This window comes from Poromitra crassiceps (assembly GCF_964638095.1).
Source record: "Poromitra crassiceps genome assembly, chromosome: 9".
Taxonomy (NCBI): domain Eukaryota; kingdom Metazoa; phylum Chordata; class Actinopteri; order Beryciformes; family Melamphaidae; genus Poromitra; species Poromitra crassiceps.
In genome coordinates, this window is record NC_139630.1 from 30,058,186 (window position 1) to 30,160,685 (window position 102,500).

At 46.0% G+C, this 102,500-nt stretch overlaps 2 protein-coding genes across 2 annotated transcripts; both read left to right on the forward strand.

Annotated features, from left to right (window-relative positions):
- Nucleotides 1–21,113: 21,113 nt before the first annotated feature.
- On the forward strand, nt 21,114–25,962 carry LOC310781987 (rano class II histocompatibility antigen, B alpha chain-like). Its single transcript, XM_083642638.1, has 4 exons — nt 21,114–21,205; nt 21,517–21,762; nt 24,415–24,696; nt 25,211–25,962. Exons 1-4 carry the CDS (start codon nt 21,148–21,150, stop codon nt 25,330–25,332), a joined length of 708 nt encoding a protein of 235 aa, XP_083498764.1. The 5' UTR covers nt 21,114–21,147; the 3' UTR covers nt 25,333–25,962.
- Nucleotides 25,963–28,434: 2,472 nt separating this feature from the next.
- LOC310781986 (H-2 class II histocompatibility antigen, E-S beta chain-like) lies at nt 28,435–90,088 on the forward strand. The gene is made up of 7 exons (XM_083642637.1): nt 28,435–28,500; nt 28,629–28,898; nt 81,003–81,216; nt 85,583–85,650; nt 87,836–87,949; nt 89,039–89,065; nt 89,154–90,088. Exons 1-6 carry the CDS (start codon nt 28,446–28,448, stop codon nt 89,062–89,064), a joined length of 747 nt encoding a protein of 248 aa, XP_083498763.1. The 5' UTR covers nt 28,435–28,445; the 3' UTR covers nt 89,065; nt 89,154–90,088.
- The last annotated feature ends 12,412 nt before the right edge of the window (nt 90,089–102,500 follow it).

Genomic DNA, 102,500 nt, shown 5'->3' on the forward strand with positions numbered 1-102,500 from the left:
AAATAGATTAATCCCCCCTTTTTGCTGGGTAACCCACTTTGAAAACCACTAGCTTAGACTACAACTGTTGCAAGAAGGTGAATTTTCACACATTTTCAATGCAGATTGAGGACAAATAAGATGGATGTCCTCTGGTGCATTTTAACGTTAGGTGCACCCAGGAGAAAGAGAGTTGAAGTGGGAATAATTTCTGGCTGAGCAATGTTTGCACCTCAAAATAAAGTAAGATATTAAGGCTACAGTTAGTCGGTCAGTAAAAGGTTTGATGGATGAACAAATCAATCAAAAACACTTCACTATGTCCAACATAGGCTACAAGTTTTGTTTCATTCCATTGAATTTGGCAGCGCGGAACGAAACATGGTGGAACAACATGCAATTAAACATGCAAATTGGATGTTTCGTTGCGTTTCGCCATTGTATTAGGAAATGGCGGGCTATTCAGCATAAAACAATATAATAGCGCTGCTTGATTCAGATTCAGATTCAGATTTATTTCGCCCCCCACACACACAAACAATTGACATGTAGATAAACATCAAGATACAAATGTGTGGAGTGCCAGGTCTCCAAAGAAGCTACTTAAAGCTTATGGCAGGAGCCTGAGCAATGACTTAGAGCACAACTTAAATACAAGTTACTGCGTACAGTATAACAAAAACAACAATTACACAGCAGGACAAGTAACAAACAAAACAAACAAAACAATCCCAGATCAATGGATAAGTATAAGTATACTTATAATACATATCAATACCATATACCATGCTATATATCATATACATTATATATTATATATACTATGTATCATAATATACTATATTACTATACATACAGGTTAAGCAGTTGTTCTTTCATTTTTTTCTTGAAAACAGAGATGGATGGAGTTGTTTTCAACTCTCATCAAGCCCATTCCAGATCCGCGGCCCTCTATTGGTTATACTTAAACTGGTGCATTTCAGTCGTCTTTTCTTACCATAAATAAGATGTGTATTTCTGGTGTTAAAGGAATGAGCGGGGCGGTTGACTGGGATGAGCTTGGAGAGTCTTGGATTTAGGTTATGGACAACTTGGTACATTATGATTGCGTTTTGGTGAATATTAAACTCAGCAAGCCTCAAAAGATTATAGCTATGGAAGAGGGAACATGTGGGTGCGTTGAAATCCGACCAGGATACGGCACGTATTATTTTCTTTTGTAAGCTTTCTAGTTTCTTCAGATAGCTGGGGAATGTGTTACACCATATGATGTTACAGTAATTAATGTGTGGCTCAAACAGGGTTTTGTACAAGATCAGGAGAGTAGATAAAGGAAGAAAATGACGGAGTTTGAAAAATAGACCAACATATTTAGACAGTTTTGTTAACAGATGATCAATATGACATTTGAAGTTGATTGACTCGTCGATGAGGACCCCCAAGAATTTTGTTGATCCTACTCTTGTCAACTCCCTTCCATCTATATTGAGGTGGATATGATCCACTGATTTTTTGTTAGAGTGGAATATAATGAAATTGGTTTTACTGATATTCAACGACAATTTATTACATTTGAACCAAGTATCCACTTGTTTGAGTTCAACATTGAGTAGATCTTGAAGCTCATGTGAATCATGATGGGACAGGAATAAGTTTGTGTCATCAGCAAATATCACTTTATGCAATAATTTAGAGGAGTTGACAAAATCATTGATGTAAAGAATAAAGAGCAAAGGCCCCAAAAGTGAACCTTGGGGGACCCCATATTTAACATTCATTTTTTGAGAATGGAAATCATGTATGTCAACATACTGATATCTACAATGCAAATAATCACGAAACCATTCAAGAGTCAGTCCTCTAATCCCATAATGGTGCAACTTCCCCAACAAAATGTCAAAATCAATGGTGTCGAAAGCCTTTGAGAGGTCCAGAAATACACCCACCCCACAGTTCCCCCGATCAACAGCATCATTTATTTTTTCTATAAGGTCTAATATTGCCATACAAGTTGTATTCTTTTTCCTGAAACCATACTGAGAGGATGTAAGAATATTAAGCTTATCCAAATATTTGCTCAGTCTTTTAAACACAACTCTCTCATAAATTTTAGAAATAACAGGCAAGACTGATATTGGGCGATAATTGCTAATACTATTTTTATCCCCGGATTTGAAAATTGGTATTACTCTTGCAATTTTGGTCATCCTAGGCACAACACCAGAAAGTAAAGATAAATTTATGCAGTATGCAAGTGGTTTTGCTATAATAGCAGCTACGGCAATCAAGATTTTACTGCAGATTCCGTCCACACCAGCTGTACGAGAGTTGTTCAGATTCATGATGGCTTCATATACTTCATCGCAGTCAGTAGGTTCCATAAAAAATGAGTTAGGATAGTCTCCTGTAAGATACTGGTTGTAAGAGATACCTTGAACAGGAGAGATTTTATTGGCCAGGTCTTCGCCTACAGAGACAAAATAAGAGTTAAATTGATTGGAAAGTTCGGACAAGTTGACATGACCTGGGAGAACTGGTGGTTTTTTGTCCCTATTCAGGACCTTATTCAGGACAGACCATGTCCTCTTGGTGTCACCCTGTGCTGTCCTTAGCTGTTCAGCAAAATGGACACATTTGCTTTTCCTTATTATATGGGTGAGCTTATTCCTGAAGACATTATATTTATTTTTATTAATAAGGCTCGGATTTTTTATATACCGTTTATAAAGTTTGTTTTTCTGTTTTATGGAGGTTAATATCCCCTTAGAGAGCCAAGGGTTTTGATCTTCAGCTCTGCATACGACAATCTTTTCAGGGATTGAGTTACAAATAGAATCAGATAATTCGCTGATCAGGCTGTCATAAGCAGTGTCTGGATCAGGGGCAATGAAAACATTATTCCATGACTTTGTCTTCAAGTTGTCACAAAGCTGGCTCAGAGTTCTGTTATTTAACACTTTTGTTGGTTTCTTATAGAGAGGGGGAGCTAGTACACAAGTGAGATTAAGAAACAGTACAATAGGAAAGTGATCAGTTATGTCTGTCAGAACCACTCCAGATTCCAATGTGGTGTTACGAATGTTAGTGACAATATTATCTATGATGGACTTGGACGAAGATGTTACTCTTGTATAGGTGTTTATCGTTGGAAAAAACGAAAAAGAATGTAATGTATTTATGAAATCATTTTTAATTGCATCTTCCTTGGAGATATCGATGTTAAAATCTCCAATAAAAATGCAGTTATTATTTTTCTTATTTATAGAGTATAATGTTTCTTCTAGTTTATCCCTGAAATCGACCAGATTTGAGTCAGGGGGTCGATAGATTATTCCAACTGTAAGTTTTTTACCCTTTTGAAGATCAATATCGATAAATAGGGAATCGGAAGGATCATCAAGATTAACATTGGCACTAACATTAGCTTGGAGACTGGAGTTCACATAAAGGCACACTCCTCCACCTAATTTACCGTTTCTGTTTTTGTGGAATAACTTGTAACCCTTTAAATTCAAAATATCAATGTATGACTTGTCATTTAACCAAGTTTCACTGCATCCAATGATATCAAATTTGCAAGTAGAAGAAAGTAAAGAAACTAGATCATCATAATGTTTAGATAGGCTTCTAATATTTAGGTGTATCAAGGAGAACTTGGTCTCAGTATTTAAATAGTTAAGTTGTTCAGGTTCATATTGCCTGCAATTTATGTTTCCACCATCAAGGCAACATTTTTGTTCATAATCTCCATCCTCTTTATTCAAGTTAAAGAAAACCATATGGATAGCTTTTTAGATTCCTGAGCTCTGGGAACAACACACAACAACTATAGACAGATAAAACAAACATATAGCTTTTAGGATTCATGACCCAAAAAAGAACAAAGACAAAACCAAACAGAACAAAACAAAAATGGACCAGCAGCAGCACTCCTGAATAAATAATAGATGATCAGCACGTAAAGTACTAATAGTATGGCAAACTAATGAGGTAGCAATATAACACCCATATGCATTTATCCTTTGCCTCCTCTTTTTTTTTTTTTTTTTTTTTTTTTATATATTTTTTTGTAGTTTATTATGCTTTATTTTAATTTTTTTAATTTTTTTTTTATTTTTTGTCTTTTCTTTTTTCTTTTTTTCTTTTTCTCGTCTCCCATCTACTGTTATTATATAAATTAATTATTTGTACATATAAATATATATATATATTTATCTTCTTTTTGTGGGAATATAATAGGGAATACAAGAATAGATTTTTTTTTTTTTTTTCCTTATTGTTTCCCTTATTTGTTTCTTAAGAAAAGAGAAAAAATAAGAATAAGATAAACAAATAAATACCTCTTTTTATCCCCATAACAGTCAGGCAGTAAGGGCTAGAAAGATAAATCAAAACAAAAGAAACACAGGTGGCAATATGTAATGTAACCACCGTACTTATCTTCATCCTCCTCATCCACCAACACCCTCACCCGCACTGTCCAAAGAAAAAATGTCATTGTTAATGCAGCTATCTGGTGGTGATAGCCAGTGCTCACCCAAACCTTACATAGAGTCAGAAGGTTGTGTTGTGGGGGATCGTGCTACTCAGTCGTTAGAGGAACGAAGGACATGCTCTTTCACCTATGATTCCGCCTCCTCCTTGGTGTTGAAGACGTTATGTTTCCCCTCAAATGTCAGCCTGAACCGTGCTGGGTGTAGAAACCCATATTTAACACCTTCCTTGTCGCGAAGTAACAGCTTCACCTGGTTGAAAGTCGCCCTTTTCTTAGCAACAGCCGATGTGAGATCAGGAAAGATTAGAGCCCGTTTCCCGTTGTAGGAGATCGGCCCCATTTCTCTTGCACGTCGGAGAATATCTTCGCGAACATGGAAAAAATGCACTCTTGCAATGAAAGGGCGGGGGGGGGGCTCCTGGTTTCGGCTGGAAATTCAACCTGTGTGCCCGATCCAGCAGCGGTGTTTCTCCAAGGTTGAGGGCAGTCTTCAGCCAGTTAGAGAGGAATCCCAGAGGATCCCGTGTCCCCTCTGTCTCATCGATGCCCAGCACTCGGATATTGTTTCGACGTTGTCTGCTCTCCAGGTCTTCACATTTGTCACGTATGGCTGTTACCTCAGCTGTGACCGACCGCAATTGTTCCTGGATGGTGGTCGTCTCGTCCGACCAATGTGAGAGGCCGTCCTCCAGCTCTTTGACTCGAGTAGCCTGAGAGTTAGCATTAGCTATGATACCAGCTATAGCGAGGCGGTGCTCTTCCCTGAGCCCCGCAATTTCAGTCTTCATCAAATCCGCCAGGCCCTGTATCTTAGTATCAACCGAAGCACATATATCTTGCTTTGCCGTGCTTATGTCTTGCTTGATACCTTTAAGTTCTTTACGCATCGCTGTCACGGCCTCCAGTAACGCTGTTTCGGAGCCGGAAGAGCTAGCTTCACTAGCATTAGCTTCAGGGAGCTTGTCTTTCTTTCCCATTACGCTACCGCTTCTCGAGGCTAGCAGGGAGAAAACAAGCAAGGAGTTGTACTCGTAGTTTAACAACCAGCAAGCAAGGAGCAAGGAGTTGTACTCGTAGTTTAACAACCAGCAAGCAAGGAGCAAGGAGTTGTACTCATAGTTTAACAACCAGCGACGATGAAAGATGGTGAAAGATTTCGCTACCGCTTCTCGAGGCTAGCAGGGAGAAAACAAGCAAGGAGTTGTACTCGTAGTTTAACAACCAGCAAGCAAGGAGCAAGGAGTTGTACTCGTAGTTTAACAACCAGCGATGATGAAAGATGGTCGATTTGTAGTGTTGGACGGCTATTTGGTGCCGAAAAGTTTAAGAAGTCATGGAGTTCAGGAGCGCTGCTTTGTGCGTCTTAGTCGCTCATGACCCGGAAGTGTCATGAGCGACACTGGTGGACGCCGAATTTAGTAGAAGACCTGGATAACTCAAATTGAATTGACTTACCGGTACTTGCATATCCAATGCTGTCACAGCTGTCTGTAGTCGGTGCGCCGTGCAGCCGATGAGGTTGCAGCAGTATCCCAGTGTTTGCGACCTCGGGAGCCTCCGTGTACCCCGCTGCAGTCTCTAAACTTGTTGCAGAAAATCGCGTTCGGGCGCTCATGCAACGGCTTGTGAGCTAACTTACTGTTTGATAATAAAAAACAGGGAAAGGGGAAAGTATAGGTGCTACTACTGTCTAAATCTATCTATGAATGTGTCAGGTTGTCAGCGTGGTCATCATTTCCTAGTTCCTACTGACAACGGAGCTAGATTCAACCAGAGCTCTGGATTCAACAAGATTTTCAGACGTAGGCTATTCAGCATTGGACAATACAGAATGTCAATCAATGTCAAGCAATCTATCAATCAAACAACAACCAATTAGGGTTTCACCTGGTTTCACGGGCTAAGGGAGAGCTCCCTCCTACAGTAACTGTAGCTCAATCTGATTCGTTGGAAAACACATCACTCCACTGTTTTCTGTGAATTGCAAGTCTTTTTCAACCAATCTTATTTTTTCATTAGATAAATTACCAAATAAATCAAGCTCACAGGGCGGGTGTTTTTTTAATCCCCTCCCCCATGCTGGGACCAGGGCCAGAGTGACTCTTCTGCATGGAGCTATATAATGAATGAAAAAATGAGCGTCTGCACATAAGAAAAAACACATTTGATTGATATTTTATTATAAAAAAAAAATATGAAAAATGAAAAATATAAAAATAAAAATAAAAAATATATTTTTTTAATATATATTTTTTTTATATAAAATCCCCAATCTAATAGAGGAGGACCATCCTCCTATGCCTCACTGGAAAAACCTCCTCTGATGTACAGGTATCACACTCACACACTCTGAAGGTACTGTATGCACAGTCTAAGGACAGGAGTGTGTTTAAATATTTACATTATTACTATATACAATAATAAGTGTGTGAAAAGTGTCTTGTCATGGTTGAGACTTGTGCTTTAGTTTTTGTATTTTGAGTGTTGTGGTTCCCTGTCTAGTGTTGTAGTTCTGTGTGCCTGTGCCATGTTCTGTTTAGTCCAGCTGTGTGTCATTTGCAATCACCTCCTTGTGTAGCCTATTCATAGCTTTCAAGGGGCGTTACGTGCTGCCGGGAACGCCCACCTGACGGTCAAAAAAAAAACTTGTTCATTCTGCTGCCCGCCGAGTCGACTAGTTTCTCACGCTGTTTGTTTTAGAGCTGCACGCTTTGCATATTAAGGACACGTCAATTGACACGCAGCCGCCCCGTGAAGTACTGTTTGAGCGGACGACAGCCCAGGCATCACTTTTTAGCAATAGTCTCACTAATCCCACAGTGGTTTACCTGCTTTTGAGATCTGCAAAAAATAGTTTGCTTCTGTCTCACCCGTTCTCCCTCTCTCTTCACACGCGACGAGGGCTGGGCTCCACAACATTATAAAAACGAGTCCGCACTCCGCACGCAGTCTCTTGTTGTGAAACAATTTCTCCGAACTGCCATGTGTTGGACAGTAACGTTAACGATAGTTCGGTTTGTTTGAAGTGCCCAAAACGTGCAGTTTGTTTAGATATCGTTCTTTTTCAACGCTTGATAGATGGTCTAAATATTCCTGACTGGAAACTGGTGGAAAAAAGACCGCTTTTTGCTGCAGCTGCGTCTGGAGTGTTCAGCGCCATTGATGTTTTGAGTTTTGACCGCCAGAAGGGGCGTTCCTTGTACTTACGTAACGCCCCTTGAAAGCTATGAATATTATGTGCCTTGTCTTCCAGTTAGTCCTTGTCGGTTCATTGTTGCTGTTAGGTGTATGTCTGTCATGATCTCTTGCCTTTGTTTTTCCTTGTCTTGTTAAATACACTTTTTACTTTAAGTTAAGCTCCTGTGTCGGCTGTCCTGCCTTTGGGTTCACACCACACCATTACCCTGACAGAACGAACCGACCAGCCTGGACCCAGCGGACAGCAGCCACCCACCATGCCTTCACCTGAGCCCTGGTGAGCCCTGTTAAGCTCTAGTGGTGGTGAGTGGACGTTCCCCAAGCACAGGCTGGTCAGACTGTTGGAGGGGATACTTCTGTAGCAGACTGGTTTTGATTGTGATGTCCTGGTCGTGTTAGTTCCGGTGTCCCTCCTCAAAGTCCTGGTCATGCAAGTGTCGATGGTCCAGCGCCCGTTCGGCCCCAGCCCTCATCCTCTTGTGTCCTGGCAGTGGAAGAATGCTTCAGGGGGTTTCAGCCTCTTTCCCCTGCCTGCTTTTTCATCTAGCCTCCGGTCATGATCCCCAGCACCACAACCCTCTCTGGTCCACCTTCATGGACCCCCCTCCCTTCATGGACCTTGTGAGACGTCAGGAGCCATCCCATGAGGGGGGGATAATGTCATGGTTGAGACTTGTGCTTTAGTTTTTGTATTTTGAGTGTTGTGGTTCCCTGTCTAGTAGTTGTAGTTCTGTGTGCCTGTACCATGTTCTGTTTAGTCCAGCTGTGTGTCATTTATAATCACCTCCTTGTGTAGCCTATGTGCCTTGTCTTCCAGTTAGTCCTTGTCGGTTCATTGTTGCTGTTAGGTCTATGTCTGTCATGAGCTCTTGCCTTTGTTTTCCCTTGTCTTGTTAAATACACTTTTTACTTTAAGTTAAGCTCCTGTGTCGGCTGTCCTGCTTTTGGGTTCACACCACACCATTACCCTGACATGTCTATTTTATATGAAAGCTAAGAGCTGTTACAGTAAGAGCTGCTTCTCTTACCAGAATGTTTTACTCTATTAATTTACTTTATATTATTCTCTTTAACTTCATTGTGCACCTTTTGGACTGTAAATTCATATGTATCAGTCGGCTCCTTCTAATTCCTGTGTATATTATATTGAACTTAGATTTTCTCGTGTTTTTATCTTTCTATATTTTTTGTCTTCTGACTATTGATGTGACCGCTATACTGCATACTTACACTAAGTAAAATTCCTCATAGTAATCTAATTACCTATGAGGCAATCAAAGTGATTCTGATTCGGAAGGGTCTACAGTGTATATAAATAAGGATGGAACAAAGACTCATACAGATATTAGAGGATATAATTTTGTCTCCTTTTGTAAATAGAAAAAGACAAATAATATAACGTGTCAATGGTGAACTTTAAAAAATGCCACAGGTACACTGTTCTGTTGAACTTCAAAAGCCTTTATTAGTCCATGGCTATAGAAAAGTTAAAACAGCAACAGCAACAGCAACAGCATACAAGGCTTTTGAACTTCAATGGAACAGTGTGCCTGGGACATTTTTAAACTTCGCCATTGACACTTTTTATTATTCATCTTTTTCTATTTACTAAAGGAGACAACATTTTCCTCTGTAGTATTTGATCCAGCCCAGCCCACTCCTACCTGTTTCCTGTCTACACTGATTAACCTATGAACCCACGCAGCACTCCTATATCCTGACTCAGATACATTATAATGTATACTGTACAGTTATTTACCGTTCAATGTAAACAAGAGTTATTAACAGTTATTGCACAGTAAATGTATTTCAAAGTGTGTGTGTGGGGTATGCACAGCACATTACTGTGTGTGTGTGTGTGTGTGTGTGTGTGTGTGTGAGAGAGAGAGAGTGCAGTGACTGAAAATGAAACTAAAGACAAACAAGAAAAGGCTGTAAAGGCAGCATAATACAGCAAAGAAAACGTTAGGGTTGTGCTACAACCCGGGTTTTACGAGTGAGAACGAGAGCTCTCACTAGTGCCTAAAACGCTGCAACGCAGCCCTATGGAAGACTGTCATTTTGCTCCAAAATTACTTATCATTAAAACCTGACCACCCACCCGTAGGTGGCGTGGTACCCCCTGGGGCTGACACGGATCCACGTGACTACGTCACGTCCTGTTAGCCCAGGGATAATCACTCTAATTTCTTCCAGCCCGCTGAGATCCGACGCACCCCGTGACGCATCGACACAGCAAGGCTGGGTAGTGAGAGCTCTCGTTCTCACTCGTAAAACCCGGGTTGTAGCACAACCCTAACGTTTTACTTCGTTTCGAACTCAAGCTCTCACTAGTGCCTCAATTCAACCGACCTTGCTGCCGGGAGCACCCAAAGGGCGACCCGAAAGGCACCGGTGAACCACGGCCATATGGCAACGTTTATGCCTAACCGAATGACATAGAGTGGCAACGATACTACTTTCTTGCCACCGACAGCACCGCGTGCGCGAACTGCGAACCGGACACGTCGAGACTGTAGTACCTGACAAAAGTGTGATGAGAGGACCATGAGGCCACGGCACACATGTCCTCCACCGACACACCACGCAACAACGCAGAGGATGTCGCAACACCTCGCGTAGAATGCGCCTTGATACCCTCTGGGGGAACCTTGCCCACGGCAGAGTATGCCAACGCGATCGCCTCCACTATCCAGTGTGATAAGCGATCCTTGGAAAGGGGTCCGCCCTGGCTGGGCCCTTTGCCCAAAGCAAACCAACAGCTTTTTAATTTAAAAAAGTCCCCCGAGTTTAAAATCATGGTTGGTGACGTAGTTGTTAACACCAAGGAGGAGATTACATACCTTGGCTGCATTTTAGATAACAAACTTTCAGGAGAAAGCATGGCCTCAAAAGTGATTTCCAAAGTTAGTCAAAGAACCAAATTCCTAGCCAGAATTTCTTCTTTCATTGACAAGAGCGCCCTTGAAACCTTGGCAAATGCTCTGATTCAATGTCACTTTGACTATGCTTGCTCCTCCTGGTTCACGGGAATCACCATCAAACTCAAAAACAGGTTTCAGACCTCCCAGAATAAATTAATTCGGGTTATTCTGAAGCTTCATCCCAGAGCCCATCTCCTCCCCTCCCACTTCCATAGCCTCAGGTGTCTCAGAGTGGAGGAGAGGGTTTCCCAAATCAAATTGTGCATGGTTTTTAGGATTTTTAAACAGGAGGCTCCTTCGTTACCTCGCTGACTACTTTTGTAAAGTCAGTGAGGTACATGGCTACTCCACAAGAGGAAGCACCTCCAACATTGTTCCCCCCAAATTTAAAACCCTAAAGGGTAAATGCACCTTTTCCTACTCAGCAGCTATTTTATGGAACAAACTCCCTGAGAGTATTAAGACAGGTTCTCTTTTAAACACATTGAGTGCCAGCCATTTTTTCAATCCTGTAGGTAAGTTGTGCCAGGTTTTTTTTTGAGGATTCTGGCTCATTTTACAACAGCCGAGGATTCTTTTCTGTTAAGACTTCGTGAACACCAATCATCTAAAAATAACTAATAGAATGTGTGCTTTCTCTGTCTAAAAGAGTTAGTTTGCAGAGTTAGTAGTTATGTAGATATTAGCCGTTGAGTACAGCATGGTTTTAGCGTATGAGACAGCAAGCTGAGATAATCGCAGTTTTGTGAAATTCAGCAGAACAGTCACCTGCCTGTGATTGTGGGTGCCTTTGGGCGAGTCTGTATACTGTATTGTGTGTGTGTGTGTGTGTGTGTGTGTGTGTGTGTGTGTGTGTGTGTGTTCGCGCGTTGCTCCGCGGCTCTGGGGGGAGGGGATCTCTGTCCGTTCTGTGTGTGTGTCTCCGGGCTCCTCCCTCCATCTGTGCTGCGGGGGAAGGATTCTCCGCGGCCGTCTGGACTGTAAAACTTTCTTGAGGTTTGAGTAAGCTTTTGCGATTCTGGTCTTATTTATGCGCGGGGGTGCTCGAGTGTGTGTGTGTGCGCGCGCGCGCGCGTGTGTGTGTGTGTGTGTGTGTGTGTGTGTGTGTGTGTGGGATCGAGGGAGTTTTCGCCGAGCTGCTTCCTTGAAAATTACACTGTGGCTTTCTCCAGCGCGCTGGCTGGCTGCTCTGGCTGTGGCTGGCTGTGGCTTCTCTGTCTTGGGAGAGAACTGTCGCCACTTAGTGGTCGGTAAAATAGATTATACACATTCTCTTCCTCCGATAGTGATATAGAAGACGTAAAAGTGGTTGATTGATGTCCCACCGTCAAAAAAAAAATGTTTATGTAAGACGAGATAGCTCGTCTATGGCACTTAACCGTTGGATTATGTAAGACGAGATATCTCGGCTATGGCACTCAACGTGTTAAGCTTGCCTTGAAAAAATGGCTGGTTGGCTCCCAAATGTGGTCCTAAACCTTTTATTTTCCTTTTCTTATGTCCCCTGAATAGGCGGGGGTTTTTAAATCCCTAGGTAGGTTCCTGTTTTTAGTATATGAGCTGGTCTCTATCTTATTATTGATTGATTGATGCATTTTTATTAGGTATCTAATTAACCATTCACTTAAGGTTTTAGAATTTTTGATTTGAGTGTTAAATGTTATCATCTGTTTGTGTATGTTCTTGTCCGCGCACACACGCGCTCATACCTGCATACAGATTCACTCGTCTTGTCCCACACACATAGGACCACAATGGAAACAAGCCCTCGGGCTTTATTGTGTTTTATTCCTTTTGAGCAATATGTTGATGGTGTGTTTGTCTTGTACATACCTGCTATTTATTGATTCAATAAAGTTATCAATCAATCAAAAAGCTGATCTGTAATGCGTAATGAACGCGTCCTGGCCACATAGGCCGAGAGCGCCCTTACGGGGCACAGCATGAGCAAACGTCTCTCCTCACCCGTCTCTAACTGAACGGCGGGGGACAGAATGCTGATAAGTCTATGAGACCTAAATCTGACATTAATATTCTTAGGTTGGTAAGCCGGGTTAGGTCGCAACGTAACCCTGCGCCCATCATTCCCAAAACCACACAGGCCTGCTGTACCGAGAGGGCAATCAGGTCACCAACTCTCTTTCCTGACGACAAGGCCAGCAGCAGCGCGGTCTTTAACTCATTCAGTGCCAGCCACTTTTGGAGAACGGATGCTCCCAGTGCCAGAGTTTTCAGAGCGTTTTCAGTGATTTCTCGAGGCCCACAGAATATTGTGTGATATTACTATGTAAACACCGAACACGCACAAGAACGAGCTGGCTCTATTGTATCATCAGCAAAAAAAAGTTTATTGATACCATTTTCCGTTCTTTAGTTATGAGCCGGAGAAGATAGGTTGTTTTCAGCGTTTTCAGGCTTTTCAAATTATTAGCTGAGATAATCCGCCTTTTGTGAAATGCAGCATTTCAAGCACATTCACTGAGTCTGAAGATAATATTTTCTGATGTAGTGACGTAGTTGTTGTGTGATGCCCTGCGTGCACCACCCCCCTCCCCCCCTCCCCCCGTAAACTCCTCCCCACACTGCACACAGCCTCACGCAACCATTATATTTTCGGAGTGCTGCGTTTGTGTGCTGCTGTCGGCTCTCAGCGCCACAGCAGGGAAGAGCCAACCCGGATTGCTGAATGGTTTGGCGTCAGGGGCTGCTTTCCTGTCTGCTAATCGGGTGGAGAAACTATACAGACATACAGACAGACAGACAGGGACAGAGGGGCTCAGTTGTGAGCGCGGATTGACTCCTGTTCGGAGCCAATGTCAGCTCCCGCGACAGAGCAAATGGCTCTGGGAGCATGCATCGGGTTGTCTTTGATCCACGGCTTTTAGGCTGTTTCTCGGACCTGTCTCTAATCTGGACTGCACCGAGCAAGCACTGTCGCCACCTAATGAGTCCGTAAAATAGGTTATACACCTCCAATAGCTACTATAGTTGTACAGGAGCTGCGGAAGGCTTTGATCGACGTCCCACCGTCAAAAAACGCATTGGACGTCGAAGGACGTCCGTGGCATTCTACGTCACTATTTAATTGGACGTCGAAGGACGTCCATGGCATTCAATGAGTTAAAGACAGAACCCTTAAATCGGCGGAGTCCAAGGGCTCAAACGGATGACCCGTTAGCCCGTCCAGCACCGTAACCAGGTCTGATTTGGGAAAAAAACGCACCGCGACGGCGGGCGCAGTTTACGCGCCCCCTTCATGAAGCGCAAGACCAAAGGGTACGCCCCCACGGGGCTCCCTTCAATTCCCATATGGCAAGCAGAAATCGCGGCTACGTACACCTTAAGCGACTGCGGGGACTGACCCGCGTCAAGCAGGCTCTGAAGGAAACAGAGAACTGGTCGCACACTGCAGTTCACTGGATCCACGCCCTTACTTGCTGCATAGCGCATCCCACATTATCAGGCAAGCCCTGGGCTAGCAACTGGTCCGGTTCAGGAGCCAGACCGCTAGCTTCCACCTGCCTGGGGAGGTGTGGAACACCTCCCCCTCCGCCTGGGATAGGAGATCGGCCCGTACCGGCAATGCCCAGGGCGGATCTTGCGCCAGGGAGACCAGGTCCGCAAACCATGTCTGCCTGGGCCAAACAGACTAAAACGAGCCGGAGGCGCTGTTCCCTCACCCTGTCCAACACCTGATGGATCAGGGGGGGTCGGGGGAAACGCATAGAGCCCTCCCTCGGCCACGCGTGTTTTAGCGCGTCATGACCTAACGGGGGCTGTCCTCCTGGATCGAGAACCACAGTGGGCAGTGTGTCGCGCGCCGCGATGCGAGAGATCGACGCAGGCGCGACCAACCCTGGCCCAAACCTGTTCCATCACCCGAGGGTGGAGGCACCACTCCGTATAACGGGGATTGCCTCGAGACAGCAGGCCGGTCGTAACTCCGCCGTCCCGGCAGATAGACCGCTGACACTGAAAGGAGACGGGGATACACCCACAGGTGAATCCCCGCTATGGTTCAGCGCCCCCGACCGCACACCGCCCTGTTTGTTCAGGTGGGCGATCGCTGCCCTATTGTCCGAGCGAATCAGCACATGGTGCCCATGTGTGAGCCGCTGAAAGTGTTACCTCCGCAGGCTGGGGGGACTGCGGAGGCAACGTTCTCTTTCGAGTCTGGCCGCACGCGGACTTGTCCGGCAGTGCGGTCCCCAAGAGAGCTCCCAACCAACAATGGGCCCACGGCGCCATTGATGGTGGGCTTGTCCTGAAGCAGAGCCTGGCGAATCGCCTTCAGCTCTAGCACGTTTATGTGGCGAAGCTCCTGAGCCTCCCACCGGCCGTTCGCCGAAAAATGCCCACAAATCGCACCCCCTCCCCAGAGGGAGGCGTCTGTGCGAATCACCATCCTGAGCTGGACAGGGCCCCACCGAGTACCTCTCGAGAGGTAACGGGGGTCCGCCCATATAGCCAGCGCCTGCCAGGCCTGACCTGTCAGAGGAACCCTGCGATGACGGTCCAGGGCCGAGTCCAGGCGGAGCCTGAGAACCATATTTGGACCACGAGAGCATGTGTAGCCTCCCTAGCGGGAGCACATGCAGTGCTGAGGCCATCAGGCCCAACATCACTGTGCACTGATGCACTGACACCGAGGGCACAGACCTAACGTCCTTGGCTTGCTGTCCGAACCGTGCGAGCCTGTCGCTCTGGCGAAAGGCTCGCAGGAAGTATAGCTCGAGCCCCAGGAAGGTCGCCGCCTGCGCTGGGACGAGGCAACTCTTCTGCCAGTTCACCAAAAACCCTAAGGTTTGCCGGTGATCGGTCACCACCTTGGTATGTTCCGCGGCACGGACCCTCGAGTCGGCCGCTAAGAGAACGTCATCGAGATATAGGAAGACGCGGATCCCCCTCACGCGGAGGGGAGCCAAGGCTGCCTCCACGCACACCGTGAGGGTTCGCGGGCTCAAAGACATGCCGAATGGCAAGACACAGAACTCGTAAGCCTTCCCCAGGAAGGAGAACCTCAGGTATTTCCTGTGTCTCCTGACCATGTGGACATGGAAGAACGCACCTTCCAGATCCCCGGAAGTAAGAAATCCCCCTGTCTCAACTCGTTGAACAGGCGGGGAAGAGAGCATTCGGAACGGGACTTCCTCAGCGTCTTGTTGAGACGCCGAAGGTCCAATTTTGGACGCATGGAGCCGTCCTTCTTGGGCACGATAAGTACCTGTGGTAGAAAACCCAAGCGCACATCTGCCTTGGGAACCGCTGGAGGGTGCGCCGTAATGGGGACGGGGAACATAGATGCTCCCAGGCATCGAGCCTGTTGGACAAGATGGTCTCTTGTGGCCAAAGGAGCGGAACCCGCCATGAGCATATTGCTGGGCACCGGGACCTTTTGATCCGGTGCCCTGATGGGGGGGTGGGACGTGAGAGGCTACGCCCCCCCGCCGCATGGACAGTTCCATAGAAGCTGTGCATGCTGGGGGAGAACTTCTTACGCAAGCTCCGCCTACTGACGCGCTGTTGTATCGAAGCAACCCCCCCCCCCCCCCCGCCCCCTGCCGTGCGCCTTTCGCAGCCTGGGGGGACTGCGGAGGTAACGTTCTTTCTCGAGACCGGCCGCACGTGGACTTGTCCGACAGTGCGGCCCCCAGGCGAGCTCCCGACCAGCAAGAGCCGTCGGTGCCATTGATGGTGGGCTGTCCTAGGAGCCTCTAGCCGAGGCCAGGCCGTAGCCATGGACCAAGGCGAGCCTAGATGATGGGTATGAGACCCTGGGCGAGCTCCCGACCGAACTCGGGCCTTGGGCACTGAGGACGGTGGGTCTAAAGCTACAAGCCGCAGGCTGGAACTAAGCCCAGCCTTGGTGAGCCAACCGGTGGGCTTGACCTGGGCGCTGCCAACCGAGGCCAGGCCGTGGCCATGGACCAAGGTGCGCTGTGCCCCCTGCCAGGCTCCCTGCACTTGCAGGGGGCGCCCCAACAAGGGAGTGCGACCCATGGAGAGCTCCCAACCACCCCGGGCCTTGGGCACCAAGGGCGGTGGGCTTGTCCTTAGAGCTACAAGCCAAAGGCTGGCACTGAGCCCAGACCTTGGCGAGCTGTAAGCCCTGCTGGACGCGAAGCGCCAGCAAGGAGCGGTACGTCTATTGTAGCGGAGGTAGCTCGCACCCAATGTACTTAGCACACAGATACTAACTGCACGGGTGCACGCCAGCTATCTGCAAATACTATCGTTCTGTGCTAAACAGTACTAAATATTGCTATATGCACGTATGCAAGGCAAGCTAGCTTTCAAACTCCTTTGAGAGCGGACCTTGGTCCGCTCTCAAGAGCTTAGCTGCGGACAAGACCGAGGGTTCAAGGCGCCTGTGCAGCGTGCTCGTGCCCCAGGCAGAACACGCACTTAACGTGCCGATTCATACTCGGCCAAAGTAGTTTTACACACGGCCCATCCCCTCCCTGACTTTCCCTGCTCTGTAGCAAGAGGAAGCAGGAAGCTAATCACTAATAGCAGGCTCCCGCAGTGCGCACCCTATTAGCGGGATTACTGCTTAAGCAAGCTAGCAGGCTAGCAAGAAGCACAGGCTAGACAGTAAGCAACCCGGAGGCTAGCGAACGTGCGCGTGCAATGGTAACGTAAGCGGCAATAGCCCATCCCGAAGGGGAGGCACCAATACCCACAACCTGTTAACCCGAGAGAACAGGCGTGGAAGCCACTAGCTAAGCTAGCATAAGCACTGAGAGACAAGCGTGCGCTAACACAAGCCTGCGCACAAGCCGGTGCAGCGAGTCTCTACCCTGAGTAACACGGGGAAGCAAGCGTGACCGCAAGCAGAGGCCAGCGGCCCGCGAAGCTAGTCAATCTCAGAAGAAACTCCTCAGAGGGAGTTACAATCTAGTAGATGCTATTTGCACGAGGCAAGCAACACTTAGCAGACAAGCAAGCTGGCTAAGATGGCGTAAGTACTGAGAGAAGCGGCCCACCCAACGTGCGGGGCGAGCTCACCTAGCTAGCGTAATTGCCCAGCTAATATCTCAGAGTGCCCCCTTTCGGGGCCGACGCCAGTAAAGCTACACTACATTTATGTAGGTCCCAGCAACGCCTGTGCGGCGTGCTCCTGCCCTTAGGCATGCACACATTAAATTAATTGTGCCGGTCGTAACCGGCCAGCGTAGCCTCACAGCTAATACAGCACCTAGCTGTTCCCCCCCTCTCTCTGCTAACAGGAATAACGGGGTTACCGTGCAAGCTTGCATGGGAGCAAGCTAGCTATCTAGCTAACTGAAGAGCATGGCTTCTAGCTACTACTCTCGCTTAACGCGCGCCCTACACAGAGGTAGCTGGCGCGAAATACTTAGCACACAGACACTAACTGCACGTGTGCACGTTAGCTATCTGCCACAAACCCGGGTGCGTTACCCTGTCTGGGGACGCAGCCAGATAGCTGGAGTGCTACAAGGTAGTCCAAGCTAGCTGCACTGAGCAAACTAGCTAACTATCTAACGCGCGCGCTCTAAAGCCGGCGTGCTACAAGCTAGCTGCTAGCTGCACGAGACACTTAGCTAGCTAACTATCTAACGTTACTCCAGCCGGAGTAACGCGCGCGCTCTAACGCTAGTAGCTGGCGCCTAAAGTACCTAGCAAACAGAAGCAACCGCACGGATGCAAAGCTAGCTATCTGTGACAACTGTGCTAATTAGCCCGTTGTTCTAGTGCTAACGGTACAAGCTATTCTGCACGTATGCAACCTAGCTAAGAGTTTTGAGTGCAGACCTGAGTCAGCGCCCAAGCCTAACACAACGTTACCCCAGCCGGGGAAAACGTTCACAAGAGCTGCACGGCGGCAGCTAAACAACAGTTAACTAAGGAAGATACTCTTAGCTTAAGATGACTTGTTTTCCGACGCCGCAGGGTGAAGGGTACAGGGTCGGGTCCCCGAAGCCTGCTTTATCCCGTCCACGCAACCTCTTGAGGTGGGCAAATCAGCCGGAATGAGCCTAGTATCTAAGCTATGTAAAAGAGCTAACTCAAAGTTAACCGCGGAGCTTTTAGAACACGTCTTCTTCAGCGGGTGGAAGAAACGGAAAGTGATTATCCCTGGGCTGACAGGACGTGACGTAGTCACGTGGATCCGTGTCAGCCCCAGGGGGTACCACGCCACCTACGGGTGGGTGGTCAGGTTTTAATGATAAGTAATTTTGGAGCAAAATGACAGTCTTCCATAGGGCTGCATTGCAGCGTTTTAGGCACTAGTGAGAGCTTGAGTTCGAAACAAAGTAAAACTAGAATAGCAATATGAGTCTAGCACAATATTAAATATAGCAATCACAAGCTATACTCCAGCTATAACTTCCAGAACATATCAAGTGAAATGAATGAATGAAAACAAGACCACCAGACACCATTATGAAGGTGTGCACAAAAACAACAGTGCAACATAGTGAGACAGGAAAACATGAGAAAATACAGTAGATAGATCACACTCACTGTGTGTGTGTGTGTGTGTGTGTGTGTGTGTGTGTGTGTGTGTGTGTGTGTGTGTGTGTGTGTGTGTGTGGAAGATGATGATTTGTATACCCTTGTGTGCTAAACATGTTTACATACCGGTATGTCTGCTTCTATCCATTATAATATATATATTATTAAGCTACCATCCCGCTATACTATTTCTCCTGTGTTTACAAGCACATGCATGCAGTGTCTGCTTCTATACACTGTACTGTACTGTACTGTACTGTACTGCAACCTTCTTCCAAAAGATTTGGATCTCTAATATTTGCCCTACTTTGGATCCAAATAAAAGTATTTCAATGTGTGAGTGAGTGTGCAGTGACATTAACTCATTGAGTGCCAATGACGTCGATCGGCGTCAAATCAAATAGTAACGTTGAGTGCCAATGACGTCGATCGGCGTCAAATGCGTTTTTTGACGGTGGGACGTGGACCAAAGCCTCATGCATCTCCTGTAAAAATATTGTAGCTATTGAAGGTGTATAACCTATTTTACGGACCCATTAGGTGGCGACAGTGCTCTCCAGATTAGAGAAAGTTGAGGAAAAACAGCAGAAAAAGCTGTGATGAAAGAGAAACCGATGCATGAGCCAGAGCGGCACAGATTGCTCTGGCTGGAGCTAACGTTAGCTGCGAACAGCAGTCAATCCGCTCCCACAACTGAGCCCCTCTGTCTCTGCTGCGATAGTTTCTCCACACGATTAGCCACCAGAAAAGAAAAGCAAAGCCAAACCATTCTCATGAGAATGGTTTGGCTTTTCGGTGTCGCGCTGGGAGCCGGCGCACAAGGCGGAGCGCTCCGAAAATAGACTGGGTGCAGCGCACTTTGAAACGCGCAGCAGAAAGCCTAGAATCGGACGCAGCTTCATCCCAGCTCACAACTGAAACCCCAGAAATGCAGACGAACTCAGCGAGCCCGATCCAGACTCCCCCGACGAGCGGCCGCCATCCGAACGTGGATCCGCAGGCAGCAGAGCCTGCCATAGCAGGCAGGAGAGACTCGCCTGACACACGCAGCAGCTAGAGCGAGCAGAGCCACCAGAGACACTCCCACGGAGGAGGAGTTTGGAGTTGAGGGGGGTGGGGGTGCTGTTTATTGAAGGAAATTACTGTTCAGATGTTTCAGGTCAGAAAATATTAGCTTCAGAGTCAGTGATTTGCTTGAAATGCTTCATTTCACAAAAGGCTGATTATCTCAGCTTCTAGATGGAAACGTCTGTTTTTGGTGAAATCAACCTATCTTCTCCGGCTGATAACTAAAGAACGGAAAATGATATCAATAAACTTTTTTTTGCTGATGATAGAAGAGTCTCATCGTTCTTTGGGCGTGTTCGGTGTTTACATAGTAATATCACACAATATTCTGTGGGCCTCGAGAAATCACTGAAAACGCTCTGAAACTCTGGCACTGGGAGCGTCCGTTCCCCAAAAGTGGCTGGCACTCAATGAGTTAACTGAAAATGAAACTAAAGACAAACAAGAAACAAGCAAACAAGAAAAGGCTGTAAAACCAGCAGCAGCAATCATTCTCACCAAGGACTCTCACACACCCAACTGCCACACAGACACAGACAGACAGACAGACAGACACACACACACACACACACACACACACACAGACACAGACACAGACACAGACAGACAGACAGACAGACAGACAGACAGACAGACAGACAGACAGACAGACAGTTCTATTGTTATGACTTGTTATTTCTCTTTGTGTTTCTGTTCGGTTTATTCCCTCTGTTTTACCTCCTGGTCTGTGAAGCATTTTGAAAAAACTTTGAAAAGAGTTATGAATAAAGTTATTATTATTGTGTTATTATGTGAGTGTAATAAAGTACAGAGTAAACTCTTCTCCTCCATCATCACTTCATTTCTCAGCAATTTCCAACTGTGTTTACCTGGAAACTGATGATGCAAGTGTCAGCTGTAATGTGATTGGTGGAGCTGTGTTTAAGATAACACTCTTCCTTGTGTTTGCTTTAGTTTGCAGTAGTCAGTGTGAAGTCAACACGGTGCTGTTGTGTTGTGAAGATGAAGAGCTCACAGACCCTCCTCTTCCTCTCATGTCTCCTTGGTGTCACAGCAGACAGTAAGTAGACACATTCAGTCACATTACACCTCCAAGATTTCATGTTGATGTGAAAATCTTTTGGGTTTAGCTCCAGAGAGAGATTTAGTGTCAGTGAGACATTTAAAATGTTCTGCTTTACTTTGGAGGAGAGAGGGTACTCTTATTAGTTATCCAATGGTTTTAATATATATATAAACAAAACAATAAGCAGACAAATCATACCAACGCAACTGGATAACATTTGGCAGCAGGATGTGAAACATACGTTCATTCTGTGATTCTGGATGTGAAGAATTTTGAGGTGTGTTTTTCATCTTGTTTCCTCTCAGCTGTACATGAGGGTATTGCTATCAGTGGCTGTTCAGACACTGATGGAGAGCGGATGTATGGAATGGATGGTGAAGAGGCATGGCACGCAGACTTCATCAACAAGAAAGGAGTGGACTCTCAGCCCAAGTTTGGAGATCCTGTGAGCATGCCAGGAGGTTATGAACTAGCTGTGACTAATCAGGAGATCTGCAGACGGAACCTGAAAATAGATCAACGAAAATTCAAGAACCTTCCTCTGCAGCTCGGTAAGGAAAGATGATAAAGTTTGATTTAATACTGTTTAACAATTTAAATACAGATAAGGAATGACTGCAGCCAGGTGTTTTACATTAATGTAATACATATACAATACTTTGACCATATTGTAATGTAAGATTTTTGTCACAAGTATGTTTATTGAGTTTTGTTCTATTTTTAAACAAAAACAATAACAAAAACAAATTGCTCAGTACAACATTGGTCTACACAATCAGTCAATCACACAGTCACACAATCACAATCAATGACAGTTAGACATATATCAAGAATAAACCATTTCCTTACATAAAAAGAATCAGTCAATGAGCAAGATACCAAATTACAAAATAAATTAGTAAAGAAATGGAGGGGGGGGTTACACATTTGGTTAGTCACGGAGAATACTTGAAAGTGTTGAGGCCACCGTGGAATTGGAGAAGTTAAGATATGGTGACCATATTTTTGTAAACTGTACTTTAGAAGAGTGAAGTAGACAGGTCAGTTATTCAAGAGTAAAGCATTCTATAACTATCTTGTGCCAGTTTGTTTTAGTGGGAGGCTTGTCATTTATCGATGACAGCATTTTCCCCCCCTTGCTGCATGCCAAGATGACATAAGTCGTCTGCTAGAACTACTAACAACAAGTATATCTTGACTCGGATGACAAAGAGTAAAGAAAGAGGGTTAAAATATAAAATATTTTCCCATGTCATGTAAAATATCTGCCCAGTATGCTTGGATTTTAGGACAGGACCAAACACAATGAGTGTAGGTCCCTACTGAGATCTTACATTTTAGGCACAGAGGTGAAAGCTTTGGGTTCATTTTGTGTCTTCTGTTAGGAGAAATTAGCAAACGGTGCAGAAATTTGAACTGCAGCAGTCTAGCAGGGTTACACACTGATATCTAAACCATTCATCCTCATCAATATTGAAACCAAGTTCATTTTTCCATGGCTGTTCGATATCTTTAACATTTAACATTATAGAAATGGGTTATAGATGTTTTAGTTGGATGTAGGAGAAGTAACCGCTCCACCTCTGATGCAGTAGCATTGGTATATTGAACATAGTTGTTTGGGTTATTATGAAATCTCGAACCTTGAGGTATCTGAAAAGCTGATGTATTGTATGTGGAGGTTGTATTTTTCTTGGAGTTGTTCAAAAGGCAATAAGGACGTATCCATCAGACATTGGGCCCTATCATCGCAAACGCGGTAATTTTGCGTGCAATTACTTTGTGCTAAGAGCTTTGAAAAGCACCTCTTAAGTGCAAAAATACCCCGCTGCGCTGAAGTGCACCATAATCTCTGCGCTGCAGAGGAATTCCTTTTGGATAAGTCATTACGCACAAACATGCAACGCCAGGACATCAAATTCTGCTGCTAAAATTGGGTAACCAGCAGATTATTCAGTGAGGCAATCAACCATAATTCACTGATAAACTTCTATCACATCACAAAGAGGGGTTAATGCCAAATTAATTGAGGAAACTTGGACATTGTAGCCTACTTGCAATGCACCTTACCTATCCCATAACCCGGGGGGGTCGTTGGGGCACAAGACGATCTGTCGACAAGCTCTTTCCATCTCTCTCTGTCCTCGGCACGGCAGCTCTCACTGTTTCGCTGAGTTTTAACTGAGTCCACTCTAAATCCTCCCCATATTTTCTTTTGTACCCCCCCCCCCCCCCCCCCCACACACACACACACACACACACACACACACACGTTATTTCCAGTCAACAAAAGATGCCGAATTGCATCAAATCATAGATGTTTTTAACAGGTATAAGATGTGATGATGTTGTGAGATAGGGATAATATATACAGTCAATGGAGATAGGCCTATCCAAATTACGCATGGGGAGAATTACAGCGTATATTGCATGGCTCCTGCAAACTGTATTACAGGGACTGTGAGACGGAATCTGATTGGTTTGATTGATGTAATGCCTAGGCATTGCCAGGGAACACCTGTGAATAATTCTGCTGGTTAACAACGCCCAAATACCATTTGCGCCGTGCATAAATGACTTGGCACACCTCCAATTTGCGCTTGCACCCATTGTTGGGCTGAGTTACTTATCCCCGCCGAGAATTGCATCCCCACCATATTTCCGGGTTGTTTTAACTTTAAAAACAGGGAGGTGACGTCTACCTAGACAATTATATCATTTTTAACAGTTACGTTTCTGTATAAATCATTACATACGTGAGGTGGGGATGCGTTTGGCGGCGGCCGGGCTGCGGTGCAAAACTCGGCATAACACCTGGACACTTGTAGGCTACATGGCGTACTGCTATCATCCCGGCAGGGACGAGAGCATAAGGCAGGCGTTAAGGCATGCAAACAGGTGCACAAGCGCAAAAAGCGGATAGCGCCTGTACCAAGATAGGGTCCACTGTCCATTGTCAAATTTAGTAAAAAAAATATTTAATACTTTTGAGAGATGAGAACCTGTATGAAATCATTGTTTTGGTAGTGTTTAATGTTACTGTGAAAAATATATTAAGTGCTCGTGAAAAATAAAAGCCCTTCTTTTAAAAGACAGAACTGAGGAATAAAATATATTTAGGCCTAATGCTACTGAGAGATGGAAAGTGGGATTGATATTAATTGAACGGGTGTTTACATGGTGTACATTGTGTTGTTGTGCAGATGCTCCTCACAGCTCCATCTACACCAAAGATGATGTGGAGCTCGGAGTGGAGAACCACCTCATCTGCCATGTGAGCGGGTTCTTCCCCGCTCCCGTCAAGGTCTACTGGACCAGGAACGACCAGAACGTGACTGAAGGAACCAGCCTCAACACCCCTTACCCCAACAAAGACTTCACCTTCAACCAGGTCTCCAGGCTGAGGTTCATCCCCCAGCTTGGAGACACCTACAGCTGTAGTGTGGAGCACCGAGCCTTGAGCCGGCCGCGGACCCGATTCTGGGGTGATGCACCTTTATCTGTTAGCTAACACCAATCAGAACTACAGTTAGCTAACACCAACCAGAACTACAGTTAGCTAACACCAACCAGAACTACAGTGAGCTAGCACCAACCAGAACTACAGTTAGCTAACACCAACCAGAACTACAGTTAGCTAACACCAACCAGAACTACAGTGAGCTAGCACCAACCAGAACTACAGTTAGCTAACACCAACCAAAACTACACTTAGCTAACACCAACCAGCACTAGAGTTAGCTAACACCAACCAAAACTACAGTTAGCTAACACCAACCAAAACTACAGTTCGGTGACACCAAACCAAAATGGCAGTTAGCTAACACCAACAAAAACTACAGTTACCTAGCACCAACAAAAAATACTGTTAGCTAACACCAACCAAAACTACTTTAGCTAACACCAACCAAAAGTGGCGTACAGCTAACCAGCCAAACAAAACTTGATGTGTTCCTGTGTGTGTGTTCATGTGTGTTGATGCGTTTGGTTCCTCCTCAGATGTGGAGCAGGAGCTGCCAGGGATCGGACCTGCAGTGTTTTGTGGAGTGGGTCTGACCGTGGCTGTGTTGGGCGTGGCCACAGGAACCTTCTTCCTCATCAAAGGAAATGAATGCAACTGATCAGTTATGATGATGTGAGGCGGGCTGAAGGAGCTGCAGCGGTTAATAGACTGCTTTCTGTCCTACTGCTTTAAACTTCTCTCTGCTGTGTGGATCTGTCCTGATTAAATAAATTAAACCTTCTATCTGTATATTCTTTTAAGTAATGAATATTTACATTGTCACTGTTTAACATTACAATAATAAAGCTTTCTAGATTTAGTGAACAGTCAATCAATGCATTTATTATGCATACTTTTGTTACAAGTAGGCGTGGTCACGGCTGCCTGAATGATGCTCAGATTATGGAAAAGTACAGCCTTTCCAAATAAAAAAAAGCATAGAATTCATGTTAGAAATAATATCATGAACACGTCTAGCTATAGGGCATGGGACCGCCTTTTTGCTCATGGCATGGATGGGACACTGTGATGTGGTTAATGTATACTGCTATAGACTAATTGCTTCTTTTTCGCTTCTTTTTTTAAATATATATTATTATCCCAAATATGTTCATATATCATAGGCCTTGGAGTGTGTTAAATAAAGGACAAAATAACAGCTACAGCTGCATGCATGCATGGGAGTGAAGGATGTGACTTGTTTGGTTCTGCAATAATAAACAGATGTATGGTGAGAAAATGTCCATATTATAATTTCGAGTAACAGACATGTTGTGATGCTGTGTGTGTAAGTGAATGAAGGGGCTTAACATGTAACAGACATGACGACGATGACGACAACAACAACAACAACAATAATAGTGGAGGTCAGTTGAGATATGATAGGTGTTAATAGAGAAGAGTGATGCTATAAACTAAATCATGCATAGGGAGTATACGTGCACAAGTTCTGACTGTCACTGCATTTCGGTTCCATGTCGCTGTTCCGACCTCTCGCTGTTCCGACCTCCCCTCTCCCAGCTACCATGCCTAAACCTAACCTCCCCCAGACCCTAACCCAAAACCTAACCTCTCCCACCCCCACGCCTAAACCTAACCTCCCCCAGACCCTAACCCAAAACCTAACCTCTCCCACCCCCCACGCCTAAACCTAAGGTCGGCATTGCGAGTGGTCGGCATAGCGGGTGGACACCTGCATTTCATGGCTTCAGTTTGGGGGGGTGTTCATATAATTTGTGTTGTGAATTTAAAATTGTGTGCTTTGTGAATTTAACGTTGTGAGCTTTGTGTAATTAACCGTGTGTGCTTTTGCATTTTTTACAAGGTTTTTTACATCTGCATGTTTGTAGTTTCTACTTTACTTTACTTTACTTTACTTTACTTTACTTTATTGTTTATTTGGACAGGACAATGCACATTAAAAGACACTTATACACGTACAGAATCATCCATACGGGACAACGGTAAAAGTGCCGGGGATAGCCGAAGCTAATTTTCAGCCGCAGTCCTCGGGGACATAAACAACTAAAAACTACAAGATAAATACAGAAAACAGGAATAAAAAAAGCAATATAATAAAAATGTACAAGGGATAAAAAAACATACACAAGGGATAACAATACATACACGGAACAAAAGCAATACACACAAACAGATAAGATAATAAAATTATAACATTCTAATGTGCCTTTTTAAATAGTGTACGCTGGCATGCAGATGCTTGGGCATGCAGTTTGGGCTGATTAGTCACAAAGTTAATCCCTTCAAATGGCTGTTTTTAAAATTATGTTGTGGCACCATGTGGTTTTTAAGATGAGAAAATAAATGATGCCAGCGTCTTGCTGGGTCAACTTGACACTCCGTTCCTGTCGTCTCCTCAATGTAGAATTTTCTGTGTGTGCATGTATGTCTGCGCCTTGACTGTGTCAGAGTGGAGTACTGCAGCCAATCTTGGAACCAAGGTTACTATAGTTAAAACTAGGTGTGGAGGATTTTTTTTCACTGAAATAAAATAGACTTCCAGGAAACTCACTCGTGACTCTGATGATGAGATGTTTGCACTGATAAAAGCTGCAAATCTATCAGTGTGCTCCAGTCCCTCCTTTGTTTCCTGGAGGTTTGCTGTCCTCAAACTGAGAAGCACCTGAGTGGTTCAGCTGCATTTTGCTGGATGATGCATGGAGAACCCTTTTTCTTCTCAAGTAAAACTAACTGAAATGATATTAAGGGAGTATATATGACAAATGTTTATTAAAAAAAAAGCAAATAATTGATTTTTCAAGTCTATTGGTCTTTTTTTCCAATTTTGATGTCCCTCCAACTAAAGAGCACCTTCAAGGTCTACTCCACACTCCTGATATCCACCTGAGCACTTCTGTTTGCTGCCTGTTCTTCAAGCCTGCAGACGAAACTTTGATGAGTTGGACTGGGACTCGGGCAATGGGGACTTGACTCGGACTGTTCTTTGGCGACTCGGACTGAACACTGAGGACTTGACTCGGACTCGAGACATAGTGACTCGACTACAACCCTGTCTGGTACACAGACGCATGCGCCCAGTTTAAACCAACAATTCACAACGAGACAAAAATCTTGCAGGGAAAATTGCAGCCGTGTAAACTGGCCCGTGTCATCTTGACTCCAGCTGGCTGATGGCGTCGCCAGAAATTCAGCTTATCAAGTTGCAGCGGCTGGTTACAAGTAGTTGCAAGTAGTTTCAACCAGTCTGGTCGTGAATCTTTGGTGTGAACTGGGCTTTAAGCCTTGGATATACTCCAGAGAGAACACGAACAGGCACAGACAGCAGCTATAGACACCATGCATGGATGTGTAGTGGTAGTGGGAGGGAGGGAACGAGCGAGCGGGATAGAGAGAGAGCTAAGTCAGTTTAGGTTGGATTTGACAGACACTCGATGTCTGTCGAATATCCAACCTAAAAGTAACTTCACCGCGGTGGAAAAACACCTCTCTTCAAATTCGGGTCAGCAACCCACTTTGGGTCGCGACCCATAGTTTGGGAAATGCCGCTTTAAGCCTATGTGTATGAGTATTAAGGGTGTATGTAGTTCTCCCATTATGCTCTCTGGCTCTGCCACCACCAGCCTTTAGGCTGGACTGTCTGCCTGGCAACAGGTGATGCTAGTCATGTGACCAGTGTGTAGCTCCTACATTGGTTTTTCTAGCAGGACTCAGTTGGAGTCTGTCAGAGTTTAGTGAACTCATCAGAGGAACATGGCTTCATCTGTTCTGCTCTTCTCCCTCCTCTTCATCAGTCTGTATGGAGCAGGTAGGATCAATACATCATCAATACCTGGAGCTGATCAGTAACTAGCTCATATAATACTCTTCCGTTTGAATGTTCATATTATATTATATCTGTGAAAGATTGATTTTAATGTTCTCTTTGATCTCCAGATGGATTTATGGAATGTCAAGTGGAGCGTTGTGTGTTCAACTCCACTGAGCTGAAGGACATAGAGTACATTTACTCTCACTATTACAACAAGATGGAGTACATCAGGTTCAGCAGCACTGTGGGGAAATTTGTCGGCTATGGTGAAGTGGGCATGAAGCAAGCAGACACCTGGAACAATGGTGCAGAGCTGAGCGTGAGGAAGGTTCAGAAGGAGGCAGTCTGCAAACCCAACATTGAGGTCTGGTACCCGAATGCTCTGACTACGACAGGTGAGCTGCTGCTCCTACATCCAACATCATCAAATACACCTCGATAATAATACACACATCACTGATTAAAGTAATACTACGGAGTTTCATTCTGCATCTCTGTTTAAAAGAATTACATTTGAAAGATCAATTCAAACCTTACAAACCTTGTCAGCGTTTAGTGTTTCTACTGTTTCAATTTGAGTTGAAGTTTATTTTCATATCGAGTCTATTATGAAGTAGCCTACTTCTATGTGTCTGCTGTCAACCTCTTCTCTTAATGTGACATCTATATTTGTTTTCTTACATCACAGTATGCTAAAAGTATTGTATATTTATCAGTTTATAGTTTATCTATGGATCAGTCATGATCATTAAATGTAAAAATTGACCATATTGAAGTATTTTAATATATATCTCTATGCATCTATGGAAATAATATTACTTCACTTTAAAGAACTATAAATCCTGAACCAGACTGAGCTCCGTGACACCATCTGGTGGCTAAACAGTGATGCTGCCTGCAACTAGTAGTAGGCTACTATTACTCAAGGTTCAAGGTTCAAGGTTTTTATTGTCACATACAGCATCACAGAAGCAATGAGCAGTGAAATTAGGGCCGCCGCCACTCCAAGACTATGCACATGCAGAGACAGACAAGACAACATAATACGGTCAAAAGTTAAAAACATAGTGCAGTCAAATATAGTAAGAACCAATACTAAGTTAAGAAGTTAAAATTAAGAATTAAAAAAAATTTGGATTGATAAAATTGGATAAACGCTAAGAGTTCACCATGCGCATTCAAGTCTAGCCGAGTAGGGGGTTCCCCCAATAGCACCGAAATCCCCCAATAATTTGATAGGCAGTAGAAGAAGAAGAAAAAAAATATATATATACATAGCAGCAATAAACATAATGCACTACAATACCAAAAGAAGTGCAAAAGTATCTAAAGTGCTTGATTTCATACTATAACAATATAAATCTGTATAACCATAATAACTATATACTAACCATATATCATTATTACCAGCATCATATATATATACATACATACACATATATATATACATATATATATACATATACATACATACATACACAACCATCTATTTGTGGGTATCAAGGGCCCTAATGGCCTGAGGGAAGAAGCTATTCTTCATTCTCTCAGTCCTAGCTGCTAGGTGTCTCATTCTCCTCCCAGACCGCAACCTCTCAAACAAGTGGTGGCCTGGATGGGAGCTGTCCTTCATTATCTTTGTCGCCTTGGCTCTGCAACGTTTAAGGTAAATGTCCTCCAGGCGGGGCAAGGTGGAGCGGGTGGTGCGCTCCGCTGCCTTTATGACGTTTATGACGGCCTTTATGACTGTTAGTACTGTTGATACTACTGCTAGACTGTCACAATAATCAATGAATTGACTTATGGTGATATACTGTATGGACATGGCCCCAATCATTTGTCTTACCTCAATAATTATAGCCCATTACATGTTTGTTTACATAAGAGGGGAAAAACAATGCTGAGACATGTTTTATCATTTCGCACTACCTCTGCCCTCTCGTCTGCTCACACACACACACACACACACATACTTGGAAGTGGTACATTGTGGGGATCACTTTCCAAACCTGACGTGGACATGTTTTGTGGGGCCCACCCTTTCTGAAGGTTGTACAGCACTGACAAAAATCAGGCAGTTTCCTGGAGTGGACATGAACAAAGATATCACTTCAAATTATCAATCAGATGAAGTAAGTTCCCTTACCAGACAAGAAGCCAACTCCTGGGGACTTGTCTGGTATATAGGCTTAACTAGGGTCGGAATATACACACTCCCCGGTTTATAGCCTTAAGTGAGGCCAGAATATACACACTCTCTGGTATATAGCCAGAAGCGAGGTCAGAATATACACACTCTCTGGTATATAGCCTTAAGTTAGGTCAGAATATACACACTCTCTGGTATATAGCCTTAAGTGAGGTCAGAATATACACACTCTCTGGTTTATAGCCAGAAGCGAGGTCAGAATATACACACTCTCTGGTATATAGCCTTAAGTTAGGTCAGAATATACACACTCTCTGGTATATAGCCTTAAGTGAGGTCAGAATATACACACTCTCTGGTTTATAGCCTTAAGTGAGGTCAGAATATACACACTCTCTGGTATATAGCCATACATGAGGTCAGAATATACACACTCTCTGGTATATAGCCTTGAGTGAGGTCAGAATATACACACTCTCTGGTATATAGCCTTAAGTGAGGTCAGAATATACACACTCTCTGGTTTATAGCCAGAAGCGAGGTCAGAATATACACACTCTCTGGTTTATAGCCTTAAGTGAGGTCAGAATATACACACTCTCTGGTTTATAGCCAAAAGTCAGGTCAGAATATACACACTCTCTGGTTTATAGCCTTAAGTGAGGTCAGAATATACACACTCTCTGGTATATAGCCTTAAGTGAGGTCAGAATATACACACTCTCTGGTTTATAGCCAAAAGTCAGGTCAGAATATACACACTCTCTGGTTTATAGCCTTAAGTGAGGTCAGAATATACACACTCTCTGGTTTATAGCCTTAAGTGAGGTCAGAATATACACACTCTCTGGTATATAGCCATACACAAGGTCAGAATATACACACTCTGGTTTATAGCCATAACTGGGGTCAGAATATACACACTCCCCGGTTTATAGCCAAAAGAGAGGTCAGAATATACACACTCTCTGGTTTATAGCCTTAAGTGAGGTCAGAATATACACACTCCCCGGTTTATAGCCAAAAGAGAGGTCAGAATATACACACTCTCTGGTTTATAGCCAAAAGTCAGGTCAGAATATACACACTCTCTGGTATATAGCCTTAAGTGAGGTCAGAATATACACACTCTCTGGTTTATAGCCTTAAGTGAGGTCAGAATATACACACTCTCTGGTATATAGCCATACACGAGGTCAGAATATACACACTCTGGTTTATAGCCATAACTGGGGTCAGAATATACACACTCCCCGGTTTATAGCCAAAAGAGAGGTCAGAATATACACACTCTCCGGTATGTAGGCCCAGGTGGGGTCAGAATATACACTGTCTGGAAATGTGTCACATTAGGCACAAGTATGTTGTTTAAAATACATACTACAGCATGCGCTGGGACGCGTCATCAGTGATGTTAACTGGGGTCGTAAGGTGTTTCGGGTCTGTCGAACATCATACACCCTCGCCCAGTAGACCCAGCCGAGGCTGATTAAGACCCCGACCCGCGTCCCAGAAGCAGCCGCTCATGGATCAGCCTTCCTACTCTGTCTGCAACGTTGCCCGCGGAAGGGTTGATCACGCTGCAATAGAGCTAGTGCTACACCACAGTATTGAAAGACCCTTCGGTGCATGGAGGGTCTAAGGCCGTGTGGATGACTCCAGGCCGGGCTCCTCCTTCGTCTCACCAGACCCTCCCGGAGAAAAGGCAATCCTACCATGGGCAGAGAGGATGCCTCAAGAAGGCCTGTGCGCTGCACGTCACTCGCCTGCGCAGAGCACCTCGCTCTAGCCTGAAGGACCCCAGGCCGCGCCGATCTTTGCACAGATTTTCAGGAGGCTAATCCGCAGCGTTTGTGGATTTCTCCCTCACGAGAGAGCCAGGCTGGGGTGCTAAACCCATCCCGTACCGGATGCCGTCTCTCCGACCGTCAACTGTCTCTCCAGCTTGTCACCAAACTATACTTGGTTGTCACCTAGTCTATTCCTAAGTGTCACTGGTCAGGGGAGCCAGGATTCTATGTTTAAAATGGTGCCGCGTCTATGTGCCGACAGGCCACAGTGCCGACAGGTCGTAATGCCGATAGCCCACAAGCAGAACCAGCTGAGCGAGGCGGCGTGCAGCGTGTCGGTGGAGCTAACCTCTCCCAGCCCCCATGCCTAAACCTAACCTCCCCCAGACCCTAACCCAAAACCTAACCTCTCCCACCCCACGCCTAAACCTAAGGTCGGCATTGCGGGTGGTCGGCATTGCGGGTGGTCGGCATAGCGGGTGGACCCCGTTTAAAATACATACTACAGCATGCGCTGGGACGCGTCATCAGTGATGTTAACTGGGGTAGTAAGGTGTTTTGCATCTGTCGAACATCATACACGCTTGCCCAGTAGACCCAGCCGAGGCCGATTAAGACCCCGACCCGCGTCCCAGAAGCAGCCGCTCACGGATCAGCCTTGCTACTCTGTCTGCAACGTTGCCCGCGGAAGATTGATCACGCCCAATCCGCTGCAATAGAGTTAGTGCTACACCGCAGTATTGAAAGACCCTTCGGTGCATGGATGGTCTAAAGCCTTGTGGATGACTCCAGGCGGGCTCCTCCTTCGTCTCACCAGACCCTCCCGGGGAAAAGGCAATCCTCCCATGGGCAGCCTACCATGGGCAGAGAGGATGCCTCAAGAAGGCCTGTGCGCTGCACGTCACTCGCCTGCGCAGAGCACCTCGCTATAGCCGGAAGGACCCCAGGCCGCGCAGATCTTTGCACAGATTTTCAGGAGGCTAATCCGTAGCGTTTGTGGATTTCTCCCTCACGAGAGAGCCAGGCTGGGGTGCTAAACCCATCCCGTACCGGATGCCGTCTCTCTGACCGTCAACTGTCTCTCCAGCTTGTCACCAAACTATACTTGGTTGTCACCTAGTCTATTCCTAAGTGTCACTGGTCAGGGGAGCCAGAATTCTATGTTTAAAATACATACTACAGCATGCACTGGGACGCGTCATCAGTGATGGTAACTGGGGTCGTAAGGTGTTTCGGGTCTGTCGAACATCATACACGCTTGCCCAGTAGACCCAGCCGAGGCCGATTAAGCCCCCGACCTGCGTCCCAGATCAGCTGCTCACGGATAAGCCTTGCTACTCTGTCTGCAACGTTGCCTGCAGAAGGGTTGATCACGCCCAATCCGCAGCAATAGAGTTAGTGCTACACCGCAGTATTGAAAGACCCTTCGGTGCATGGAGGGTCTAAGGCCCAATCCCAATTCCTATCTTAACCCTCAATCTTAACCCTCAGTCTCAAAAATGCGCACTCCCGCGAAGTGCTAGTGCTGTCCCGATTCTCACTTTGTTAAGTTAAGGGTCGAGTTTGAGGGCTCTACGGCACTCAGTTTTGAGATTTTCCACGACCACACTTGGTGGTGAGTGCGATCCCAGAATCCCTTGCGTGTCATCAGCTAGATCCATTCAGATGGAAGATGGCGGCGAACGGAGGAAAAAAGTAGCCCGACAAAGTTAAGTATTTCCTTGTTAATAGCGATGTAAAAATTACGATAACCATTGTATTAGCTTAGTTTAATGTCATTTTATGGATTTCCGTTTTGGAATCCTAACAACAATGTTGCTGCTAACGAGTGGGTGCTAGAATGACCGTGCTTTCCGACGTGAGGGCTGGCTTGACTGCAGTTAAACACTGCAGTCAAGCCAGCCCTCACGTCGGAAAGCACGGTCATTCTAGCCCCACTTGTTTTGTGGTGCGTTGCATTACACGTAGGCTGTATCTTGATAAAAACAACTCAACAACGACATTACCACCGAGAATTATGGCATTTCGTAACAACGTTAACAATGTTATAATAATATGGCTTGACCAGCACGGCTACTGACTATCGATATTTAGCAACAACAATTGTTGTTAGGATTCCAAAACGGAAATCCATAAAATGACATTAAACTAAGCTAATACAATGGTTATCGTAATTTCTACATCTATATTATCAAGGAAATATTTGTATGGATGCTTTTTTCCTCTCCTTTTGAATTGACAGACTGGACGGAGCTTTGGCATACTGCTGCCCCCCACAGTCTGAAGACGTATCTGCCTTTAAGGGCTGTCCCATTTTAAAGTCGCAAGATAGCCCTTAACACTTAGTTTTGAGGGCTACTAAGATTGAGGGTTGAGCTTGAGGGTTAAGATTGAGGGTTAAGAAAAGAATTGGGATTGGGCCTATGGCCCTGTGGATGACTCCAGGCCGGGCTCCTCCTTCGTCTCACCAGACCCTCCCGGGGAAAAGACAATCCTACCATGAGCAGCCTATGGGCAGAGAGGATGCCTCAAGAAGGCCTGTGCACTGCACGTCACTCGCCTGTGCCGAGCACCTCGCTCTAGCCTGAAGCAGGACCCCAGGCCGCACCGATCTTTGCAAAGATTTTCAGGAGGCTAATCCGTAGCGTTTGTGGATTTCTCCCTCACGAGAGAGCCAGGCTGGGGTACTAAACCCATCCCGTACCGGATGCCGTCTCTCCGACCGTCAACTGTCTCTCCAGCTTGTCACCAAACTATACTTGGTTGTCACCTAGTCTATTCCTAAGTGTCACTGGTCAGGGGAGCCAGAATTCTATGTTTAAAATACATACTACAGCATGCACTGGGACGCGTCATCAGTGATGTTAACTGGGGTCGTAAGGTGTTTCGGGTCTGTCGAACATCATACACGCTTGCCCAGTAGACCCAGCCGAGGCCGATTAAGCCCCCGACCTGCGTCCCGGATCAGCTGCTCACGGATAAGCCTTGCTACTCTGTCTGCAACGTTGCCTGCAGAAGGGTTGATCACGCCCAATCCGCAGCAATAGAGTTAGTGCTACACCGCAGTATTGAAAGACCCTTCGGTGCATGGAGGGTCTAAGGCCCTGTGGATGACTCCAGGCCGGGCTCCTCCTTCGTCTCACCAGACCCTCCCGGGGAAAAGACAATCCTACCATGAGCAGTCTATGGGCAGAGAGGATGCCTCAAGAAGGCCTGTGCACTGCACGTCACTCGCCTGTGCCGAGCACCTCGCTCTAGCCTGAAGCAGGACCCCTGGCCGCACCGATCTTTGCACAGATTTTCATGAGGCTAATCCGTAGCGTTTGTGGATTTCTCCCTCACGAGAGAGGCAGGCTGGGGTGCTAAACCCATTCCGTACCGCATGCCGTCTCTCCGACCGTCAACTCTCTCCAGCTTGTCACCAAACTATACTTGGTTGTCACCTAGTCTATTCCTAAGTGTCACTGGTCAGGGGAGCCAGGATTCTGTTTAAAATACATACTACAGCATGCGCTGGGACGCGTCATCAGTGATGTTAACTGGGGTTGTTAGGTGTTTCAGGTCTGTCGAATATCATACACACCCTCGCCCAGTAGACCCAGCCGAGGCCGATTAAGACCCCGACCCGCGTCCCAGAAGCAGCCGCTCACGGATCAGTGTATTCTTAATAGTAAAACTAGTATTGTTGTGCAACGGTAACTTGCCTGCTTTTAACTGCCTGCTTATGCTTTGGTCAGACAGACAAGAGATGTCTTATTACACAGAGAAAGTGCAGAAAGTTGACAGTCACTCTGAGGCCATTTACACCTGGCGTTAACATGCGTTTTCTGCCATCAGATTGCAATCAGATTGTATTTTATCACTTCAGCCTGATTCCATTTACACCTGGCATTAACATGTGTTTTCTGCAATCTGATTGCAATCTGATTGCAAGAAATGGTTGTCCTCTCAATCCGCATAAAGTTGCTGTATCCAGATTGAGAGGACACATTGCATTTACACTTGTGTTCAATGTGTACACAATGCATCCCTGACCACGTCCGGAGGTGGTTTGGCCGATCAGATTGCAATCCTTCTTCAATGCGTTTTGGGGGTGTTTACACCTGGCATTTCAAGTGATAAAACACAATCTGATTGCAATCTGATGGCAGAAAACGCATGTTAACGGCAGGTGTAAATGGCCTCTCTGCTTCTCAGTTCAACTGGTTGCTATGAAAACCATGCCTGCAGTAACCAGGGGCGGGAAAAGGCTACCACTGGATTGGCTGGCAGTAGTTTGCTACAATGTTTCAAAACATGCAGCTTACTAAAAGCAGAGTGGCAGAGCGTGTTCAGCTGTGAAGCTGATCTGTATTGGGGGCTTGTAATTCTTAATGATTTGTACTGTACTTTGAATTGTTCTAATTTCAATTAAACCTATTATGCCTATGATTTAGAGGCTTGCAATTTAGATGAACATTATTTTATTGGGTTACTCTTATTCTGACTATTTCGTGATGTAGTTCAACCACCTGGTATTAGGAGTTTTGTGCTGTCTCAGGGCTTTCCCTCTCAACCTCTGTGCTTACCACCTAAAGAAAATTGGTCTAATTACACAGACCTGTTGTCAAATTCAAACATCTTTGTGGGCCTAACCACTACTGACATTTCAGAATTAGAATTATACAATACATTTACCATAATGCAACAATAAGTGTTGTGGTGGTTAATCTCTCCTCCCCAACCCGACTTTTTTGAATCCGGCCCAGATAAGATAATGCAAAATTAGGGCCCGGTCAGCAGCTTCTCTCATCATATGGGTTATAAAAATAAAAATCACATGCAATACAATTGTACTGTATTTTGTTTATCATCTGAAAACACTAGTTCTGCCTGTCTTCCTCCTACTTTGTGCTTATCTACAAACTGTCTGATACTGCTATCATAGGTGAATGGAAAACATGTTAATTGAATTTGCTTGAGGGCCACATATAGGGCCTCTGTGGGAACGCACACAAAATGTACTACGGCTGGCACGCGCATGGGGTAAAACTCCCCATACATCTCAAAGGGCTGACTCACTAAAGGACGGTGCTGCGGCTCTACACTACAGGTTTGAAGGTTCAAAAGCAGGTACACAGACGTCTGTTCAGATGTTATGTTCACTGCGGAGGTTGAATCCCTGATCATGTCTGCCTGGGCTGGGCTATAGCAGCTAAATGCAAACTGTTTCCTTGAAACAATGGAAGATTTTCCAGCCAGGCAGCTACCCAACGTCTTGGCCTAGAATCCCTTAGTGAAGGGCAGAACCAAAAGGCATGAGATAGTAATTTCTGCTTGGAGTAGTGGAGACGGTGAGCAACTTTAAATTGGATCAGCTGGTGTCTGTTATTAACTGAGCAGAGTTGCACAACCGACAAACTCATTTCCCATATAATGTCAGATAAATCAGTACCAAGTTCCTCCTGCCATGCTTCTCTTATCCTCTCAGTAGAGGCCGTGGTGCAGTTGTCAAACTGCTCAGTTAATAATTAACTGAGCTCTAGGACTGACCTCTACGACTGTCGTTAACATAACGACTGTCAGTCGTAGAGGCCTCCTCATTGCCCCTGGCTTGCCACACAGAAACCAGGAGTGGGGGAGGGGCGGTGATATCTTAACTGGACCAGCAAAAGTATTCATTTGTGAAACTGGTGGCTATTTTGGCTGGAAGTATTGCATTAACACTGACAAATATTTGCTATACTGTGTACTCTCCTCATCATGAGCCCATGTGTGACCTAAAATGAATGCACGCTCCTGTAGGTTCTCCCTGTACATCCGCAAAATCCATCCATTTCTCACAAGGGAAGCAACACAACTCCTGGTCCAGGCACTTGTCATCTCTTGCCTGGACTACTGCAATGTTCTTCTGGCTGGGCTACCTGCTGCAGCCAGCCGACCGCTTCAGCTCATTCAGAACACTGCAGCCCATCCGGTATTCAACCAACCCAAACTCTCTCATGTCACTCCCCTCTTCCAGGCCCTCCACTGGCTTCCCATCTCGGCACGCATTAAATTCAAAACACTGGTTCTGGCCTACAGGGCAGTACACCAGACAACCCCTCTGTACCTACAATCTATGGTCAGGCTCCAAATCTGCCGAAGGCACCGTTCCCTCCGCTCCTCCACCAGCGAGGACGCCTCGCCCCTCCTCCACTACGGGGGCTCAAAAGTCGCTCATCCCGCTTGCGACTCTTCTTGTCACTGGCACCTCAATGGTGGAACGAGCTTCCACCTTCGGTCACGACGGCCGAATCACAGCCGATCTTTCGGAAAAGACTAAAGACTCACCTTTTCAGGCTCCATCTGGGCCCTTCTTGAACTAACCTCTTTCTCTCTCTCTTAAAAAAACAACAAAAAAAACCTTCTAAACTAACCTAAACTAAACTTGTAGCACTATTCCTTCAGAAGTTGTAGTTGTCATAGACTGTGTTGCATAGTTGATTGCTCTATTGCTGACAAAAATGTGTTATTGTAAGTCGCTTTGGATAAAAGCGTCTGCCAAATGACGTAATGTAATGTAATGTAATGTAATGAAATGTAATGTAACATAGCAATACTCAGTCAGCAGCCGAGCCAAACTTCAGAAACTCAATCTCTGAAGTGTATTGTTTCATTATGTAGATATGCTGGGTTTTAGTGTGTTTCCAGGTAAATGAAACCTAAAAGGTGATACAGTAGGATAAATCCTGTGTAATTTCTGCTTGGAGTAGTGGAGACGGTGAGCAACTTTAAATTGGATCAGCTGGTGTCTGCTATTAACTGAGCAGATTTGCACAACCGACAACCTCCTTTCCCATATAATGTCAGATAAATCAGTACCACGTTCCTCCTGCCATGCTTCTCTAATCCTTTCAGTAGAGGCTGTGGTGCAGTTGTCAAACTGCTCAGTTAATAATTAACTGAGCTCTAGGACTGACCTCTACGACTGTCGTTAACATAACGACTGTCCTCAATGACAGTCGTAGAGGCCTCCTCATTCCCAGCTGGCACGGGACGTCAGTTTAACGTCATATCGACGTTGGACTCCAACGTTGAACTGACGTTGGATTTTGGTTGAGAATGAAAATCGGGTTGACGTCAAAACACAACGTTGGCAAGACATCAGCGTCCAACGTTAGATAGACATCAGCCTCTGACGTTGGTTAGACATCAGCATCCAACATTGGATAGATGTGGAATTTTGGTTGGGAATGAAAATCGGGTTGACATCAAATCCCAACGTTGGGCAGACATCAGCCCCCAACGTTGTATAGACGTCAGTCTCCAACGTTGGATAGATGTAGGATTTTGGTTTAGAATGAAAATCTGGTTGACGTCAAAACCCAACGTTGGCAAGACATCAGCCTCCAACGTTGGATAGACATCAGCCTCTGACGTTGGTTAGACATCAGCATCCAACGTTGGATATATGTAGAATTTTGGTTGGAAATGAAAATCGGGTTGACATCAAATCCCAACGTTGGGCAGACATCAGCCCCCAACGTTGTATAGACGTCAGCCTCCAACGTTGGATAGATGTAGAATTTTGGTTGAGAATGAAAATCTGGTTGACGTCAAAACCCAACGTTGGCAAGACATCAGCCTCCAACGTTGGATAGACATCAGCCTCTGACGTTGGTTAGACATCAGCATCCAACGTTGGATATATGTAGAATTTTGGTTGGAAATGAAAATCGGGTTGACATCAAATCCCAACGTTGGGCAGACATCAGCCCCCAACGTTGTATAGACATCAGCCTCCAACGTTGGATAGATGTAGAATTTTGGTTAAGAATGAAAATCTGGTTGACGTCAAAACCTAACGTTTGCAAGACATCAGCCTCCAACGTTGGATAGACATCAGCCTCTGACGTTGGTTAGACATCAGCATCCAACATTGGATAGATGTAGAATTTTGGTTGGAAATTAAAATCGGGTTGACATCAAATCCCAACGTTGGGCAGACATCAGCCCCCAACGTTGTATAAACATCAGCCTCCAACGTTGGATAGATGTAGAAGTTTGGTTGAGAATGAAAATTGGGTTGATGTCAAAACCCAACTTTGGGCTGACATCAGCCTCCAACGTTGGCTAGACATCAGCCTCCAACGTTGGATAGACAGCCTCAAACATTGGATAGACATAGAATTTTGGTTGGGGTTGACGTCAAAACCCCATGTTGAGTAGACATCAACCTCCAACGTTGGCCAGGCATCAGCCTCCAACGTTATATAGACACAGAATTTTGGTTGGGGTTGACATCAAAACCCAACGTTGGCTAGACATCAGCCTCCAACGTTGGCTAGGCATCAGCCTCCAATGTTGGCTAGACATGGGTAGAAATTTAAATCTGGTTGATGTCAAAACTTTCGTATCACAAAAAGAAAAAAATCAACATTGAATACAGAATTTTAGAAAACAGGATTTATTTTCAGAACGTAAGAAATTAGATTATCACATTAAAGGTACATTCAGCAATGTTTTTGTGTTAAAATAAGTGTTAAATGGCTCTATATTCTGACAGCAATCACTGAAATCGAGTGTTTGATCAGTGACTTAAACCCCCAACTTCGCTGTCCTCTATGTCTCTCCTGTAGTCCTGCATGCAGGGCGGACGTATCTCTGCAACTGTAACTCGTAGAGACTCATGGATGGATTTGGGGTGAGAAAATATATTATAGTCCTTTATAGGCATCTCGATCTGACCTTCCGTTTCCGAGAAAATGTCAACTTTTGTCTGATTGGATAGTTTGAGGTCAGTGCCAATTTGTATCGGCCACCACTGCCTGGATCCAGGAGAAGTGCAGAGAACATAAGCAGGACCTGTATATGGCTTTCATTGATCTCTCGAAGGCATTCGACACAGTAAATCAAAAGCTACTCTGGGACCTACTCAGTCGATTTGGAGTCCCACCCAAATTCCTCTCCATTCTAAAGCTATTTCATGACGGCATGCAAGCCCACGTTCAAATAAGTGGACAACAGTCTGACCCTTCTACGTCAAAGTAGGAGTAAAACAAGGATGTGTCTTAGCCATCATCATCTTCAACATCTTCCTCACAGCAGTCACTCTCCTCTCCCATAAGCATTCAATTCCATCTGTCTTAGTTTGCCATAGTCTCTCCCCAGACTCAAATATTACGTTGAATCGCTGCGCTCCGTATACTACATAAGTGAGTCTGTGCCAGTTAACAGCCACTGCTGGTTTTGAAGGCGGGTTGAAATTGAATGAGTGACAGGTCGTAGCACCGATGAGAGAGCAAATGGGCTGCGCCTCCCGTGTTGTCTGATCGCAAAGTCGTTACTGATTGGAGAGGACTGAAGCCATCACTGGCATATGACTGGCCAAGTGAACGGTTCCCTCCCATAACCAGCCCTCTGAGGGAAAGTGTCCCAGACCCAGAGAGAGCTCTGCAGCATGCAGTAACCTAGTGTATCAGCGTAAGAACTCTCATGGGTCTGGCGTCGAGACTAAGTTTGCCATAACTTCTATGTACTGTATCAATTCAACAGAATTCAGATACAACAGAAAGTAGCTGGCCCCCAGGTATTTTCACATTATCAAATCTGGCCCCCATTCAAAAGGGTTTGGACAGCCTTGCCATGTATAGTCTCATATCACAATATTGATATAAAATCGATATATTGCCCACCCTTAATATTGAGTGCCAGAATCAACCTCCCAATGATGCAATTTGTAGAAAAACATTGGATTTCATTTATCAATCACTGCTTTCAATGTCTTTCTGATGTAAATGTTTTATTTTTACAACCAGATCACCCTATTAAATAAACAGCGTCATGACTCAATAATGTTACTTGGCAGAGGGTCGCTCGTACTGAGCACATTTCCTCGTCAAACTGACGGTGAAAAATGTTTGCTCGTCACAAAATAAAAAACTTATTTGAGGGAATGTAATTAGGTTATCGATCACATTCGCTAACCTGTTGCTCTTTTAAGTCGGGATGTTTGTCGGCGTTTGGTCAGCTCCCTTCGCCAGTTCGCCTCCGCACTTTTAAACATTGTTTACTGACGGGCTATGTAGTGTCAGTCCCTGTCACTGTCAGCAATGTAACGTAAGCAAAATAATCCCATATTTCGCTCTGTCCATGTCCAAGACAAGACCGTATGGGCTCACAGCAGCCATGTTTGTTGTGTTGAAGCTCTGAATGAGTGAAAGAGAGGAGGGGGGGGGGACGCCCACGACAGGGAGTTAAAGCAGAGCACCACTTGGAGCACTCTTCGCACACCCCCACATGGACACAATGTCACATGCTTGTAACATAAAATTATTTCTTTTAAAAGCACGCAAATTATTTTTAACTCAGCGTAAATGAACATCATGATTGAGAACATATATATTCACATCGAAAAAATAACACATTTAAAAGGTCTTGAATGTGAAATGGCAGAACATGACTGTTACAACACAGAACTGAAGCTCAGACAACAATTGACAAGGTTTTAAGACATTTCTACAGTGATGGCAGACCAATATATATTTTTCCTCCAAAAAAAGAACACTCATGAAGGCCTTCCATTTGCCTGTCCCTCACTCTCTCACACTCACCTCACTCATGAAGGCCTTCCATTCGCCCATAGGCTTTTTGTAGGAAGGGGTTGAATGTCCATCACGGATGGCATCATGGTGGATCTCAGCTTGCAGTACTGAGAGCACTGTTGAGTCACACTTGGAGTAAGTGAGGTGTAGGACATAATAATATGCCATCGGGTAGACAAGTCCCTCTTTCAACCGATCTCTTTCGAAGGTCGCCACTGGCATGCTCCCATGGCGATCATGCAGTTTTCCTCACTGATGACCACAACTGGAGATGATAGAGGTTGTTGGCGCAGGAAACCGTTTGGGTCTTCTGAAACCTAGATGACAAAAGTCAATGTAAAAGATTAGAAAACTACCAATTAGAAAAACCATCACAGTTAAAACAATCATTATACATCAAATCGGAGAAAAAGATTTTGTATAATTTTTTTGCTGACCAGATACTGAAACCAAGTTTCAATAAAGCGACTCTTAAAACAAAAATCACAGTGTGAACACTTCTCCTTATGTCATTGTGAAAATGACAAAGTACAAAACATAATGTAGGCATGCAGTATCCAATATACTGCACAAGTCTCACCGTAAAGACATGGAACTGGGCCTCGCTGCTTAAAGCTGGAGTGCATAACATAAACGAATGTTTATGTTATGCACATATTCAGCTATTGCAAAACGACTTCACACAATGCTGATTAAGCCTATCTGCACCACATAACTCTCTCTGTGCATTTCTCAGTATACCTGAGTTTTCTACCTGTCGGGCACGACTGTGTCGGATTGAAAACTCTGGTATATTGAGAAATACAGCATTGTGGGAACTTGTTTGGCAATGCCTTGAACGTAATGGACATTTGTTTATATAAACAAATTGTAAATGTACTCACTCCAGCAATTGTAAATGTACTCACTCCAGATTTAAAGAGAAAGCCACAGAAACACAACCCCATAAGAGACTACTTTCCTGACATTTCCTGTTTTATCAGGAAAGTAGCTCCGGCTATCTATTTGCTTCGAAAATAAAATGTACAATGTCTCGTAATGTTATTACCTAGGTTATCCTACAAGTAGTCATGGCTAAGAAGTAGGGCTGAACGATTAATCGAATTTAAATCGAAACCGAGATTTGAAACAACGCAATTAGATTAATCGCAAAGGCTTCGATTTAACATGTGACATGACTGCATGTAGGTACACGTTACGTGACGTCGTTACGCAGCAGCAGCACGCCGTAGTAGACGGACGTATGTTTACGCAGCAGCACCAGCATCAAACGTGCCTGGATGGAGGAGGAGAAACCTAGCTGCAGCCCCATGGCTGCAGCAGTCTGCAGAATATAGCTAGCGAGCCGATTAGCGAACTTTACAAAAGTTGACACATTATTCACTCTGACTGGATTTTTAATAGTGCGCCACTGACTGGATTCTCTACAATGGAAGGGCAGCTATCTAACAAGACTCGGAAGTGTAATAGCTTCAGCCGAACAAGAACAAGAAGCGGCCGCCGGATGATTTAGCACCGAAGAAAGGCTGGAACTACTTTGGATTTAGAGCATCGGTTAGTTAGACAGTGTTAAGCAAGCGCGGTGCCGACAACGCTTCAAACGTCATAAAAGCTATGGAAATCAACAGATGGACCAGACTCCAGTGCTTCACCACAGACTACACCTCGCCATCGGTACGTTATTTAGCCTAGCAGCTAGGGCTAGCAACGTAGCAAGTTAACTTTACTAACGCTAGCTCTCTCCCTAAGGAGATAGCTCATTTAGCTAGTAAAGTTAGCTTGCTAGCCCTAACTGGCTAGCTCACGTTACATGTCCTCTTCCCCTCTCACTTAACATTATCAGTCTGACTCTGCCTGAATGCAGTAGGCTACTTGTATTGTAACGTTAGCTTGGTAAGCCCAGGCCCGCTCCAACCCATTACGCAGAGTACGCAGACTGCGTAGGGCATCACGTGACTGAGGGCACCAAAAAAAAAAATTTTTTTTTTTTTTTTTTGGTGCCCTCAGTCAGGCCACTCACTGAACAGCAGGCCAGGCGCCGCCTACTGGTTTACTAGTGGTTTTATTACTTTATTCAGGGTGCATCTCATTGTAAAATTGGACTCGGCCCAAATTGGGCTTCAAACGGCCCAAATTGGGCTTCAAGCGGCCCAAATCTGGCTTCAACCGGCCCAAATCTGGCTTCAACTGGCCCAAATCTGGCTTCAACTGGCCCAAATCGGGCTTCAGACGGTCCAAATCTGGCTTCAAACAGCCCAAATCTGGCTTCAAACGGCCCAAATTGGGCTTCAAACAGCCCAAATTTTTCGCCGCCGCCCTTCGGACGCCGGCACGCACGTCGGCCTGTATCGGCCTGGCCTGCTTGGTATCTAATGCCCGGCCTGAATTATGATCCCAGTCCGCCCCTGCTTGCATGTACAGTCTAACAATCACTTGTTTGCTGACATGTACAGTAATTCTAACAATTGTTTGTTTCCCACATGTAATGAAATGTGAGATACACTAGTATCGTTCATAATTAATGATTTTGCAGTCTTTCGTTTGACAGTTATTGAAAGTTTTACGGGGGGGGGGGGGGGGGCACCACAGAACAATTACGCTTAGGGCACCCAAATGGCCAGGATCGGCCCTGGGTAAGCCTACAGTAATGTCTAAATGCCCCTCTTCACCTCCCCCAATATATTATATAGCCAATATATTGTCAGTCTGGGAAATGGAATGATTCTGTAGTAGCTAATGTCCTCTCTCCCAGCGTTCTGCTCTCTCCCTCCCCATCTCTCCTCCCTACTTTCTCTCCCTCCTACATCATCTATAATTAGTTCCAATCTTAAAAATGCAATACAGCCATGTAGTACTTATAGAATAATTTGGTTAATTATTTTGTTTTTCAGAAAAGTTGCGAACAAGCTACATAAGTGCAGAGAATGTCCCACAAATCAAGGCCCGGGTGAAGAGAGAGATGGAACAAGTGCAGGTGGCACTAAAGGTAACTTGCATTAATTCTCTCCTCTCCCACTCCTCTCTCCTTATCCTCCCCCTCTCTCCCCTGGCTTTCCTTGCAAAATAGGGCTTCACTGAAACACTGCGTGTGTATATAGCCTGCCCTGTGCCCCGTATTTGATGTGTGAATGAATGTGTGTGCTGTGAATTGCATTAATGTGAAACTTAACAGTTGTGTCTGTGTTTTGCAGGAGAAGAGGGCTGCCATCACCCCCAGATGCTGCTGCTGTGCCTCAAAGTGCAGCACAGGAAGGAGCCAGGCCATCGGCTGCAAAAAAGGCCAAGCGATCCTTGGGCAGTTACTTCAAGAGCTGCAGCGATGCTGGTGCTTTTTGTTTTGTTTGTATTGTTAAAGACTGAGACACAGAGAGAATTGCAGCTGTTGTTTAAAAGCAAATAAATGTTGCTGGAAGGAATTCTTATCCAAGTTCTCATCCTTGCATTATAATATAGAGCAGTTTGTTGATTGTGATGTTTGAATGTGGTAGGCAAATGCTCCATTGTGTTTTACATTTATTACAGTTAATATTGCACTGAAACTTGATTAAAAAAAAAAACGAAATTAAATCGAAATCGCAATATCGGTCAGAAAAATCGCAATTAGATTTTTTACCCAAATCGTTCAGCCCTACTAAGAAGCACTTTTACATTTGCAAGTGTTTTTTTATACTTTCATATTATAGACCAGAAATAGATTTTTTGCTAATAAGCATTTCCATTTTCCATGCTTCCATTTTAGAAATGGAAGCATTTTTTTCTCCTTATGCATAAAATGCGTAGTGAAACCATGACCCAAAAACAAAAGGTATGTGGACTGTGGGCTAATGTATTGTTGCAATATTGCATACAGAGTATTAAAAAATACATACATGTTTCATCACTGCTATCCTGGCGTTGCTCTGCGGTGCTCATTGCAGGTGACTGGCATTGCTGGTTTCAGATCGGCATGGCACTTGGGTGCTGGCTGCAGGTTACATCAGAAGAAAAAAGTATTGGGAAATATTAGGTTTCCAAACACTTACAAATGAATGGAATACTAAGATCCCTGGACAGACACTAAAGCTGTTGCGTGGCCTAACGTTTTCATCCAAAGACTCACAGATGCATACAGTATATTAAATGCAATACCACATACATGTTATCACTGTGATCTTGGTGTTGCACTGGGGTGCTGGTGCTTCCTGCAGGGGGCTGGTGTTGCACTGACGTGCTCCCTGCACTGACCCTTTTGTCTCACATCACAAGGTGCCATACAGCCTCAGGAAGTTTTCAGGACCGGGAAAAAGATTGTTGATTTCATCCCGGGAGAGTGAGTGCAGCAAGTCTTCTCCAACATTAGTAGCTGGAACAGAAGTTACAGTTAGGGGCAAGAAGACACTGAGCTTATCACTGAATTAATTCAGCCTTGTGTACATAACAGTTGAGGATATTCCACTATCTTTTTTTTTTTTAATTGTGACATTTCCTCTTTCCTGTACAATTGCCAGTGTTCTGAGATTTTGCTCACTCTTGCTACAGCAGACCTGCCAACCTTGGAAAATGATTTTTAGTGCCACACAGCATGTGTTTTGGCCTTGTGCTTAGTTCACATGCTTTCGCACTACAGTGCACATAACATCACTGTCAATGTGACAGTGTTAGCCAGATGGCTAATTTCCAACTGTTGTCCCTTGGCCAGAACTTAAGTTAGCCATTACTCAGTCAAAAGTTTGAGTACACTTGCTTAAACCATTGTCGTTTCATGATATATTTCAATTTGTGTGCTTACACCAGCTCAGTGGCCTTGTGGTTTGAGTGTCCGCCCTGAGACTGGGAGGTTGTGAGTTCGATCCCCGGCCGAGTCATACCAAAGACTATAAAAATGGGACCCATTTGCCTGCCTGCTTGGCACTCAGCATCAAAGCGTTGGAATTGGGGGGTTAGATCACCATATGATTCCCGAGCGCGGTGCTGCTGCCGCTCACCGCTCCCCCAGGGGATGGGTCAAATGCGGAGAACAAATTTCGCACACTCAGGTGTGTGACAATCAGTGGGACTTTACCTTTACTTTACTTTACACAAGCGGATAACCATAAGTGAAATGCAAGTAAACGTATGTTGTGATGTCAATTCTGAATAAAGTAGTTAAGTTAGTAGTAGTTAATAGTTAACACAATTGGAGAACATAGAAAAAATACTATATTGATCATAGTTTCACTGTTATCCATCTAACCATAGCAAAAAAATCTGTTGCTCATTCTGATCTCTTGAGACTAACTAGAGCCTCCTTATTTTTTAATCATTCTGTGCTCATTTATTTCTTGCTCCTAAAGCTGTGTTCACACCGAGATATTTATTTTTCTCTCTGTCGCTTGATTCAACCCTATGGAATCACTCTGTCGCTCTGTTTAAATCGCTCGTCAACAGGCACAATAATTGACGGACATCTGGGGGCTATAACGTTACGCAATGTCATGATATTTGTCCACTACGAGCCACTGTAGTTGTTTACAAGCTAAGCCTATCAGCGTGCTCCTAACGTGAGCTAGTACAGACTTCATTTCGGCTATGTTCACACAGCAAACATTAGTGCTTGAATCTGACTTGTTGCTCACATCTGATTTTTTGTGTGGCTGTTCACACAGACTTTTTAAAAGTGGCCCATATCAGACTCCAGTGTGAACAGGTCGCGGACCTGAAGTGACCCGCATGTGCAGCACACTGCTGTTCTACATAAACCCAGAAGAAGACAGCAGTAAACATGGCGGTAGCTGACGATGTTGTTTCATCTGTTGTTTACGGTTCAATTTACAAGTTATTGTGCAGTGGAAGACAGGGAATATAGTTAAGTTAAGTTATCCTTTATTTATCCCCTTGGGGAAATCCATCCTCTGCATTTGACCCATCCTCTACTAGGAACCTTCCTAGAACTAGGAGCAGTGGGCAGCCACTGTGCAGCGCCCGGGGACCAACTCCAGTTATTTTGCCAGTACCTTGGTCAGGGGCACTGACAGCCAGGAGTATTAACCCTAACATACATGTCTTTCTTTGATGGTGGGAGGAAACCGGAGCACCCGGAGAAAACCCACACGGACACGGGGAGAACATGCAAACTCCACACAGAAAGGACCTGGGACGGACCGGGGTTCGAACCCGGGACCTTCTTGCTGTGAGGCAACAGTGTTAACCACTGAGCCACCGTGCCGTCATATAGGTGCAGATGATAGCGAGGAAGAGGAGAAAGAGAGCCTTTAGATTTTTTTTTAATAATGGCTTTCTGTGGAGCAATAGCTGCTACTTCTTGCTAATACTTATGAGGTCTAAAACCTCACTGTTCCTCCACTGATTACCTCCCTCGCAGCTGTCCTCCATGTTTGTAATCACAATCTGGTCCTCCCTCCTCCCGCCAGTGCAGAATAGTGACGAATGTCGCTCTGGAATGACGTAAAAGTCACATTGAAGCATTAAGTCAGATATGGGCAAGATGTCTGTTCACACCGGAGTCACATTCCAAAACATCAGATTCGAATCTGATGTTTTTCCACATTTGAAAGTAGCCCAGGTCGTCTTTAAAAAAGTAACTTTCAATGTGACTTGTACTGTTCACACAGTCATAAAAAAGACTGACCTGAGTCACTTAGGTGGGAAAAGATTAGATTCAAGCACTAAGGCTGGCTGTGTGAACGTAGCCTTCATGTCAGCTGTCAATGCGGTTTGTTGCCACACAATAACCAGCGGTTTGTTCCAAGCCAGTGTGATATTTGACACACTCTCACACGGCAGCCAATCAGCGTTGAACAGGGAGCGACTGATGCCAGCGTAATTTAGCTCGAGCTGGGATATTTCATCCCGGGCGGAGAGCGTATTTTCGATGCCAGCGAAAAACTTTAATAGGTCGGTGTGAACGCAGCTTTAGGGTCCCTTAGGAGCAATAATCTTTTTAGTTTAGGGGTTAGGATCGATTTTTTTAATGACTTGGCTCTCTCAGACAGCTTCTTTGACATGTTTTTCAAAGTGAAAACCAAGTTGTCAGGTGACGTAAGGATCCCACGCGAGAACGACCCACCCCCCTCTCAAAAGACCCAAATCGAAAATGGAATAATTTCTCTAGTTTTATTTTACAAGTATGAAATAATTTAGCTTACTACAATAATGATGTCTACTTTCTAGTGATGCGCGGGTCAGGTTTTTTTAAGGCCCGCCCCAACCCAACCCGTCATCGGAGCCAGCCCGCCCCGGCCGCCCCGTTAAAATATCTGAAAATTCCGAACCCAGCCCAACCCAGCAGCCCGCAACGGCCAATTTAATGTAATATGTCTCCGGACGCAGGAGGAGCACAGCAGAGCTTCCAAGGTGTGCAAAGCAGCTAATAACTCTGTCTCTCTCCCCCCTCTCTCTCTCTCACACAGACACACACACACACACAGACACTCACATGCTGCCCTGCGCGACAACAGTTGTAGCCTAGGCCTGCTCTGGATGAGTTGCGCTGCTGCTTTCATGTCGGTCTTTCTTCAATTAATCCATGGTCTTCAGATAGCACGACCGACTACGCTTCCCCAAAGTGCGGATGGCGTGACCGCGCAGTGTTTCAAATGGAGGTAGCAGGTATAGAGGTAGGCACTAGGCAGGCTACAGAAACAGTTCTTATTCTTCCCCATTTCTTTTAATTACCTCATGCACTCTCAATTGTTGCAGTAGTAGGCTAAACGTAGTAGTGCAGCAGGTGCGCACACGGCTTGCAGATACGGCCAGACTCGCTGTCTGATTTCTTTTAATTACCTCATGCGCACTCAATTGTTCACAGCCTACTCACGTTGCAGTAAAGTTGACAAATAGATCACAGTCGAGTCCACAACAGAAAATCTGCGGTGGCATTATATGGACACTTCAAATAATAATTACAGCGAATAATCCTTCCAAAGTGTTTGTTTTGAGAGCACATAGGCTACCTCATTGAAGCGTTTCTTTACTCCATGTAGGCTATAGAGAGTGCAGCAGGAGTCTGTCTGATTGTGTGTACCTACATGCGAGAGAGAGTTAACGTCTTTAAGGTTAATTACTCTGCGTGTTTCATTGCTCTAAATTATTTAATAATGTTGCTTTGTCACGTTCTGAGCCTGCCCCGCCCGCACCCGCGATATTTTCATAATTTGCCAACCCAGCCCGCCTGCGGGGCGGCCCAGCCCGCGGGACCCGGCGGGTTCTGGGTGACCCGCGCATCACTACCGGGCAGGCATCAAACAGCACAAGGAGGCACAGATCACCAGAAATGTCCATATCTGTGCAGATAAGCATGCAAAAGATTACTTGGATTAATGTTAATACAAAGGCCTATGTAATTTAATTGGCTTTTCATAACTCTCATTCTAGAATATCGCTATTCACAATGTCCCATCCGCGGTTCATGGCTCATTCCTGGCGGCATGACGGCAGCGCCTTTCTCCCCGGCTGGGAAGCAGCATAGTGAGCCAGCCAGGGACTGTAAGCTGGATTTACATTATATAGAGAGGCAAAGTGAACGTCACTTCCTGCCTTTCTCTCTGTACCAGCATCTGAAAAAATATGAATGGAGTGAACGGCGAGAGACGATACTTTTTTGATCCTGTTTGAATTGTGCCACGGGGTACAAATGTAATTTTGTGTCAATTTAAAAGATAACCATGCAAGTCAAGAAAGTCGCAGTTTGTGGTAAAACTGTGCCACTATAAGTTATAAAATCAGAAAGACTATGCACAACCAGTCGCATAAGTGACATCTCTCCTGCCAGTCCACGTTGTTGATGGTGTGACGTATTGTGAGACACGAGAGATGTAGTTGATTGACAAAACTAAACCTTACGTTTCAGTTTCAGAACAAACTGCGACTTTCTTGACTTGCAAAGTTATCTTTTAAATTGACAAATGTACATGTGTACCCCGTGGCAGAATTCAAACGGGATCAAAAAAGTATTGTCTCTCACCATTCACCCCCATTCATATTTTTCCAGATGATCGTACCGAGAGAAAGGCAGGAAGTGACGTTCACTTTGGCTCTCTATAATGTGCCCGGCAGTAAGTACATCATGATACAGAAGTTAGATACACGCTTACAATGCCAGACTTCAAGCTGTCTATCACCGTGGAAGTAAAGAGATTGTATAACAACAATGAGCCAATCACATTCCCCTGCATCCACATTTAATCCAACAAGTTAATAATAATCCTGTAATTTGGAGTAGATTTTTTTTTAAGTTGCTTGTACTGCATATCCAGTGTGAGATGCAGATGTTTTCTTACTTGGGTCCAGCATGGGCTGTTGTCCTCAGACTGGGCAGAAGAGGTGTGAGGAGTTGGAGTGGATGGCAGTGGACGTGTCCATTGGCTGGACAGAGGGGGAGGCAGATGCATCACTTGGTTGGCCCTGGAAGCAGACACAAGAGACAAGATAGCAGACAAGTGTGTTACCATACAATGACGCAGTGTAATGTTATGTGTGGTTGTATGCAGTCATAATGCCTTATTATAAATGGTTTTAACTTGACAACAAAAACATTCTAAATTGAACCCCAGCTCACTTCCTGTTGCATTAAAAAAATCATTAAAGTGGAGGACTGGCCATTCTGTGAAAACCGTCTATAGTAGTGTTGTGAGATAATGCGCCTTTGTCAATAGTGGTCATCAAACTTCTGTTGGTCATCCATGTGAACATGAAATGAAACACACCACACAACAGCTCTACCTGTATCTGCTGGGCTCCATCATGTTGAGACGAGAGGCAGGTTGAAGGTCCCCAGCCTGACTGTTCTCCGTTCCTCTGTGGTCCACTCTCAACTAGCATCACACAGCGTAGCATAAGGAAATTGGGGAAGTAGAGTGTTCAAAACGCTCTCCTACCCGTCTCCGACGTCCAATCGCGGATCCAAAGATATAATAATATTTCATGAAGTTTTACTTCCCAGGTGCACTGGATAGATACTAGATAGATCAGTTTTATTTCTGTCATGCACCATATTTGTGGTGCCTAGCCTGTATGTCCTTACAAGACACAAATCATTCAAGTTCAACACTTGATTTGATGATTTGATCAATGTGCTGCCGTATCCGTGTGACTGCAATGTTGTATGTTTGCTCAGACGCATGCACCATGATAGTGAGATCAAACACCCTGCTGTAAATTCAGCACAGGCTGTGGAAAGACTGCTTTTTAAAGGTTGTTTCATGCAGGAATATCATTAAAACCGCCGCCTAAACTACTGGCTTCCATAGGGATATTATTATATCTTTGGATCTGTGATTGGACGTCGGAGACTGGTAGCTAGGGCTGCACGATATTGGAAAAAACTGACATTGCGATATTCCCTGCCCCTGCGATATATATTGCGATATGAAAAAATACAGATTTTCACCAGATTACCAGAATAGCTCTATTTTAAAGAAAATAATACTTCTAGAATGATTGGGATGATTTTGTAGAGTCCATCTGATTTTGGAGGGGAAATTAGGTATTTTAATGTTTCTCAACCACTGGGCTGTCGCCTATACTGTAGGCCTCAGAACGTCATCTATCAGGGTGCATACACATTTTGACCAATGGATTTCCATGACTTAGGCTACATACATGAAAAAGTGAGTAAGTTATGACATTCTACTTTAAAATGTCACTAGCCTACACTTCACTTAGTGTAATGCAGCCTTTAAAACCAGGGAAAGACAACATGTATGCTGTATCACCATATTACCATATCCAACATCTAAGACCATATAGTCTCATATCACAATATTGATATACAATTGATATATTGCCCACCCCTAATATTGAGTGCCAGAATCTACCTCCCAATGATGCTATTTGCAGAAAAACATTAGATTTCATTGATTATAATCACTGCTTTCAACTTCTTTCGTTCTTCTAACGTTTCAATAAATCAACAATGAAACACCCCTGCCACTTTACACACTTGGTCTGACCTCCCGGAAACCCCCTCCAGAAACGACCAAGTGGTACACTCCGCATCTGCGGAGTTCCGGTTTTTGAGCGCAAGGCTGGCAGTACAGAGAGACGAGGATTCACATGCAGCCGACCGGTGACAAACTATTCATTCGTGAAAAGTAATAAATATACATTTAATTGCCCAGATATGCCTCTTCTCTTTTTATTTTCACTGACATGTTTTGTGTAAATAAGTCGCTATGTATGATTAACTCTACCGTAACGTTACTGCTATCATGTGATGCAACATCAGAGACTTGAAGGGGAGAGACAGCCACAGTGATAACACGGACAACTTATCAGTAATCAGCCTTCGTGTCATAAGTTGCGGTCTTGCTTTTTGGTGTTTCAAGAGTAAATATCTCCACTCCACGGACATGTTGAGTTACAGCAGCCAGCCTGCTGTATGCGAGTGCGCTGCAAACTGTGGACAAGTCCGCCTCCGCAACCACATCGTTTACAGACGGGCTACTGTCTGTCAGCAACGCAACATAAGCAAAAGATAATTCAATTGAGCTCTCTGTGCATGTTTGTTGTGTTGAAGCTAAGCACTAAATGAGTGAGTACAGTAGCGGGGCGTCTCTCTCCTTTGAGAGAGCCTGCATTTCACTCAGTAGCCTCCCCTAAAGTGAGAGTTTATCAAGCAACATGACGAGTTAATTTGCTTTTGACATCGCACGTCCTGCGATGTGACTATCGCGCATGCGCACATCGCAATGTCGATGTGTAAACGATATATCGTGCAGCCCTACTGGTAGCAGAGAGTTTTGAACACTTGACTCCCCAATTTCCTTATGCTATGCTGTGTGACGCGAGTTCAGAGTGGATCACAGAGGAACAGAGAACAGCGGAACATATGTGGCTAGACACACTGTAGCTGTTGGCAAAGATATGCAAAGGCATGACTTACATACAGGTTTCTCTGACATTTCTATAAAAGCGTCTCAGTCACTCTCTCATACAGTGAATTATGAATCATTCAAGCAAGTTTGTACTCAGAAGTCTAATAGATTTTACCTGAAGCATAGAGGCAGAGGGAGACAGATGAAATCCAGGTGGGGGAAAGCTGTGGATGGATTTCAGGGAGGACACTGCAGCAGCAGGTGGGAAACATCTTACAGGCTCCCAGTTATTTCCTGGTCTATAGAGTACAAACATCCTTGTCCTCAATCAATTTAATCAACCAAAATCTCATACTGTTTCATCATACTGCTTTCTTAGCTAACTTAACAAGAATACATTTACACATTAATACACAGCAATGTGTGCTGCTGAAGCTACCCACTACATTCTCATTTTGCATACAAACACTTTGATAGACACTGAGCTAATGAGCACATGTTGAGAAGTAAATCAGAAGACACAACTAAGTTGTGCTATCCATTACCCTGCACCAAATAAATTGAGTTTGGCCCAGAATTTCCATTTCTGCAAGCCATGCATTGTGAAGAGAACTCCTAGCTAGCAAGCGAACTAGTAACAACACACTTTAAACTAAAATAAGTCTAAACTCATTCAAATTAGCCGGACATGGTCTGAAAGTTAACTGGCAGGCTGTGGTACATCAGCCCAGTGTGTCCTGTACCTATAATCACGTTAGTAATGTAGGCTAACAGTAACAACAGTTGCAATCGTAGCCCATAACATTAGCGTTAGCTCAATGCTAACGTTAATGCTAACGCCATTAGCGTCACTTTGCGCGACTTAAAAACACAGATTTGGCTGGTCTAACCTCATTTGTTACTAGTAGTGGACTTACCTTTCCTGCTTACTTTAGTTGAATATACTGCTAATCCCATGAGACCATCCGATGAGAGCCAAAAAGTGAACATCTTCATGCTTTAACCCGCGCAGGAACTTCAAACTCAGGCCAGCTTCTTCTTCTAGTAGTGTTTTATGGCGGTTGGCAAACAACTTATGGTGCATTACCGCCACCTTCTGAAATGGAGTGTGGATCAGAACGGACTTCTAAAACACTATCCTGACTATATTCTTCTATTTCGTCCAGTTTCCTCTAAAAAAAAATATATCCCTATACCCCACATTCCCTGAATTCAACTGCAATATTTATTTTAACTCCAGCTTGATTCGATTGCTCTCCAATCTGTTCTTGAGGATCTGTCTTTCCTGTTGGTAGTACAGACAATCAATCAGATTTTGATTTATGATTAGACCTCTGACTTCTTTTTTGTTATTAATTTTACTTATATTTGTGTTTGATCAAAATGTTGTAATTGCTCAGTCTTGATTTTGATATGACCAGAAATGACTAAATGTCAGACTTTATTATTATTATTATTATTATTATACTAATAATAATAATAATACTAATAATAATAATAATAGTAATCACAATAATAGCAATCATAACAATAATGATAACAATAATAATAACAATAACAATAATTATGTCAGTTGTTTCGGAGACTTCGCATCAACACCAGGGGCCGGCCAGCTCCCAGGGCACATTCTGGGCCTTCTGAGTCCATCACATGACATCCCTGAGTCCATCCATGACATCACAATGCTGCCCTGTGACATCATGACAGATGTGATGCCCCTGCCGACGATGTATGACATCAAGTAGAATGAGCTCTTCTTAACTATGCCACGAACACCACGCCCCATGCAGAGTGATTCAGGAGACGAAGCCAATAGCAGTCCGGAACAGGACGGGATAATTAGAAGTACTCAGAGATTATTAGACCGTGTCCTGGCAGACACACCCGTGTCAACGCAAGCTTCAAGACCTGAGCCAGGCCCTTGAGAGAGACAGCTGATGGTGGGAACTGGTCCCCCACGGCTGCCTTTAAAACCTCTACAACATCAGTAGTAGTATGTGGTTACTAAAATCCTTGAAGGTATAACATTACCAGAGCCTGCTTTATAAAAAAACTGGTATGATAACCCCTTATGCCATGGCCAGGAACACTGTATACACATTGCACATTTTAATTTATCTTTACTATAGCTACTGCATGGTTTCAAAACAAATGAGAGTGGTCCCTTAAAGGATTACAGTATCCCCAATAAAATATAATTAAAATTATAGCTGCTGCGCAGCAATGGGTTGTGGCTGGGCACGACCCATTGCTGACTGGATGCTTGGTGGTGGTTGTTATGTCTGATAACGTTATGTTACGGCCTGGTTGGCCTTGTTAACTTAGGTACATGTTACTGTGCCTTTAAGAGTTACTGCACCCGATGTACGGCATTGTTGTAAAAGCGTGGGTTTACGGCAGGGAAGTAAAGAGCATGAAACAAGCAACATGGTGTGATTATTTAGCCTATTTAGCGAGGATGGCTGACTTGATTTTGCCGCCGCCGCCACCTTTTTTACCCGTCCCCAGTGACCCAGCTGTTCCCTGGGATCGATGGCAGAGGTCGTTTGAGGATTATTTGCTGGCTTTGGGGCACTCGATTTGGAAGAGGATAGGAAGTGCGCGCTCCTCCGCCACTGCCTCGGCCAGGAGGGACAGCGGATCTTCGCCACACTCACGTTAACGGATGGCTCGTATGCTACAGCTACCGCGGCCCTAAAGTCTCACTTCAGCACGGGAAGGAGCCGACGCATGCACCGCTTTGAGTTTCGTCAGAGGGCTCAGAAGCCGGGTGAGATGGTCGCGCACTTTGTGTCTGCCTTGCGCGAGCTGGCTAGGCTTTGTGACTTTGGGGTTTTAGAGAATGGACTTATAGTGGACCAACTGATAGAGAAAACGTCCTGTAACCAGCTGAGAGAGAGGCTGTTACTGGAGCCAGACTCCATGACACTGGCGGATGCGTTAGTGATTGGGAAGCAGTTGGAAACGGCTCTATCGGAGGTGCGCAAGTTGGGCCGCGCTGTGCACGAGCCTGTGACGTCATTCGCCCCGTCAGTTCAGACTGTGGCTCAGGAGACGGCAGGGACCGCTGCTGCAGACGTGGTGAGTGACAGTTGGGATGTACAGAGAGTGGACAGAGGCCTTAGAGAGGGCGGGCCCAAGTGCTGTAATAACTGTGGCTCCTCTAGACATGCAACCAGAGATCAGTCATGCCCTGCTGTGGGCAAGCGCTGTCGTAACTGCAACATGATGAATCATTTTGCAAGCTGCTGTCGCTCCCCTCCTGCCCACTCAGATACAGCTGTTGTTCCAATCAACACAATACAGAGCCCACAGACCTCACTCAAGCATTGCACATGTCGTGTGGGTGGAGCAAGCGTACCGCTCCTGGTGGACACGGGGGCAAAAGTGTCAATACTGAACAAATGCACGTATGATTGACTCTTCAAACACATGCCTTTGGAAGCAGCAGGTAACGCTCTGTCGGGTTATGGCCACTCCCCCATCTCCACTTTGGGTGTGGCCCGCCTTCCTGTCAGATATGACCAACAATTTGCCCCTGACACCAAGTTCTACATCACACAGAGGGGAGCCAACATCATGGGTCTTGATCTGTTCCTCGCCCTGGGCTTTACTATGACTGATGCGAGGGCCCTGCATGTCCTGCAGGTCGCCATTTCCTGGCCCGACCGTTTCCCACATCTGTTTAAAGGGCTGGGCTGCATGTCTGGATTTGTTCACCGGCCTACTGTTGACCTGTCTGTCCGCCCCGTTATCCAGCCACTGCTGTGCATTCCCCTCGCCCTCCGTGATGCAGTGGAGGCGGAGCTACGCTGCCTGGTGGAGGGGGATGTCATTGAACCAATCAACGCATCACCGTGGGTGTCCAACTTGGTGATAGCCAAGAAACGGGGGGGCGGGCTGCGCCTCTGTGTCGACCTGACGGATGTAAACAAAGCCATCATCCCGGATAAGTACCCTCTACCCACGGCCGAGGAGCTTACTAGTCATTTCCACGGCTCCATTGTCTTCAGTAAGATGGATTTACGTCACGGCTACCTGCAGACTCGCCTGGCACCTGCCAGCATGAGCCTCACAGCGTTTGTCACGCACGTGGGGGTTTTCAGATATAAACGCATGGCGTTTGGACTGTCATCGGCCCCAAGTTGCTTTCAGAAGATGTCACTCATCCTGGCCGGAATCCAGGGGGTCTCCATCTACCTGGACGACGTAGTGGTACACGCACCCTCCACCGTGCTGCACGATGCTCGCCTGGAGCAGGTTTTTCAACGTTTTGAACAGCAGGGGGTCACACTTAATGCTGAAAAGTGCGTGTTTGGAGTTGCGGAGGTCGAGTTCCTCGGCTTCAGGCTCTCCAAGGACGGTATTGCCCCGATCATGTCCCACACTGAAGCCATTCTGTCCCTGCCAGACCCGCAGTCGCCATCCCATCTCTCCTCTTTCCTGGGGATGGCCACCTACTATCTGCGGTTCATACCACACTACTCTGACTCAACTGCCCCCCTGCGCCAGCTGCTCAGAAAGGATGCTGTGTGGGAGTGGACCCCTGCCTGCCATGAGGCCGTGCATGCCATCAAGCAGCAGCTTACGTCCCCACCCACATTGACGCATTTCAGTCTGAGCGCGCCCACCTTGGTCACCTGTGATGCTTCTGGGGTGGCGCTTGGTGCGGTGCTCTCCCAGGTCCAGGAGGGGGTGGAACGCCCTGTAGCTTTCGCCTCATGGGCACTCTCTCCGGCGGAGCAGAAGTACTCTGTGGGGGAGAGGGAGGCCCTGGCCTGTCTGTGGGCGTGCGAACGCTGGCACGTCTACCTGTACGGCAGGGCTTTCACCATCCGCACGGACCATCAGGCGCTGACGGCACTGCTGGCAACCCGGGGCTCGGGGCACAGGCCCATCAGACTGCTGAGGTGGGCTGATAGGCTGAATCAGTACAACTTCAGCCTTAAGTTTGTGCCGGGGCGTGCTAATACAGCGGCTGACCTCCTATCCAGAGCGGTCTCCGTGACGAAGGAGACGGGTGGGGTGACACCCGATTTGGAGGACGACGAAGACTGGGTCAACATTCTGCATGGGCCCCTCAGCACGGTAGTCACCCTGGCAGAGCTGCAGCAGGCCTCAGCTGAAGACGAGACTCTCAAAACCCTCCGGGCTTATGTCCAAGATGGCTGGCCTGCCACGGTGGACGACAATCTGCTTCCCTACCACCGGGTCCGTGATGAGCTCTCCTGCTGGGGGGCTGTGTGCCTCGCTCACGGCCACCGCACCATTGTACCGGAGACTCTGAGGGCCGGAATACTGCACATGGCGCACGAGGGGCATCTGGGGGTGGTCAAGGTGAAGCAACGTTGCAGAGATACAGTGTGGTGGCCCCATATAGACTCTGACATAGAGGAGCTGGTGCGTAACTGCGCCTGCTGCCTTCTGAGCGGGAAGACAGGCCAGCCGGCTACAGCACCCCTCACTCCAATCCCTTGGCCATCTGCACCATGGGAACATATCCAGGTTGACCTCTGTGGGGAGCTCCATGGGGCGCCCGCACATGCGCGCTACCTGCTGGTGGTGCATGACCTGCATTTGAAGTGGCCGGAGGCTGTCGAACTGAGCTCCATCACCACACACACAGTCATCGACCGCCTCACCAACCTGTTTGGGCGATGGGGCCTACCCAGTGTCATCACAACGGACAATGGGCCCCAATTTGCATCAGCAGAGTTATCAGAGTTCCTGGCACTGCGGTCCATCAGACACATCAGGACAGCAGTGTATCACCCGGAGTGTAATGGGGGGGTGGAAAGACTAAATAAAACCCTCAAAAATGGAATCCGAGCCTGCCTGGAGGAAGGGAAAACCTTCAGTGCCGCACTCAACCAAACTCTCCTGACCATCCGGGCATCCAAGCACTCCACCACGGGGGTGTCACCTGCACTGCTCATGATCGGGCGCGAGCTAAAGCAACCACTGGACTGTTTGAGAGCTGAGCCAGCTCCTGCACAAGAGAGGCCAGGGCTCCAGAAAGTCAGAGCCCGGGTCCAAGGTTCACAGGCCCAGATGAAAAGGAGGTTTGATGCCTCTCGCAGAGTACAGACCCCCACACTGTCTGCAGGGGACTGGGTCAGGATTAAACATCCCCACCGCCAGAACAAGCTGAAGTCATTCTGGTCTGAACCCCTCCAGGTGACTCAGCAGCTGTGTCTGGCCACGTACAGACTGGACAACGGGAGCCGCTGGCACGCAAACCGCCTGCACAGAGTCGCAGCTCCAACAGCACCTGCACCACCCCTGTCTGCAGCGACGGCGCTCGGCTGGCAGCCCAGACCAGGAGCAAATCGGGTGGGGGGTAACCTACCGCCACAGCCAGAGGCTGTTCCCCAGCCTGCGCGCCCTCAGAGAGTGAGGGTCCCGCCCGCCTGGCATGGAGACTATGTGACTGGGTGATAAGGGACACGGGGGGTTGTGGACTGAATGTTATGTTCTTTAAAAGGGGGGTGGGGGGAGAAAATGTTGTCTGATAACGTTATGTTACGGCCTGGTTGGCCTTGTTAACTTAGGTACATGTTACTGTGCCTTTAAGAGTTACTGCACCCGATGTACGGCATTGTTGTAAAAGCGTGGGTTTACGGCAGGGAAGTAAAGAGCATGAAACAAGCAACATGGTGTGATTATTTAGCCTCTACCTAAACATAATAGTGGTGTTTTATGGGACTGGATGCTTGCATGTAAAAACACACATTGCTTCCACTTATATAGGGTGAGCCAGGAAGGACACACTGCTTCCACTTATATAGGGTGAGCCAGGAAGGATTTATGACATCACAATTGCTCGAGTGACATCACTGATGGCATCACAATTGCTCGAGTGACTGATGACATCACAAATACAACCTAATTACCCTAGGTAATTAGGGTAATTAAGATGCTGTTTAGGCAGTGCATTTTGATGCACTGTGGGCTCAATTTTTGACCAATCAAAAAGCTGTTTGATACTTTTGTGTAGGACAGTCTAACGATGCAGATGCTGACGTTTCGTGTCGTTTGAAGAAAAAATGTGGGTTAAAAGGGCGGAGCGCTACTTTGTTCAGAATACCTTTTTTATGATTATTATTATATATTATTAAGTAGCCCAGACAGCACACACCAACACCAAGTAGCCCAAATAGCAGCAACTTATGTTTGAATGTAAATCTGACTATAGTATATATTCATAATATATGTATAGATTGGCGGTGGGGGAAGACCCACGGACATCTGTGAAAGAACGGATGACAGCTCGGAAAGACGGCACGCAACAGTGTTAGGGCTGGCACCCTGAGGCACTGCGCAAGCTAGCTACAAGTACAAGACCAAGTGCAAAGAGCAGCTACAGCAACGCAAAGTACCTGATACTATCCAGAGAGTTATCTCTGGGTTTATTAGTACTGCTTGTTAGTCGGCGGAGGACCGGGGTCAGGAGTTAAACCACAGTGCCCTGGACCTCTTTGCTCAACCTGCTCAGAGCACAAGAAGAAGGGGTGCAAGATGGGTGTGGCTGACTAGAGCTCGCAGTTGGAGCCCTTCTACAGACGAAGATTAATCTTCGCAGCCCCACTCAGGCGAGGCGTACAGGCTGGGGGGGCGAAACGCTGGTGACCCTGAGATACCTGCTGAGGATGTAGAAGGGTTTCCAACGGTGTGAGTGCTCTGGCCACACTCTCACCAAGGAATACCGCCGTGGGGGCGGCATGTCGTAGCTCCTGCGGTTTCTGCTTGTGGCAAGGCATCTTTGATGTGAAGTGAACGTCGGGGGTGCTTTGCTGCGGGCGGGGTCCGTGGGGGCCGCAGTGTGTTGTCCTGCGGTTTACTTCACCCATAGAAATGAGGTGTTATGTCAAGTTTCAAGTCGTTTCATCCATTTTTGGTTGAATGGTGGCCATTTCATTTTGGCACGACTGTGTATGTTCCAGCGCCCGCAATCTTGAAACGAGAAAAGCGATTGGCACCAAACAACACAAATCTACTCATATGGGACCCATATACAACATATTAAAAGATTGGAGTGCTACCATGTTCAGAGAACGTTTTGCTAACATTGGACTCAGCGGCATAAGGGCTGTCAGGCCCCCAGGGCAGAGGTTGATCAAAGGAACTTTTTTTCCTGAAGGACTTGGGGAGTTTATTGTTTCATAATCATGTTTAGACACCAAAGACTTGTAATATACACATGAGCGTACCATCCCTCAGTAGAGTGACAGGCATGTGGGGTCAAAGTTCCAAGGTCACCGTGTGCACGTCCCACATTACCCAATGGAAAATATGGTCCCTGCACACCGGGAGGAAACCATGTGATTGATGTGGCTGAAGATTACCCTCAATAGACTTGTAGAAAAGGGTCCATAATGGCCCACCGTTAGGCCTGTTCTTGGGGCAGTCGATGCTCGCGAACCGGCGCGCCAATGACGTAATGACGATGACACTGCCGTGACATCATCAATGATGACGTCAGAGGTCACCTGTGAGGTCATCGGCGACGTCAGGCGGTCTAGGCTGACTGTGATGGCAGACGGGACTTTACGGGGTCACCGATGATGTCATAGCATAGAGTTCACCTGTGAGGTCATCGGCGATGTCAGACATAACATATATATATATACAAGGTGTTCTGTGACGCTGTATCCGGTATACTTACTTCTTATATACTTCTTTTCTACTTCATAATGTCTACCCTTACCACGACCAAATCCGAACCCGAGCTGAACCCTGGCTGTCTTACAACCAGCCAGGCCCTGGTGACCGACTGCCTACAACCAGCCAGGTCACGAGTGGTATTCCTTCAACCGCATCCGAGGACCGACATCTCTGTGGTTCTGATCGACCACTGCCCGTGAGCCCTCAACTTCGATCCAGCACACTTCACGAGGCAAGCCCACAAGCTTCGCTACAAGACTAGATGCACAAGATGAGAGCCAATCAGGGTCGCTCAGAAGGCTGGGGAACAGCTAATTTGCCATAACATTGCAGCGGATGGAAAGAATGACTAAATTTTTTGCACGTGTGTTCAGCCGGAGGTCCTGAACTAGTGTAGCGAATATCGCCTCATTCCGTTAAGCCATGCCAAGATGAGATCCAATCAGGGTCGCTCAGAAGGCCGGGGAACAGCTAATTTGCCATAGCATTGCAACGGATGGATAGAATGACTAATTTTTTTGCACGTGTGTTCAGGGGGAGGTCCTGAACTAGTGTAGAGAATATCGCCTCATTCCGTTAAGCCATGCCAAGATGAGAGCCAATCAGGGTCGCTCAGAAGGCTGGGGAACAGCTAATTTGCCATAACATTGCAGCGGATGGAGAGTATGACTAAATTTTTTGCACGTGTGTTCAGCTGGAGGTCTTGAACTAGTGTAGCGAATATCGCCTCATTCCGTTAAGCCATGACAAGATGAGAGCCAATCAGGGTCGCTCAGAAGGCCGGGGAACAGCTAATTTGCCATAACATTGCAGCGGATGGATAGAATGACTAAATTTTTTGCACGTGTGTTCAGCCGGAGGTCCTGAACTGGTGTAGCGAATATCGCTTCATTCCGTTAAGCCATGCCAAGATGAGAGCCAATCAGGGTCGCTCAGAAGGCCGGGGAACAGCTAATTTGCCATAACATTGCAGCGGATGGAGAGTATGACTAAATTTTTTGCACGTGTGTTCAGCCAGAGGTCCTGAACTAGTGTAGCGAATATCGCCTCATTCCGTTAAGCCATGCCAAGATGAGAGCCAATCAGGGTCGCTCAGAAGGCCGGGGAACAGCTAATTTGCAATAACATTGCAGCGGATGGATAGAATGACTAAATTTTTTGCACGTGTGCTCAGCCGGAGGTCCTGAACTAGTGTAGCGAATATCGCTTTATTCCGTTAAGCCATGCCAAGATGAGAGCCAATCAGGGTCGCTCAGAAGGCTGGGGAACAGCTAATTTGCCATAACATTGCAGCGGATGGAAAGAATGACTAAATTTTTTGCACGTGTGTTCAGCCGGAGGTCCTGAACTAGTGTAGCAAATATCGCCTCATTCCGTTAAGCCATGCCAAGATGAGAGCCAATCAGGGTCGCTCAGAAGGCCGGGGAACAGCTAATTTGCCATAGCATTGCAACGGATAGATAGAATGACTAAATTTTTTGCACGTGTGTTCAGCTGGAGGTATTGAACTAGTGTAGCGAATATCGCCTCATTCCGTTAAGCCATGCCAAGATGAGAGCCAATCAGGGTCGCTCAGAAGGCCGGGGAACAGCTAATTTGCCATAACATTGCAGCGGATGGATAGAATGACTAAATTTTTTGCACGTGTGTTCAGCCGGAGGTCCTGAACTGGTGTAGCGAATATCGCTTCATTCCGTTAAGCCATGCCAAGATGAGAGCCAATCAGGGTCGCTCAGAAGGCCGGGGAAGAGCTAATTTGCCATAACATTGCAGCGGATGGAGAGTATGACTAAATTTTTTGCACGTGTGTTCAGCCTGAGGTCCTGAACTAGTGTAGCGAATATCGCCTCATTCCGTTAAGCCATGCCAAGATGAGAGCCAATCAGGGTCGCTCAGAAGGCCGGGGAACAGCTAATTTGCCATAACATTGCAGCGGATGGATAGAATGACTAAAATTTTTGCACGTGTGTTCAGCCGGAGGTCCTGAACTGGTGTAGCGAATATCGCTTCATTCCGTTAAGCCATGCCAAGATGAGAGCCAATCAGGGTCGCTCAGAAGACCGGGGAACAGCTAATTTGCCATAGCATTGCAACGGATGGATAGAATGACTAAATTCTTTGCACGTCTGTTCAGCCGGAGGTCCTGAACTACAATGATAACCTTAAATGGAAGTGGGCGAGGCCAAGGGGCGTCACCCCCCACCCTTCTGAGATCAATTTAGATAGTAAGTAGCCCTGGTGGCATGTGGGCGGGCTGTGTGTGGGCTAGAAGGCTGACACTTGGTGGTCGTAGAGTAGCAGGGGGTGCCACAAACATACCAAAAGATCAGCCTTCTAGCCCTCACCTCTCTTGAGAAACAGCCGTGTTCACCCTGCATATGTTGGTGTACACCGCGCATGCTTTATCATGTAATATGTAAAAGCTTATATCTCAAAAACGACTCAGGCTAGCAGGCAGTTCCACCTGTGCCTCCCGCCTCCCAAGACCAGAGGCAGGCGTGCGTCCCGGCCTCAGGGTTAGCACCCCGGAGGGCGCCACCCACTTCACCGGTGCCCGCACCCCGGCTCAACATTTCACCCGTGCCTCGCACCTCCCATGACCGGGGTCAGGTCAGCACGGCAGCTCCAGAGCCAACGACGTAATGATGATGACACCGCCGTGACATCAGCGATGATGATGTCAGAGTTCACCTGTGAGGTCATCAGCGATGGCAGACGGTCTAGGCTGACTGTGATGGCAGACGTGACTTTATGAGGTCACCGATGATGTCATACCTCCCCGGACGTTGTGACATCACCAACGGTGTCATACCCCGAATGTGGGGGGGTATAAAAAGGTGTTGTTCTGTTATGATATGCTTCTTGGTCCTATTCCCCTTTCTGCAATCTGTAAGCTCTATACGTGGCTTCTGCCTTGCTCCTATCTGCCTGATATTTCATTAAAGCCTGAAAAGACATCTCTGTGGTTCTAATCGACCACTGCCCGTGAGCCCTTACCTAAGATCCGGCAACTTCACACAAGGCAAGCACATAAACTTCCTTACAAACTGGTCCTTCGAGCCGGCGTGCGTACCGGCCTCAGGGTTAGCACCCCGGAGGGCGCCACCCACTTTCCCGGTGCCCGCACCCCGGCTCAACATTTCACCCGTGCCTCGCACCTCCCACGACCAGGGTCAGGTCAGCACGGCAGCCCCAGAGCCAATGACCCAAACTACGCAACCCCCGGTTCCACTGCCCAGACAAGGGCAACGGCCATTGCCAATGCCACCAACACCCGCACCCAGGACACATCCGCCAACAAAGGTCGCCGACCCTGAGCATGCAATAGAGTGCAACGGGCACGGCTCCGCCGAGCCCGCCACTGGGATACACCACACTCAGGTAGGCATGGCGAACGTTGGGACCAACAGCACGGGGCACAGTCAGCCGGCCGGCGTCAACCATTCCCACAAGATAGCCGGACACGACAGCTGGGACCCCCCCAGAGGGCGGGACCAGCCATCACGATTACCTATTCCCGGAATTCACCTCCTGGCCCTGCCCGGGCTCATGGAGACAACTCCAGCCAAGGCCTCTAGGGATGCCAAGAAGTCCGAGCAGAGGAAGCCAAGAACGGGCCCCAAGCCCGTTCCCCCAGAAAGAAGCGGCCACCCGGCTCCCCCTGACGGATCAAGCCACCCTGCTCCCCCAGGGGGAACCGGGGGGGGGGGGGGGTGGGGGCGACTACACTGGGAAACCTCCATGGGGAAACCGTCATGCCCTCCGTAAGGTCTGCAAAGTGGTGACCCAACATGGGGACCAGAGGCTGGACACATACGCCATAATGGACGACCGCTCAGAGTGGACCGTGCTCCTACACCCAGCAGCACAGCAGCTGGCCCTTACAGGCCAGCCAGAGGACATGCCTTTGCGGACGGTGAGGCAGGAGCCCCAGATGCTTCACAGGGCGGCCGTCTCCCTCATCGTCTCGCCGGCAATTTGCCCAGAGCAGACCTATCGCACGCAGAGAGCCTTTACAACACAACTTAAAATCAACTAAATATCAATGTCTAATGATATTAGAATTTAACATTGTGTGGACGTTAATGTTAAAACGTTTAACAAACGTTGGATTTTGGTTACTTAACAACACAACATAAAATCAACATAATCTCAACATCTCATGATGTTTGGATTTTACGTCATATTGACATTAACATTGGGATGTTTAGAAGATGTTGGATTTTAGTTATTTTATAACACAACTTAAAATCGACTAAATATCAACGTCTGATGATGTTAGAATTTAACGTTGTGTGGACGTTAATATTGCAATGTTTAACAGACGTAGGATTGTGGTTACTTAAAAACATATTTTAAAACCAACAAAATATAAACGTCTAATAATGTTGGGATTTTACGTTATATTGACGTTAATACTGGGACGTTTAGAAGACGTTGGATTTTAGTTTCTTTAAAACACAACTTAAAATCAACTATATATCAACGTCTAATGATGTTAGAATTTAACGTTATGTGGACGTTAATGTTAAAACATTTAACAAACGTTGGATTTTGGTTACTTAACAACACAGCTTAAAATCAACATAATCTCAACGTCTAATGATGTTGGGATTTTACGTTATATTGACATTTATATTGGGATGTTTAGAAGACGTTGGATTTTAGTTACTTTATAACACAACTTAAAATCGACTAAATATCAACGTCTGATGATGTTAGAATTTAACGTTGTGTGGACGGTAATATTACTACGTTTAACAGACGTTGGATTTCAGTTACTTTATAACACAACTTAAAATCGACTAAATATCAACGTCTGATGATGTTAGAATTTAACGTTGTGTGGACGTTAATATTGCAATGTTTAACAAACGTAGGATTTTGGTTACTTAAAAACATATCTTAAAACCAACAAAATATGAACGTCTAATGATGTTGGGATTTTACGTTATATTGACGTTAATACTGGGACGTTTAGAAGACGTTGGATTTTAGTTTCTTTAAAACACAACTTAAAATCAACTAAATATCAACGTCTAATGATGTTAGAATTTAACGTTATGTGGACGTTAATGTTAAAACGTTTAACAAACGTTGGATTTTGGTTACTTAAAAACACAACTTAAAATCAACATAATCTCAACGTCTAATGATGTTTGGATTTTACGTTATATTGACATTAATATTGGGATGTTTAGAAGACGTTGGATTTTAGTTACTTTATAACACAACTTAAAATCGACTAAATATCAACGTCTGATGATGTTCTAATTTAACGTTGTGTGGACGGTAATATTACAAAGTTTAACAGACGTTGGATTTTTGGTTACTTAAAATCACAACTTAAAACCATCAGAATTTCAACGTCTAATGATGTTGGGATTTTATGTTATATTGACGTTAATATTGGGACGTTTAGAAGACGTTGGATTTTAGTTTCTTTAAAACACAACTTAAAATCGACTAAATATCAACGTCTGATGATGTTCGAATTTAACGTTGTGTGGATGTTAATATTACAATGTTTAACAGACGTTGGATTTTGGTTAATTAAAGACACAACTTAAAACCAATAAAATATCAACGTCTAATGATGTTGGGATTTTACGTTATATTGACGTTAATATTGGAACGTTTAGAAGACGTTGGATTTTAGTTTCTTTATAACACAACTTAAAATCGACTAAATGTCAACGTCTGATGATGTTAGAATTTAACGTTGTGTGGACAGTAACATTACAACGTTTACCAGACGTTGGATTTTGGTTACTTAAAAACACAATGTAAAACCAACATAATATAAACGTCTAATGATGTTGGGTTTTTACGTTATATTGATGTTAATATTGGAACGTTTAAAGACGTAGGATTTCAGTTTCTTTAAAACACAACTTAAAATCGACTAAATATCCACGTCTGATGATGTTAGAATTTAACGTTGTGGGGACGTTAATATTACAACGTTTAACAGACGTTAGATTTTTGTTATTTAAAAACACAACTTAAAACCAACATAATATCAACGTCTAATGATGTTGGGATTTTACGTTATATTGACGTTAATATTGGGATGTTTAGAAAACGTTGGATTTTAGTTACTTTATAACACAACTTAAAATCAACATAATCTCAACGTCTAATGATGTTGGAATTTTACGTTATAATGACGTTAATATTGGGATGTTTAGAAGACGTTGGATTTTAGTTACTTTATAACATAACTAAAAATCGACTAAATATCCACGTCTGATGATGTTAGAATTTAACGTTGTGGGGACGTTAATATTACAACGTTTAACAGACGTTAGATTTTTGTTATTTAAAAACACAACTTAAAACCAACATATTATCAACGTCTAATGATGTTGGGATTTTACGTTATAATGACGTTAATATTGGGATGTTTAGAAGACGTTGGATTTTAGTTACTTTATAACATAACTTAAAATCGACTAAATATCAACGTCTGATGATGTTAGAATTTGACGTTGTGTGGATGTTAATATTACAACGTTTAACAGACGTTGGATTTTGGTTATTTAAAAACACAACTTGAAACCAACATAATATCAACGTCTAATGATGTTGGGATTTTACGTTATATTGACGTTAATATTGGGATGTTTAGAAGACGTTGGATTTTAGGTACTTTATAACACAACTTAAAATCAACATAATCTCAACGTCTAATGATGTTGGGATTTTACGTTATAATGACGTTAATATTGGGATGTTTAGAAGACGTTGGATTTTAGTTACTTTATAACACAACTTAAAATCGACTAAATATCAACGTCTGATGATGTTAGAATTTAACGTTGTGTGGATGTTAATATTACAACGTTTACCAGACGTTGGATTTTGGTTATTTAAAAACACAACTTAAAACCAACATAATATCAACGTCAGATGTCGTCAGTATTAACCGTCAACCTGACGTTGACATTAGACGTTGGACTGACATTGGATTATGGTCACGGACGTCACGACCTCCATCCAACCAAAGATCAACGTCTAATGACGTTGTGTGCCAGCTGGGATTGCACCTGGCTTGCCACACAGAAACCAGGAGTGGGGGAGGGGCGGTGATATCTTAACTGGACCAGAAAATGTATTACTTTGTTAAACTGTTGGCTATTTTGGCTGCAAGTTTTGCATTAACACTGACAAATATTTGCTATACTGTGTACTCTCCTCGTCATGAGCCCATGTGTGACCTAAAATGAATGCACGCTCCTGTAGGTTCTCCCTGTACAACATCCGCAAAATCCGTCCGTTTCTCACAAGGGAAGCAGCACAACTCCTGGTCCAGGCACTTGTTGTAAACAATAGACGGAGGCTTCTTGTAGCTTTAGCTTCGTTTTAATGAATCGCTCTTGAGGCAGCATGACATGTCAGTACTAGCAGGAAACACATACTGAGGGTAGCTTGACACTTCCTGTTGTTGCTGTCTTATTACCGTAATGGACACAGTACTAGCTGCGCAAGCGCATTACACTACTCCTGTATATACTACCGTATATGACATCTCCCTCCTTTTCAAGTGTTATTTCAATAACATGCAAGGAAAACTTAAACAAGAATAACTGTTCTTGACAGCACATAACCTAGACCCAGATTATTTAAAACTGAGACATATCAACATCATACAGTTCTGGTCCCTTTTCTTTAACTAAACCAAGGCACTGCAATACAACTCTTACAGGTTCATTTCAATTCACCTCAATTTCAACAATATGAACAATGCAACATTAATGTCAACACACATTTCTTTTGACTTCTTTTCTCACACTTGCCCCCTTTTTTTTCTTTATTTTGTGATATGTGTGTATCCCCATTTTTTCTTTTCCCTCTCCTCCCACTTCCCAAAGGCCATAGATTGACACCTAGTGTCTACAGGTCTAGCCTGTTAACCGGCTTGGACACCCGTCCCGATCTGGTCACAGTCTGACTGGGTGGAGGAGTTGTAGCCGCGGTCTGACTGACAGGAACAGTCTCTAACGGGGTGGCTGTGTCAGAGCGGACGTCTGTCCCTGCGTTGTCATCTGGCGCTGCTGTGATGGGCTGGGGAACCGGCCCTGGTTGGAGGTGATGGCGGTTCCGTCTCCGCTGCACTCCGTGCTGTGTCCTGATGTTCCCTGGGAGAGGTTAGGTTTTGGGTTAGGGTCTGGGGGAGGTTAGGTTTAGGCATGGGGGGAGGTTAGGTTTGGCGTGGGGGCTGGGAGAGGTTAGCTCCACCGACACGCTGCACGCCGCCTCGCTCAGCTAGGTAGGCTGTTTTTGGCATTTCGGGAGAAACATCGGACCAGGGAACATAGCGGGGAACATAGGACCCTATTTGGGAAAAGCGGGGAACATAGGACCCTTTTTCATAGAAAGGGTTCTATGTTCCCCGGTCCCACAAAAACGGGGAACATAGGACCCGGGGAATATAGGACCCGGGGAACATAGGTACGCTCCCGTCCTGATGATGAAGGATCTTGGGGTGGTGCTCTCACTTGAGATCACCGCTGGCAGAGACCACAACTTTTCATGGTCCAGCTTGGAGAACACGATATCTCCTGGTCGCAGGGCAGGCAAGGGCTTGGCTCCATGGCGTAATGAGCCTGTTTCGCCTTCTCCCTCCTGTCCTTTTCTTTCACAGCTGTTCTGCTGGACCACTTTGGCAGGAGATTTTTCTCCAAGGTGGGGAGTGTGGTACGGATTTTTCTCCCCATCAACAGCTCGGCTGGGCTGAAGCCCGTGGTGGAGCAGGGTGTGGACCTATAGCTCATTAGAGCCATTACCGGGTCCTCTTGCTTGAGAATTTTCTTGGCCGTCTGCACGGCTCTTTCGGCCATTTCCTTGTGGGTGGTGAGGGCGGGATGTGCAGTGTTTGAAGTCGAAGTTTGAAGTTGATGCTCGGCGAGCCCTCTGAACTCTGCACTTGAAAACTGAGGTCCATTATCACTCACCACTTCGTCTGGAATGCCAAACCTGGCGAAGACTGTTCTAATCTTCTGGATGACTTGTGCACTAGTCGTAGAGGGAAGATGCAGTATTTCTAAAAACCTTGAGTAATAATCAGATATTACCAGGTAGTTGTGGTGATTGTGCTCACAGAGGTCCATGGCAACTCTCTTCCAGCCCGTGTTTTGCAGGAGGAAATAACCTCGCTGTAGAAGAAGGGGGCTATTCAGATGGTACCATCAGAACAGAACCACAGCGGTTTTTACTCAAGGTATTTTCTGGTCCCCAAGAAAGGAGGAAGTCTGCGACCGATACTGGATCTGCGGGCTCTGAACGGATACCTAAGACGGTACAGATTCAGAATGCTGACAAACGCAGCCGTATTACGCAGTGTGCGCCCGGGCGATTGGTTTGCATCAATAGACCTGAAAGACGCCTACTTTCACATCCATATTTATCCGCCTCACAGAAAGTACCTCAGGTTTGCCTTCAAGGGAATAACCTACGAGTTCATGGTGCTCCCGTTCGGACTCTCACTGAGTCCCAGGGTATTTGTGAAATGCACCGAGGCAGCGATTGCCCCCCTGAGGGAGAGGGGCATTCGCTTGGCAACGTATATAGATGACTGGCTTATACTGGCAGATTCACCCCAGCATATCCAGGCGCAGACCAGACAGCTTACGTCGCATCTGGGAGCCCTGGGTTTCACAATAAACTGGGAGAAAAGTGTTTTGACTCCGACTCAAAAGATCACTTTTATAGGTCTGCATCTAGATTCAGTTGTCTTCAGGGCACGTCTGTCGGTGGAAAGGGAGGAAGCCTTTCGGGCTTGTCTGACACTTTTTCGCAGAGGGGTGCTGCTAAAATTCAAGGTGTGTCTCAGGTTGCTGGGCCTGATGGCATCAGCGCTTGTGGTGATCCCACTCGGCCGGTTATACATGAGGCCGGTTCAGCGGTGGGTGACGTCACTCAACCTGATTCCGACAGGTCACCACAGGGTCTCCATCTCATCGGCGCGCGCGCTCGCCCTGCGCCCTTGGAGACGCACGGCTTTCCTGACAACGGGCGTCTCCATGGCAAGAAAAGTCGTCACGACAGATGCCTCTCTGACAGGCTGGGGAGCCGTGTTCGAGGGCAGACTGGTGAATGGCACATGGAGCTCACAGCTGAGGGGGTTTCACATAAACCTTCTGGAGCTCCAGGCGGTCTCGCTGGCACTAAGGCACTTCCTACCCTTCCTGAAGGGGAGGCATGTCCTGGTCAGAACAGACAAAACCACGGTGGTGGCGTATATCAACAGACAGGGTGGGCTGCGCTCCTACCGACTTCACATGTTGGCACACAGACTGACTGTGTGGAGCGACTCTCACTTGTTGTCACTGAGAGCCACGCATGTGCTGGGGATATTGAACCGGGCGGCAGATTTGCTGTCCCGGGGCAACCCCCGTTACAAGGATTGGAAACTTCACAGCGAAGTGATGTCCCAAATCTGGATGAAATACGGTCGGGCGGAGATAGACCTGTTCGCATCGGAAGAGGATGCTCAGTGCCCACTGTTTTATTCCATGACCGGTCAGGCCGCGCCGATGGGGCTGGACGCCTTGGCACACGAGTGGCCGCGTGTATGCTTTTCCCCCATTAGAGCTGATCACTCCTACTCTTGCCAGAGTGAGAGAGAGGGGCCATGCTCTGATCCTGATAGCTCCACGCTGGCCGGGGAAAACCTGGCTGGCGGAGATAATTCAGCTGCTGTGCGGCACGCCGTGGCCTCTGCCTCTCCGCAGAGATCTCCTGACGCAGGCTCGCGGGGAGATCTTCCATCCTCATCCGGAGCGCATGGCCCTATGGGCCTGGCCCGTGAGAGGCAAAATCTGACTACTGTCGGGCTTCCACGAAGTGTCATTGAGACTATTCAGAGCACCAGCGCCTCCTCTACGCGCTGCGCATACGATGGTAAGTGGCGCGCGTTCGAGGAGTGGTGCGTAAAAGCCGGGGAGGTGGCTTTTCAGAGCTCCGTACCGGTGATCCTGATGTTTCTGCAGGGGCTGCTGGATAAAGGCTTGGCTTTCTCCACTGTCAAAGTGTACTTAGCCGCTATATCGGCGTGTCACATAGGCTTTGGGGACAAGACGGCGGGTCAGCATCCTCTCGTTTGTCGGTTTATGAAAGGGGCGCGACGCCTGCGCCCGGTTTCAAGGGACTTGGCTGCCCCGTGGGATTTGGCTATGGTGCTGGAGGCGCTATAACGCCCACCTTTTGAGCCTTTACACCACATAGAGCTTAAAATACTCTCCTTTAAGACCACTCTGTTGCTGGCTTTGGCTTCGGCTAAACGCGAGAGTGACATACATGCGTTGTCGCTGAATCCGGCGTGCATGCGGTTTTTAGGGGTGGATAAGGTTGTAATGAGACCTAATCCCGCTTTTGTGCCTAAGGTTTTCAACCCGGCAGTGCCATATCGCCCTATTGAGCTATATGCTTTTCATCCCCCTCCTTTTTCCTCTGGAGAGGAGGAGCGGCTTAATGCGCTTTGCCCGGTGCGGGCGTTACGCATATACATTGACAGGACAGCTGGCTTCAGGAAGTCTGAACAGCTGTTTGTGTCGTGGGCTACGTCACACTTGGGGAAGCCTCTCACGAAGCAGCGTTTGTCACACTGGATCGTGGGGGCTATTACCATGGTGTATGATAGTAGGGGGATTCCTCCCCCTGAGGGTCTGCGGGCTCATTCCACGCGTGGAATGGCCACGTCATGGGCTCTGTTTCGAGGGATTTCTGTGGAGGAAATATGTGCGGCTGCCAGCTGGGCGACACCGCACACCTTCACCAGATTTTACAGGTTGGATGTCACTGCACCTACACTGTCTCACACAGTGCTGAGCGTGAGTTGAGACACCAACTGTCCCTGTTGACTATCGTAACTGGTTGTATTTTCGGTCTTGAGGTAAGCTTGTCTGACAATACGGGAGTCTCTATATCCCATAGTGAGATACCGAAACGAATGTTGAAAGAGAACTTTAGGTTAAGAAATTAACCCCTGTTCTCTGAGACATTCGTGAGGTATCTCACCAGACAGCCCTCCTTGCCTGGAGCGAGGAAGAGGTTGTGCTTGCTTAGACTGAGGGTAAGGACGTGACGTCAGGCTCTTATAGTAGGGGAAGCTCCCTCCCCCTAGGGAGCAGACGTCACGTCCGTCAGCCAGTCAGGACTGGCGTAATGCAATAAATGCTTCTAGGAAACAGCGCAGAGGGCGTGTTCCCATAGTGAGATACCTCACGAATGTCTCAGAGAACAGGGGTTAATTTCTTAACCTAAAGTTTTATCGAAGCCTGAAGGCCGGAAAACACCTTTTCCCTGACTGAGTCAGTGTGCTTTTAGCCTCTCTGGTCTCAACACTTTGTGCAATTTCCACATTTCTCACTTGCTCCAGGCAGCCAACCTCAGCCACTCCCCAGCCTAGGGTGCCTCTCTCCCAGCCCCAGATACCCATGCCAGCCACCCCCTACCACCACCCATCCATTACCCAGGACAAGAGCCTCTCTCTGCCCAGACTTTGGTGCACCCCTGGCGGGCTGCAAGACCCAGGCTGGGCCCTCACTGGAGGTCCCTTGGGAGTCTCAAACTGCGGCCCGCGTCCCTCGGGCTGGACGCAGGGGGCCGAGACGGGGTCCCCAGCCCCAAGCGCACCCCTAGCGGGCTGAAAGACCCAGGCTGGGCCCCTCACTGGAGGTCATTTGGGAGTGTCAGGCCGCGGCCCGCAGACCTCCGGCTGGACGCCGGGGGCCAAGTCGGGGTCCCCAGGCCCAGTGCACCCCTTGGGGGGCTGCAACACCCAGTTGCCACCCGGTGGCACCCGGAGGTTCTGACCTCACTTAAGGCTATAAACCAGAGAGTGTGTATATTCTGACCTCACTTAAGGCTATAAACCAGAGAGTGTGTATATTCTGACCTGACTTTTGGCTATAAACCAGAGAGTGTGTATATTCTGACCTCGCTTCTGACTATAAACCAGAGAGTGTGTATATTCTGACCTCACTTAAGGCTATAAACCAGAGAGTGTGTATATTCGGAGCTCACTTAAGGCTATATACCAGAGAGTGTGTATATTCTGACCTCACTTAAGGCTATAAACCAGAGAGTGTGTATATTCTGACCTCACTTAAGGCTATATACCAGAGAGTGTGTATATTCTGACCTCATGTATGGCTATATACCAGAGAGTGTGTATATGCTGACCTCACTTAAGGCTATAAACCAGAGAGTGTGTATATTCTGACCTCACTTAAGGCTATATACCAGAGAGTGTGTATATTCTGACCCCACTTAAGGCTATAAACCAGAGAGTGTGTATATTCTGACCTCACTTAAGGCTATATACCAGAGAGTGTGTATATTCTGACCTCATGTATCGCTATATACCAGAGAGTGTGTATATTCTGACCTCACTTAAGGCTATAAACCAGAGAGTGTGTATATTCTGACCTCACTTAAGGCTATATACCAGAGAGTGTGTATATTCTGACCTCATGTATGGCTATATACCAGAGAGTGTGTATATTCTGACCTCACTTAAGGCTATAAACCAGAGAGTGTGTATATTCTGACCTCACTTAAGGCTATATACCAGAGAGTGTGTATATTCTGACCTCATGTATGGCTATAAACCGGAGAGTGTGTAACAACTTAAACAATCAAACAAGTCACAAAACAACAGAGATAAACTTATAAAGAGAAAACATTGCATGGATGCAACTGGGACGTATCCTCAGTGATGTACCCTGGGGTCATAGAATGTTTTGGGTCTCGCAACATCATACACCCTCGCCCAGGTGACCCAGCCGGGGCTGGCCAAGCCCCAACTTACGTCCCAGTAGCTACCCACCGTCAGCCCTCTAGGAAGGGTCGAAGGTGGTCACGTGGTCAGGGCCACTCAATCCGCTGCTCCGGAACTACTCTGCCGGGACTGGGGGGGAGAAGGGCTCTGGTACGTAGAGGGACCGGGCTCTGTGGGTTGCCACCCGGCCGGGCTCCTCCCTCGTCTCACCAGGTCTAGGACCTGTGCGCTGCACCAGACTCCCCCGCTCCAAACATCTCATTCCGACGTGATGGTATCTTGGTGGATACCATGCAGTACCAGTAATTGGTGGCACTGCAGACTCCACTTGCGGCTTGAATGGCCCTCCTAAAAGGCCTCTCGTGGATTGTTGGGCTTCTTCCTCGCAGAAGACGCAGGCTGGGGCGCTAACCCATACTGCTCCCGGGTGCCGTCCCTGTTCCGGCTGTCAACTGTCTCTCCAGTGGTCACTAGTCTATTCCTGGTTGTCACATAGTCTATTCCTATGAGTCACTGGCTAAGCCAGGCTAACTTATTAAGAGAAAACATCGCATGGATGCAACTGGCCTGTGACCAAGTGACCTGTCTCAGCTTACGAAAGCAAAAGTGAGAACTGATTCAACAAAACAAGAATTAGACATTTTCATAAAAGTGCTATCTACATTAAAAATTCTGAGCTTACGATTAAAAAAAACATCCATTGATGGGCTTTCTTACACATAGCATCCACATGAGACTCGAAGGTCAGTTTGTCATTGATTAAAGTGCCAAGATACTTATATTGCTGCACGACCTCTACAGCCCAATCATTGAGCTCCACAGGGGAGATGATTGAGGGGGGACTTCCTGAAGTTGATGACCATCTCTTTAGTTTTGGACACATTGATGTCTAAGAAGGCCGATTTGCACCACTCAGTGAAGTCGTCTACTACGGTCTCATGATCAGGGTCATCAGTTCTGATGACCCCGATACCGGACGGACAGTGTGTATATTCTGACACCACCTGTGCCTATATATCAGACTCATGTTTAGCAGACTTTAGTTTGTTTATTTCCTGTCGTGTTGTGTGCTGGCAATGTATGCATAGTCATTCCCTGTTTGGCAGTAGTCTTTATTGTTTTTGGATTTTTGCTGTAAGTCCAGTAAAAAGACTTCAATGCACTCCGGCCTGTGTCATCTCTGCATTTGGGTCAGATCACACATACAACCTTGCATATAAAAGCTAGAATTATGTGTGTATCGAACATTTTACAGAAACTTCAAGACCTGGGGAAATGCATCCAATTTATTTTGAATACTTTTCCAGAAGACCTGCTTAGGAACTCGGTTAGCAGCTAATGAGTTAAGTTATATAAGCATGGCTAAAGGTTGAGCTTACTGTTTACATCTCTGACAGACAGAAAAAGCAGGTTAAATTATGCTTTTGATCAACTACTATAAGGTTGAGGGTCTTTAAATAATTTGTTTTGTGTATGGATATTATGGATACTGTTATACTGCATTTATTAATAAACTTATGTTTAATTATACCTTAAATTAGCTTTCTGTTATCAAAGAGTTAGCCTCCATATAATTTGGCTTGACTAGTCTTTAACCCATTGTGGGGCCAAAGTGTGTATGGTGTGTGTGTAAAACCAGTCCCTGAAAAGTCAAGTCCCCACCACTAGTGGCCGCCAAAAAATTCACGTCCATACACACTTATACACACGAAACCAGTTAAATTGGCATTGTGGGGCCAAACTTGAAAACTTGCTAGGGTACTGTGTTGATGTTGTTTTCACTAAATTTAACTGAATTTGAACATTTTTTTATGGGGTCCAGCATTTTGGTCCCCACAAAAACTTTGGTCCCCACACCGTGGTTGGGCTATCAGGTGCCGGTCCCCACCATGGGCCAATTACAAACACACACACACACACACACACACACACACACACACACACACACACACACACACACACACACACACACACACTGAACCAGGTGAAGATAATGTGTAACTTTTTTATATAGCTGTTTGTTTGGAATGAGAGTGAGAATTCCCATGCAGTGAACTTCAGAAACATTAGACAGTTCTTCCGGGGTCTAGACGGTTAAGAATTAACAGTTGATTGGTATTTAAAAGGGTGTAGGCCTACTTGCATTATTATGCAACATGTTATATGAGGCATCAGCCGAGCAGCATTTTGGTAAACAAACTGCATCACTGGGTGGAAACGACAATGGGACCCTATGGAGCCTGAGCTTGAGTGTCTGACTCTAGCCGGCTGACTCTGTTTCCTATACAGTGGCAGCAATCTCTCTGGTGCTCCCAGCCAAAAGCATTTCAGCTTCCAGCCAGCTGCTACCAAAAAAGTGAACTTTGTTACAGAAGAGACATCTATTTAGAGAAAGTAATTATATCTATACTGTTTATTAAGGTTTATTTATTAAGGTTGAATTGGTTTAAGTTACTAGGCATCTCGCCTGCTACGCCCGCTCAACTCCTAAGCACGCCCGCTGCACGGGCTCGCAGCCTTGCCTGCCCTGCAGCTCGCATACGCAGCTCGGCTGTTGCGTGGCCTTGCCTGCCCCCTCTCTCTCTCTCCCTCAGTCTCCCGCTCTCTCCTCTCTCTCCCTCGCCTCTCTCTGCCTCTCCCTCAGTCTCTCTCCCTCTCCCTCAGTCTCTCTCCTTCGACATAATCAGTGGTGTCACAATGGACATCACTGATGACATCATCACTGATGAGATAACTGATGACATAATTGATGACATCATCAGTGATGTTACAATGACATCACTGATGATGTCATCAGTGGGACATGGGACAGACAGAGAAACAGACAAACAGAGCCCTAGCTCCCATTTATATACTGATGATGATGATGATGATGATGATGATGATGATGATGATGATGATGTTAGCTTTAAGTCTATTAAGTTAACTTTCTGTTTTATCTTTGTTTAATTTGCCAAGGCTCTTGGCTGGCAGCTGAATGGCCCAGCTCCAATTGAAGTGGGGGGGGAAACATGTAAAATGACAATAATATCATGATCACAATTATTTCTGGGAAAATATATGGACCAACAAACAATAGTTATCAGAATCAGAATCAGAATCAGAAAGACTTTAATATATATTGAACTTTATTGAAGGAAAACCCCTTGAGATGAATCATCTCATTTTAGAGGGGGACCTACATAAGAATGATCCCCGGGGGGAAATTGGGACAAGTTACAGTAGCTCGCTCACAGAACACACATAGCATAAAATAAACAGTAGTAAATGCAATATTAAGCAAATAAGCAGAAGAACACAACATAGCATAGAATAACAGTAGTAAATGCGATAGAAGCAAAAATAAGTAGAATGTCTAAGTAAGCAAAATACAAAATACGTAGAGTAAGTATACATTCCGTGTCAATTATCATTATTGCACCCTGGACTTATATTAAGTCGGCTTAAGTCTAAGTACTGCAGTTACTACCGGAACTGCGGCTCCTGCATGACATCACTGGCTTGCTGGGGAAGTGAGGCAGGGTTGACTCTGCTTCGTCTTTTTGGATGGGAGACCATCTGGTGCTGGAAGTGGTGTTGGTGGAACCAGTAGGAGGTGCTCTTCCCTCTGGTGAATAATCTCCCCAATGCCCCAGGGCAGAGGCAGGGCCTCTTCAAAGATCCTGTTGGCACTCTTCGCAACCCTGGTGCCCTTACTCCTACTACTACTACTATTACTACTACTACTACTAATAATAATAACATTGTGTCCTACAGTTACACCCTCTGTCAGGCTGAGGTCAATGACGCCCGATGGTGGGAGGCACACGGCCATGCTGGTGTGCAGCGCCTACGACTTCTACCCCAAACTGATCCATGTGAGCTGGCTGAGAGACGGAAAGGGCGTCACCTCTGATGTCACTTCCACTGACGAGATGGCGGACGGAGACTGGTACTACCAGATCCATGCCCACCTGGAGTACACCCCCAGGTGAGTCCAGATCCACTCGTACCTGGAGTACAAACCCAGGTGAGTTCAGATCCACTCGTACCTGGAGTACAAACCCAGGTGAGTCCAGATCCACTCGTACCTGGAGTACACCACCAGGTGAGTCCAGATCCACTCGTACCTGGAGTACACACCCAGGTGAGTCCAGATCCACTCGTACCTGGAGTACAAACCCAGGTGAGTCCAGATCCACTCGTACCTGGAGTACAAACCCAGGTGAGTCCAGATCCACTCGTACCTGGAGTACAAACCCAGGTGAGTCCAGATCGACTCCCACCTGGAGTACACCCTCAGGTGAGTCTAGTGACACCGAGCCAGGAGGCTGTGATCATGTGACCTATGCGCTACAGGCTGTTGCTGTCAATACAAAATAATTGTAGACATTCATTTTATTCTCAGTGGAAAATGCGATGTTTTAACCTCCTGAGTGCCTCGGGTCTCCGCGAGGACATTTTGGCGTTTCTACACCATAATACTTAATTCTGCTGAACTTAGACATGTTGTCCTCGTTTGTAGACACTTCTTTTGCAATTTTGTGGTAGTAGAAGCACAGTACACTAAAAGAAGATGGCTGCAATCTCCACCAAATCCTTCTACAGCCACTCCCAACACAAAGGTGGACAAGGTACTAAACCTGATCACATTTTATGGCTGAAACTTGTTGATTTACGCTTGGTACCGTTTGTAGTTTGTAAATGCACAATCTCGGAACCCAACGGTAAAAAAAAAAAAAAAATTGTTTTCCCTCTAACCTCTGGGAGCAGGCTCGTTTGAATGCCTGAATAACCAGAACTCAAGGGGCTCCGCTCCCTGCAAGCTCTGCCATTGGCTCTGACCGACCGCCTCTGACCATTTATGGATTTCCTTTCCGCTCGATCTCAAATAATGCATCCGCCGCTGTAAAACAACAACGCTAGCTCGTTGCTACATGCTGAAAATGACAAGTTTAACTACACACCATCTGCTCCATTTTGATTGGGTAAAGCAGCATGTGAGCCTGCCCCCTATGAGCTCTGTTATTTGGCTTTTCACGGAGCTTGCAGACAGATTTTCGATGCAAGTAGAAAGTCTGTCTCGAGAGATCAGTCAATGCAGATTTGATAAATCTTTGCAATAATAACAAGCTACGAAGTTGCTAAACCTGAAGTAGGCTACTTGTAGGAGGACAACAGGACAAACATTTTGCCTGATTGTCCGATTTTTAGGACACACTTCATTGACTAAACAGGAGAAACTGATCAATATTGTTGAGGGACGATGATGTCATCTGATTTCAGATGATGAGGATGAAATGGGACAGGTTACAGTAGAGGATGCTGCTGAGAGTTCAGAGGAGGCGGCATCAGCTGAAGACAATCAAGAGGGTGACCATCACAAACGATGCCCCAAGGGGTGGGGGAGATGTGTCTTTAGGGCGTGATTTCGAATCGCACATAGGTTAAGCAAAAACCACGCCCTGTGCCCGCCTACGCAGCAGTCAAGCGCCGGGATTGGCCAGCAGCAAGTCTTTTTTCTTCTTTTGACAGCTGGAATCTCCCACACCACAAATCGCTGGGCACGCAGCCCAGCGATTTCATGAACCAACTGAATTGCTCTTGATAGCGGACATTGAAATTAATTATTAGTGTATTAACGTCAATTAAAACGTAACACAAGCTTTTAACACACAATCGATTTTTAAACATTTATTTCAAAACATCATTGTAAAATTCAGGCCTTTAGCCAAAGCTTCAATAACAGAGCTCAGCTGACAGTTTAACCTGCAAATGAAAACTATACAAAATATCAAATTAAAAATAAAATAGGCTACAGCACATAGGCCTAGCTCCCCCCCCCCAGGCCAGCCGTTTGTTCCAGGCCAGTGAAGTCCCAACAATCTACAAAAACATGCAATAATATAAAATCATAGATAAAAAGTTGAATCATACACAATAAATAAAACCAAAAGTAAACGGTTAGCCTTCCCAATGGCCAAGGGCAGCATCTGTTATTCTGGCCTCATAACAAGCACTGAGGCGGGTGGTCAGAAAGTCAAATAACATTAAAATACATTGTATGCTTTGGTGCGATGTAGGATTTTGTCTTTCAATATACTCATTGCAGCCTCGCTTGGTGTTGTTGCTTCTCACAGGAGGAATGTGTCCCTGTAACAGAGAGCCCAACATGAGCATGAGCGCCTGGCCAATCCCGGCGCTTGACTGCTGCGTAGGCGGGCACAGGGCGTGGTTTTTGCGTAACCTATGTGCGATTCGAAATCACGCGTCTTGAGGCCTATGGGTGAATTTTTTAGGCAGTGATTCCCAACCAGGGGTACATGTACCCGTAGGGGTACTTGAGCAGCTTGCAGGGGTTACTTGGACAGATTGGGGATTACAATTTATTTACAAAATGATCAAAACAATATTCCAAGTAATTTCATAGCTCCATCTTGGTAAAACTGATCCCCAATTGAAATTGGAAGAATTGTATTAAAGGGGGGTCATTCAAATGATTTCCACTCAATAATCAGATGTGTTAGAGATGCCTATACTAAAAGTTGAATATGAGGTTAATACAACACATTTAGGAGCATCACTGACACACATGAGTGAGGGGGTACTATAGACCCTTTTCACGGGGGCCATTTTGTGTCGAAAAGGCAGAATAAACACAGGTGCAAGCAAAACACTAATGAGGGTTTCCAAATTCCAATCATGGAAGGTGGCATGACAAAACAGCTCAAGGGGAACAAGAGAAAAAAAAGGTTTGGAACCACTGGTTTAGAGGACGAGGCCTGCTGGAGGTTTTTTCACGTGAACATTGTACTAATATATTTAAGTAAGGACATCATTTTGTGAGAAAACTACTTTTTTCTTTTTTGTAATACAGTGCTTAGTAAGTCCAAGTAATCCCAAATTGTTCAGGGGGCCACATTGTCAGAAAGCTAAGTTCCCGGCATACGGAAGAGGAAGTCTTGGCGCGGACATTTACTATACAGCGGAAAACCCAAAATACCGTCCGAGTCATAGTGTTCAGACTGATAGACTTTGGGTGCCCAGATTGTCTTAATCATATACCTTCATGGTCCATGGAGTTTTTAGTACATCTATTTTCTCTTCAGAAAAACACAAATGGAAAAACTGAAATAGAAGGCATATTCTGTTTTGCTGGTCAGAAGGACTTGATTTTCCATTTATCATTTTGTAAAACAGAAAATGAAGTAGTAAAACAAAAATGTTGGGAACTGTAGCCTCTGGCATCAGAGCAGAGAGAGGGGGAGGGAGAAAGGAGGGAGAGACAGAGAGAGATGGGGGGAGGCAGAGTCAGAGAGAGACATCAAGTGCGTGGACGGTTGCGCTAAACAGGTGCGCATGGGTTGCTAAGCAACCAAAGACAACAGCTTCACATGTTTGTCCCTAGCTCAATGTATGAAACTATACTATCTGTTATACTAAAACGACGTCAATCTGGAGAATCCCCTTCAGATTATAGATTTATAAGCTTAATTATTTGTGATAATACAATTATAACTAAACTTATAACTTCACATGTTTGTTAGTAATGATCTGAAATACAGTAATTGATTACCATCGCAGTAAAAGTGCCATATGTAGTCACTTAACTTACATGTGGAGCACAAAGATCTCGCTTGGATACATCCCTCTGTTTCACTTTCAGGCTGTGACATGCTGTCAGCACCACTGACAGAGCTGAGAGACAGAGAGAGAGAGAGAGACAGAGAGAGAGAGAGAGACAGAGTGACACCAGTGACAGAGCTGAGAGACAGAGAGAGAGACAGAGACAGACAGAAAGAGAGCGAGAGACAGACAGACAGAGAGAAGCAGAGATAGAGAGACAGAGTGACACCAGTGACAGAGCTGAGAGACAGAGAGAGAGACAGAGACAGAAAGAGAGAGAGAGCGAGAGACAGAGACAGAAAGAGACAGAGACACAAACACAGAGACAGAGACAGGCAGAGAGGGAAAGACAGCAAGGTGGGCCAGTGAGACTTGATTGGTGGGCCAGAGTTGTCCTGCGGGCCGCCAGTTGAATAGGCCTGGTATTCATCATTCAGGCTTTCTATCATTTGTATGCTGGTTGTTATGGACACACTGCTATCTGAAAGCATTGTAACCCTGCTGCAGCACATATATACTGTAGGTCACATGTCCTTACTCACGAGTACATGGGTTCAATTAATTATAGTCCACTTTTCATAACACATCTGCCTAGTTCAGTCCAGGCCTAAGATGTGACAATAAACCAACGTGTGTGTGTGTGTGTGTGTGTGTGTGTGTGTGTGTGTGTGTGTGTGTGTGTGTGTGTGTGTGTGTGTGTGTGTGTGTGTCTGCGCCTGTGTGTGTTGCAGGTCCGGAGAGATGATCTCCTGCGTCGTGGAGCACCCCGGCCTGCAGGAGCCTATTGTCCTGGACTGGGGTAACTGACTGACTGTCTGTCTGTCTGTCTGTTTGTCTGTCTGTCTGTCTGTCTGTCTGTCTGTGTGTCTTTCTGTCTGTCTGTCTGTCTGTCTGTCTGTTTGTCTGTCTGTCTGTCTGTCTGTCTGTCTGTCTGTCTGTGTGTCTTTCTGTCTGTCTGTCTGTCTGTCTGTCTGTCTGTCTGTCTGTCTGTCTGTTTGTCTGTCTGTCTGTCTGTCTGTTCTCATTCACTGTTCCTTCTCATACCTACCCATATGAATGCACTGTAATACACTATAGAGACAGTCCGCATGTCTGGGAACGCCCACAAAATGTTAAACGGCTGGCGCGCGAGTGGAGTAAAACCGCCCATATATCTCATGGGCTGACTCACCAAAAGATGGTGTTGCGGCTCTAAACTACATGTTTGGGGGTTCAAGAGCAGAACACAAGACGTCTGCTCAGATGTGCGTTTACTGCGGTGGTTAAATCCCCAATCGTGTCTGCCTGGGCTGGGCTATCAGCTAAATTCTAACTTTGCTGAATGGATAGAACGGGGGGTTTTTACCCCACCCTGACCCCGCCCCCAGCCAGGCTGAGCCAGCTAAACCAGCGTCTATGACGAGACGTGGCCTCAACCCTATAATTAACCTACAATAATTGTGAGCTGGGAGGCTCTGATCACATGACCTATGCGCTACAGGCTGTTTTTTTTAAATGTCAATACAAAATAATTACAGACATTCATTTTATTCTCAGTGGAAAATGCAATGTTCTAAGATAGGCATTGAAATGTGCATTGTTCAGGGGGCTACATTACATTGTCAGAAACCGATCAGTTCCCATGCAGGGGCCGGACATTTCCCTCAGCTATTATTCTATACGCTGCCTCGCCCGCTGAACTGGCAGTGCTCATTTCTACCGTGCCTCGTTGGTTTGTCCTCGAGGTCTCTCGCCCGCTTCGTGGCCTCGCAGACGCAGCTCCAACTCCACTCTCACGTCAATTAACCACAGCGCACGGAAGAGGAAGTGTTGGTGCACACTTCTGCAGTCCACTATAGCGTGTGTCCACTATAGCCTGGAGCCACTTCTGCAGAATGACTGCAGTGTGTGGAGCCACTTCTGCAGAATGACTGCAGTGTGTGGAGCCACTGAGCTTTCCATCATCACCTGCTGCTGCAGGATAAGACTTGTTGGCTTAATTGTTTCAATTGCCACACGACCTCACAGTAAAATCGTAGTAAGTATAATAGGTTTAAATAAACAAATCTAAAGCATAATATACTGTAGCACCACGGGGGGTCTCAGGTCCTCACTCTCTGCTGCTGTTTAATCCAACACGTTGCCTCTAGCAACAGATGACACAAGCAGCAGCTGTGTTTCTCATTGGCTGCTGACTAGACTGGACATGGAAGTGAAAGTATAGAGCCGGGACTTTCCAGAGACGCTGCTTTCAGGTGCTGCTCGTAAACTCTAAACTTGCTGAGCTAAAGTAACTAAACTTGCTGAGGTTGGGAAATTGTTTCAATTGACACATGACCTGCGGTAAAATCGCAGTGTCTGAATGTTTCTCAAAGAGAAGTGATGGTTTTGTACTTTATCTGACATTATTAAGAGTCAGTGCATTGAGTTTGTTGAGTCTTATAAATACCATAGATTGAATTTTGTATAATGTATAAGAAAGCCCAAATTATATGAAATTGTAGAAAAAGCAAAAGATACCCCTCCTTTAAAACTCCTTCATCCTGAGTACAATAATACAGTCACCCACTTCCCAAAATTAGAAAGTGTTTCCTTGCATTTACTACTGATATGTATTCTTGTTTTTATGTAATAGACACTTGCTGTAAGCAAAACTTCCCATCAGAAGTCTGTCTGTCTGTCTGTCTGTCTGTCTGTCTGTCTGTCTGTCTGTCTGCCTGCCTGCCTGTCTGTCTGTCTGTCTGTCTGTCTGTCTGTCTGTCTGTCTGTCTGTCTGTCTGTCTGTCTGCCTGCCTGTCTGTCTGTTTGTCTGTCTACCTGTGTCTCTCTACCTGTCTGTCTCTCTCTCTCTACCTGTCTGACTGTCTGTCTGTCTGTCTGTCTGTCTGTCTGTCTGTCTGTCTGTCTGTCTGTCTATCTGGTGACCTGTCTCTCTCTCTCTCTCTCTCTCTCTCTCTCTCTCTGTCTCTGTCTCTGTCTCTCTCTCTCTGTCTCTCTCTCAACAGATCCGTCGATGCCTGAGAATGAGAGGAACAAGCTGGCCATCGGAGCCTCGGGACTGGCTCTGGGTCTGATCTTACCTCTGGCTGGATTCATTTACTACAAGAGGAAGGCCCAAGGTCACTTCATTACATTACATCATTATATTGCATCAATTCATGCTTTTTAAGAGGTGCAGCCACTTTGTGTGTGTGTGTGTGTGTGTGTGTGTGTGTGTGTGTGTGTGTGTGTGTGTGTGTGTGTGTGTGTGTGTGTGTGTGTGTGTGTGTGAGAGAGAGAGAGAGAGAGAGAGAGAGAGGGGTGTGTGTTTGTGTTCATACCTATTGGCTCAAAGGGGGGCGATAAGGGGAGAACATTTCTAAATACAGGATGGCAGAGGCAGAGGGCTGAAACTTGGCATGGATGTCAAGTGTGTGAAGGTGTGTGTTGTGTTCATGCCTGGGAAGGGGGGGGGGGGGGGTCAAAATGCAGAGTAGCAGAGGCAGTGTGGGGTGAGTTGCCCCTAGCATCCTGCATTTTGGAAATTTGCATTTTTTTTTATATTAATTAATTAATTAATTTATTTATTTTTCCAGGGTCCAGGTCTAACCTGAAATTTAGACCAGTTTTGGCTAACCCGGTCTGTCTTCCTTTACAGAATGAATGGCTGCATTCAAATTGATGAATGATGACTGCATTCAAGAGAAACAAAAACACCCTAACTTAGTTCGTAACCACTTTTCCTTGACCTGGATGGAAAAGGTCATGAGGTCAAGGAAACATGTGAAGGATTCATACAGTAACGACTTAGGAAAAGATAACCACGGTGCTAAGAGGATCCCACTGCACTGACACTAGGCCATGGAATTATAATAACGTGGGTCTGCCATGGTGAAAGTAGACCCTTTTCACAGCAGCCGTTTTGAGGTGGAAAAGAGGGAACTAAAGCAGGTCTAACCAATACCATGAATGATGGTTCCATTCAATTTAGGTGTTCCAGTACCAGGGCCCTCATTACTGTTATCGGTTACACCTGCTTTAGTTGCTGCTTTACCACCTCCTCCTTTACTGCACTGGTATTCACTAAGTTATAAATTAGAAAGACTACACACAACCAATCATAAGTGACCTCATAACTTCTTCTCCCGCCAGGCCATATCAGTGTTGGTTGTTTTGTGTTTATATGACTGAATAACAGCCTCTTCTCTTCTTCTCTTGTGTTAAATCAGGACGGGTTCTTGTTCCCACTAACTGAGGTAGGTATCCTAACCTTGTTCCTGTTGTCTGTTTGTCTCATGGAAGGAAAAGTCAACTGGAATTCAACTTGCTTTCTTGTGTTTTCAGTGCTGCCACCTGCTGGAGAAGAGGAGCTGCTGTTTCTGTTTCAAGCCTTCTGTAATACGCTGCACATGTGCTGTGAGATTCATGATATTATGGTGATTTGTTTTCATTTTGATTGATTTGTTTGCTTCTACCATGGGGCTATGTAGATGAAAAAAGTTAATTTTTTTTGGTCTGTTTTAATTGTGTTTATTGTTGGTTTTATTTTTTTAAATTGACCGGATGCTCTCAAAGTATGGTGTTCCTGTGTGACTTCCTGCCTGGCTCAATCTGCTTTGTGCAGCTTGACGCGGCTGATTGGGATCAGATGCAGCACAGCGCGTTTCAGAAGTGTCCCATTCATATAATAATGCTTACTCTTCAAAAACACGCGTCCCAAGCATTTAATAATGCTTATTCTTCAAAAAGTTTAGTTTTGATAGTATAAATTCATGTAACTGTAGAAGCTGAGCGTGGTGTGGACAGTCAGTGCAGGTTATTTTGCTGACAAGGGGGTCAGCAAACATCCCCGTCATCATCCCTACAAATCACCTACTGGATATACACGATGGATATAGCACATAATATAGTATGTGATGTATGGCACATACAGTACAGCACATATATGTGATGTATGGCACAAACAGTGCAGCACATATATGTGATGTATGGCACATACAGTACAGCACATATATGTGATGTATGACATACAGTGCAGCACATGTATGTAGCATAACATGTATCTGATGTGTATTTGTGATGTGAAGCTTCACTTCCTCTGTGACATCATTCTTTTCCAGCGCCTAACTTCCTCAAACTGATTCAAAGGAAGAACATCGGATCCTCCTGTCCTTAATGTCATCTGTAAAATCACATAATCAGCTGTTTCAATATGTTTTCTGAGAGTTAGATTCTTATATTTCTACTGGAGTGAGATGTATTTTCCTACAATAAAGCTTTGGAAAACACTGTGTCACTTTGTTCTTTTAGCTGAGACTGTCATGGTGCAGGTGTGGTGAGGACCCAAATGTGGACAGTGACACAGAGACAGGAGCTAGTGCATAACCAGTGTTGGGCAAGTTACTTCTTTCAAAATGTAACATACTACATATTACTAGTTACTTTCATTTGAAAGTAATGTTACTTTACAATATTACTGTCTGTGTGTAGAGTAACTTGTTACTTATTACAGTACTTTTGCATTACTTTCACCAAAACAACTGCAATAGCAGTGGGAACCATGCCGAAAAATAATTTAAACCGTCTTGAAGTCAGTGTAACCCGTCCAAAATTCTAAATGTTATTCTTTTCCTTTGTTATTGTCATCGGTTATTTGCATAAAAACACACAATTTGACTAGGAAATGATTGTATCTTTATTTAAATATGTGCTTTGATAAAAAAAAAAAAAAAAAAAAAACTTGTGTTACTTGACAAAGTAACTGGTATATTACTGAAACCCTATTGGTAATAAGTTATATTACTGAGTTACTGCTAAAAGTAATATATTCCATGTAATATATTACTTTTGTAATGAGTTACCCCCAACACTGTGCATTAGCAGGGTGTATTTAACAGAGCTCTTCAGAGAAAACAATCAGACACATAACAGCAACAATGATCCGACAAGACTGACAAGACTTGATAAAGCCTCCAGGAGGTGATTACAAAGTAGACACAGTTGGTGCAGACAGATCGAACATGGCACACAACTAAATGAACTAGACAAGACACAAACACAAAGAAATTTTAAGTCTAGACATGATGGCAAAAGTCTCAACCATGACAGAGACGGTTAAGTGCATGTTATAATTGTTTCAATTGTTGGGTCTAAAATGAAGACCCTGGTTTCCTACCTGCTCTATTTGTAAAGCACCTTGAGATAACTCTTGTTATGATGTACGAATGTTTCAGGATTGATCCTTGTGAAGATCATTTTCAGAGGTTAATATAAAGATATGGAATATTACAGTAATGGATACTGATGGGTCTATAATCAATAACAGGCTGTAAATATGAACAGAGCTTCATAATCAGTTACACAGGTAATGTAATAAATATACAACAAAAATGTCACAATGGCATGTGAGACTTCCTATGGATCATTAATATGATGCGGTGCGGACATGTTTCTGAAAACACAAACATGAGGAGAGTCTCTGTCGGTAACGCAGGTCATGTGTCAATTGAAACAATTTCCCAACCTCAGCAAGTTTAATTACTTTAGCTCAGCAAGTTTAGAGTTACCGTCAGCACCCGAAAGCAGCATCTCTGGAAAGTCCCAGCTCTATACTTTCACTTCCATGTCCAGTCTAGTCAGCAGGCAATGAGAAACACAGCTGCTGGTTGTGTCATCTGTTGCTAGAGGCAACGTGTTGGATTCAACAGCAGCAGAGAACAATGAAAGGAATATAGCAGGGTTTGTTTCTCTTATGCCTTTTATTGGGCCTATATATTTATGTATTTATATCATAAGTATTTCATTTGTCATATGTGTTCTTATTGTAGATCATATTAGGCCTACAACTTTCACCTCATCATTTTCACTTTGATAGACAGGCTAATCAGGGAGTATCAGCAGGTGTCGTCTATTGGGCTAATTTTAAGAATGCTTTGAATCTGTTTTTGCAAATGAACTCTTCATATAGACAGGAAATAATACATAAATAAATACCATAAATGACCATTATACTTAATGACCATGTGGCAGGTTGGCTGCCTCTGGGTTCATTCTGCCTGCTGATTGACACCAGCTGGGAGTCCCTAATCAGTGTACAGGTATATCAGCTGTGTGCAGCGGCGCGACACACAAACACACTGTCTTGCTGGCGTCGGGCTGTTTGCCATCAGCTGGAGTGCGGGCATCAGCGCACTTGAGAGTCGGGAAAGCGGGGTTGCAAAAGCAAAAGGTAGGCACCAGTGCCAATTATCCTTTTGTTCATTTTAGTGTTAAACTTACATTCACTCCCATTCTTTAACTCTTGCTTGGCAGCGGTCTCGACCGTCCTGTCCCCCCCCGTCAGCAGCGGGCCTCAAGCCTGTCTGTTTTGTGGAGGGCAAAACAGCATTGCACAAGTAAAAGGTAGGCACCAGTGCCCATTATCCTTTTACTTTTCTTTGGTGGCTCAACTTCCATTAATCTTTAACCCTCGTTTGGCAGCGGTCTCGACCGTCCTGTCCCCCCCCCGTTCAGCAGCGGTCTCTGGTTGAAAGCGGGCTTCAAGCCTATCTGTTGTGTGGAGGGCACACCTGGCTGCCCATCGTTACAGATTGGCTGCGCTGAGGGAGCTTGTGTGGGGCAGCTCACTTTACCGGGTAAGCTGGCTCTCAGTCATTTTTGTCAACAACAATTGGCTTCGTTTTCCATTTATTAATAGCTCTCTGTTCTGCTGTATGGTGGTTTAGGCCACGGCCGGCTCCCCTGCTTTCTCCCTCCTTGGCGGCTTTGTGGGAAGCTGCGCTGCAGTTGGACGTCAAGCGGCACGCCCAGCCTCCAGTCCGGGGCGCTGTGCTGCTGCTCTGTTTCCACCACTCTTACACACGAACCCCTTTCCATTAGTTTTAGTTGTTAATTATATTGTCCATTGGTGGTTGTAAATGTCGGCTTAATTATATTTTGTTTCTCCCTCTCTCAGGTGCTTGGGCAGCGTGGCAGACTTTGGTGATGGCACTCTCTTCCTGTTTGGTAAAGCACTGGGTGGTTTGATTTGACTTGTGATTTTGTTGCTTTTGAATATTATTTGTGATCTGTTCCTTTTCTCTCTGTAGTCTGACCATTTACTGTAAGTCCCTCGCCCTGCAGATATCCTCTGAGGCAATGCCGATTGTTAACCACCAATTTGGAACCTGAACCCACTGTTTTAGCCTATATTCCATTCACTGTCTGGTTTTAAAAGAAAAACTGTTGTACAAAATAAAAGAACATATATTTTTGGAAGTCCGTCTCCTGTTCAATTGTGATGAACCTGGGTTGACCTTTGCTATCAAGTGTTAAATTACAAAGTTGTTCTGGTATTTCCTAGGGTGCAATTCCCTAGGTGGCGTAGTCGCACACTATGACCTGGTCACATTTTGGCGTAGTCGGCAGGATACAGTTTAAACAACAGAGACGTGACTTCCATTTTTTTGTTTTTTTGTTTTTGTTTGTTTTTGCTATATTTTGTGCTTTGTATTAAAATTGTTTTCTTTCAGTCAGGTTGGTGTGTTGGAGTGGAGGCAGCAGTGGAAACAGAGCAGCAGTATTTGTGCCAGCTTTGAACACCCGGACCCCTGTTTTTGTGAGGTTGGTGTGTGCAGTTCACATTCACACGGGTCGCGATGGGGGAGGAAATGCAGCAGCTCAGAGAGCTAGTAGCACAGCTTAAATCAGATAATGAGCGGCTATCTCGAGAAAGGGATGCTTCCCAGGCAGGCTCAAGCGGAGTCAATTCCGTTCCCCACACTTCAGGTGGACTTGCAGGTGCCAGCCCTGCTGTCGCTGAACGGATGGTGGTGATACCTAGAGAGCGCAAATGCCCCATATTTAATGGCAGGACAGGCATGGGGATAACTGAGTGGATAGAGGAGGTACAGGCGTCCATGCGGGCCCGCCACCTGTCAGCGAGGGATCAGGCCTTCTTCATTTTTGACCATCTGGAGGGAGAGGCCAAGAAAGAGATAAAATACCGCACCAATGCAGAGCGAGACGACCCAGACAAGGTAGTGGCCATCTTGCTAGAACTATATGATTGTGCGCAGTCGTATGTGACCTTGCAGACATCCTTCTTCTCGAGACAGCAGCAGGAAGGGGAGTCACTGCTGGAGTTCTCTTTATCTCTTATGACCCTCATGGACCGTGTGAAACGGTCGGCACCGGTTGGCTTGCTCAATACAGAGGTCCTCCTTCGCGATCAGTTCGTGGAGCATGTGCTCGATGGGGCTCTGCGCAGGGAGTTAAAGCAGCTCGTCCGTCGTAAGCCCACTGCCACCTTGTTGGAGGTACGAGGAGAGGCAATTAGATGGGAAAGGGAGGGGTTGCCAGGGGGTGTTAGGGAACGTAGCCACTCTCTTCCCTCAGCGTATGGCCTTCAGTATGGGGTGCAAGGTAGCCCCCACCCTTCCGTTCCTGCCCCATCTACTGGGTTGGATTGGAATGAGTTGAAGGAACTTCTGAAACGTCAACAGGAGCAGCTCAATCAGCTCACACAGACGGTGGCTTCTTTTCAGACCTCTTCTTTCCGTCCACGGCCTCCCCCTAGTGGTCCCTTGATTTGTCGAAGGTGTCAACAGCCAGGTCATTATGCACAGCAGTGTGATGGGGAACGCGTTCCCTTTCGTGGCCATGCTGGTGCGGGCTCTGGTCCATCTTCCAATGGAGCTGGGCTTTTCCGTTCTTCCCATCAGACGGGAAACTGAAGCCCACTGAGCTGCAGAGCCAAAGCTCAGGTGGGGTATGTGAAGGCTCATTAAGAGCAGACGTTATAAATAAATTAATGGCACACTGTCCACACATGGATGTTGTGATGGGGGGGGTTATGGTTCCATGTTTATTGGACAGTGGCTCCATGGTTTCTACGGTCCCAGAGAGCTTCTTCCGGAAACACTTCGCGCCATGGGGTCACGAACGCCTGAAGTCATGTAACTGGCTACGACTCCTGGCAGCTAATAACCTTCCCATTCCATACATTGGCTATCTAGAGCTTGATGTGGAACTGTGTGGTAAAATCATTCCTGGTTGTGGGATCTTGGTGGTGCAGGACCCTCCTGGTGCCTCACCCGCTGCCCCGGGAATTCTGGGGAGCAACGTCATCAGGCGATGCTACCGGGAGCTCTTCGAGGTCTATGGCCCCGCCCTTTTCGACTCACCTCTGGTGGCTCAAGCTCCTCGTCCAGTCCTGGAGGCCCTGCAGCACTGCCATCGTGCTGCCGTTGAGCCTCCAAGAGACATCATGGCGAAAGCCAAAGTTCGTGGTAAACGAGCAGTGCGTGTACCGGGGGGAGTAATGAAATTGGTTGCTGCCACTTGCTCTGAACAGCTTTCCAGTCAGACCGTGCTTTATGAACCCTTGGAGTCTGGCCTGCCGGCCGGGTTACTTGCTTCCCCGTGTCTTGTGCAGGTCACCCGAGGTACAGCCTACATCCCGGTGGTCAATGTGGGGACAACAGAAGTTCGCATTCATCCGCGTACTGGCCTTGGCACCTTAAGTAGTGCGCAGGTTGTCAGTCTACCTGCAGGAGTCACTGAGGTGAAGTCTACCACTGCTACAGTTTCCTCCCAGGCGGCTGCTGATCAAGTGCAGGGTGGAGTAGAGGCAGTCGACCTGTCTGCTTTAGAGGAACAAGACCGAACTGCGGTTTGTGAGCTACTGCAGAAATATCAGACTGTATTCTCCACCCATGATGGTGACTTAGGTTGCACTGACCTCATGGCCCATGACATCCCCCTCCTGGATGACATTCCGGTGCGGCAGCGGTACAGGCGAATTCCCCCATCTGAGTATGAGGAGGTGAAGGCCCACATCGACCAGCTGCTTAGGGCTAATATAATTAGGGACAGTAATAGTCCCTACGCTTCCCCCATTGTATTGGTCCGGAAGAAGGACCGTAGTCTACGCATGTGCGTCGACTACCGCCTGCTTAACAGCAAAACGAGGAAAGATGCATTCCCTCTACCTCGTATTGAGGAAAGCCTGGATGCCCTTGCTGGAGCCCGCTGGTTTACTACCCTTGATCTGGCCAGCGGGTATAACCAGGTACCCGTCTCAGAGAGGGATAAACCAAAAACGGCCTTCTGCACACCCTTCGGTCTCTTTGAATGGAACCGCATGCCATTCGGGTTGTGTAATGCCCCAGGCACCTTTCAGCGCCTGATGCAGAGGATGTTTGGGGATCAGCAGTGCCAATCCCTGCTCTTGTACCTTGACGACATTGTTGTGTTCTCTTCTTCTGTGTCTGAACATCTGCAGCGACTGGAGGGTGTCCTTGGTCGGCTCCAAAAGGAGGGCTTGAAAGTAAAGCTTAAAAAGTGTGCTTTCTTTCAGGAAGAAGTCAGCTATTTGGGGCATGTCATTTCCAGTAAAGGAGTCTCTACAGACCCAGCCAAGATTGAGGCAGTGGCAAAATGGCAGCGTCCCCACCATGTGTCAGAGCTGCGATCCTTCTTGGGGTTCACCAGCTATTATAGGAGGTTTGTTGAGGGGTTCGCACAGCTGGCGGGGCCCCTGCATAGGTTGGTGGCAAAACTGGCAGGCACCCGGTCAAAGCGAGGATCTGGGCGGGACTTGGGTTCCGCATGGACACCTCCATGTGAGGAAAGCTTTGAGGCTTTAAAAGCCAAGCTGGTTTCAGCCCCGGTGCTGGCCTATGCAGATTTCTCACGCCCATTCATTTTGGAGATAGATGCGAGCCATAGTGGACTCGGGGCTGTCCTTTCGCAGGAGACCGAGGGTGTCGTCAGGCCAGTAGCATATGCTAGCAGAGGCCTCCGACCTACTGAACGCAACATGGATAATTACAGCTCCATGAAGCTGGAATTTCTTGCGCTCAAGTGGGCAATGGCAGAGAAATTCCGCGATTACTTGTGGGGGCACAAATGTATAGTCTTTACAGACAACAACCCATTGAGCTATCTCACGTCAGCCAAACTCGGGGCGGTAGAACATCGGTGGGCTTCCCAGTTGGCTGTTTTTGACTTTGAGATAAAGTATCGCTCTGGGCGCAGTAATCGGAATGCGGATGCACTCTCCCGGCAATACCTGCCCATGCCTAGCTTGGTCGAACACAGCCTACCTGGTACTCCGGTTCCCATGCTCCTCCAGCAAATCCCTCGCTCTGCTCCAATGGTAGCTGCTACTCAATCTGTCATGTCTGTCTTCCCAGGTCACTTTCCATCTGACCTTCGTTCCTTGCAGGGGAATGATCCCCTTTTGAGGGATCACCTCCTGCCATTCTGGGCTAGGCAGGTTCGGCCTACCCAGGAGGAGAGGCAACAACTTCCCAAATCTGCCTTAGCGCTCTTGAGGCAATGGGACCGCTTGGAAGAAAAAGATGGTATACTCTACCGCCGCACTTTTCGTTCGGATGGGGGAGAAGAGTATCTCCAGCTCGTCTTGCCTGGGATTCTTAGAGAAGAGACACTGACACAGTTGCACCAAGAACATGGACATCAGGGTGTTGAACGCACCACTGAGTTGTTGCGGCAGCGCTGTTATTGGCCAGGAATGTCAGCAGACATAAAGCAGTGGGTCGAAGAGTGTGCACGTTGCCAAGTGGCAAAGGATGCGGGGTTGGTGCCCCATAGTTTCATGGGCCACTTACTGGCATCTCAACCTAACGAGATCGTTGCCATAGACTTCACTTTGTTGGAGCCCTCCCGTAATGGGTTGGAGAACGTCCTGGTAATGACCGATGTGTTCAGTAAATATACCGTGGCTGTCCCTACCCGGGATCAGCAGGCTACCACCGTTGCTCAGGCCCTGCTGGTGGAATGGTTCTTCCGGTTTGGCGTGCCAAGCCGCATTCACTCCGACCAAGGCCGGAGCTTTGAGAGTTCTTTGATCCACCAGCTTTGTCGCTTATATGGAGTAGGGAAGTCCCGGAGCACGCCATATCATCCAATGGGCAATGGACAATGTGAGAGATTTAATAGGACCCTTCACAATCTCCTACGCACATTGCCAGCTTCACGAAAGCGGGATTGGGCCTCCTGCCTTCCGCAGGTGCTATTCTGCTACAACACTACCCCCCATCAAAGCACTGGAGAGTCGCCTTTCTTCCTGATGTTCGGTCGGGAACCTCGCCTCCCTGTGGACTTCCTCCTGGGTCGGGTCCGGGACCCGGTGCCGGGGGAGGTACATGATTGGATGATCGAGCACCAGGCCAGACTTAGGGTGGCTCTCGAGAGTGCACACGAGAGACTGTTGGCAGCTGCGGGGCGACGGAAAGAACGTCATGATCACCGTGTCCGGGCTGCGCCTCTGCAATTGGGCCAGTTGGTTTACCTCCGGGACCATAACGTTCGGGGTCGGCACAAGATCCATGACAAATGGAGCTCGGTGGTCTACAAGGTACTGAGAGCCCCCAGGGAAAGCGGAGCAGTGTATACTGTCGCTCCTGTAGCAGAGTTGCACAAAACGCGAAATGTCCACCGAGACATGTTGAAGGCCCTAGTAGGGCCAGAGTCCCTAGTTCATCCTCCTGGCGCGCTATCTCCACCGGCTATGCCTGAGGACTTGTCCGATGAGTCAGAGGACGAAGACCTGTGGCTGCGGGCCTCGGACCCCTCCATACCATCTACCTCGGCCGTACCAGGTTCCTCTTGCCCTGCGGCTGTGACCCCGGTGGAAACCCGGGCAGCTCCAGGTGCCACCCAGGCACGCGCTGCCCCTCCTGCACCAGCTCCCTCCCTTCCCTCAGGTAGTCAAGCTGTCTTGCCAGCATTGCGTAGAACGGCCCGCTCTACTGCCGGCCACCATCTCAATGTTCACCACCTTCCCCAGCCGGCGAGCAGCCGGGGTAATAAGAACTGAACCTGTGTGGCCTGCGTAATGCTTGGTCCCCCTTGGTGTAGAGTGAGTCTTAGCTCTTGGGCGGGCTAGTCCGTCGTTGGGGCAACGACGCAAAAAGGAGGGGGTAGATGTGGCAGGTTGGCTGCCTCTGGGTTCATTCTGCCTGCTGATTGACACCAGCTGGGAGTCCCTAATCAGTGTACAGGTATATCAGCTGTGTGCAGCGGCGCGACACACAAACACACTGTCTTGCTGGCGTCGGGCTGTTTGCCATCAGCTGGAGTGCGGGCATCAGCGCACTTGAGAGTCGGGAAAGCGGGGTTGCAAAAGCAAAAGGTAGGCACCAGTGCCAATTATCCTTTTGTTCATTTTAGTGTTAAACTTACATTCACTCCCATTCTTTAACTCTTGCTTGGCAGCGGTCTCGACCGTCCTGTCCCCCCCCGTCAGCAGCGGGCCTCAAGCCTGTCTGTTTTGTGGAGGGCAAAACAGCATTGCACAAGTAAAAGGTAGGCACCAGTGCCCATTATCCTTTTACTTTTCTTTGGTGGCTCAACTTCCATTAATCTTTAACCCTCGTTTGGCAGCGGTCTCGACCGTCCTGTCCCCCCCCCGTTCAGCAGCGGTCTCTGGTTGAAAGCGGGCTTCAAGCCTATCTGTTGTGTGGAGGGCACACCTGGCTGCCCATCGTTACAGATTGGCTGCGCTGAGGGAGCTTGTGTGGGGCAGCTCACTTTACCGGGTAAGCTGGCTCTCAGTCATTTTTGTCAACAACAATTGGCTTCGTTTTCCATTTATTAATAGCTCTCTGTTCTGCTGTATGGTGGTTTAGGCCACGGCCGGCTCCCCTGCTTTCTCCCTCCTTGGCGGCTTTGTGGGAAGCTGCGCTGCAGTTGGACGTCAAGCGGCACGCCCAGCCTCCAGTCCGGGGCGCTGTGCTGCTGCTCTGTTTCCACCACTCTTACACACGAACCCCTTTCCATTAGTTTTAGTTGTTAATTATATTGTCCATTGGTGGTTGTAAATGTCGGCTTAATTATATTTTGTTTCTCCCTCTCTCAGGTGCTTGGGCAGCGTGGCAGACTTTGGTGATGGCACTCTCTTCCTGTTTGGTAAAGCACTGGGTGGTTTGATTTGACTTGTGATTTTGTTGCTTTTGAATATTATTTGTGATCTGTTCCTTTTCTCTCTGTAGTCTGACCATTTACTGTAAGTCCCTCGCCCTGCAGATATCCTCTGAGGCAATGCCGATTGTTAACCACCAATTTGGAACCTGAACCCACTGTTTTAGCCTATATTCCATTCACTGTCTGGTTTTAAAAGAAAAACTGTTGTACAAAATAAAAGAACATATATTTTTGGAAGTCCGTCTCCTGTTCAATTGTGATGAACCTGGGTTGACCTTTGCTATCAAGTGTTAAATTACAAAGTTGTTCTGGTATTTCCTAGGGTGCAATTCCCTAGGTGGCGTAGTCGCACACTATGACCTGGTCACAACCACATGGATTAAAATAATTAATCAGAGAGAAAAAAGAAAATATTCCAGTGTTGCTGGTAGGCTATGATTGTTCCAAGTTCCACATCACTGATCAAAACATGTGCAATGACTTGAGGTGGGGAGTTGTGAAGGGGGAAAACAGACCTTATTGACACAGGACAGGAGAGAGAATTCAAAACATCTTTTTACAACATCCCTACTGTCTACTTTTGAGGAATTTAAATTGTTATCCGGCTACAAAAAGATCAACTGGACAACGTCAGCACGGATGCTATTGAACGAAGCTGTGAAAAAGGTGGCATTATCTCATGACATCCTTATTAAGAGTGAGATCACATATTTGGGTATTCGGATGCAATCTTCCTTACACAACATAGTGAAGTCTAACTATGAAAATATTTTCAAAGAGGTAGAACGTGACATAGCCATATGGACAAAACTGCCGGCTTCTTTGCAGACTAGGGTTGCTTCCATTAAAATGAACGTACTGCCACGTATACATTTTGTGAGCATGATAATTCCGCTGCCTCCTCCAGAGAGATATTGGAAAAAGGTTGACACATTACTACGGAAATATATTTGGGATGGCAAACATCCAAAAATTTAATTTTCTACCTTACAAACACTGAAAGGGGAGGGGGGCTTAGCCTTCCCATATTTTTTGTTATAGCCTACCATCAGTCTTTCCACTTACATCCACTCAAGACATGGTTTGATGACTCTCCCCCAGCTGCTTGGAGAGACATTGAGGACACATTAGTATCACCATTCAAACTTGAGGATGTTTTATTTTCTGGCATAGCAGCTAATCAATGTATGTTACGTTTTGGTCCTATTATTTCGAACACAATAAGAAACTTCAGGATGGTTGAAATTAAAAATACCTGGGAGGTAATTGGTAATGGCGCATGAATACCCCCTTGTGGCGGAACAGAAATATTAAGTCAGGAAACAAGCCTTTTGAATCAACGGCATGGTCTTCAAAAGGGGTGGATCATTTGGGAGATATATGTAATTCAAGTGGCGTTATTAGCTTTGAATAATTGTGCACCATGTTTGATCTACCAAGGACATCTTTTTCCTATATCTTCAATTACGGAGTGCACTCCATGCTTGTGGAGTCCCATGGAGTACAGGACTACAAATACACCCAATCGAGAGTTGGGTCACCACACTGCCCACCAGAGGACTTGTGTCAGCCATATACTCACAACTTCAACATCGAACACAGAAAGATCTGACATTGACTAAAACTTGGAGCAGGGACCTGGCTGTGGAGGAAGGGGACATACATTGTGAAAACGTCTGGGAGAACATATTCCACTCATCAAAGAACCAAAACCATCAATTAATCCACTTTAACCTGTGTCAGAGCCTACTATACACCACTCGCAAGATTTCATATGAAACTGGTAGCCCAGCCCTAACTGTGATTTGTGCTCTCTCTCAATACACCTGGTGTACGTTTAAACACATGATATGGGAATGCCCAGAGGTCTATGACTTTTGGGAGAATGTGACATCAATTCTATCTGATATGATTGACACACCTATACCGCTCGAACCAATCCTTCTTTTACTTAATGATTAGCACATTGTGGAGGGGGGGGGGGGGGGGGGGAGCCGGCTGGGGGTGATCAGAATGTATTTGCAAACTGTATAATGATCATTTTTGTTGGCCTGCAAAATAAAAAACAATTGTTCACAAAAAAAACATCTTTTTACAATGAAATAGGCCTATAGGCTACATTTCAATCTTTTCCAAATGCAAAGAAGCATTATCTCTGCTTGTCACAACAGAGGGGACCCGCACACTTCAGTTTGAGGGTAATGCAATGTAATTTGTGTGGGATGTTTAAGGGGCATCGATGCGTGCACTGCGCAGTGACTTCTCTTCGCCACCTCACCACTGAGGGGCGCTGAACTTAAAGGAGAATTCGGGCAGCCATTGAATTCAAATGAATCTATATTATATATCTATATTCTCTAAAACAGATAAATATCATCAGTGTATATCATGCTAAGCTACATAACAGCTAACTACAGTGACCCCTGCAAGTCACCCGGATCTACTTCTTTTCTTTTCTTCTGTTCCACCGTAAAACCAAACAGAAGTAGAAGAAGAAGAAGAAGTAGATCCGGGTGACATGCAGGGTTCACTGCATCCATGGTTCACGGTAGTTAGCTGCTCTACCAAGTGAGCCACCGGGACGCCTCATGACAAATTAGTTTTTAAAAGGTGCTATTCTTTTGGATTTATAGGATAATAATTTCCCGGTAACGTTAATAGCGCTCCGAGCAACTTGCGAAAGAACGCTGTCAAACGTTTGTTTAACTCCACATTTGTTTTGCAGTGCTGTTGCTGGTCAGACTGTAAACAAAGGAATAA

Bases quoted from the DNA above. Each gene is read 5' to 3' on its own strand.
- LOC310781987 (XM_083642638.1), top strand. From the start codon at position 21,148: ATGAAGAGCTCACAGACCCTCCTCTTCCTCTCATGTCTCCTTGGTGTC. The intron at 21,206-21,516 runs GTAAGTAGACAC...GTTTCCTCTCAG, and splicing joins CCTTGGTGTCACAGCAGACA to CTGTACATGAGGGTATTGCT. The intron at 21,763-24,414 runs GTAAGGAAAGAT...GTTGTTGTGCAG, and splicing joins GAACCTTCCTCTGCAGCTCG to ATGCTCCTCACAGCTCCATC.
- LOC310781986 (XM_083642637.1), top strand. From the start codon at position 28,446: ATGGCTTCATCTGTTCTGCTCTTCTCCCTCCTCTTCATCAGTCTGTAT. The intron at 28,899-81,002 runs GTGAGCTGCTGC...TGTGTCCTACAG, and splicing joins GAATGCTCTGACTACGACAG to TTACACCCTCTGTCAGGCTG. The intron at 81,217-85,582 runs GTGAGTCCAGAT...TGTGTGTTGCAG, and splicing joins CACCTGGAGTACACCCCCAG to GTCCGGAGAGATGATCTCCT.